Here is a 144,179-nt window from a genome sequence, read left to right as displayed (position 1 = left end):
AAAGGGAGCTCACTACATACAAATATATATAGTCACCACTAAAGGGAGCTCAGTACATACAGATTATACAGCCACCACTAGAGGGAGCTCACTACATACAGATCATACAGCAACCACAATCTGTATGTAGTGAGCTCCCCTGGTGGTGGCTATATAATCTGTATGTAGTGGTCTCCTGAGCTCCCTCTAGTGGTGGCTTTATATATCTGTATGTAGTAATCTCCTGAGCTCCCTCTAGTGGTGGCTGTATTTATCTGTATGTAGTAATCTCCTGAGCTCCCTCCAGTGGTGACTGTATATATCTGTATGCAGTAATCTCCTGAGCTCCCTCTAGTGGTGGCTGTATACATCTGTATGTAGTAATCTCCTCAGCTCCCTCTAGTGGTGGCTGTATATATCTGTATGTAGTAATCTCCTCAGCTCCCTCTAGTGGTGGCTGTATATATCTGTATGTAGTAATCTCCTGAGCTCCCTCCAGTGGTGGCTGTATATATCTGTATGTAGTAATCTCCTGAGCTCCCTCCAGTGGTGGCTGTATTTATCTGTATGTAGTAATCTCCTGAGCTCCCCCTAGTGGTGGCTGTATATATCTGTATGTAGTATTCTCCTGAGCTCCCTCTAGTGGTGGCTGTATATATCTGTATGTAGTAATCTCCTGAGCTCTCTCTAGTTATGGCTGTATATATCTGTATGTAGTAATCTCCTGAGCTCCTTCTAGTGGTGGCTGTATATATCTGTATGTAGTAATCTCCTGAGCTCCTTCTAGTGGTGGCTGTATATATCTGTATGTAGTAATCTCCTGAGCTCCCTCTAGTGGTGGCTTTATATATCTGTATGTAGTAATCTTCTGAGCTCCCTCTAGTGGTGGCTGTATATATCTGTATGTAGTGATCTCCTGAGCTCCCTCTAGTGGTGGCTGTATATATCTGTATGCAGTAATCTCCTGAGCTCCCTCTAGTGGTGGCTGTATATATCTGTATGTAGTAATCTCCTGAGCTCCCTCTAGTGGTGGCTGTATATATCTGTATGTAGTAATCTCCTGAGCTCCCTCTAGTGGTGGCTGTATATATCTGTATGTAGTAATCTTCTGAGCTCCCTCTAGTGGTGGCTGTATATATCTGTATGTAGTAATCTCCTGAGCTCCCTCTAGTGGTGGCTGTATATATCTGTATGTAGTAATCTCCTGAGCTCCCTCTAGTGGTGGCTGTATATATCTGTATGTAGTGATCTCCTGATCTCCCTCTAGAGGTGGCTGTATATATCTGTATGTAGTAATCTCCTGATCTCCCTCTAGAGGTGGCTGTATATATCTGTATGTAGTAATCTCCTGAGCTCCCTCTAGTGGTGACTGTATATATCTGTATGTAGTAATCTCCTGAGCCCCATCGCCTATCGAAGGCTTTATAATGTATATGTAGTGAGCCCCCTAGTAGAAATTTTACCATTTATCTATACATATTTAGTAATGATAATTCACCCCTTCTAGATATTGGGTAGTTTTTTACCATTGTACTGATTAGTGACAGCTTAGTATTACTTTACCGAATTCTGAGGGAATGTCATGATTTTAATGAATGTTTCCTCCCCCCGGGGGCTACAGGCAGCCATGTCTATAGAGGTTCAGCGTGCGCAGGTGTGAGGGGCTGTAGTGCAACCGCTTCACCTCCCCCGCACTCCAGCACTAATTAATATGATAATTTAAATCTAATATTGCAGCTCGGCCTGTTTCTTCCAGAGAATATCGTTACTCTGTTCTTATATCTAAAATCAATACCCTAATGAAGTGAACCCGGCGCGCTCCAGGCCAAGCGCTCAATCCCCGCTGCTGCGCCAACTCCCTGGGAATCCTTCTTCTGCAATCTAATGCATTAAACAGATCCATTACCAGAGAGCCAGGAAAAAGCGCTTACCTGTTCACTCTCCCACAATCCTGCAAGAAAAAGGCACCGGAGCCAATGTTCACTGCCCGTTTATACACCTGCGAGTGTGCGGCTATTCGTTTCCATTATTTTTAAGATTTTATTTTAGTGCATCTTTTTAAATTTTTCATTATGTTATTTATAACTTTTTTCTTTTTACTGGATTATGTTGTTTTTTTTACATTTTGTAGATTTGTCTTGTACTTTTTTTTACTATTATTTCATAAAGGTTTTTTTTATATTTACAAAAAAATTTGAGTTGCTATACTTTTACATTTTTGATCACTTTATTGGATTTTTTAGCATGTCATTTTTTTTATTTTAAATAATGGATTATTTCAGTATACTTTTTTAACATTTTTATTCCCTTTTTGTAGCATCACCCTCTTTTTTTCAACATAAGAACACACAGCAAAGCTTAAAAATATTTTCTAGTTTTGCTATTTTTTTCATTTTCCCATTATATTTAGGTAATTATGTAATTTATTATATTTATTGATTTGTAACATTTTTTTTTTTTTACTAGATTTTACCAGCTTTTTTGTTAACATATATTTTTGCAAAACTTTTATTTTAGTGTATTATTATCATTGCTGGATTATTTTACTATATTTTTTATATTTTCTTTATGTTGAGCACATTTTTATTTTACACATTAATTTATTGTATTGTCTCCTGCATTTGTGTAATTTATTATGTTTTTATTGTATAATTATAATTTTTTTGCTGGACTTTTTATTTAGAATATTATTTAACTTCTTTCTATAGTGTTTCCTTAGCATACTGCCTGCTCATTTAATTTTGTGATTTTTAAAAATTTCATTTACCAGATATTTAAATTTATATTCCGTTATTTTGATTTAAAAAATGTTTGTTTTTACTGGATTGTTTTTTTTTTTTTTTGCAGAATTTACTAATTAGTATATATTTATAATTTTTCTAATTTAACATACTTTTTAGTATTTTCCCTGCATCAATTCCATTTCCTGTATTATCTGCAGTGCATTATTTTATTTATAGCATTTTTATTTTTATTTTATAATGTTACACTAATATTTAGATCTGCGTCTTCTCACGACACTGTCAATGACAGATTCACCTTGCTTTAATTGCCCGGACCCTCGTGTCTCTGGATGCAGGTGGAGATACTGAGAAGTAAGGTTAACAGTTTGGAGCGTCTGCGCAGGAATTTATTGGTAAGCGGTACGCAGATTTGCGCTAATATCATGGCGGAGCAGGAAGAGAGAGCAGTAGGTGCAAATAGCAGGAATTCACATTTAAAGGGTAACTCCACCCAGTGTAGATAGATATTTACCCTGTTCACATCTCAGTTTGAGGGGTCAGATTGGCACCAGGAGCTGTGTAAGTCGGGGGTAAGGGGCCACATCACACACTGGGGTATCCCGACCCCCATAGCCTCAAACAACCAGATTTTTCAGATCCACAACCCACAATCATTAGCGGTCCCTCCGGTCCGTACTGGTGGCAGCGCCACTGGGGGCCACCCATTTGTATAATTGTCGGGCAATGGGTAAGTCACTTGTGTGATCAGCACTAGGTTATGATGGGATTTCAGCCTCTGGATGTCAACAACAGTTTTTCCAATCACTGACAGCAAGCAGAGATCTTGAAACGTTGGCAAAGTCTGTTAGAAATTGACATACAAGCGCTGAGGGGGGGGGGGGGGGGCCTGAAACAGGCATTGTCTAATGCAGGGATGCTCAACCTGCGGCCCTCCGGCTGTTGCAAACCTCTCAGCATGGCCGGACAGTCTACAGCAGGGCATAGTTGGAGTTGTAGTCTTACAACAGCTGGAGGGCCGCAGGTTGAGCATCCCTGGTCTAAGGGGTAGTCACGCCCCGCCCCCTGAAAGTCCGCATTAGGCCTAACACAGTGTATCAGTTCTGCCCCTTTAAATGCAGCGGAATTCTTTTGCATTATTTGTAGCGGTTTGTGCTGAGTTGCAGAGATGGAGGACACAATGTATCACTGTCCCGAGTCACAGATAACGGCGCTCATCCTGCCCGCCATTAGCATAGCGCATAATCATCCGCTGCCGCCGGAAGGGCCAAGGGTCAGCGGGGGCCACATGAAACAGTCCAAGGATGAGCGGCTGACCTGTACTGTGCCTTTAAGCCAGAGCTCTGCTTGTGAACATCAGAGTACAGGATGAATTTCCTGATAAGGACCAACCTTGCACAGATGCAGAGTTACATTACGTTTTATACTCCAGTCACATCCAAAGTCGCATTTAAAATTCAAATTCTGCTGGCTTTCTGTTAGGCTGCGGGGCCTGCTGGTCAGTGCCTAACTACAATATCCATAGTGCACCATCCCTGGACCACACCTTTAGGTGCAGATTCCCAGTGGAATGGTGAACGCAGCTCTGGATGTGACCGGAGTATAAAAACGCAATTTAATTCAAGAGGTAAAGATTAGCAAAATTATTTAACCTCTTATGAAGATTTATAGTCTGAAAAAAAAAATCGATGTTCAGAGCGGAGTCTGAGGCCTCGGGGGTTGCGGTGTGAACAGAGGAGTCTGATTTGAATTCCCATCGTGCTGCCATTATGTGAAACATCTTTGAGATGTTGTCCTCCCATACTGCGGCCTCAGACACCCCAAGGGGAGAGCGCAGATTTATGTAAGGAGGGCCCCCGGGGTCCGCTGTCCCTGCACACTGCTGAAGCTCCGACCCTACCAATTCTTCATAGTTTGGGGCTTATATAAATTCTGCGGCTTTGTAGAAAAGCTAAAGGGGGTTACCTTCATCTTATAAAGCAGCGCGGCCCCCACTCAGGGCTTCAGGGGCCACAACATCCTTCTGAAACTGAGAACAATATTAATAAAGCTCTGGAACACAACGAGCAGAGATCCCCCGACACAGGATGAGCAAAGATCTACTGGATCCCCCGGAAAATCCTCCTATACCAAGCCACTAATCCTCCTGTCACCTCCAGAGCTGCACACACAATTCTGCTTACTAATACTTGGCAAGAAATTTAAAAGCTTATCCATAAATGGAAAAGTCACTATAGTTCCACAATACACTGCCAAGAAAGAAGAATTCTGAATGCAGCTCTGGATGTAACTGAAGAATAAGCCTAGTCTATGATACTGTCTGCTGAGCCGTGTATCTAATCCTATCCTGTGTGATACTGTCTGCTGAGCCGTGTATCTAATCCTATCAGGTGTGATAGTCTGCGGTGTATCTCATCCTTTCATGTGTGATAGTCTGCGGTGTATTTGTCACGGTCCCTCAGGTGACTGATGTCAAGAAATCAAGGAGATTGGTTGAGTGTGGAGGAATCTAACAGCCTCCTTGATTTCTCTTGATTCAGTGTTGATAGGGTTAATGACCACTGCCCTTTTCTCCGCTGTTGCTCAGTGGTCATCACTTCTACCCTTCATAGTCTCACCCCTCCCTTCTGACTATGCGGTTTATAGCTTCAGTTGGGTTTGGCTGAGCTGGTGGGAGGTCGTCTCTGGTGTTCCTGTTCTTCCATCTCTACAGAAGTTAAGTGTCTCGTTTGTTTTTGTTTGTTATACTCCCTGTTGTTGTATCTGGGCCTGAGACAGAGACTTCCATTCGTCCATCTGGGGAGGAATGGGTTGTCTCTGGTTCTAACCTCATTCTAGGGCCTTATAGGGAAATCAGGGCCTAGGTATCCTGCTTATGAACATTCCTACCTTCAGGGTCTATTCATATTGATAGGTAGTCAGGACCCGGATTAGGGTTGTCCAGGAGGTGACCTGTTCCTTCCCTAGTTTCCAGGCCCAGATACTGTTCCCCTTCCCTCCTGTGTTCAGTGTGGAGTTTCCCCCCCACAATGATCGAGACAGTATCTCATCCTATTATGTGTGATACAGGCTGCTGTGTATCTCATCCTATTATGTGTGATACAGGCTGCTGTGTATCTCATCCTATTATGTGTGATACAGGCTGCTGTGTATCTCATCCTATTATGTGTGATACAGGCTGCTGTGTATCTCATCCTATTATGTGTGATACAGTCTGCTGTGTATCTCATCCTATTATGTGTGATACAGGCTGCTGTGTATCTCATCCTATTATGTGTGATACAGGCTGCTGTGTATCTCATCCTATTATGTGTGATACAGGCTGCTGTGTATCTCATCCTATTATGTGTGATACAGGCTGCTGTGTATCTCATCCTATTATGTGTGATACAGGCTGCTGTGTATCTCATCCTATTATGTGTGATACAGGCTGCTGTGTATCTCATCCTATTATGTGTGATACAGGCTGCTGTGTATCTCATCCTATTATGTGTGATACAGTCTGCTGTGTATCTCATCCTATTATGTGTGATACAGGCTGCTGTGTATCTCATCCTATTATGTGTGATACAGGCTGCTGTGTATCTCATCCTATTATGTGTGATACAGTCTGCTGTGTATCTCATCCTATTATGTGTGATACAGGCTGCTGTGTATCTCATCCTATTATGTGTGATACAGGCTGCTGTGTATCTCATCCTATTATGTGTGATACAGGCTGCTGTGTATCTCATCCTATTATGTGTGATACAGGCTGCTGTGTATCTCATCCTATTATGTGTGATACAGGCTGCTGTGTATCTCATCCTATTATGTGTGATACAGTCTGCTGTGTATCTCATCCTATTATGTGTGATACAGGCTGCTGTGTATCTCATCCTATTATGTATGATACAGGCTGCTGTGTATCTCATCCTATTATGTATGATACAGGCTGCTGTGTATCTCATCCTATTATGTGTGATACAGGCTGCTGTGTATCTCATCCTTTCATGTGTGATAAGTGCTGTGTATCTCATCCTTTCATGTGTGATACAGTCTGCTGTGTATCTAATCCTATCCTGTGTGATACTGTCTGCTGAGCTGTGTATCTAATCCTATCATGTGTGATACTGTCTGCTGTGTATCTCATCCTACCATGTGTGATACTGTCTGCTGTGTATCTAATCCTATCCTGTGTGATACTGTCTGCTGAGCTGTGTATCTAATCCTGTCCTGTGTGATACAGTCTGCTGTGTATCTCATCCTACCATGTCTGATACCTCCCCTACAGTGACACTTGCCATCCTGTCTCCTAGATGCGGGGTGCACAGGGCGTTTCCCTCCTGCTTCTCCTAGTTTCGGGGTACAGCTGGAGCCTGCAGGATGTCATGGAGGACCAGGTCCCTCTGGAGAGAATCCGCTTCTGGCAGCTCCTTCCTGACAGGGATGCAGATCTTTCGGGGCCCCTCCTACAGCTTGGGGGCCCCAGAGATAAGAAATCCATAGACCCGACGTCACTGTTCAGCGTGGCCAAGGAGCTTCAAGGCTTCGGGAAGGAGAGGGCCGGATTCCGCTTCAGATTCGGAAGGAGAGAGGAGGAGAACGAGATGGAAAAATCGGAGCCAGAACTGGAGGAGCGCAGCGCCGCCACCGCCCTGGGGTCACTGGCCGAGGAACTGAACGGGTACAACCGAAAGAAAGGCGGCTTCAGCTTCAGATTCGGGAGGCGATAGGTAAGCGCCCTGCGCCCCCACCTCCGATCCCTGCGGGAACCCTCCTAATCAGTTTTCGCTCTCCTCTTCATCCCCTCTGAGCCTCCAGTGTAAAAGTCACCGGCGCCGTCCTGCAACCTCAACATCTCAGCAAACACCGGCAGAATCCAAACTCAAACAATCGATAACGTCTTCTGTAACAAAGACAAAAGGGCGACAAATCCAAGACAAGCTGTCGTCTGACGAAAAGAAGAGCACATTTAAAGGGGAAGTCCACTTTTTATTTTTATTTTTTAAATTCCCTTTTCCCAAATTATAAAAATGGTTCCCGAAACGGAGGGCGATTACTAAAGAAATACTCCAGTCAAGGAGAAAACCTCACATCGACTAGTTCCTTTCTATGTGACAACTATTTTCCGGTTTCAGGCTCCACCCCCTTAGTGATGCCTCGCGGGATGATGGCTATGCCAGACCATTGGTGGTGGTGGCGTCATCAGCGGAAAATGATAAGACTGGAGTCTCCCTTTAATGTCACATCGCTCTGGTCACTGCGCGGTTGGGAATTTTGGAGAAGATGCAACAATGTATCATCGGATGTTACTTATTTTATAGAAATTTCTTTTGTATCTTGTATTTATAAATACATGGTAATGTCTCAGCAGCGTGGTGTCACGTGACTTTTATCCTGCGGCCAGGGTGGAGTAGTCATGAAAGTCTCTATGATCTTCCAATATTGGTGCCCCTCTCACCCCTCTCATCCTGGTACTGGGTAGCGTTGCAATGCTGTCCAATCCCCCCACCCTCGTCTCTCCACTCACACCTCATCGGGCAGTCTGTGGGTCTGGGATCTGCCTAGATCAGACTAGTGTCAGTGTAGACGGTGGCAGGGGAATCACAAATACCTCAGCGTCAGGGTCTGACAGAAGAAGGTAGCTTCCTCAGCTGGAAATACATGAGAGCTAGAGAAGAAAGTAGCATCCTGGACCCACATCTCACATCCAACATGTATTACAGGGAGGAACACCCCCAGGAGAAAAGTCTGAGTATTAGAGGGTAATAAATTAAATATCAGGGGGTCTGAAAGAGGAAGAACAAAATCTGCAGCATGGAACTTTTTTTTATTTTTTATCCCAAGATAACCCTAATCACAAACATATATAACATTATTTTTACATTTAACTAATAATTAAGCATGTTGCATACAAAACCAACATACAATGGAAACCCTGTATACATGCATTACTTATCCTGTACTGATCCTGAGTTACATCCTGTATTATACTCCAGAGCTGCACTCCCTATTCTGCTGGTGGAGTCACTGTGTACATACATTACTTATCCTGTACTGATCCTGAGTTACATCCTGTATTATACTCCAGAGCTGCACTCACTATTCTGCTGGTGCAGTCACTGTGTACATACATTACTTATCCTGTACTGATCCTGAGTTACATCCTGTATTATACTCCAGAGCTGCACTCACTATTCTGCTGGTGCAGTCACTGTGTACATGCATTACTTATCCTGTAATGATTCTGAGTTACATCCTGTATTATACTCCAGAGCTGCACTCACTATTCTGCTGGTGAGGTCACTGTGTATATACATGACTTATCCTGTACTAATCCTGAGTTACATCCTGTATTATACTCCAGAGCTGCACTCACTATTCTGCTGGTGCAGTCACTGTGTACATACATTACTTATCCTGTACTCATCCTGAGTTACATCCTGTATTATACTCCAGAGCTGCACTCACTATTCTGCTGGTGCAGACACTGTATACATACATTACTTCTCCTGTACTGATCCTGAGTTACATCCTGTATTATACTCCAGAGCTGCACTCACTATTCTGCTGGTGCAGTCACTGTGTACATACATTACTTATCCTGTACTGATCCTGAGATACATCCTGTATTATACTCCAGAGCTGCACTCACTATTCTGCTGGTGCAGTCACTGTGTACATTACATTACTTAGCCTGTACTGATCCTGAGTTACATCCTGTATTATACTCCAGAGCTGCACTCACTATTCTGCTGGTGCAGTCACTGTGTACATACATTACTTATCCTGTACTGATCCTGAGTTACATCCTGTATTATACTCCAGAGCTGCACTCACTATTCTGCTGGTGCAGTCACTGTGTACATACATTACTTATCCTGTACTAATCCTGAGTTACATCCTGTATTATACTCCAGAGCTGCACTCACTATTCTGCTGGTGCGGTCACTGTGTACATACATTACTTATCCTGTACTGATCCTGAGTTACATCCTGTATTATACTCCAGAGCTGCACTCACTATTCTGCTGGTGCGGTCACTGTGTACATACATTACTTATCCTGTACTGATCCTGAGTTACATCCTGTATTATACTCCAGAGCTGCACTCACTATTCTGCTGGTGCAGTCACTGTGTACATACATTACTTATCCTGTACTGATCCTGAGTTACATCCTGTATTATACTCCAGAGCTGCACTCACTATTCTGCTCACTGTACATAGGGTTAGTACAGGATGTCATGCATGTCTCGAGAGGCATGAGCTCAGACTCTGCCCAGTTGAACACACAGGTCCCGGATGGCCGCTGGTCACGTAGATCTTAAGATTTGCAGTTTCTCAGGAGGTTAATACGTCTCTAAGGTCTCCTATAAAATGTCACCATATGGCGGAGGAGAGGGAAGCTGTACCCGGTGATAAACTATCCTTACACAGGGAGGAGGAGGGAGGGGGGTCTCTTACACTAGAGATTATACAGCTCTATCTGATCTCAGGAAAGCTGGGTGTCAGCAATGTAGAAGCCATAAAAGTTGTCACCTAACTTTCTTAGGACCCTGAAAGGCAGATCTAATGAGTCACATTCTTTTCTCCTGTAGAACTGCATATGTAGCACGATGCGTCATCAGGACCCTGGGAAAGCTGGGTGAATACCTCTCTGGGGGGCCATAAAGGCTGCCATACTGCTGATCGCTCAGCTTTCCAGAAAGACACCCGTAAAAACCGGCTGTGACACAGCAATGCCTTATAGAGATGAGCTGCTTCTGTCATGAAAAGAATTCCAGAATGACAGTGAAGACTGACACAGTAACATTTCTGCAGATTTCTATGCTAGTTTGTAATGTATGGGGGCCATTAGTGTTGGTCACCAAGCGTCACTTACCTGCGTGGGAGGCCGAGTACTCAGAAATGTCTTCACGAGACGACTCAGGGGCGTAGCCTCCATCTGAAATAAGGGGTTATATGAACGGCTGGATCGTAATCCTATAATATAAGTGCATTAGTGGCGCCGACCGTCACCTTTGTGCTGCACTAATATAATTTATGGATAATATCACCTGAGCAGAGGAACCCCGCAGCCTGACGCCAGACCCTAGCATTATGTGATTCCATCAGATGGGGCCTGCCGCCGCAAAATAAAACCGCACTTTACCTACTGCAGGGTAATTAATAAAGTCATAACGGCCTCAGAGTGTGGAAATAATACAAAAAGGAAACAGCGCCAGTGTGAACAACGCTAACATTACAGCTACCCTGAACATAAGCTATTGCCCCCTGTTATCAGCCATTTCAGGGGGGAGGATGACTGTAGGACAGGAGAATACAGTCTATTGCCCCCTGTTATCAGCCATTTCAGGGGAGAGGATGACTGTAGGACAGGAGAATACAGTCTATTGCTCCCTGTTATCAGCCATTTCAGGGGAGAGGATGACTGTAGGACAGGAGAATACAGTCTATTGCTCCCTGTTATCAGCCATTTCAGGGGAGAGGATAACTGTAGGACAGGAGAATACAGTCTATTGCCCCCTGTTATCAGCCATTTCAGGGGAGAAGATGACTGTAGGACAGGAGAATACAGTCTATTGCCCCCTGTTATCAGCCATTTCAGGGGGGAAGATGACTGTAGGACAGGAGAATACAGTCTATTGCCCCCTGTTATCAGCCATTTCAGGGGGAGGATGACTGTAGGACAGGAGAATACAGTCTATTGCCCCCTGTTATCAGCCATTTCAGGGGAGAGGATGACTGTAGGACAGGAGAATACAGTCTATTGCCCCCTGTTATCAGCCATTTCAGAGGAGAGGGTGACTGTAGGACAGGAGAATACAATCTATTGCCTCCTGTTATCAGCCATTTCAGGGGAGAGGATGACTGTAGGACAGGAGAATACAGTCTATTGCCCCCTGTTATCAGCCATTTCAGGGGGAGGATGACTGTAGGACAGGAGAATACAGTCTATTGCTCCCTGTTATCAGCCATTTCAGGGGAGATGATGACTGTAGGACAGGAGAATACAGTCTATTGCTCCCTGTTATCAGCCATTTCAGGGGAGAGGATTACTGTAGGACAGGAGAATACAATCTATTGCCCCCTGTTATCAGACATTTCAGGGGAGAGGATGACTGTAGGACAGGAGAATACAGTCTATTGCTCCCTGTTATCAGCCATTTCAGGGGAGAGGATGACTGTAGGACAGGAGAATACAATCTATTGTCCCCTGTTATCAGCCATTTCAGAGGAGAGGATGACTGTAGGACAGGAGAATACAGTCTATTGCTCCCTGTTATCAGACATTTCAGGGGAGAGGATTACTGTAGGACAGGAGAATACAGTCTATTGCTCCCTGTTATCAGCCATTTCAGGGGATAGGATGACTGAAGGACAGGAGAATACAATCTATTGCCCCCTGTTATCAGACATTTCAGGGGAGAGGATGACTGTAGGACAGGAGAATACAGTCTATTGCTCCCTGTTATCAGCCATTTCAGGGGAGAGGATGACTGTAGGACAGGAGAATACAATCTATTGCCCCCTGTTATCAGCCATTTCAGGGGAGAGGATGACTGTAGGACAGGAGAATACAGTCTATTGCTCCCTGTTATCAGCCATTTCAGGGGAGAGGATGACTGTAGGACAGGAGAATACAGTCTATTGCCCCCTGTTATCAGCCATTTCAGGGGGGAGGATGACTGTAGGACAGGAGAATACAGTCTATTTCCCCCTGTTATCAGCCATTTCAGGGGAGAGGATGACTGTAGGACAGGAGAATACAGTCTATTTCCCCCTGTTATCAGCCATTTCAGGGGAGAGGATGACTGTAGGACAGGAGAATAGAGTCTATTGCCCCCTGTTATCAGCCATTTCAGAGGAGAGGATGACTGTAGGACAGGAGAATACAGTCTATTTCCCCCTGTTATCAGCCATTTCAGGGGAGAGGACGACTGTAGGACAGGAGAATACAGTCTATTGCTCCCTGTTATCAGCCATTTCAGGGGAGAGGATGACTGTAGGACAGGAGAATACAGTCTATTGCCCCCTGTTATCAGCCATTTCAGGGGAGAGGATGACTGTAGGACAGGAGAATACAGTCTATTGCTCCCTGTTATCAGCCATTTCAGGGGAGAGGATGACTGTAGGACAGGAGAATACAGTCTATTGCCTCCTGTTATCAGCCATTTCAGGGGAGAGGATGACTGTAGGACAGGAGAATACAATCTATTGCCCCCTGTTATCAGCCATTTCAGGAGAGAGGATGACTGTAGGACAGGAGAATACAGTCTATTGCCTCCTGTTATCAGCCATTTCAGGGGAGAGGATGACTGTAGGACAGGAGAATACAATCTATTGCCCCCTGTTATCAGCCATTTCAGAGGAGAGGATGACTGTAGGACAGGAGAATACAGTCTATTGCCCCCTGTTATCAGCCATTTCAGGGGAGAGGATGACTGTAGGACAGAAGAATACAGTCTATTGCCCCCTGTTATCAGCCATTTCAGGGGAGAGGAAGACTGTAGGACAGAAGAATACAGTCTATTGCTCCCTGTTATCAGCCATTTCAGAGGAGAGGATGACTGTAGGACAGGAGAATACAATCTATTGCCCCCTGTTATCAGCCATTTCAGGGGAGAGGATGACTGTAGGACAGGAGAATACAATCTATTGCCCCCTGTTATCAGCCATTTCAGGGGAGAGGATGACTGTAGGACAGGAGAATACAGTCTATTGCCTCCTGTTATCAGCCATTTCAGGGGAGAGGATGACTGTAGGACAGGAGAATACAGTCTATTGCCTCCTGTTATCAGCCATTTCAGAGGAGAGGATGACTGTAGGACAGGAGAATACAATCTATTGCCCCCTGTTATCAGCCATTTCAGGGGAGAGGATGACTGTAGGACAGGAGAATACAGTCTATTGCCCCCTGTTATCAGCCATTTCAGAGGAGAGGATGACTGTAGGACAGGAGAATACAATCTATTGCCCCCTGTTATCAGCCATTTCAGGGGAGAGGATGACTGTAGGACAGAAGAATACAGTCTATTGCTCCCTGTTATCAGCCATTTCAGAGGAGAGGATGACTGTAGGACAGGAGAATACAATCTATTGCCCCCTGTTATCAGCCATTTCAGGGGAGAGGATGACTGTAGGACAGGAGAATACAATCTATTGCCCCCTGTTATCAGCCATTTCAGGGGAGAGGATGACTGTAGGACAGAAGAATACAGTCTATTGCCCCCTGTTATCAGCCATTTCAGGGGAGAGGATGACTGTAGGACAGGATAATACAGTCTATTGCTCCCTGTTATCAGCCATTTCAGGGGAGAGGATGACTGTAGGACAGGAGAATACAGTCTATTGCCCCCTGTTATCAGACATTTCAGGGGAGAGGATGACTGTAGGACAGGAGAATACAGTCTATTGCTCCCTGTTATCAGCCATTTCAGGGGAGAGGGTGACTGTAGGACAGGAGAATACAGTCTATTACCCCTGTTATCAGCCATTTCAGGGGGAGAGGATGACTGTAGGACAGGAGAATACAGTCTATTGCCCCCTGTTATCAGCCATTTCAGGGGAGAGGATGACTGTAGGACAGGAGAATACAGTCTATTACCCCTGTTATCAGCCATTTCAGGGGGAGAGGATGACTGTAGGACAGGAGAATACAGTCTATTACCCCTGTTATCAGCCATTTCAGGGGAGAGGATGACTGTAGGACAGGAGAATACAGTCTATTGCTCCCCTGTTATCAGCCATTTCAGGGGAGAGGATGACTGTAGGACAGGAGAATACAATCTATTGCCCCCTGTTATCAGCCATTTCAGGGGAGAGGATGACTGTAGGACAGGGGAATACAGTCTATTGCCCCCTGTTATCAGCCATTTCAGGGGAGAGGATGACTGTAGGACAGGAGAATACAGTCTATTGCTCCCTGTTATCAGCCATTTCAGGGGAGAGGATGACTGTAGGACAGGAGAATACAGTCTATTGCCCCCTGTTATCAGCCATTTTAGGGGAGAGGATGACTGTAGGACAGGAGAATACAGTCTATTGCCCCCTGTTATCAGCCATTTTAGGGGAGAGGATGACTGTAGGACAGGAGAATACAGTCTATTGCCTCCTGTTATCAGCCATTTCAGGGGAGAGGATGACTGTAGGACAGGAGAATACAATCTATTACCCCCTGTTATCAGCCATTTCAGGGGAGAAGATGACTGTAGGACAGGAGAATACAGTCTATTGCTCCCTGTTATCAGCCATTTCAGAGGAGAGGATGACTGTAGGACAGGAGAATACAGTCTATTGCTCCCTGTTATCAGCCATTTCAGGGGAGAGGATGACTGTAGGACAGGAGAATACAGTCTATTGCTCCCTGTTATCAGCCATTTCAGGGGAGAGGATGACTGTAGGACAGGAGAATATAGTCTATTGCCCCCTGTTATCAGCCATTTCAGGGGAGAGGATGACTGTAGGACAGGAGAATACAGTCTATTGCCCCCTGTTATCAGCCATTTCAGGGGAGAGGATGACTGTAGGACAGGAGAATACAGTCTATTGCCCCCTGTTATCAGCCATTTCAGGGGGGAGAGGATGACTGTAGGACAGGAGAATACAGTCTATTGCTCCCTGTTATCAGCCATTTCAGAGGAGAGGATGACTGTAGGACAGGAGAATACAATCTATTGCCCCCTGTTATCAGCCATTTCAGGGGAGAGGATGACTGTAGGACAGAAGAATACAGTCTATTGCTCCCTGTTATCAGCCATTTCAGAGGAGAGGATGACTGTAGGACAGGAGAATACAATCTATTGCCCCCTGTTATCAGCCATTTCAGGGGAGAGGATGACTGTAGGACAGGAGAATACAATCTATTGCCCCCTGTTATCAGCCATTTCAGGGGAGAGGATGACTGTAGGACAGGAGAATACAGTCTATTGCCTCCTGTTATCAGCCATTTCAGGGGAGAGGATGACTGTAGGACAGGAGAATACAGTCTATTGCCTCCTGTTATCAGCCATTTCAGAGGAGAGGATGACTGTAGGACAGGAGAATACAATCTATTGCCCCCTGTTATCAGCCATTTCAGGGGAGAGGATGACTGTAGGACAGGAGAATACAGTCTATTGCCCCCTGTTATCAGCCATTTCAGAGGAGAGGATGACTGTAGGACAGGAGAATACAATCTATTGCCCCCTGTTATCAGCCATTTCAGGGGAGAGGATGACTGTAGGACAGAAGAATACAGTCTATTGCTCCCTGTTATCAGCCATTTCAGAGGAGAGGATGACTGTAGGACAGGAGAATACAATCTATTGCCCCCTGTTATCAGCCATTTCAGGGGAGAGGATGACTGTAGGACAGGAGAATACAATCTATTGCCCCCTGTTATCAGCCATTTCAGGGGAGAGGATGACTGTAGGACAGAAGAATACAGTCTATTGCCCCCTGTTATCAGCCATTTCAGGGGAGAGGATGACTGTAGGACAGGATAATACAGTCTATTGCTCCCTGTTATCAGCCATTTCAGGGGAGAGGATGACTGTAGGACAGGAGAATACAGTCTATTGCCCCCTGTTATCAGACATTTCAGGGGAGAGGATGACTGTAGGACAGGAGAATACAGTCTATTGCTCCCTGTTATCAGCCATTTCAGGGGAGAGGGTGACTGTAGGACAGGAGAATACAGTCTATTGCCCCTGTTATCAGCCATTTCAGGGGGAGAGGATGACTGTAGGACAGGAGAATACAGTCTATTGCCCCCTGTTATCAGCCATTTCAGGGGAGAGGATGACTGTAGGACAGGAGAATACAGTCTATTACCCCTGTTATCAGCCATTTCAGGGGGAGAGGATGACTGTAGGACAGGAGAATACAGTCTATTACCCCTGTTATCAGCCATTTCAGGGGAGAGGATGACTGTAGGACAGGAGAATACAGTCTATTGCTCCCCTGTTATCAGCCATTTCAGGGGAGAGGATGACTGTAGGACAGGAGAATACAATCTATTGCCCCCTGTTATCAGCCATTTCAGGGGAGAGGATGACTGTAGGACAGGAGAATACAGTCTATTGCTCCCTGTTATCAGCCATTTCAGGGGAGAGGATGACTGTAGGACAGGAGAATACAGTCTATTGCCCCCTGTTATCAGCCATTTTAGGGGAGAGGATGACTGTAGGACAGGAGAATACAGTCTATTGCCTCCTGTTATCAGCCATTTTAGGGGAGAGGATGACTGTAGGACAGGAGAATACAGTCTATTGCCCCCTGTTATCAGCCATTTCAGGGGAGAGGATGACTGTAGGACAGGAGAATACAGTCTATTGCTCCCTGTTATCAGCCATTTCAGAGGAGAGGATGACTGTAGGACAGGAGAATACAGTCTATTGCTCCCTGTTATCAGCCATTTCAGGGGAGAGGATGACTGTAGGACAGGAGAATACAGTCTATTGCTCCCTGTTATCAGCCATTTCAGGGGAGAGGATGACTGTAGGACAGGAGAATATAGTCTATTGCCCCCTGTTATCAGCCATTTCAGGGGAGAGGATGACTGTAGGACAGGAGAATACAGTCTATTGCCCCCTGTTATCAGCCATTTCAGGGGAGAGGATGACTGTAGGACAGGAGAATACAGTCTATTGCCCCCTGTTTTCAGCCATTTCAGGGGGGAGAGGATGACTGTAGGACAGGAGAATACAGTCTATTGCTCCCTGTTATCAGCCATTTCAGAGGAGAGGATGACTGTAGGACAGGAGAATACAGTCTATTGCCCCCTGTTATCAGCCATTTCAGGGGAGAGGATGACTGTAGGACAGGAGAATACAGTCTATTGCTCCCTGTTATCAGCCATTTCAGGGGAGAGGATGACTGTAGGACAGGAGAATACAGTCTATTGCCCCCTGTTATCAGCCATTTCAGGGGAGAGGATGACTGTAGGACAGGAGAATACAGTCTATTGCCCCCTGTTATCGGCCATTTTAGGGGAGAGGATGACTGTAGGACAGGAGAATACAGTCTATTGCCCCCTGTTATCGGCCATTTCAGGGGAGAGGATGACTGTAGGACAGGAGAATACAGTCTATTGCCCCCTGTTATCAGCCATTTCAGGGGAGAGAATGACTGTAGGACAGGAGAATACAGTCTATTGCCCCCTGTTATCAGCCATTTCAGGGGAGAGGATGACTGTAGGACAGGAGAATACAGTCTATTGCCCCCTGTTATCAGCCATTTCAGGGGAGAGGATGACTGTAGGACAGGAGAATACAGTCTATTGCCCCCTGTTATCAGACATTTCAGAGGAGAGGATGACTGTAGGACAGGAGAATACAGTCTATTGCTCCCTGTTATCAGCCATTTCAGGGGAGAGGATGACTGTAGGACAGGAGAATACAATCTATTGCTCCCTGTTATCAGCCATTTCAGGGGAGAGGATGACTGTAGGACAGGAGAATACAGTCTATTGCCCCCTGTTATCAGCCATTTCAGGGGAGAGGATGACTGTAGGACAGGAGAATACAGTCTATTGCCCCCTGTTATCAGCCATTTCAGGGGGGAGAGGATGACTGTAGGACAGGAGAATACAGTCTATTGCCCCCTGTTATCAGCCATTTCAGGGGAGAGGATGACTGTAGGACAGGAGAATACAGTCTATTGCCCCCTGTTATCAGCCATTTTAGGGGAGAGGGTGACTGTAGGACAGGAGAATACAGTCTATTGCCCCCTGTTATCAGCCATTTCAGAGGAGAGGATGACTGTAGGACAGGAGAATACAGTCTATTGCCCCCTGTTATCAGCCATTTCAGAGGAGAGCATGACTGTAGGACAGGAGAATACAGTCTATTGCCCCTGTTATCAGCCAATTCAGAGGAGAGGATGACTGTAGGACAGGAGAATACAGTCTATTACCCCTGTTATCAGCCATTTCAGGGGGAGAGGATGACTGTAGGACAGGAGAATACAGTCTATTGCCCCCTGTTATGAGCCATTTCAGGGGAGAGGATGACTGTAGGACAGGAGAATACAGTCTATTGCCCCCTGTTATCAGTCATTTCAGAGGAGAGGATGACTGTAGGACAGGAGAATACAGTCTATTGCCCCCTGTTATCAGCCATTTCAGAGGAGAGGATGACTGTAGGACAGGAGAATACAGTCTATTGCCCCTGTTATCAGCCAATTCAGAGGAGAGGATGACTGTAGGACAGGAGAATACAGTCTATTACCCCTGTTATCAGCCATTTCAGGGGGAGAGGATGACTGTAGGACAGGAGAATGCAGTCTATTGCCCCCTGTTATGAGCCATTTCAGGGGAGAGGATGACTGTAGGACAGGAGAATACAGTCTATTACCCCTGTTATCAGCCATTTCAGGGGGAGAGGATGACTGTAGGACAGGAGAATACAGTCTATTGCTCCCTGTTATCAGCCATTTCAGGGGAGAGGATGACTGTAGGACAGGAGAATACAGTCTATTGCCCCCTGTTATCAGCCATTTCAGGGGAGAGGGTGACTGTAGGACAGGAGAATACAGTCTATTACCCCTGTTATCAGCCATTTCAGGGGGAGAGGATGACTGTAGGACAGGAGAATACAGTCTATTACCCCTGTTATTAGCCATTTCAGGGGAGAGGATGACTGTAGGACAGGAGAATACAGTCTATTGCTCCGCTGTTATCAGCCATTTCAGGGGAGAGGATGACTGTAGGACAGGAGAATACAATCTATTGCCCCCTGTTATCAGCCATTTCAGGGGAGAGGATGACTGTAGGACAGGAGAATACAGTCTATTGCTCCCTGTTATCAGCCATTTCAGGGGAGAGGATGACTGTAGGACAGGAGAATACAGTCTATTGCCCCCTGTTATCAGCCATTTTAGGGGAGAGGATGACTGTAGGACAGGAGAATACAGTCTATTGCCTCCTGTTATCAGCCATTTCAGGGGAGAGGATGACTGTAGGACAGGAGAATACAGTCTATTGCCCCCTGTTATCAGCCATTTCAGGGGAGAGGATGACTGTAGGACAGGAGAATACAGTCTATTGCTCCCTGTTATCAGCCATTTCAGAGGAGAGGATGACTGTAGGACAGGAGAATACAGTCTATTGCTCCCTGTTATCAGCCATTTCAGGGGAGAGGATGACTGTAGGACAGGAGAATACAGTCTATTGCTCCCTGTTATCAGCCATTTCAGGGGAGAGGATGACTGTAGGACAGGAGAATATAGTCTATTGCCCCCTGTTATCAGCCATTTCAGGGGAGAGGATGACTGTAGGACAGGAGAATACAGTCTATTGCCCCCTGTTATCAGCCATTTCAGGGGAGAGGATGACTGTAGGACAGGAGAATACAGTCTATTGCCCCCTGTTTTCAGCCATTTCAGGGGGGAGAGGATGACTGTAGGACAGGAGAATACAGTCTATTGCTCCCTGTTATCAGCCATTTCAGAGGAGAGGATGACTGTAGGACAGGAGAATACAGTCTATTGCCCCCTGTTATCAGCCATTTCAGGGGAGAGGATGACTGTAGGACAGGAGAATACAGTCTATTGCCCCCTGTTTTCAGCCATTTCAGGGGGGAGAGGATGACTGTAGGACAGGAGAATACAGTCTATTGCCTCCTGTTATCAGCCATTTCAGGGGAGAGGATGACTGTAGGACAGGAGAATACAGTCTATTGCCCCCTGTTATCAGCCATTTCAGGGGAGAGGATGACTGTAGGACAGGAGAATACAGTCTATTGCCCCCTGTTATCAGACATTTCAGGGGAGAGGATGACTGTAGGACAGGAGAATACAGTCTATTGCTCCCTGTTATCAGCCATTTCAGGGGAGAGGGTGACTGTAGGACAGGAGAATACAGTCTATTACCCCTGTTATCAGCCATTTCAGGGGGAGAGGATGACTGTAGGACAGGAGAATACAGTCTATTGCCCCCTGTTATCAGCCATTTCAGGGGAGAGGATGACTGTAGGACAGGAGAATACAGTCTATTACCCCTGTTATCAGCCATTTCAGGGGGAGAGGATGACTGTAGGACAGGAGAATACAGTCTATTACCCCTGTTATCAGCCATTTCAGGGGAGAGGATGACTGTAGGACAGGAGAATACAGTCTATTGCTCCCCTGTTATCAGCCATTTCAGGGGAGAGGATGACTGTAGGACAGGAGAATACAATCTATTGCCCCCTGTTATCAGCCATTTCAGGGGAGAGGATGACTGTAGGACAGGGGAATACAGTCTATTGCCCCCTGTTATCAGCCATTTCAGGGGAGAGGATGACTGTAGGACAGGAGAATACAGTCTATTGCTCCCTGTTATCAGCCATTTCAGGGGAGAGGATGACTGTAGGACAGGAGAATACAGTCTATTGCCCCCTGTTATCAGCCATTTTAGGGGAGAGGATGACTGTAGGACAGGAGAATACAGTCTATTGCCCCCTGTTATCAGCCATTTTAGGGGAGAGGATGACTGTAGGACAGGAGAATACAGTCTATTGCCTCCTGTTATCAGCCATTTCAGGGGAGAGGATGACTGTAGGACAGGAGAATACAATCTATTACCCCCTGTTATCAGCCATTTCAGGGGAGAGGATGACTGTAGGACAGGAGAATACAGTCTATTGCTCCCTGTTATCAGCCATTTCAGAGGAGAGGATGACTGTAGGACAGGAGAATACAGTCTATTGCTCCCTGTTATCAGCCATTTCAGGGGAGAGGATGACTGTAGGACAGGAGAATACAGTCTATTGCTCCCTGTTATCAGCCATTTCAGGGGAGAGGATGACTGTAGGACAGGAGAATATAGTCTATTGCCCCCTGTTATCAGCCATTTCAGGGGAGAGGATGACTGTAGGACAGGAGAATACAGTCTATTGCCCCCTGTTATCAGCCATTTCAGGGGAGAGGATGACTGTAGGACAGGAGAATACAGTCTATTGCCCCCTGTTATCAGCCATTTCAGGGGGGAGAGGATGACTGTAGGACAGGAGAATACAGTCTATTGCTCCCTGTTATCAGCCATTTCAGAGGAGAGGATGACTGTAGGACAGGAGAATACAATCTATTGCCCCCTGTTATCAGCCATTTCAGGGGAGAGGATGACTGTAGGACAGAAGAATACAGTCTATTGCTCCCTGTTATCAGCCATTTCAGAGGAGAGGATGACTGTAGGACAGGAGAATACAATCTATTGCCCCCTGTTATCAGCCATTTCAGGGGAGAGGATGACTGTAGGACAGGAGAATACAATCTATTGCCCCCTGTTATCAGCCATTTCAGGGGAGAGGATGACTGTAGGACAGGAGAATACAGTCTATTGCCTCCTGTTATCAGCCATTTCAGGGGAGAGGATGACTGTAGGACAGGAGAATACAGTCTATTGCCTCCTGTTATCAGCCATTTCAGAGGAGAGGATGACTGTAGGACAGGAGAATACAATCTATTGCCCCCTGTTATCAGCCATTTCAGGGGAGAGGATGACTGTAGGACAGGAGAATACAGTCTATTGCTCCCTGTTATCAGCCATTTCAGAGGAGAGGATGACTGTAGGACAGGAGAATACAATCTATTGCCCCCTGTTATCAGCCATTTCAGGGGAGAGGATGACTGTAGGACAGAAGAATACAGTCTATTGCTCCCTGTTATCAGCCATTTCAGAGGAGAGGATGACTGTAGGACAGGAGAATACAATCTATTGCCCCCTGTTATCAGCCATTTCAGGGGAGAGGATGACTGTAGGACAGGAGAATACAATCTATTGCCCCCTGTTATCAGCCATTTCAGGGGAGAGGATGACTGTAGGACAGAAGAATACAGTCTATTGCCCCCTGTTATCAGCCATTTCAGGGGAGAGGATGACTGTAGGACAGGATAATACAGTCTATTGCTCCCTGTTATCAGCCATTTCAGGGGAGAGGATGACTGTAGGACAGGAGAATACAGTCTATTGCCCCCTGTTATCAGACATTTCAGGGGAGAGGATGACTGTAGGACAGGAGAATACAGTCTATTGCTCCCTGTTATCAGCCATTTCAGGGGAGAGGGTGACTGTAGGACAGGAGAATACAGTCTATTGCCCCTGTTATCAGCCATTTCAGGGGGAGAGGATGACTGTAGGACAGGAGAATACAGTCTATTGCCCCCTGTTATCAGCCATTTCAGGGGAGAGGATGACTGTAGGACAGGAGAATACAGTCTATTACCCCTGTTATCAGCCATTTCAGGGGGAGAGGATGACTGTAGGACAGGAGAATACAGTCTATTACCCCTGTTATCAGCCATTTCAGGGGAGAGGATGACTGTAGGACAGGAGAATACAGTCTATTGCTCCCCTGTTATCAGCCATTTCAGGGGAGAGGATGACTGTAGGACAGGAGAATACAATCTATTGCCCCCTGTTATCAGCCATTTCAGGGGAGAGGATGACTGTAGGACAGGAGAATACAGTCTATTGCTCCCTGTTATCAGCCATTTCAGGGGAGAGGATGACTGTAGGACAGGAGAATACAGTCTATTGCCCCCTGTTATCAGCCATTTTAGGGGAGAGGATGACTGTAGGACAGGAGAATACAGTCTATTGCCTCCTGTTATCAGCCATTTCAGGGGAGAGGATGACTGTAGGACAGGAGAATACAGTCTATTGCCCCCTGTTATCAGCCATTTCAGGGGAGAGGATGACTGTAGGACAGGAGAATACAGTCTATTGCTCCCTGTTATCAGCCATTTCAGAGGAGAGGATGACTGTAGGACAGGAGAATACAGTCTATTGCTCCCTGTTATCAGCCATTTCAGGGGAGAGGATGACTGTAGGACAGGAGAATACAGTCTATTGCTCCCTGTTATCAGCCATTTCAGGGGAGAGGGTGACTGTAGGACAGGAGAATATAGTCTATTGCCCCCTGTTATCAGCCATTTCAGGGGAGAGGATGACTGTAGGACAGGAGAATACAGTCTATTGCCCCCTGTTATCAGCCATTTCAGGGGAGAGGATGACTGTAGGACAGGAGAATACAGTCTATTGCCCCCTGTTTTCAGCCATTTCAGGGGGGAGAGGATGACTGTAGGACAGGAGAATACAGTCTATTGCTCCCTGTTATCAGCCATTTCAGAGGAGAGGATGACTGTAGGACAGGAGAATACAGTCTATTGCCCCCTGTTATCAGCCATTTCAGGGGAGAGGATGACTGTAGGACAGGAGAATACAGTCTATTGCTCCCTGTTATCAGCCATTTCAGGGGAGAGGATGACTGTAGGACAGGAGAATACAGTCTATTGCCCCCTGTTATCAGCCATTTCAGGGGAGAGGATGACTGTAGGACAGGAGAATACAGTCTATTGCCCCCTGTTATCGGCCATTTTAGGGGAGAGGATGACTGTAGGACAGGAGAATACAGTCTATTGCCCCCTGTTATCGGCCATTTCAGGGGAGAGGATGACTGTAGGACAGGAGAATACAGTCTATTGCCCCCTGTTATCAGCCATTTCAGGGGAGAGAATGACTGTAGGACAGGAGAATACAGTCTATTGCCCCCTGTTATCAGCCATTTCAGGGGAGAGGATGACTGTAGGACAGGAGAATACAGTCTATTGCCCCCTGTTATCAGCCATTTCAGGGGAGAGGATGACTGTAGGACAGGAGAATACAGTCTATTGCCCCCTGTTATCAGACATTTCAGAGGAGAGGATGACTGTAGGACAGGAGAATACAGTCTATTGCTCCCTGTTATCAGCCATTTCAGGGGAGAGGATGACTGTAGGACAGGAGAATACAATCTATTGCTCCCTGTTATCAGCCATTTCAGGGGAGAGGATGACTGTAGGACAGGAGAATACAGTCTATTGCCCCCTGTTATCAGCCATTTCAGGGGAGAGGATGACTGTAGGACAGGAGAATACAGTCTATTGCCCCCTGTTATCAGCCATTTCAGGGGGGAGAGGATGACTGTAGGACAGGAGAATACAGTCTATTGCCCCCTGTTATCAGCCATTTCAGGGGAGAGGATGACTGTAGGACAGGAGAATACAGTCTATTGCCCCCTGTTATCAGCCATTTTAGGGGAGAGGGTGACTGTAGGACAGGAGAATACAGTCTATTGCCCCCTGTTATCAGCCATTTCAGAGGAGAGGATGACTGTAGGACAGGAGAATACAGTCTATTGCCCCCTGTTATCAGCCATTTCAGAGGAGAGGATGACTGTAGGACAGGAGAATACAGTCTATTGCCCCTGTTATCAGCCAATTCAGAGGAGAGGATGACTGTAGGACAGGAGAATACAGTCTATTACCCCTGTTATCAGCCATTTCAGGGGGAGAGGATGACTGTAGGACAGGAGAATACAGTCTATTGCCCCCTGTTATGAGCCATTTCAGGGGAGAGGATGACTGTAGGACAGGAGAATACAGTCTATTGCCCCCTGTTATCAGCCATTTCAGAGGAGAGGATGACTGTAGGACAGGAGAATACAGTCTATTGCCCCCTGTTATCAGCCATTTCAGAGGAGAGGATGACTGTAGGACAGGAGAATACAGTCTATTGCCCCTGTTATCAGCCAATTCAGAGGAGAGGATGACTGTAGGACAGGAGAATACAGTCTATTACCCCTGTTATCAGCCATTTCAGGGGGAGAGGATGACTGTAGGACAGGAGAATGCAGTCTATTGCCCCCTGTTATGAGCCATTTCAGGGGAGAGGATGACTGTAGGACAGGAGAATACAGTCTATTACCCCTGTTATCAGCCATTTCAGGGGGAGAGGATGACTGTAGGACAGGAGAATACAGTCTATTGCTCCCTGTTATCAGCCATTTCAGGGGAGAGGATGACTGTAGGACAGGAGAATACAGTCTATTGCCCCCTGTTATCAGCCATTTCAGGGGAGAGGGTGACTGTAGGACAGGAGAATACAGTCTATTACCCCTGTTATCAGCCATTTCAGGGGGAGAGGATGACTGTAGGACAGGAGAATACAGTCTATTACCCCTGTTATTAGCCATTTCAGGGGAGAGGATGACTGTAGGACAGGAGAATACAGTCTATTGCTCCGCTGTTATCAGCCATTTCAGGGGAGAGGATGACTGTAGGACAGGAGAATACAATCTATTGCCCCCTGTTATCAGCCATTTCAGGGGAGAGGATGACTGTAGGACAGGAGAATACAGTCTATTGCTCCCTGTTATCAGCCATTTCAGGGGAGAGGATGACTGTAGGACAGGAGAATACAGTCTATTGCCCCCTGTTATCAGCCATTTTAGGGGAGAGGATGACTGTAGGACAGGAGAATACAGTCTATTGCCTCCTGTTATCAGCCATTTCAGGGGAGAGGATGACTGTAGGACAGGAGAATACAGTCTATTGCCCCCTGTTATCAGCCATTTCAGGGGAGAGGATGACTGTAGGACAGGAGAATACAGTCTATTGCTCCCTGTTATCAGCCATTTCAGAGGAGAGGATGACTGTAGGACAGGAGAATACAGTCTATTGCTCCCTGTTATCAGCCATTTCAGGGGAGAGGATGACTGTAGGACAGGAGAATACAGTCTATTGCTCCCTGTTATCAGCCATTTCAGGGGAGAGGATGACTGTAGGACAGGAGAATATAGTCTATTGCCCCCTGTTATCAGCCATTTCAGGGGAGAGGATGACTGTAGGACAGGAGAATACAGTCTATTGCCCCCTGTTATCAGCCATTTCAGGGGAGAGGATGACTGTAGGACAGGAGAATACAGTCTATTGCCCCCTGTTTTCAGCCATTTCAGGGGGGAGAGGATGACTGTAGGACAGGAGAATACAGTCTATTGCTCCCTGTTATCAGCCATTTCAGAGGAGAGGATGACTGTAGGACAGGAGAATACAGTCTATTGCCCCCTGTTATCAGCCATTTCAGGGGAGAGGATGACTGTAGGACAGGAGAATAGGCAATGGGCCCCTAAGCAAAGGGAGGGGGGAGTGTACTTATTTAAAATATAGCTTTTAATAAGTTATACGATAGTCAGAATAAAAAGGACTCACTAAACGAAAAACATACAAACATGGATAGGACCAATTAGTACCAGGCTGGTACAAATGAAAAATTCTGCTCCGTCTGTGAGGACGCGAGCAGTCTTACCAGACCCTTTGTAGTAGGTGGGTACGGTTCCTTAGTAACCGGAGGCAGGAAAACCTGGGAGTATGCCGGGCGGAGGACGGATGCTTCAGCTGTGCAGTCAGATAGATCAGACAATAGGAGGAGTCCTATATATCCCTATCAAGGTGAGAGGGGCTATTATGCTGCTACCTGTCTATACAGAGCACTCGCCTTGAAAAAGGCGACCCCGTCCGGTAGCCTGTCCCTATGGTGGACCTGTACCCTGGAACTACAGAAGGATTTTTTTCCAGTGATGAATGGATGGTGATACTTCCAGTGGTCACCCGACGTGGCACGTTTCTGTCCGTGACTTCTTCAGGGGGAACGACTGCAGGAGGTAACAGTGTAGCCGTAGGTATTTAGCCTTAGGCTAGTTTAGCACTGAGGAAAAAAGACAGGCTATAATGGCCTGTAGACTGCTGAAGCCTGGTTAGGTTGCAGTTGCTGCTTAATCCAGGGTGGAGAGCAGAGTGGCACAGGAGGGGTAGTCCTGTGCAAGACGGTCTGGGGAATCTAGTAATCCCTTTCAAACATGTGCAGCCCCTATGGTTGGGGGTGACAGTATAGACCAGGAGAATACAGTCTATTGCTCCCTGTTATCAGCCATTTCAGGGGAGAGGATGACTGTAGGACAGGAGAATACAGTCTATTGCCCCCTGTTATCAGCCATTTCAGGGGAGAGGATGACTGTAGGACAGGAGAATACAGTCTATTGCCCCCTGTTATCAGCCATTTCAGGGGAGAGGATGACTGTAGGACAGGAGAATACAGTCTATTGCCCCCTGTTATCAGCCATTTCAGGGGAGAGGATGACTGTAGGACAGGAGAATACAGTCTATTGCCCCCTGTTATCAGCCATTTCAGGGGAGAGGATGACTGTAGGACAGGAGAATACAGTCTATTGCCCCCTGTTATCAGCCATTTCAGGGGAGAGGGTGACTGTAGGACAGGAGAATACAGTCTATTGCCCCCTGTTATCAGCCATTTCAGAGGAGAGGATGACTGTAGGACAGGAGAATACAGTCTATTGCCCCCTGTTATCAGCCATTTCAGAGGAGAGGATGACTGTAGGACAGGAGAATACAGTCTATTGCCCCTGTTATCAGCCAATTCAGAGGAGAGGATGACTGTAGGACAGGAGAATACAGTCTATTACCCCTGTTATCAGCCATTTCAGGGGGAGAGGATGACTGTAGGACAGGAGAATACAGTCTATTGCCCCCTGTTATGAGCCATTTCAGGGGAGAGGATGACTGTAGGACAGGAGAATACAGTCTATTACCCCTGTTATCAGCCATTTCAGGGGGGAGAGGATGACTGTAGGACAGGAGAATACAGTCTATTGCTCCCTGTTATCAGCCATTTCAGAGGAGAGGATGACTGTAGGACAGGAGAATACAGTCTATTGCCCCCTGTTATCAGCCATTTCAGGGGAGAGGGTGACTGTAGGACAGGAGAATACAGTCTATTACCCCTGTTATCAGCCATTTCAGGGGGAGAGGATGACTGTAGGACAGGAGAATACAGTCTATTACCCCTGTTATCAGCCATTTCAGGGGGAGAGGATGACTGTAGGACAGGAGAATACAGTCTATTACCCCTGTTATCAGCCATTTCAGGGGGAGAGGATGACTGTAGGACAGGAGAATACAGTCTATTGCCCCCTGTTATGAGCCATTTCAGGGGAGAGGATGACTGTAGGACAGGAGAATACAGTGTATTACCCCCTGTTATCAGACATTTCAGGGGAGAGGATGACTGTAGGACAGGAGAATACAGTCTATTGCCCCCTGTTATCAGCCTTTTCAGGGGAGAGGATGACTGTAGGACAGGAGAATACAGTCTATTGCTCCCTGTTATCAGCCATTTCAGGGGAGAGGATGACTGTAGGACAGGAGAATACAGTCTATTGCCCCCTGTTATCAGCCTTTTCAGGGGAGAGGATGACTGTAGGACAGGAGAATACAGTCTATTGCCCCCTGTTATCAGCCATTTCAGAGGAGAGGATGACTGTAGGACAGGAGAATACAGTCTATTGCCCCCTGTTATCAGCCATTTCAGGGGAGAGGATGACTGTAGGACAGGAGAATACAGTCTATTGCCCCCTGTTATCAGCCATTTCAGGGGAGAGGATGACTGTAGGACAGGAGAATACAGTCTATTGCCCCGTTATCACTGTAGTGATGACTGTAGTTTTCTTCAATCGGATGAATGGTAATAGGCGCAGAAACCTTCCTGCCCCCTTGACAACTACTACATGTTATATCTCCAGGGCTGAGACCCTATTATAAGTGACTGCTATCAGTCGCTCCTTTTATAACGCTGCAGATACAAAATTTAGAGCCATTCGTCCGATATCAGGAACTTCTTATTACACTCCCGCACTATTATAAGCTGCAGATTTCAGGGTTACCGGCTCCTTTAGATTCTCAGCATCCTTTGAGATGGATGAACCATGACAGGTACTAACCACATCCACAGTGAAAGAGTTAATGTAATTATACCAGTTGTCAATCTTCCCCTCCCCCGCTCTCCGCAGACACGTTGGGCCTGGTTCTCTCATCATGGGAAAGTATAGATTTTGGAGGCTGATTAAGCTGTGAGAAATCGTGTGGAGCGAGCGCCTCATTTCTAATACCCTCACACCCTCCACCCAAAGTCAACAGGCGCCGGATCGATAGAGTACACGATACTCCGCTGACATTCACTCATCTGTCCCTTTATCTGCAGACAAGGTTGGAGGGGGGGCGGTATTATTTAATTATTGCGGCCTGTACCCCAGAATTACTGAGTGTAATCCTTCAGTACTTGTGCAGACAGTACTCCTCCCTGACTGCAGGGGGCAGCATGCTCAGAAGTAGAAGATCAGAAGGAAGAGGAAGGTCCGGATAGGCCACTCCCCTGAAACTTCCTGTCTCCTGGATCGGAAATACTGCAAACCTGACAATGTGGGCCCTGGGGTGCAGAAATATTACAAAGCTGGCTCCCATGGGGTGAGGTGCACTTATACTAGTAGAAAGGCTATAAAAAAAAAAATCCTCAACATTTTAGGGATCCACCATCTCATAATTAAAACCTTGTTTCTCCGTTTACTTATTTTCAGTTCGCTACGATGCAGCCTGCAGTATAAAGAATGGAGGATTTAAAGGGGTACTCCTAACGCCAAATATTTTTTTTTTACATATGCCATATACATCAGATATTGCCCCCGAGATGCAGTACCGAGAAGTAGTCAGGATTATGGAAGCAGCAGACTGGTGAATGGGATTATGGAAACAGCACAGCACCGGCCACTTAGCCGATTGCATAGTCCTGACCGCCTCATCCAGGCAGAAGGGGAAGGAAGTACTTCATTTTTAAAAGGTAACCATGTCAAGCACCATTCTTTACACTGCAGGCTGCATCCACAAACCACTGCAGAATGGAAGCAAGTTTTGAATCACAAAATGACTTCTCGTATAGCATCACTTTAAATGAGACACGGGAGGCGGGACTATGTAAATGTCTTGTTATTTTGACAAAATTGTAAAAATGCCACAGAAGTGACATCACAGAAAGGAGAGGAAAAAGTTCTGTACAGGAAGTGACATCATCGAGAGACGTGACAGGGGTAAGCGCAGGTGTACATTACACAGGTATATTTATATACGCCGTACCTTGTGGCCCTTTATTGCAGAAGGGACGGGGCACCCACTTCACATATTGGACTCACTGCTGCCCCCGCTCTGCCATCTGAGCGTTAGGACTCGCCAGGTCCGAGTTGTGTCGTCGTGTTTTACGGAGCGGTGAAACGTCTCGCTGGTCCCCGGTAGTGCCGTGCTCTAGTAAATGGCTGCCGCGATGGTACCGGAGAAGCCACCCTGGAACGACCCTCTGTGCAGTGACATAATTAATAACGTTCTCCGATTGAGCATTCGGCGGTTTAAATAAATATGAGCCGATACCGCTTTATTCCACCGTGTTATCTCCTCGACTAACAGAGCCATACGGTAGGTCACATATAGAAATCATCTACACCATTCCTGATCCTACGTCACATCCTGTATTACACTGTAGAGCTGCATTCTGAGGCTTCGGAGCTGAAATCTCCCAACATTCCCTGCTCGTTCTGCCGCTTCTTGGAAGGGTCATGAGACTCGCATGAGAAACAAACCGCCCCAATGACGGGGAAGGGTCTCTGACAACAAGCGTGCTGACTGTTTCCATTATTAGCTTCAGATCTAGGAGTGTGACAGTTAAAGGGCATCTGTCAGCAGTTCTGTCCCTATGGCACCGGCTGACCTGTTACATGTGCGCTCGGCGGCTGAAGGCATCTGTGTTGCGCCCATGTTTATATGTGCCCGCACTGCTGAGAATAATGTATAATATATGGAAATGAGCCTCTAGGAGCAACGGGGGCGTTACCGTTACACCTGGCGGCTCTGATCTCTCTGCAACTGCTGCCCCCTCTGCACTTTGATTGACAGGACCAGGAGTGATGACGCTTCTGTCAAAGTGCAGAAGGCGCAGCAATTGCAGAGAGAGCAGAGCCTTTAGGTGTAATGGTAACACCCCCGTTGCTCCTAGAGGCTTATTTGCATATATTAAAACATCACTTTTCTCAGCAGTGCGGGCACATAGGACCATGGGAGCAACACGGATGTCTTCAGCTGCCGGGAGCCCATGTAACAGGTCAGACGGCGTCAGAGGGAGAAATCTGCTGACAGGGGCCCTTTAAGTATTTTTGTATATTTCCGCTGCTGTGCAGTTTAATTCTACATGTGAACTGTAAATGGCGGCCGGGACGCTCACACGGTCACGTTATCGGTTGTCGCACTCTGAAGGTGGACCGTACAGTGTGACAGCTGGGTTTTACCGGTACGGGGATGCATATAGCGACTATCTAGGCACCGGCGGCGACTGAAAAAGGCACTGGTTACCACGGCTGGCACGCTGTGCCGGAGGGGGCATCACTTCTCACTGAGTGACCAGCACAAGGCAGACACGACCTCTGACGCCGAAAGGCAATTAAAAAAAATTGTAATAAATGGTGGCCGGCGTTGGACTGGTCACGGCGGCAGCACAGTATCCGCAGACCTAAGCTCAGCCGCCATTATTACAGGCACCTTAACCACTTCAGCGCCAGAGGGGAATCTTTCAACAAGGAAGGCATCTACGTGTGCGCGGAACATCTGTACATTTACACGTATAAAACTCGTACAAAGGAGGAAAAAACATGAAATGTCAATGTATACAGAGATATCGACTGTGGAGGGGAACACAGCAAGGCTGGCGAGAGGAGGCGAGGGGGGGGGGGGACACACGGGAGTGGGGAAGCGGGCAGGGGGGACACACAGGAGAGAGGAGGCAGGCAGGGGGGGGGGGCACACAGGAGAGAGGAGGCGGGCAGGGGGGGGACACACAGGAGAGAGGAGGCGGGCAGGGGGGACACACAGGAAAGGGGAGGCGGGCAGGGGGGGGACACACAGGAAAGGGGAGGAGAGAGGAGGCGGGCAGGGGGGACACACAAGAGAGGGGAGGCCGCCAGGAGAGAGGAGGCGGGCGAGACGGACGCACAGGAGAGAGGAGGAGAGCGAGAGGGATGCACAGGAGAGAGGAGGAGAGCGAGACGGACGCACAGGAGAGAGGAGAGCGAGACGGACACACAGGAGAGGGGAGGCGGGCAGGGGACACACACAGGAGAGAGGAGGCCGGCAGGGGGGGGGGGACACAGAAGAGAGGAGGCCGGCAGGAGAGAGGAGGCGGGCAGGGGGGGGACACACAGGAGAGAGGAGGCCGGCAGGGGGGGGGGGGGGCACACAGGAGAGAGGAGGCAGGCAGGGGGGGGGGGGGGACACACAGGAGAGAGGAGGCAGGCAGGGGGGGGGGACACACAGGAGAGGGGAGGAGAGAGGAGGCGGGCAGGGGGGACACACAGGAAAGGGGAGGCGGGCAGGGGGGGGGACACACAGGAGAGAGGAGGAGGGCAGGGGGGACACACAAGAGAGGGGAGGCCGCCAGGAGAGAGGAGGCGGGCGAGACGGACGCACAGGAGAGAGGAGGAGAGCGAGAGGGATGCACAGGAGAGAGGAGGAGAGCGAGACGGACGCACCGGAGAGAGGAGGCGGGCAGGGGACACACACAGGAGAGAGGAGGCCGGCAGGGGGGGGGACACAGAAGAGAGGAGGCCGGCAGGAGAGAGGAGGCGGGCAGGGGGGGGGGACACACAGGAGAGAGGAGGCGGGCAGGGGATACACAGAAAGGAGGAGGCCGGCAGGAGAGAGGAGGCGGGGGACACACAGGAGAGAGGAGGCGGGCAGGGGGGGGGGGCACACAGGAGAGGGGAGGCGGGCAGGGGGGACACACACAGGAGAGAGGAGGCAGGCAGGACGGACACACGGGAGTGGGAAAGCGGGCAGGGGACACAAACAGGAGAGGGAAAGCGGGCAGGGGACACAAACAGGAGAGGGAAAGCGGGCAGGGGACACAAACAGGAGAGGGAAAGCGGGCAGGAGGGACACACGGGAGAGAGGAGGAGAGTGAGACGGACGCACAGGAGAGAGGAGGAGAGCGAGACAGACGCACAGGAGAGTGAGACGGACGCACAGGAGAGCGAGACGGACGCACAGGAGAGACGAGCAAAGCAAGACGGACGCACAGGAGAGACGAGGAAAGCGAGACGGACGCACAGGAGAGACGAGGAAAGCGAGACGGACGCACAGGAGAGACGAGGAAAGCGAGACGGACGCACAGGAGAGACGAGGAAAGCGAGACGGACGCACAGGAGAGACGAGGAAAGCGAGACGGACGCACAGAAGAGACGAGGAAAGCGAGACGGACGCACAGGAGAGACGAGGAAAGCGAGACGAACGCACAGAACAGAGGAAGAGTGCAAGATGGATGCATGGGAGAGAGGAAGAGGGCTATACAAACACAGCTGGCATGAGAGACAGTACAATACATGGTTTACTCAATGGGCACCATAGTGTTAAGGTGGGAGGCACTGCTGGTTCAGTCACTTGTGGGGGAGGACACTTGTGAGGTGCTTGGATTGCACATACTCAGGGCCCCTGATCATTACGGCCCCTGGCGGATGTGCCTATGGCAATACTGGGGAGCGTGGTCACCGTCACCTTCACACAGTCCACCTGTTTTTGGTTTTAAAAGAATAATACATAGGGAAAAAGGAAATTGCACTTAAAATCATCAAGTTCTCAGCGCCCCCTACAGACAGTTTGTCCACTGCGTCTCTGCATAGACACCACGCTATTGTACGCCGGCGTGGGCGGACACCCTTGGAGCCGAGGGCAGTCTGGTCACTCGGGAAAGGTAGAGTTAACGGAATGCTACAGTGTAGCCGCTTATGTGCTGAGGGTCTGGTTGTCGGAATGTCTCAGGAGCCAAGCGCTCCTTGGCTCTTTAATATGTGCGGTGGGGGAAGAGAGACGCCACCGCCCCCCCCCCCCCCTCGATACCTGGTGCTGCGGCAGTGGCCGTTGGGATGTAGCAGTGTTAGACAAGGCAGAGGCTTATGGGGGATCCCAGCGCCGTAGAGGGCTCATTCTGCCAGTTACGGGTGGAGGAAACCTGTAGACCTTGAAGGTCCGTGTCATGTAGAAGGGGGAGGGGGTGAAGATGTGCAGCCACCTCTGGATACCAGGCGGCACGGCGCAGGCCACCAATGTAGGATGCATAGCTTTAGTGTCAAGACACCGTCCATTACGTAGAGCAGAAACGTGGGGTGCGAGGCCCACCTGACGTCTGAGATGCTACCTCTGAACCACGTCGCTTATTTCTTTGACAGACGAGAGCAGCTTGGTAAAGTCCTGAGACGTGGCCGGTCCTCCTGCCGTGGTGGCGGCGGCGGGGCATATCTGAAGGTCCCGGAGGCTGTTCTCCAACTTGCTCATGGCTTCTCTGAAAGCAAACTTGTTCCTCATCTGTTGAATGGAGTCCACATAGCAGGTGCAGAAGGCGTGGAGGTTTTTGGCGGCCTCCAGCACGGCGCTGTGGCTGGCCATCTGTTCAGAGTTTCGGCTGATGGCGGCCCGTAGGCATTCAGTGCTTTCCAGCAACGTCTCCTTGGTGACTGCTCCGCTTAGCAGCTTCTCGGGAGGATGGCGGGTTTTACGCAAGGAAACTCTAGTGGAGATGAGTGGAATGAAAGCGGTGGAGGAGGATGTGGGTGGCTGAGGTTGGTCGATCCCCGTCTGAACCGCGGCCCGCTTTTCCGTGGATAGGGGCTTGGTGGTGGACAGTGGCGTGGCTTTCTTGGCGGTGTCCGTCACAGCTGGGTTTGTTCTCAAGTGGTCTTCACTCTGGTTTGCGGCCTTGTGCTTTGGCTCGTTTGTGCTGGTGTCGTGGCTAAGGCTTTGGGAGGATATCTTTGAAGGCTTCGTGTTGGTGGAAGACGGAGAGGTCTGGCTGGACAGTGGTAGAGGTGGGCTCGGTTTGACCTTCGCTGCTTTAATTTTGTCCTTGGCGGCAGACTCTGTTGCTTTGAGTCTCCGGAGACGGAGGTCTGTCTCGGTTCTGCCAGCGCCTGGGGTCACCTTAGCAGAGGAGACGAACTCTGAAGCAGTTCTTATGTTCCCGCTCTCCTCTTTTTGTACGGGGGAGGAAGACGAGGGGCCGCCAGGTTTCCTACGTGGAAATTTTGGGGTCAGACTGGGAGGACTGGAGCCTGGACTTTGGTCGGCATCCTTAAACACTTCGTCTGTGGGCTCCTCGGTTTTCTTGGGAAGGCGGGGAGGTGGTGTCACTGTCCCTCTAGAACTAGACAGGTCTGGTTTGACCTCATTGCCCCTTTTACGAGGCAGAGCTGGTCTGTCTGCTTTTTGGACACCTCCAGACAGGTCCAGCATGTGCCTGGTGGAAGGCAATTCCCTGGGCAGAGTGACTGACTTCCACTCCATATCTTTGGACCCATGGGGCATGCATGAGGCAGAAGATGACCTCTGGAAGCGTTTGCTGGTGGTGCTGCTCCCATCCTCTTCTCCCGGCGGTGGTTGCCGCCCTACACTCGTGATGGACTTTTTCCAGTGTGGGGTTAAAAAGAGCGTACCCCCCTGCACAGAGCCATTGGTCATGGTGGCCCCGTTACTCGTGAATTTCATGGACTCTATATCGCCACCATTGCTGGCGTCTCTGCCATCTCCTTCCAGGCACCTCGGTTCCATCTCACGGAAGGAGCTGCTGCGCTTGGGTGGGGTGGGGGCAGTTTTCTTCTTCCGCTTGATCAGTGTGCTGAAGAGGTTGGCCTTTTTACTATTGGGTAACAGACGGTCATCCTCAGGCCCGACATCGCCAGTCCGTTCCTTGCGAGGGAGGAGAGGAGACACAGCGGCCGACTCCAGATCCAGAACATCTGGAAGAGACAGAGGACACAATCACCGAGGACGGACATGCATCTGAGCGTAAAGACGCCAAGGGGGGCTTGGCGCCAGCTGAGCTATGTCTGGCAGTCCGGTTGCTATGCATACACTTCTATACAACCAGTCTTGCTTAGGACTTCAAATTTAGGCAGAACTGGAGGTGCGGACATTTGGTTCTTACTGCTAAGGCCATAAATAAGATAGCAGAAGTACATGCTTCTGCTCTGGGGACCTTCTAGTGAGGGGGCCCATCCACGTTTGGAAAAATCCTGTGCAGGACCCCCCCTTTCCGACAATTGGCCCAAGGGCCATACATCAGGCCCTTGTGTCCACGGTGGAAATTCAACACCATCATGGGGTCCCATTTGATTTACTGCTACATTAACCCTTATGCAAGACCGGCTTCCTGCAAATGTAGATCCTACAAGCTTGTGTCCCTTTAGTGGAGTAGAAGTGCTGGGTGCTTACCCTGATCAGCGGCGCCCCTGCTGTGTGAGGTATCTGTGGTATCATCCTTGTTCTCGGTCACTCTTCGGGAGGTCCTGGTCTTCGTCGGCAGCTCGGGGGCCTGCAGAAGGCAGCTGACATTCACTCTTAAGCCTTTCTTCCCCAGCTCCTTCTCCACCTCTGAAATACACACAGACAACAAAGAAGTCACTGCACAGCTGAAGAGCTTGTTACAATGTATCAGCGAAAGACAATCTCTTAGTGAGAAGTACATGAGCAGCAGACGTCTCTTAGGGCCCCATGATCAGCACAACCATAATCTGTTACATCATGACATCGCCCAGAAAGCCTTCAATAAGTCTTTGCCCGTGATAGTTTTCACTGTAGTTCTGACATTCTAGTCATGAACCAGGAAGCTTAGGATGAGCAGAGCTATGGGTTCCAGCAGCTTGTGGAATTAGAGAGAAAGTAGCGGCAGGGCATCACGTCTAGAAGAAGGTCATTCACTGCCGGTTACATGGAGCTGGCGAAACTGGCAGTGGATGACCCCCTGTAAGGGCAGCCATTAGTCAGATACAATTGTGCAGGATCGGCGACGGCTGTGAATAGCCATGGTTTTATGCCCTTCCCTGCAGCTCTGAACAAACTCCGTCAATTATCCTTGGGGCAATCAGTCAACAATTACTGTATGAAAGGAGCGGCTGGCATGAAGGTGGGCGCTGCTCTCCGGGTCCCGCACCACAATGCTGAAAAGAGGTCTTTTATTAAAGCAATTATCAGCGCAAGCAAAGCAAATGCATTAGCAGAATCGGCACATAAAAAAGAGAGATACCGGGAGTCTGCGCCATGCATGAACCATTGTGTGAAAGCTTTTGTACTGCGCGCCATTGTCTGCCGAGCGCCTGAAGCCAAGCGTATGTCACGGCGCGCAGGTCTCACCGCTGCTGGAACGCTGCGCTCCTCCCTCCACCATTAATGCAAATCCGCAGCAGAATGTGGACCGCTGATTGCAGCTGTGGAGGCGCTATGGGGATTCTTAATGCCGCTGCCCGGGGGATTAAATCTCACCGCAGAGCATGCTGGCACTGTGATCAGCTTGAGGATGTTCAGGTCGGACTGGCCCTTTAAGACCTCTTCTGTGCAGAAGAGATGAGAGAACGCCTTGAATAGCAATTCCTAAAATCATCCTAATAAAGGAACCTATAGCAAGGCTGACGCAGGCCACCAGCCCCCCGGATATAGTTAGGACTGGATTATGGGGTTGCTAGTTGAGCATTTCCCCCGATATATTTTGCGTATTGTGCGCAGTAGCGCCAGAGAGGAGGGACATAAAGAGGAACTGACAACTCATGGAAGTGGAGAGATTCATGGCAGGACATCAAAGCGCCTGCGCTGCTGCTGTAGGAACGAACACCCCAGTAATGAACACTCCGCATCTTTGTAGCAACTTCAATAAACATTCAGATGGACCCACTTCTGAGATTTCTCATCTTGAAAGAGTCCGGAGAATATGGAGAGCTCATTATCTGCCGTCTCTCCATCTCCCCCCCTCGCACCTGCGGCATCCTTACCGTCCGATATACTCGACTCCTGGAACATGGTCTCAAAGGCCTGGTGGATCTCAGCGAAGGACGGCCGGTCGAGAGGGTTCCACTGCCAGCCTGGAGGGAGAACGGGAAACCACATGAGGACGGGGCGCCGATGCCAGACAATCAGACGCAGGAGTCCGACAGTCTGGAAGCAATACCTTCTGGGTTTTATATAATTCCAGTTGTGGATTATCCGACCTTAGGGATTCCCGGATGTCCGATTAACAGACCTTCTGAATTAAAGTAATGTCACCATATTAGGGGATGGCTGCTTTAAGGGATATCCTCTTGTTAGGCCTGTATTACACCAACAGATTATCTGACCAATATCTGTCCAATCAGACCAATATCTGGTGTGTAGAAGATCTGTTGGTGTAATACAGGCCTCAGCCTGATTTAACAGCGATTGTCGGGACGGAAGTGTTCCTTCTTGGCAATCACCTGCTCGCTAGCGGAGGAGACTGACATGCAGTGATCTCCTCCTCAGTCGTTATACAATCTCTCTTTCCTAAAATGAATCATTGTTTGCCGGCAGCAGATTGTAATTACACATAATCAGCCGCCTGCAAACGATTTGGATTGCCCGATGAATGAGCATCGGCAACTGGCGGCAGTATTAGACAGCCAGATGATTGCTAGCGAGCATTACTGCGAACGCTCGTTAGCGATCATATGCCCAAAAAAATAAATCGGCTGGTGAACTACACCCTTTAAACATTTATAGCATGGTCCTACCTCTGGGTCCCACACCCATCTCCACAACAGCGGAGGAGCATGTGCGGCTCTTTCCAATACATCAAGCAGGTTTCTGGAGTGAGACTGGTGCGGGGCCCTGAGGGGCGATCCTGTGCCCTTAAGATGGTGACATGTGGTCTGTCGAGTGGACACTTACATGCTCTCATGAGTTGGTACACTTTCTCTGGGCAGCCCTCGGGACGCTCCATGCGATAATCCTTTTCCAGCAGCTCGTACACCTGCGACAGGTCGATGCCGGGGTAGGGGGACATGCCGTAGGTGGCGATCTCCCAGAGTAATACGCCAAACGCTGTGGAATAAAAACCATTAGAATGCTGGGATTGGTGAAGGAGAGTGAGAGTAGTGATGGAATCTCTATCCCCTACTGCAAATCCACAGGACTGATCACAGAGGTGCCCACCATTCACCGGTACGAGGGTCCCGGGGCCCAGAATGAGGAGCAGCGTCTGAACATGAATGAGGTCTAGGTAAACTACAATTTGTAAAGAGGGTAAGTGACCATCTACTCACCCCAGACATCGGACTTGATGGAGAACTTGTTATACGCCAGGCTTTCCGGGGCCGTCCACTTGATGGGGAATTTGGCTCCAGCGTGGGCAGTGTATGTATCGCCCGTCATCAGGCGGCTGAGCCCGAAATCAGCAACTTTTACCAAGTGGTTTTCGCCAACGAGGCAGTTTCTGGCTGCAAGGTCCCTGAAGGCGAGAGAAAAAAAACATCAATGTCCACGCAAATGTCGGCTTTTACCCTGTGCATTATGTATGTGTAAATGCAAAAATATTCACGCCGTGGCTACATCCAGAGCAGAGCGGCGGCATGGCTTCTACAGCTCTCCCACTGAAGGGTTAACTGTCCTCTCCTAGCGGCGGCCTGGTTAATAACCCGGAGGGGAGTCACTGACCGGCTGCAATCCGGAGTGACCTGTAATTAATCCGTAATTAACCAATTAACTTTGTCTTCTCGATCAATTGGTTTAGTGCGGAAGCGAATACATAGAGAACAGTCGGCTGCGGGCACCGGTCATGTAGCAGTACACCGCACGCCCGCTGCTCCACTCACAAAACCACTCGCCCACTGCAATCGGTTGGAAGTCAGAATGTGCCGACACGCCTAAACCGCGCTACAAACAGCTCCTTATATCTCAGCTTCCCTTGTGATTGTGACACAGTCGAGGGGCGTATCGAGTGCAATCAGAACCCCCTGTAAATCTGTGAGGGTTGAATTGGAATGCTTTCACCTGGAGGAGAAAAATATTCAACAATTGCGCTGATTAGCACATGAATAATGAGTTAGCGCCGGGGCGCGCGTCTGATCCGGGGAAAGAGATCCCGTCCACAGCAGCCTCTCGGTGCACTACGCTCCCCTGCCAGGCAGAACCATGAGCCCTCCATGAATGAGTGACACTGGAGTGAACCGCCCGCACGCCCGGCGCACACATGACAACCTCCTCGGCTCTGCTACTCCTGGTAATCAGATCTTTCATGCTAAATACCCGCTGCTGGATATTTGTTTCTATGGCATTAGGAGTCAAGTGATTGCTTTAAATTTGCAGGTATTAGCAACACACGCGCACACGTGAGGTGGAAGGGCGGCCTTCTCGGGCTCCCACTGGGATAAGTGTGGTATTACCGGGCACAGGGCAGAGGAAGGGGGGGGAGGGGGGTCCTCTTCTCATTACATTGCCAGGAGCTGTAATCCGAATGCAAAGAATGTGCATGGGTGGCGGCTAATTGCCAGCCTGTTGAAGGTCACAAAGCAGAGCGCTTCACAGCGCACACGTGTACGGGGACCGGGCGAGTGGCCGGGACAATGGACAATTAAAAATCCGTTACCAGGCACTGGCAATAATGAGGATCGGTCTCGAGGAGCGGGGCACTCAGGGGCTGCATACACGGCCGCGCTGTTATCAGCCTCCTGATCCAAGAAGCAGCCATTGTGAGCTGCCATCCCTTTAGTCACCCTGCCCGCTGCCAGTAGCACCCGGTCTATGGCAATCATTGGAAAGCTGGGAGCGGATACGGTGCAACTGCGGAGTTGTGGGAACACCAGCATGCTGCCGATCGCTGGCGCAGATTCACCATGGATTTAGTCCGCAGCAGATGTGGATTTCGCCATGGATCCGATTAGAAGTTTTCCTTAAAGCAGAATCTCCATCTCCCCAGTAAATAGAAGCCTCACTGGTCAGTGGTTTCTTAGGTTTTATCCCTTCCCACCACTATCTGCCATTACAGGTGCAGTCACCCAGCTTTCCCACAGAGGCTGGCCCCTAAAATGGCGAACGCATCGGCAGTCACCCCGCTTTCCAAGAAATGCAAAGAGACAAGTGGCACCCCCAGAGACCAATATCTATTCATTGCTGTTCAGCCGTCCTTCATGATTAACCCCTCGTTGGCGGGTTAATTCCACCCAAGGCGATACAAATTCGCTCTGTTCTTGGTGTAAAAAAAAAAAAAGTACAATGGAGAATTTTCGCGGTGGTGCTGACATTTACTAGACTTCAATTTCTCGGAGAAGAGACATGAAATGCCAGCTGCATCACGTGCTCGCGCCCCCCCCCTCAGGAGACGTTGCCCGCTGTGTGTCAGCTTTCAGCTATGCCCGCTCTCCGCATTGTTCGCACAAATCAACACGCCAAAGTGTTTCAGCACTTAAGCTTATGAGCGGTAATAGCGAGGGGGGTTCATGTGCGGCGCGCTGACAATGTAATTACATCCCGAGAAGAAAAAAAAAGAAAAAACACAAAGCTGACATTAATCTCTATATCCCGACTGCACGACTCACCCTAATGGGGGCCGGTGGAAGGACGGCCAGCGATAAAAGTGTCTATGCCCCACTGTGATACCGAGGAGGCGGACGGCGGCCAACAATATGAGAGCTAATCTCGAAAACTTCAAGTCTGTCAGTGGTTACCTAGGGGGAAGCTGGGTGACAATGGACAGGACGGCTGGAACAACACTGTCCCCCAAAGACCGAAGATTAGAACAGCAACATATCGGGAAACTGCTGACAAGACCGGAACATGGGGGACAAATAAGGTTCAGTGCAGGAAATTGATGGACTTGTCTTTTTTCAACTGTATTAACTCTTAGCTATAGGTAGAACAGAAGGATCTTCTAATGAACGGACGACCGGTAACGTCAGGCGGACGCAGAATAAGGCTGCAGAGCGGGTACAGACCTGTGAATGAAGTTCTTCTTCTCCAGGTACTCCATGGCTGACGAGATCTGAGTTGCCATGTGAAGAAGTACCACGGCCGTCACCTCTTCCCGGTTGCACTCTCGCAGGTAGTCCAACAGGTTCCCGTACGTCATAAACTCAGTGATGATGTAGAACGGGGGCTCCCGCGTACAGACCCCTAAGTAAGAAACACAAAGCAAAGCGTTTTGTGGGGGATATGCTGATTTTGAGATAAAGATTGTTAACACTGTGATCCTGAGTTACATCCTGTATTATACCCCAGAGCTGCACTCACTATTCTGCTGGTGCAGTCACTGTGTACATACATTACTTATCCTGTACTGATCCTGAGTTACATCCTGTATTATACCCCAGAGCTGCACTCACTATTCTGCTGGTGCAGTCACTGTGTACATACATTACTTATCCTGTACTGATCCTCAGTTACATCCTGTATTATACTCCAGAGCTGCACTCACTATTCTGCTGGTGCAGTCACTGTGTACATACATTACTTATCCTGTACTGATCCTGAGTTACATCCTGTATTATCCTCCAGAGCTGCACTCACTATTCTGCTGGTGCAGTCACTGTGCACATACATTACTGATCCTGAGTTACATCCTGTATTATACTCCAGAGCTGCACTCACTATTCTGCTGGTGCAGTCACTGTGTACATACATTACTTATCCTGTACTGATCCTGAGTTACATCCTGTATTATCCTCCAGAGCTGCACTCACTATTCTGCTGGTGCAGTCACTGTGCACATACATTACTTATCCTGTACTGATCCTGAGTTACATCCTGTATTATGCTCCAGAGCTGCACTCACTATTCTGCTGGTGCAGTCACTGTGCACATACATTACTTATCCTGTACTGATCCTGAGTTACATCCTGTATTATACCCCAGAGCTGCACTCACTATTCTGCTGGTGCAGTCACTGTGTACATACATTACTTATCCTGTACTGATCCTGAGTTACATCCTGTATTATCCTCCAGAGCTGCACTCACTATTCTGCTGGTGCAGTCACTGTGCACATACATTACTTATCCTGTACTGATCCTGATTTACATCCTGTATTATACTCCAGAGCTGCACTCACTATTCTGCTGGTGCAGTCACTGTGTACATACATTACTTATCCTGTACTGATCCTGAGTTACATCCTATATTATACTCCAGAGCTGCACTCACTATTCTGCTGGAGAAGTCACTGTGTACATACATTACTTATCCTGTACTGATCCTGAGTTACATCCTGTATTATACTCCAGAGCTGCACTCACTATTCTGCTGGTGCAGTCACTGTGTACATACATTACTTATCCTGTACTGATCCTGAGTTACATCCTGTATTATACTCCAGAGCTGCACTCACTATTCTGCTGGTGCAGTCACTGTGTACATACATTACTTATCCTGTACTGATCCTGAGTTACATCCTGTATTATACTCCAGAGCTGCACTCACTATTCTGCTGGTGCAGTCACTGTGTACATACATTACTTATCCTGTACTGTTCCTGAGTTACATCCTGTATTATACTCCAGAGCTGCACTCACTATTCTGCTGGTCCAGTCACTGTGTACATACATTACTTATCCTGTACTGATCCTGAGTTACATCCTGTATTATACTCCAGAGCTGCACTCACTATTCTGCTGGTGCAGTCACTGTGTACATACATTACTTATCCTGTACTGATCCTCAGCAACATCCTGTATTATACTCCAGCGCTGTACTCACTATTCTGCTGGTGCAGTCACTGTGTACATACATTACTTATCCTGTACTGATCCTGAGTTACATCCTGTATTATACCCCAGAGCTGCACTCACTATGTACATACATTACTTATCCTGTACTGATCCTGAGTTACATCCTGTATTATGCTCCAGAGCTGCACTCACTATTCTGCTGGTGGAGTCGCTGTGTACATACATTACTTATCCTGTACTGATCCTGAGTGACATCCTGTATTATACCCCAGAGCTGAACTCACTATTCTGCTGGTGCAGTCGCTGTGTACATACATTACTTATCCTGTACTGATCCTGAGTTACATCCTGTATTATACTCCAGAGCTGCACTCACTATTCTGCTGGTGCAGTCACTGTGTACATACATTACTTATCCTGTACTGATCCTGAGTTACATCCTGTATTATACTCCAGAGCTGCACTCACTATTCTGCTGGTGCAGTCACTGTGTACATACATTACTTATCCTGTACTGATCCTGAGTTACATCCTGTATTATGCTCCAGAGCTGCACTCACTATTCTGCTGGTGGAGTCACTGTGTACATACATTACATTACTTATCCTGTACTAATCCTGAGTTACATCCTGTATTATACTCCAGAGCTGCACTCACTATTCTGCTGGTGCAGTCACTGTGCACATACATTACTTATCCTGTACTGATCCTGAGTTATATCCTGTATTATACTCCAGCGCTGTACTCACTATTCTGCTGGTGCAGTCACTGTGTACATACATTACTTATCCTGTACTGATCCTGAGTTACATCCTGTATTATACTCCAGAGCTGCACTCACTGTGTACATACATGACTTATCCTGTACTGATCCTGAGTTACATCCTGTATTATACTCCAGAGCTGCACTCACTATTCTGCTGGTTGTGATTGGAAACAGTCAGAAAGCTTGTGGACAGACACCTAGCTAACACGTCAGCTGAGCAGGTTGAACATAAGGGGCAGTTCGATTTTCCTATATCAGAATGTGAATCATCAGAGAGTTTATCCCTGAAGACTCCAGAATTATGATTGTAGCTCTGGAGTATAATACACAATAAATCCGGGCAGTGAACATCAGGCTGGTTATATTCCGGATCGGTCACGTACCCAGCAGCTGCACCAGGTTGGGATGCTTCACCTCCTTCATCACAGCAGCTTCTTTCAAGAACTCCTCCACCTCCATGGTGTCTTCCTAGAAGCGAATCGGAAGAAATGAGATCAGAAACCTGGGGTCCGGGCAGAAACCACTCATCATGGTGAGAGATGTGGCTCTTTGTGCATCAAATACATTTTTAACATCTCTGCTTGCTGTCAGTTAATTGAAACCTTTACTGACTTAGCCATGCTCACACAGGCGGATGGCCCCTGGGGGTCTGAGAGTCTGGTCTGGGGCCTGGGACGTCTGGTCTGGGGCCTGGGACAGACGTCAGTACAGGATAAGTAATGTATGTACACAGTGACTGCACCAGCAGAATAGTGAGTGCAGCTCTGGGGTATAATACAGGATGTAACTCAGGATCACAGTGTTAACAATCTTTATCTCACAATCAGCATATCCCCCACATAACGCTTTGCTTTGTGTTTCTTACTTAGGGGTCTGTACGCGGGAGCCCCCGTTCTACATTTGGTCTGGGGCCTGGGACGTCTGGTCTGGGGCCTGAAAGAGTCTAAATGAGTTTAGTGGTCTGGTCTGGAGTCAGGTCTGATTTGGGTCTGTGTGAATTTAGGGGTATGGTCTAAAGTTCTGAATTAATTTCAGGGGTGTGGTCTAAAGTTTAGAATTAATTTCAGGGGTGTGGTCTAAAGTTCTGAATTAATTTCAGGGGTGTGGTCTAAAGTTCTGAATTAATTTCAGGGGTGTGGTCTAAAGTTCTGAATTAATTTCAGGGGTGTGGTTTAAAGTTCTGAATTGACTTCAGGGGTGTGGTCTAAAGTTCTGAATTAATTTCAGGGGTGTGGTCTAAAGTTCTGAATTGACTTCAGGGGTGTGGTCTAGAGATCTGGATGAATTTTAGGAACCTGATCTAGACAGAGCAGAGGTAGGTGTGAATACCGCACCACATCGGCCCATTTACAGCCATAGTCCTGGTCACGTGACTCACCTTCAGCGTCTTCACTGCCACGGTCAGATTATACTTCTTCCAGACGCCCTCATAGACCTCTCCGTACTGACCGCCGCCCAGTTTGTGCTTCATGGTGATGTCCGTCCTCTCGATCTCCCATTTGTCATAGTTGGGGGACACCCCATAGATGGTGGGCTTGTTGCGCTTTGGCGCTGGGTAGTGTAGCGTGGTGATCAGTCCATCGGATACTGTTGAGTGGTGGTGCACTAGCTCGGCCAGTGTATTAAAGCGGCTGTCTGAGGACACATAGAGCTGGAGACAGAAAACGTAAGTCAATAAAAAAAAAAAATTAAAATATGAACTTCTCATACTCCAGTCACATCCAAAGCTGCAGTAAAAACTTCCACTGGTTCCCATCTAGAAGTTGCCAGCCCTGCGCTGACAGATGGCACTGCACACTGCCGCATGGCATTGAGGTGATGCAGTACAGTTCAGCAAATGCACCAAAGCCGGGCGTGCTGAACCAGCAGGGGGCAGCAGTGATACAGAGGTTCAGGCAGAGATAATAGGAAAAAAATGACTTTTGAATGCAGCTTTTGATGTGGCTGGAGTGGAAGACATTGTAACTCAAGAAAGTAACACTATGGAATGAAGTTCATTGCAGACACCCCCCCTCCTCAGGGACCAGCGTTTCCCGTTTCGCTGCCCCCTTCCTGCAGTCCCCCGGCTGTGACGTCGGACCCTCATTTGTTTATTTACTGCAGACTGCTTAGCATTATTGGCCGCGGTAATTAGATACGGGGGAGGGAGACTTGGCGCGGCCGCTGTGACCGCTGGTCGCCCCCCTCATTCAGAACGCAGCGGATGGCAGCCACTGGCTTTATAAATCCGTAAGGATTAACCCAATTCCATTGGTTTTCCTCTAGTCCCTGCCAAGCGCAGCAGCCCAGAGCCAAATGCCCACATACTGTAGATATTTCCCAGCGGCAGTGCCAGGGGCTGAGCTTTAGGGAAGCCCCCATGTGCCCTGCAGCTGGAGAATATGATCCCATCATTAGGTCACTGCCAGGTCCTGGGGAACGCACTGTCCCGGGGAGCTAGAACATGGCTCCCCAGAGCGGCAGACGTCTGTACACAACCCCGGGCGCGTGTGGCTGGAGATCTGACAATGACTAAGAAGTATGGATGGCGTCCCAGGCATGTGCTCCCCCTCCCCGGCCTGTTCCTCCAATTGTATAACGCCTGCCTGGTGCACAATGGCTTCTCCCAGTGACAAATGGAGCGGACGTCACGCTATTCCCGTAGGCTGGATATGTAAAGGGGGCTCCAGACGCCGGTGACCCACCTACCTTGCCGTCAGACGCTGTATTGATCCGGTAGTGGTACACCCTGCCCTCGTATCGTAGGGATATGGACCTCTGCCCCGGGCTGCTCTCGCTCTCTCGGACCAGGAAGCTGCCATTGATGCCGCTGCTCAGGAGGTATTCAGCCGCGTTGCGGGACACCGGCCCGTGGTACCACGAGTGCTTCTCAGGACTGTTGACCGGGGTGATGTAGTTACTGGGCACCCAGCCCTGGCCATTCTTGGTCCGAGCCTCGCACCACTCTCCGTTGTGATTGTAGCCGAGAACACGGAGCTTCTCACCTATTACACAGGAGTCAAGATGGAGGCCCAAGTTACAACAACGCCGTCTTTCCACTGTCACATGGGAGTGACCAAAGATCTCCGTGATCAGGTCACAGTCTACATCCACAAGAACCATCAGTAACCTAATACATGGCTTCATTACCTTGTTCTGTTATGCTCTAGTCACACCCAAAGCTACATGAAATCAGTCAGTAATAGCAGGAATAATACAAGGCACTCTGAAAGTGCAATTCTTTGTGCACCAGAAGATGTATAAGAAGCAGCAGAAAAAGAGGCAGCAGCAACAGAAGAAGAAGCAGAAGTGGCAGCAACAGAGGAAGAAGAAGCAGAAAAAGAGGCAGCAGCAGAAGAAGCAGAAGCAGAAAAAGAGGCAGCAGCAACAGAAGAAGCAGAAGTAGCAGCAACAGAGGAATAAGCAGCAGCAGAGGCAGCAGCAGAAGAAGCAGCAGCCGAGGCAGCAACTGAAGAAGAAGCAGCAGCCGAGGCAGCAACAGAGGAATAAGCAGCAGCAGAGGCAGCAACAAAAGAAGCAGAAGCAGAAAAAGAGGCAGCAGCAACAGAAGAAGCAGAAGTAGCAGCAACAGAGGAATAAGCAGCAGCAGAGGCAGCAGCAGAAGAAGCAGCAGCCGAGGCAGCAACTGAAGAAGCAGCAGCCGAGGCAGCAACTGAAGAAGCAGCAGCCGAGGCAGCAACTGAAGAAGCAGCAGCCGAGGCAGCAACTGAAGAAGCAGCAGCCGAGGCAGCAACTGAAGAAGGAGCAGCCGAGGCAGCAACTGAAGAAGCAGCAGCCGAGGCAGCAACTGAAGAAGCAGCAGCCGAGGCAGCAACTGAAGAAGCAGCAGCCGAGGCAGCAACTGAAGAAGCAGCAGCCGAGGCAGCAACTGAAGAAGCAGCAGCCGAGGCAGCAACTGAAGAAGGAGCAGCCGAGGCAGCAACTGAAGAAGCAGCAGCCGAGTCAGCAACTGAAGAAGCAGCAGCCGAGGCAGCAACTGAAGAAGCAGCAGCCGAGTCAGCAACTGAAGAAGCAGCAGCCGAGGCAGCAACTGAAGAAGCAGCAGCCGAGGCAGCAACTGAAGAAGCAGCAGCCGAGGCAGCAACTGAAGAAGCAGCAGCCGAGGCAGCAACTGAAGAAGCAGCAGCCGAGGCAGCAACTGAAGAAGCAGCAGCCGAGGCAGCAACTGAAGAAGCAGCAGCCGAGGCAGCAACTGAAGAAGGAGCAGCCGAGGCAGCAACTGAAGAAGCAGCAGCCGAGTCAGCAACTGAAGAAGCAGCAGCCGAGGCAGCAACTGAAGAAGCAGCAGCCGAGGCAGCAACTGAAGAAGCAGCAGCCGAGGCAGCAACTGAAGAAGGAGCAGCCGAGGCAGCAACTGAAGAAGCAGCAGCCGAGGCAGCAACTGAAGAAGGAGCAGCCGAGGCAGCAACTGAAGAAGCAGCAGCCGAGGCAGCAACTGAAGAAGCAGCAGCCGAGGCAGCAACTGAAGAAGGAGCAGCCGAGGCAGCAACTGAAGAAGCAGCAGCCGAGGCAGCAACTGAAGAAGGAGCAGCCGAGGCAGCAACTGAAGAAGCAGCAGCCGAGGCAGCAACTGAAGAAGCAGCAGCCGAGGCAGCAACTGAAGAAGCAGCAGCCGAGGCAGCAACTGAAGAAGCAGCAGCCGAGGCAGCAACTGAAGCAAAAGCCCAAGAAGCAGCAGATGTAAAAGCAGATGAAGCAGAGGCAGCAAAAGAAGTAGGAACATCAGAAGGAGAAGAACTAGAGGCGGCAGCAGCAGCAGGAGGTGCAGAAGCAGTAATTCCTCCCAGAGGACACTACAATGATATCACAGACATAGAACCAGCAGGAGACACACAGTCAGAATTAAGTACAAACTAGAAGAACCGTGAGCGCAGCTCTGGATGTGTCGCATAAGAGGCTAGTAAAATGATGATCAGAGGTGGCATTTGCCTTTAACCCCTTGAAGTTTCCTGACAGAACATAACAATTGAATGCATGCAGGATGAGGGGAGTAGTCCTCGACTTACCTTTAGTGATGCTCAGGGTATTATCTCCGCTGGCCACAAAATCATAGAGAGCAACAAACAGGTTGGGGTCATTCTCACTGGGTCCGGACAGGAGGTTCTCCTTGGAGTTCCAGCGAGCAGCTTCACTCAGACCTTGAGGTTCAAAATCCGAAACGATGGGTCGCTGTAAGGCTTCTGGAGGAAGAGAAAGACATTAAGAAGGGGCCACAAACCACATCCAGTGAGAAGAACACAGGTTGCGCACAGACGAGGATATAAAGCCACGGCAATGCGGGGTCTGATGGGGGTAACAACTACTTTACTACTGTCTCCTCATAGAGTGGAGGCCCCAGGCTCTGCAGCAGGTGAAGGACAAAACAGATCAATGAGGAGGTTGGGAAGTGTCACAGCAGCACAGAGTATATCAGGAGACTCCTCTTCTGATATACTCTGCTGGAAGGCACACCTTCTATTGTGCAACGCTCAGTCTGTCACATTTTACAACATCAGTACAGTATTCTGTTTAAATACTGTAAGAACCAAGTGCCCACAGTATGACCCTGACCCAGGAGCCAAGTGCCCACAGTATGACCCTGACCCAGGAGCCAAGTGTCCACAGTATGACCCTGACCCAGGAGCCAAGTGCCCACAGTATGACCCTGACCCAGGAGCCAAGTGCCCACAGTATGACCCTGACCCAGGAGCCAAGTGCCCACAGTATAACCCTGACCCAGGAGCCAAGTGCCCACAGTATAACCCTGACCCAGGAGCCAAGTGCCCACAGTATGACCCTGACCCAGGAGCCAAGTTCCCACAGTATGACCCTGACCCAGGAGCCAAGTGTCCACAGTATGACCCTGACCCAGGAGCCAAGTGTCCACAGTATGACCCTGACCCAGGAGCCAAGTGTCCACAGTATGACCCTGACCCAGGAGCCAAGTGTCCACAGTATGACCCTGACCCAGGAGCCAAGTGTCCACAGTATGACCCTGACCCAGGAGCCAAGTGCCCACAGTATGACCCTGACCCAGGAGCCAAGTTCCCACAGTATGACCCTGACCCAGGAGCCAAGTGCCCACAGTATGACCCTGACCCAGGAGCCAAGTGCCCACAGTATGACCCTGACCCAGGAGCCAAGTGCCCACAGTATGACCCTGACCCAGGAGCCAAGTGCCCACAGTATGACCCTGACCCAGGAGCCAAGTGCCCACAGTATAACCCTGACCCAGGAGCCAAGTGCCCACAGTATGACCCTGACCCAGGAGCCAAGTGCCCACAGTATGACCCTGACCCAGGAGCCAAGTGCCCACAGTATGACCCTCACCCAGGAGCCAAGTGCCCACAGTATGACCCTAACCCAGGAGCCAAGTGTCCACAGTATGACCCTGACCCAGGAGCCAAGTGTCCACAGTATGACCCTGACCCAGGAGCCAAGTGCCCACAGTATGACCCTGACCCAGGAGCCAAGTTCCCACAGTATGACCCTGACCCAGGAGCCAAGTGCCCACAGTATGACCCTGACCCAGGAGCCAAGTGCCCACAGTATGACCCTGACCCAGGAGCCAAGTGCCCACAGTATGACCCTGACCCAGGAGCCAAGTGCCCACAGTATGACCCTGACCCAGGAGCCAAGTGCCCACAGTATAACCCTGACCCAGGAGCCAAGTGCCCACAGTATGACCCTGACCCAGGAGCCAAGTGCCCACAGTATGACCCTGACCCAGGAGCCAAGTGCCCACAGTATGACCCTCACCCAGGAGCCAAGTGCCCACAGTATGACCCTAACCCAGGAGCCAAGTGCCCACAGTATGACCCTGACCCAGGAGCCAAGTGCCCACAGTATGACCCTGACCCAGGAGCCAAGTGCCCACAGTATGACCCTAACCCAGGAGCCAAGTGCCCACAGTATGACCCTGACCCAGGAGCCAAGTGCCCACAGTAGGACCCTGACCCAGGAGCCAAGTGCCCACAGTATGACCCTGACCCAGGAGCCAAGTGCCCACAGTATGACCCTGACCCAGGAGCCAAGTGCCCACAGTATGACCCTGACCCAGGAGCCAAGTGCCCACAGTATGACCCTAACCCAGGAGCCAAGTGCCCACAGTATGACCCTCACCCAGGAGCCAAGTGCCCACAGTATGACCCTGACCCGGGAGCCAAGTGCCCACAGTAGGAACCTGACCCAGGAGCCAAGTGCCCACAGTATGACCCTGACCCAGGAGCCAAGTGCCCACAGTATGACCCTGACCCAGGAGCCAAGTGCCCACAGTCTTCTCACCAGGAGCCAAGAACCCACAGTATAACCTGGCCCAGGAGCCCACAGTATGACCCTGAGCCAAGTGCCCACAGTCTTCTAAACAGGGATTCTGGTGTCCTGGCAGTGTGGTGGCGCCCTGTCAGACGCTTTGCAGCTCACACATCTGTGTACCACGCCATGCCAGCTTTATACTATACCAGAGAAGATGTGGAGGGGGAGGGGGCGGCTGGGATCACAGGGCAGGATGTGACTGGGGGGAGATCACATACTCAGGGCTGATTCAACAGGAAGAAAGGAAATCCACTTCTGCCGTCCACACATAAAAAAAAGAGCAGTCCCTCTGGTGCCCGGGGGAGGGGCAGGCAGGGAATGAATGGCACCTTGTGCAGATTGTGTGTAATAATGGAGGTGGCAGGTGATGAGCGGGTCACGTCCTGCACTGCGGTGGGCAGCTGCTCAAGGAGCCACAACCATGACAATTGGCGCTGTGCCAAAGCCTCTAACAGCTGTTCTACTGCTACCCGGAAAGCTGGCTGACAACCAACGTGGCCACCATCACAACATGCACTGGGTTGTCACCCAGCTCCTAAGGCGATGAAGGTTTGCTACAATTGGATCTGGTCTAAACAATCCTCACTCCAGACTGATACATTGTAACAAAAAATGTAGGATTCCGGTCACCGCAGCTGCTGTGAAACTACAACTCTCAACATGCCTGCAGTTTTTCTACAGCTGTACAGCCACATAGTGGCCCAGACTGATACACTGTAACGAGGCAATCCACTCTGAAAAGCAGTAAATCAGGAGAGGACTCTGTAAGAATGTGTTGTATTCACTGACAGCAAGCAGAGATCCTGAAAATGGGCGAGTAATTGGAAACACAAAGGATACTAGAAAGTCTCAGAACTTTACAAGCCCTTTCATACAGCACCGCATCCCCCTCCATCTGCAGCGTGCACCTGTGAACTACACGGACCAGGATGCACTGCGCCCGGAGGCCGCACTCACTGAAGGCGTCACGAGCGCTCCGGGCGGGAACTGCGCTCTGCAAATCGCGAAGTGATGTCACGTCGGCATTCTCCTGCGGAAACGGGAAAACGCAGGTGGAAACGAAACTGCGGAAAGTTCAACTGAAAAGCGATTCTTCTCTTAAAGGGAACCCAGCAGGGGTCGCCACCCAGCTTTCCTAGACCCCTGGAAGACAAATGCATTTACAGAGGCAGCTGCAGCATGCAGGGCTCTAGGAAAGCTGGGTGACTACTCCCTCAGCTGCTGGGAAAGCTGGATGGCACCCGATAAGGCCACCATCATTCCAGCAGGTCACCCAGCTTTCCCATGGCTCTATCTAGCTGCACCCTATTGCCAATCAGGACTGTGGGAAAGCTGGGTGACCGCCTCTGAACAGGTGAGTAGCAACATTACAGCCATTTCTGGGAAAGCTGGGTGACAACCAATACATCCCGCAGAGGTTGTCAGACAACTTTCTCAGTCCTGATCAGCCAGTCTGTCCCTAGGAACAGGCGGGGGGGACAAATCAGAACATGTCAGGATGCCAGAAAAGCTGGGTGACCACCGTTATTAGGTGCGAGGGCGGCCATATTGGGTGTCTCCCAGCTTTCCCAGAATCAGATAAGCATGTTAAGGACTGTTTAAGTGCTCTTAAAGGGGCAGACGCGTATCTGACAGTGACACAATAGCTGCGCTCGCCCTTGTTTATGAGATGCTGGCGATTTCCGTGCTGTTATCTCGTCATGTTACCTTACGTGTTTACATTGTGCCGCTATCACGTGAAATAGCTGCGCCCGGAGGAGTATCCGGCGCCTGATTCACCGAAGAGTTAAAACGCGATAGAAAGTTCTGGAGAGCCGAGCGCTTTTGGACCCGTGTTCTCGGGAGATGGCGTCAAACGAGACTTTACCATGTAAGGTGAGGTCAGCGGAGGACGCCGCGCTAGGAAGTCACAGGAGTGAGCGCGGAGGCAGAGGATTATCTGACAACCGATTTGTGACCCCCAAACTATTTAAAGGGACGGAAAGTTCTGCAACATGTGGCAACACTGCAACTCGGCTCTGGGCATGATGGGAGTTGTAGTGTCACCACTGCTCTGGAAGGTGACCGTAGTGATCAAATGGGGGAGGGGGGTCTATACGTTCTGTCACTTCGGATGGTATTCACCTTCACAGAAAACCCGGGCGAGGTTAGAGTTCCTTTAAATCCCTGCAAATAAGGCCATAAAAACCGCATTCTATCGTTTTCGGTTATCAGGGAAACCTTCCTGCCCCTATGACAACTACTACTTGCACTTCAGCCGTCCACATGTAACTGATCTCAGCCGCTACTCTTATTACGCGCCAGAGCTATTATAAGTTTTAAACTTTCAGAGTTACCGGCCCTTTAAAAATATAAGTAACTCCATCATGTCTCATTGTTTTGCCTGCGGATGAAAGGGGGGGGGGAGCAGCCGCCTTCTAATCTGCGCTGAGGCCTAGGAAAAGGGGACCACAACTAGGAGGCCTTTTGGCTGGGCCTCCCCCATCCCCCACTTATCTCACCTTCCAGATAGCAGCTGGAGGATGATGAGAGTCCCTTCTTGGATTTGCACCCCACCAGCTTCAGGCAGATCTCCAGCATTTTGAGGTGCTGGACGCAGGACTTGCTGGCTCTTTTTTTTCCTCCGGGGGCCTTCGATGAGGATTTTCCGTCCCTCCAACATGCGAAAATGTGCGGCGTGGGACAGGGACAGGTCGGACAGGAGTCTCCCTGGGGCAGGACGCCTTCGTTCCGCGCTCCGAACGTAGAACAACTCGAAAACTCAGAGAAATCTCTGAACTTCATGGATCCAACTTCCAGAGCCAGAAAAGGAGCGGCTCCGAATCCCTGGAAAAAAGGGGGGGAGGGGGAAACAGGGGGCGGAGGGCTCCAGCGGGGGGACTAAGGGTCCGTCGCCCCCATTCCCAGTGGGATCTGCTATACCGGGGGGTAGGAAGTTGTGCACTTTTGGGGAGAAGTTCCTGGGAGCGCTGGAGCGGCTTCAGTCCATTAGGCAGGCAGCGCTGCTTACGTTAGACTGCCAACAAAGGGCCCCCTTCATCCTGGGGCAGCCTCCAGTGACGGCGGAGGCCGGGAACGCCCCCCCTGCACTCAGCGCCGTTAACCCTCTGCACTGCAAGAGCAAAGCTGCACACTGTAACGACAGGGCCAGCAGTAGGGCTCGTGCACACGACCGTATGTATTTTGCGGTCCGTTTTTCACTGAGCCGTTGTTCCGTATCCGAGTTTTTTCTCTCTCTGATTTAAGTCCTCTTCCGTTCCTGCACAAAACTCATCCGTATGGTTTCTGTATTTGATCCGTTTTTTGCAGATCGGAAACGGAAACAGTAACTTATTAATCACCAAACACATGAGCAGCATGGGCTGGGCGTAGCATTTCTACAGTATGGATCCGCAAAACACGCATGACATACGGATGTGTTCCGTTTCTGCGTTGCGTACCGATTGACTTGAATGGGGCCTCGGGCCGTGATTTGCGGACAATAACAGGACACGCACTACTTTTTTGAAGATCAGAAATACGGACAAACGGAAACGGAATGCACACGGAGTAACGTCTGTATTTTCTATAGCCCCATTGAAGTGAATGGTTTCGCAAAAAAAAACGTAACGGAAGTGGAAAGAAAATACGTTCGTGTGCATGAGCCCTTAACATGGCATCGGTTCTGGAAGTCGTTCTGTGGGTCGCAGCGTTTATCGGATTCTTTGTACTTGTCGTCAGTCTTAAGGGGCCAGTGTTTTATGTAAATAGGGTGGGGGGGCGGGGGGTGGAGAATAAATTTTGGCGCATGTCAATTTAGCACAAAAACATGCAACTTTTTTTTTTTATTATTCTGTGCTGCGCTCAGCACTTTTTATTCGTCGCAGGAGGAGAAACACGTTTTACTATCATTTACATGCCATAAATTGTAGAGCAAATCAATGAAACGCCAATCTTAACGAATCCCCTCCCCCAACTTCTGTTCGCTTTGTCACAATCTCTGCTGGCTGTAGGTGAATGGGAAAATTCTAGTTTTTATACAGAGGCTGAAACCATAAGTGGTAGCAATGTATCAAAGCTGTGACCTCTAACCTCTGCCAGGGGATGTTGGGGGTTGTAGTTTCTGAACAGTCACGTAGGTCACCACACCACAGTAGTAGTACTTCGAGTTGTCTATATAGCTGCTCTGGGCCGAGATGGTCAGCACTAGAGAGGAGCGAAGTTCATATTTTGAAATTCGTTCACACTTCGTTTGGTGGTAAAAGCAGAATTGCGTTATGGATTCCGATACCACGGACCATGACGCAATTCTATGACGGAATGCATAAGGGAATGCCTCCCCTGCATAAGGGAAACGGGACGGATCTGTTTTGCAGCCCATAGACTTCTATTATGCAGGGGAGGCATTTCCTGATAGAATTGCGTCATGGTCCGTGGTAACGGAATCCATAACGCAATTCTGCTTTTATCACCAAACGAAGTGTGAACGAATTTCAAAATATGAACTTCGCTCATCTCTAGTCATCACTCACATAAGTGCCTAGCCCCAGGAGCTCACAATCTAATGTTCCCACTCACCCACCCTAGACTCCAGGCTGACCACATTTACCTACGTTAATCCATTGTAACAAACCCTCAACTGTGAGATCAAGAGCAATTCCGGATGGAAGAGCCATACAACGCCTAAACTGCCTCCCTGTCTATGATGTAGGTACAGATAGTACTGCCTCCCTGTCTATCCATGTAAATGATGTAGGTACAGATAGTACTGCCTCCCTGTCTCTCCCTGTAAATGATGTAGGTACAGATAGAACTGCCTCCCTGTAAATGATGTAGGTACAGATAGCACTGCCTCCCTGTCTCTCCCTGTAAATGAGGTAGGTACAGATAGTACTGCCTCCCTGTCTCTCCCTGTAAATGATGTAGGCACAGATAGCACTGCCTCCCTGTCTCTCCCTGTAAATGATGTAGGTACAGATAGAACTGCCTCCCTGTAAATGATGTAGGTACAGATAGCACTGCCTCCCTGTCTCTTCCTGTAAATGAGGTAGGTACAGATAGTACTGCCTCCCTGTCTCTTCCTGTAAATGAGGTAGGTACAGATAGTACTGCCTCCCTGTCTCTCCCTGTAAATGATGTAGGCACAGATAGTACTGCCTCCCTGTCTCTCCCTGTAAATGATGTAGGCACAGATAGTACTGCCTCCCTGTCTCTTCCTGTAAATGAGGTAGGTACAGATAGCACTGCCTCCCTGTCTCTTCCTGTAAATGAGGTAGGTACAGATAGTACTGCCTCCCTGTCTCTCCTGTAAATGATGTAGGCACAGATAGTACTGCCTCCCTGTCTCTCCCTGTAAATGATGTAGGTACAGATAGTACTGCCTCCCTGTCTCTCCCTGTAAATGATGTAGGTACAGATAGTACTGCCTCCCCGTTTCTCCCTGTAAATGATGTAGGTACAGATAGTACTGCCTCCCTGTCTCTCCCTGTAAATGATGTAGGCACAGATAGTACTGCCTCCCTGTCTCTCCCTGTAAATGATGTAGGCACAGATAGTACTGCCTCCCTGTCTCTTCCTGTAAATGAGGTAGGTACAGATAGCACTGCATCCCTGTCTCTTCCTGTAAATGAGGTAGGTACAGATAGTACTGCCTCCCTGTCTCTCCCTGTAAATGATGTAGGCACAGATAGCACTGCCTCCCTGTCTCTCCCTGTAAATGATGTAGGTACAGATAGAACTGCCTCCCTGTAAATGATGTAGGTACAGATAGCACTGCCTCCCTGTCTCTCCCTGTAAATGATGTAGGTACAGATAGAACTGCCTCCCTGTCTCTCCCTGTAAATGATGTAGGTACAGATAGAACTGCCTCCCTGTCTCTTCCTGTAAATGATGTAGGTACAGATAGTACTGCCTCTCTGTCTCTTCCTGTAAATGATGTAGGTACAGATAGTACTGCCTCTCTGTCTCTCCCTGTAAATGATGTAGGTACAGATAGAACTGCCTCTCTGTCTCTTCCTGTAAATGATGTAGGTACAGATAGTACTGCCTCCCTGTCTCTTCCTGTAGATGATGTAGGTACAGATAGTACTGCCTCCCTGTATCTCCCTGTAAATGATGTAGGTACAGATAGTACTTCCTCCCTGTCTCTCCCTGTAAATGATGTAGGTACAGATAGAACTGCCTCCCTCTCTCTCCCTGTAAATGATGTAGGTACAGATAGCACTGCCTCCCTGTCTCTCCCTGTAAATGATTGAGATACAGATAGTACTGCCTCCCCGTCTCCTCCTGTAAATGAGGTAGGTACAGATAGAACTGAATCCCTCTCTCTCCCTGTAAATGATGCAGGTACAGATAGTACTGCCTCCCTCTCTCTCCCTGTAAATGATGTAGGTACAGATAGCACTGCCTCCCTGTCTATCCATGTAAATGATGTAGGTACAGATAGTACTGCCTCCCTCTCTCTCCCTGTAAATGATGTAGGTACAGATAGCACTGCCTCCCTGTCTCTCCCTGTAAATGTGTAAATGATGTAGGCACAGATAGTACTGCCTCCCTGTCTATCCATGTAAATGATGTAGGTACAGACAGTACTGCCTCCCTGTAAATGATGTAGGTACAGATAGTACTGCCCCCAGATCTCCTCCTGTAAATGAGGTAGGTACAGATAGAACTGCCTCCCTCTCTCTCCCTGTAAATGATGTAAGTACAGATAGTACTGCCTCCCTCTCTCTCCCTGTAAATGATGTAGGTACAGATAGTACTGCCTCCCCATCTCTCCCTGTAAATGATGCAGGTACAGATAGTACTGCCTCCCTGTCTCTCCCTGTAAATGATGTAGGTACAGATAGTACTGCCTCCCTGTAAATGATGTAGGTACAGATAGTACTGCCTCCCTGTCACTCCCTGTAAATGATGTAGGTACAGATAGTACTGCCTCCCCGTTTCTTCCTGTAAATGATGTAGGTACAGATAGTACTGCCTCCTTGTCACTCCCTGTAAATGATGTAGGTACAGATAGTACTGCCTCCCTCTCTCTCCCTGTAAATGATGTAGGTACAGATAGTACTGCCTCCCCATCTCTCCCTGTAAATGATGCAGGTACAGATAGTACTGCCTCCCTGTCTCTCCCTGTAAATGATGTAGGTACAGATAGTACTGCCTCCCTGTCACTCCCTGTAAATGATGTAGGTACAGATAGTACTGCCTCCCCGTTTCTTCCTGTAAATGATGTAGGTACAGATAGTACTGCCTCCTTGTCACTCCCTGTAAATGATGTAGGTACAGATAGTACTGCCTCCTTGTCTATTTATATAAATGATGTAGGTAGATAGTACTGCCTCCTTGCCTATTTATATAAATGATGTAGGTACAGATAGTACTGCCTCCCTGTAAATGATGCAGGTTCAGATAGTACTGCCTCCCTGTCACTCCCTGTAAATGATGTGGGTACAGATAGTACTGCCTCCCTGTAAATGATGCAGGTACAGATAGTACTGCCTCCCTGTCTCTCCCTGTAAATGATGTAGGTACAGATAGTACTGCCTCCCTGTCACTCCCTGTAAATGATGTAGGTACAGATAGTACTGCCTCCCTGTCTCTCCCTGCAAATTATGTAGGTACAGATAGTACTGCCTCCCTTTCTCTCCCTGTAAATTATGTACGTACAAATAGCACTGCCTCCCTGTCTCTCTCTGTAAATAATGTAGGTACAGATAGTACTGCCTCCCTGTAAACTATGCAAGTACAGATAGTACTGCCTCCCTGTCAACAATGTAGGTACAGATAGTAGTGCCTCCCCGTCTCCTCCTGTAAATGATGTAGGTACAGATAACACTGCCTCCGCGTCTCCTCCTGTAAATGATGTAGGTACGGATAGTACTGCCTCCCTCTCTATCCATGTAAATGATGTAGATACAGATAGTACTGCCTCCCTGTCACTCCCTGTAAATGATGTAGGAACAGATAGTACTGCCTCCCTGTCACTCCCTGTAAATGATGTAGGAACAGATAGTACTGCCTCCCTGTCACTCCCTGTAAATGATGTAGGTACAGGTAGTACTGCCTCCCTGTCTATTTATATAAATGATGTAGGTACAGACAGTACTGCCTCCCTATCTCTCCCTGTAAATGATGTAGGTACAGGTAGTACTGCCTCCTCATCTCTCTCTGTACATTATGTAGGTACAGGTAGTACTGCCTCCCCCTGTACATTATGTAGGTACAGGTAGTACTGCCTCCCCGTCTCTCCCCGCAAATGATGTAGGTACAGGTAGTACTGCCTCCCTGTCTATTTATATAAATTATGTAGGTACAGATAGAACTGCCTCCCCGTCTCTCCCTGTAAATGATGTAGGTACAGATACTACTGCCTCCGTCTCTTCCTGTAAATTATGTAGGTACAGATAGTACTGCCTCCCTGTCTCTCCCTGTAAATTATGTAGGTACATATACTACTGCCTCCGTCTCTTCCTGTAAATTATGTAAGTACAGATAGTACTGCCTCCCTGTAAATGATGTAGGTACAGATAGTACTGCCTCCCTGTCTCTCTCTGTAAATGTTGTAGGTACAGGTAGTACTGCCTCCCTGTCTCTCTCTGTAAATGTTGTAGGTACAGGTAGTACTGCCTCCTCATCTCTCTCTGTACATTATGTAGGTACAGGTAGTACTGCCTCCTCATCTCTCTCTGTACATTATGTAGGTACAGGTAGTACTGCCTCACTGTAAATGATGTAGGTACAGGTAGTACTGCCTCCTCATCTCTCTCTGTACATTATGTAGGTACAGGTAGTACTGCCTCCTCATCTCTCTCTGTACATTATGTAGGTACAGGTAGTACTGCCTCCTCATCTCTCTCTGTACATTATGTAGGTACAGGTAGTACTGCCTCACTGTAAATGATGTAGGTACAGGTAGTACTGCCTCCTCATCTCTCTCTGTACATTATGTAGGTACAGGTAGTACTGCCTCCTCATCTCTCTCTGTACAATATGTAGGTACAGGTAGTACTGCCTCCTCATCTCTCTCTGTACATTATGTAGGTACAGGTAGTACTGCCTCACTGTAAATGATGTAGGTACAGGTAGTACTGCCTCCTCATCTCTCTCTGTACATTATGTAGGTACAGGTAGTACTGCCTCCTCATCTCTCTCTGTACATTATGTAGGTACAGGTAGTACTGCCCCCCCGTCTGTCACTGCCGAGAGCTGGTGGGACCAGGTGAACCCGATCACCACGTCTCTGTTTAACGCCCTTATTTTCCATAAACAACTAGAGAATCGACCCCCCCCCCCCATTAGCGGCAGCCGCTACGAGAGCTGATGTTTTTATGGTAACAGCAATTTACTCTAAACTTTTAACCTCATTTTCACTCGCGCCGGTCGATGGCAAAACTGCAGAATCCATGATTACGCTGTAAAAAAACGGGAGATAGGAGATGAAAATGAAAAAGCGTCCCCAGATAAACCAAAGTAACGGCCGGGAGATTACCGGAACCAACCACTAGCGCCATTTCCATCTGCATTCTGGGACATTCTTCGAAAATGGGTGTGATCAAAAAGAGCGCCATATTATTCACATGTGCCAATCCAATATTAAGGAGGCAGAAGGGAAATAAATTTGGGGCCGCGAGATGCGGTTATTGTGCCATGTGCGCTAGTCAGTGACGTTTGCCGCGTTCTGCGCAATTTCTGTGATACCATTGAATAACCTGTTTAGGCGGGCGTATTCACGTGTTTTTTTTTCTGTACTTTTTTATTTATTTCGTTTTTTAAGTGTCTACGACAGTAATGGCCAACCTGCGGCTCTCCAGCTACAACTCCCACCATGCCCTGATGTAGGCAGTGTGGGCATGCTGGGAGTTGTAGTTTTGCAACAGCTGGAGAGCCTCAGATTGGCCATCCCTGGACTCTACGATATAAAAGGAAAGCAACCTTGCAAATCTCTGTCCGCTTTGTGACCTTAACTCCTATGCAAAACTATGTGTCTCCACGGTTACTACCACACAGCTGCGCGATCTGACTACACACTGGTAGTCTGTTACTATGGAGACGCTCTGTTAAGGAGCTGTATACATGATTTCTAATTAAGACAATGTCCAGAGTTGCTTCATATTTTACTTTAAGTGCATTACTATACGAAAAATGGTTGCAAAAAAGTCTACATACCCTTTTTAAAGGGAACCCTCCTATAAAGCCCCAGTAAGTTCTAAAATGAGGCGGGCGACAGTAGTCCGATATCGGGCAGGTGACTGACAGACGCTTAGAAAAGGTTATCGCCGCCTCCGAGTAATTGAACGTGCTGCAAAAATTCTGATTAAGACGCGCCCGTCACCTAATCGTGGAGAGAGAGGCCATTATAGGCGTGAAATTTCTCAACTTGAAAGGTCACCAAGGCTCCAGCGTCCCATTCATTCTCCGTTACTGTGTGCCGGCGCGGTCCTGATCGATCCCCCCCCCTCCCCCACACACCTGATCTGTAGAATAACAGCAGCGGGAGACGTGTCCACCTGGTTCCAATACAGCGCACACAACGCGGCGGCCAAGACATGACATATGGCGGTTCGGTGCGAATTATGTGTGATAGATGAGGTTTCCGGAGACGACGGGGAGAGGGGTGGAAGGAGTCGGCTCAGGACATGGCGGGGGATTGGGGTATGGGTTCTGTTTATGGGACCAGGAGCCCCCAGAAATACAGCACTGTCTGGAAGGCTGAGCTTATTAAGGGCTCATTCAGACGGCCGTATGCTGCCCGCAAAAATGCCGATCCGTTTTTTTCTGTGGACAGTTCAGCATGTCCGCAAAAAAACTGAAAATTGCATTCCGTTTTTTTGCTGATCCATAGACTTCAATAGGGCCATGTCCTGATTTTCACTGACAAGTATAGGACGTGTTTCATTTTGCAATGGAAGAAAAAGGCCCCATAGAAATGAATGGGACAGCATCTAATCCAAAAAAAAAAACGGATTTGCATTTTTGCAGACAGCATACGGCCGTCTGAATGAGCCCCAACTCAGGAATTAAATTCCAAGGCTACAGTAAAGACTGAAACCTGTAAGGTGGCACGTATAAGTAAGAGAGCGTGAATGTATATGGACCGTGACAGCGCCCCCTGGCTGCCTCCCGCCTGCAGCTCTGCCCGAACCAACAAGACCCCAAATCCACAGAAGTAAGAGCCCCCTCTCTTTCCTACCAATGAGAGGGGCGGGGGTCCTGTACGTTACAGCGGCCTGAACGCACCGCTGCCAATTATTACGACTCCGCAAGAATTTTCATCTGAATTCCTAGGATAACGTCACTTGGAGCGGAGCCAGGAGCGAGACGTCACCATCAGGGGTTAACGCCGACGTGCAGAGATGAGGCCAGGGGAAAAGCATCATTTAAAAGTTCTGAAACCTTCCAATGAGTAAGATCTCCACTTGATGTCAGTGAACACCCGTCCTTGTCCAATACTGCTCACATCTGAGGGTTTGTTACAGTTGTATCCAGTCCTCTGCGAGGGAAAAAACATCTCTCTGCTGGATCATCCTACTTTGTTACAATGTGTCAGTCTGGAGTCCACTGAGGATTGTCTACACTGGACACAACTGTAACAAATCCTCAGCTGTGAGTACTGAAGGGGTACTGCCGCCACTTTATGACAGGTAAGGGTCTGACCTCTGGGACCCCCACCGATCCGGACAATGAAGGGGCCACAGCACCAGGTCACAGATTTTTTCAGCTTCCATTCACTGACAGCAAGCAGATTTTGCAAAGCATTAAGAATTGGGACACCAAGTCTCATGAAGAAGACCCCGTTCACGCTCTCTATTAGGAATATGGATGTCATGGGGAGGGGTCGCTGCCCCTCAGGACCCCCGCACCCCGAAGAAGTCAGAACAAGAGTCGGACCCAAGCCAATCATGTCAGGTCAGCAACCTCCAGAACTCCAACTGTTGTTAAACTACAACTCCCAGCATGCTGCATTCACTTTCAAGAACAGCCAAGCAGGTGTGCATGCTGGGAGTGGCGGAGGCTGCTACCCCTGATGGGGGGCACTGCCGGACTTGCTTAACCCATTCAATCCTTTGGTTCCGCATGGGATAAGCGTCACGTCGGGTTTTCGGCGTTCACCCAGAGATTCTGGAGGCATCCACACGTTCACGCATTTCGGGGAGAGCTGCCCTTTAAAAGTCACTGCAGAGATGAAACCCAATTAAGTTTATCAATTTTGCGTGGCGCCTCTGCCGCTCCCCTGTGGCTGCGAACGTGGCACCGAATTAAAAACCCGCGGGTGCAATTCAATCTCCGCTGCAGGCGGGCGCCCCGCTCGGGTGCCTGCGCAGTTCAGGCGAGGGGAACCTTGCGGCCCGGCTTGGGATGAGGCAGCGTTCTGGTATTTGGGATGCAGGACGATGAGGTCACCCCTCTCTGAATGTTTGGGGGGGAGGAGGGGGATGCGGATGGTCTTCTGGAATGTCTACCTCATTCCATGACCGGGCCCGGCAGATGTAGCCTGCAGTCTGACACCGTTAACCCCTCGCGCTCCGGCCCGTGTCACATATTGCCTCCCGTTCTCTTCACGCGGCGCCGCCGGTTTTAGCGGTACGGGTTTCCGTAAGTGGTGGCGTAATTTACCAGCCAGCCGGATCATGAGAAAGAAACGGTCCTCGAGACGCTCCCCTTCCTTGTGCGTTGTAATGCAATGATCGAGTCTCGCCGTGTGCACCCCATTATATATCCAGTAGTTAGAGGAGTACAGGCGATATACGAGGAGCGGATGGAATGGCGTCTGGCGGACACCCGCAGGCATCCAGAGCGCTCCAGCTGTGCCGAAGTACCGGTAAAATCAGTGAATAGCGCGGCCAGGAACAAGGTAATTCGCACTTTCCGTGCTCACGTGTAATGGCTGGCACTGGAAGGAGGACGGGGGGGGGGGGGGGGGGGGGGGGGGGTGGGGGTTCGCCGGCTGAATGGCGAGATTATCCGATGTGCACCTAATGACAATAGCAGGATCAGATCCCGACAAGCACACAAAGCGGCGAAGACAAAGGCGAAAGATTTCCTAAATGAGCGACAGTTCCAGTAGATAACGATCTGCGGACGCGTCTCTGGGCAAATCTCACTGCGGGTTTATAAAGATAATGGTGTCACTCCACCGAACCAGGCAAGTGTGCCCGTCAGGGGTCTGGGAAAGCTGGGCGACAATAAACATGGCTGCCATCAGAGCACCGTGATGCACCCCACTCCTATACCCCTGCAGAACCAGGCAAGTGTGCCCGTCAGGGGTCTGGGAAAGCTGGGTGACAATAAACATGGCTGCCATCAGAGCACCGTGATGCACCCCACTCCTATACCCCTGCAGAACCAGGCAAGTGTGCCCGTCAGGGGTCTGGGAAAGCTGGGTGACAATAAACATGGCTGCCATCAGAGCACCGTGATGCACCCCACTCCTATACCCCTGCAGAACCAGGCAAGTGTGCCCGTCAGGGGTCTGGGAAAGCTGGGTGACATCCCACACATAGACACTGTGATGCACCCCACTCCTATACCCCTGCAGAACTGGGCACATCTGCCATTCAGGAGCCTCAGAAAGCTGGGTGACAACATATACGGCTGCCATTCAGGTGTAAGGGAAAGCTGGATGCCAACTCGTGCTTCTTGCCACCCAGCTTTTCCTGGCACATGTAATGGTGGATGCAGTGTCGCTGGCTCCATCCGCAGCGGTAATGGAGGCGAACGCGAGCGCGGCGTCTCCGTGTACTCACTAAGGAATGGGCCGAGGAGCCTAGTAATTGAGGGAGAAGGGCGCAGAGCGGAGCTCGGCACAGCGAGCGGGTTTATCTGCGTCACGCGCCATTAATAACCAGGCTGTCGCACTACACTGGGTAATCGCCCATGCCGGCCGCAGCCTCCGCTGGATCGGGGTTTTATCGCTATTTGTTTCACGTCTCTGGATAAGAAATCTGCACTGAGTGCAAAGGCTCCTGGGAAGCGGATTACTGGAGAGAAGATGATTGACTCTTCAGAACGCGGCGGTGCGGGGGGTCAATGTATCTGCCCCGCGGCCGGCAATGCTCCACACATGCTGCACATAACCGACTATCTGAGGTCTTCTACTCCAGTCGCAGCCAGAGCTGCAGTTACAATGCTGCTGGCCTCCTGGAGCCTCACATTCATCTAGGTCTATCCTCTGCTGCGTTGCGGGAGATGCGGCGCACATCCCAGGCTCCATCGCGTCCTCACCGAGCTGCAGAAATTCAGGGAAGATTCATCCCTAAAAATCTGCAAGGAAAGTAGAGCAGGAGGCGCGCCAAATCCGCAGCATGTCCTATCCGTGTTTCACACGATGCTCATTAGTGCAGCTCTGGATGTGACTGGAGCAGCAGATCAGTGCAGCTTTGTGGGCAGGACTAATACAAGCAATGAATGTTGGCATTCACTGACAGCAAGCAGAGACTTTATCCAGGTGAAGTAGAATGCGGAGGTACCTCGGCCGGCCCACAACGCACCGCAGCTGCCTCCCACACATCCCAGGACTCCGTGGCGAGCGGCTGCATCAATCCTTCTTTATGACCCGGTCGGTGACTAATTGAGACGCGGCTACAGTAAAAGATGGCGACGTCTCCGCTAATTCCCGCCGCGCCGCCTGATCTTAATGTGCGCAGCGTCCTCTGTATATCAGCCAGCCGCCAAAAGACTCGTCCTACACCGCTTTATTAAAGAGGCAAGGATGATGGGAGTGATACAATGTGTGAGATAGAGAGATTAGACTGTGAGCTCCTGGGGACAAGGATGATGGGAGTGATACAATGTGTGAGATAGAGAGATTAGACTGTGAGCTCCTGGGGTCAGGGATGATGGGAGTGATACAATGTGTGAGATAGAGAGATTAGACTGTGAGCTCCTGGGGTCAGGGATGATGGGAGTGATACAATGTGTGAGATAAGGAGATGAGATTATGAGCTTCTGGCGACAAGGATGATGGGAGTGATACAATGTGTGAGATAGAGAGATTAGACTGTGAGCTTCTGGGGACAAGGATGATGGGAGTGATACAATGTGTGAGATAGAGAGATTAGACTGTGAGCTCCTGGGGACAAGGATGATGGGAGTGATACATTGTGTGTGAGGTAGAGAGATTAGACTGTGAGCTTCTGGGGACAAGGATGATGGGAGTGATACAATGTGTGAGATAGAGATTAGATTGTGAGCTTCTGGGGAAAAGGATGATGGGAGTGATACAATGTGTGAGATAGAGATTAGACTGTGAGCTCCTGGGGACAAGGATGATGGGAGTGATACATTGTGTGTGAGGTAGAGAGATTAGATTGTGAGCTTCTGGGGACAAGGATGATGGGAGTGATACAATGTGTGAGATAAGGAGATTAGACTGTGAGCTTCTGGCGACAAGGATGATGGGAGTGATACAATGTGTGAGATAGAGAGATTAGACTGTGAGCTTCTGGGGACAAGGATGATGGGAGTGATACAATGTGTGAGATAGAGAGATTAGACTGTGAGCTTCTGGGGACAAGGATGATGGGAGTGATACAATGTGTGAGATAAGGAGATTAGACTGTGAGCTTCTGGCGACAAGGATGATGGGAGTGATACAATGTGTGAGATAGAGAGATTAGACTGTGAGCTTCTGGGGACAAGGATGATGGGAGTGATACAATGTGTGAGATAGAGAGATTAGACTGTGAGCTTCTGGGGACAAGGATGATGGGAGTGATACAATGTGTGAGATAGAGAGATTAGACTGTGAGCTTCTGGGGACAAGGATGATGGGAGTGATACAATGTGTGAGATAGAGAGATTAGACTGTGAGCTTCTGGGGACAAGGATGATGGGAGTGATACAATGTGTGAGATAAGGAGATTAGACTGTGAGCTTCTGGGGACAAGGATGATGGGAGTGATACAATGTGTGAGATAAGGAGATTAGACTGTGAGCTTCTGGCGACAAGGATGATGGGAGTGATACATTGTGTGAGATTAAATAGAGAGATTAGACTGTGAGCTTCTGGGGACAAGGATGATGGGAGTGATACAATGTGTGAGATAGGGAGATTAGACTGTGAGCTTCTGGGGACAAGGATGATGGGAGTGATACAATGTGTGAGATAGAGATTAGATTGTGAGCTACTGGGGACAAGGATGATGGGAGTGAAACAATGTGTGAGATTAAATAGAGAGATTAGATTGTGAGCTCTTGAGGACAGGGATGATGGGAGTGATACACTGAGTGTGAGAGGAAGATTAGATTGTAATCTCTGGATATAGGGATGATGGAGATGCTATATTTGGTGTGATACGGAGATAAGGTTGTGAGCAGGGATGATGGGAGTGATACAATGTAACAGAGGATCAGATTGTGAGCTCCTTGGTGCAGGGATGATGGGAGTGATACAATGTAACAGAGGATCAGATTGTGAGCTCCTTGGTGCAGGGATGATGGGAGTGATACAATGTAACAGAGGATCAGATTGTGAGCTCCTTGGTGCAGGGATGATGGGAGTGATACAATGTAACAGATGATCAGCTTGTGAGCTCCTTGGTGCAGGGATGATGGGAGTGATACAATGTAACAGAGGATCAGATTGTGAGCTCCTTGGTGCAGGGATGATGGGAGTGATACAATGTAACAGAGGATCAGATTGTGAGCTCCTTGGTGCAGGGTGATGGGAGTGATCATCCCCCACGCAGCTAGTGACAGGAGGCACCAGATTCCAGGACCCCTGTCTGACGGAGCGCTGCTCCGGAGCCGCCTAGTGTACACAGCTCCTGTGCATATCAATGCGGACTACAACCTTCTGCACCGCCACCCATCTGTCCTCTGCTCTATGACATCATACATCGGTGGGTATCGCCATAAAACCCCCCTGCTCCGATACAGTCCGGTCCCGGGGTATTTAGTGGGCGACTACTTTGCTAATAAATTCAGTAATGTTCCTTTAATCTGGCATTAAAGAGGTGGGGGGGGGGGGGGATGAATGTCAGATGACGACATATTCTGGACTATCAGCCTGTGATATCACGCGTCAAAGAATTGGCCCTTCAGCAGGCCTTAAAGGGATTGTCCAGTTTGGATTAAAGGGACCCTCGTTACGCCCTTCACAGGTGCAGGAACCCTCCAGGTAAAATGGGTACAGTGTGCTGTTCCCCTACAAGGGGGGAGGAGGATGATGAGCAGATCCATGCGCCATGCGCCGCCCCTGCACCAGTCATAACACAGTGTGTCAGTTTTGCCGGAGTGTCCCTTTAAGGAGAGGATGAGGCCGCCCTCTTTATATTGCCTCTTCTCTAGTCACTTTAATTTAGTATTTCTCGCACAAGAAAACATAAATACGCGGCGTTTCCGTTAATGGACGCCTGAACGCTCACCGGGGGGCTCTAAAATTAGCCACATAAACTGTAAGTGGTGTCGGAGCCCGGCCGATCCCGGGAACATCGCGGATAATAAATGAAATGGTTGCTGCTCATTCTTATTTAATACCGGACACGATGCAGCCGGCGGAGCTCCTAATCCATTCTTCAGCTTCATTTAAGAGGAGAGCTCGCAGCGCCATTGATGCAAATCATAAACGTGCAGCCGGCGGTAATGAGGGAGACGCCATATTTACTGCGGCCTGGAAGCAGCGCGGCAACCGCGGGATGAGCGCATCATTGTATCAGCGAAATGAAGGCTCACAGAGGTCAAATCCCAGTAATAACCCCCCCGTCATCACACCGACCGCAGCCAGTAATGTATGTACACAGTGACTGCACCAGCAGAACAGTGAGTGCAGCTCTGGAGTATAATACAGTACAGGATAAGTAATGTATGTACACAGTGACTGCACCAGCAGAACAGTGAGTGCAGCTCTGGAGTATTATACAGGATGTAACTCAGGGTCAGTACAGGATAAGTAATGTATGTACACAGTGACTGCACCAGCAGAATAGTGAGTGCAGCTCTGGAGTATAATACAGGATGTAACTCAGGATCAGTACAGGATAAGTAATGTATGTACACAGTGACTGCACCAGCAGAACAGTGAGTGCAGCTCTGGAGTATAATACAGTACAGGATAAGTAATGTATGTACACAGTGACTGCACCAGCAGAACAGTGAGTGCAGCTCTGGAGTATTATACAGGATGTAACTCAGGATCAGTACAGGATAAGTAATGTATGTACACAGTGACTGCACCAGCAGAATAGTGAGTGCAGCTCTGGGGTATAATACAGGATGTAACTCAGGATCAGTACAGGATAAGTAATGTATGTACACAGTGACTGCACCAGCAGAATAGTGAGTGCAGCTCTGGAGTATAATACAGGATGTAACTCAGGATCAGTGCAGGATAAGTAATGTATGTACACAGTGACTGCACCAGCAGAATAGTGAGTGCAGCTCTGGAGTATAATACAGGATGTAACTCAGGATCAGTACAGGATAAGTAATGTATGTACACAGTGACTGCACCAGCAGAATAGTGAGTGCAGCTCTGGAGTATAATACAGGATGTAACTCAGGATCAGTGCAGGATAAGTAATGTATGTACACAGTGACTGCACCAGCAGAATAGTGAGTGCAGCTCTGGAGTATAATACAGGATGTAACTCAGGATCAGTACAGGATGAGTAATGTATGTACACAGTGACTGCACCAGCAGAATAGTGAGTGCAGCTCTGGAGTGTAATACAGGTTGTAACTGGGGATCAGTACAGGATAAGTAATGTATGTACACAGTGACTGCAGCAGCAGAATAGGGAGTGCAGCTCTGGAGTATAATACAGGATGTAATTCAGGATCAGTACAGGAAACATGATCACTAAACATGACTAAGGCGGCTCAGTGGTTAGTGGTGGGTTAGTGGTGGCTCAGCGGTTAGCACAGATGCCTTGCAGCACTGGGGTCCTAGGTTTGAATCCAACCAAGGACAACTTCTGCATGGAGTTTGTATGTTCTCCCCGTGTTTGTGTGGTTCTCCGGTTTCCTCCCACACTCCAAAGACAGACTGAGAGGGACCTTAGATTGTGAGCCCCATTGGGGACAGTGCGATGCCAATGTCGGTTAAGCGCGGCAGAATATAACAGCGCTATATAAGTGCATAAAATCTTTTGACGAATGGATGCGATTGATGTCAGCCGCCCCTCTTACGGCCACTTCTCTATTTAAAGACCCTGAAGGTCAAGTAGTAGGAGAACCTGCTGGAGACCACGCAGCGCTGCTGACAGCCGGGCCTCCATTAGCGCTCTCGCCGCACCGTCTGACTGCGCACTTCACACATTTAATAGTCCAAACCAATGACAATAAGTAGATTTTCTATTCGGAGAGCGCTATCTGCGGGGTCAGGAGCTGGTGCCGGGGGAGCGGGCGGTAAACAAATCAATTTCTATGTAGACAGAATGGGGAGCTAATGTGCGCGGCAGGGCTCCCCGAGGCGTTTAATTTACTCTGACAACAGCAATGAGATTCTTGGTGTAATAGCATTACACAGCTAATCTATTCAGACGCTGCACAAAGACGGCAAGATCGGCAGAGACAATCGAGTTACTGGAGGGGGAAGCGGCGAGAACCCAGAAGGACACGGAGGTGCCGCCGCCAGGTAAGGAGGGATCAAACCAATCCCAATCCAGCCCCCGGTCACGCCACCTGCTGCTGAAGGGTGAGCTGCGCAACTGGTGGCAAAAAGTCTGTTCTCTAATTCTCTGGCTGCAGCCTTCAGTGTAAAGAAAGGCGGTTTGTCTTCTCTGGATGACAGGAGCGGGTTAATTCTTGGGGCGAGTTCACACATGTCAGAAGTGCAGATTTGAGGCAGAAATTTGGGTGCAGTTGGATCAGCCCCCGACCACATTTTTCCGTGCCGCCAGATTGTTTTTGATTTTCTGGACGGAGTTACGAAAAAATCCAAACTGTATGCGCTGGAGGCAGAAGGAAGCGCCGAAGTGAAGGGCTCTTTAAAAAGTCCTATATCGTGCAGCCGCGTCCCCCCCCTTCCCCCACACAGAGTCCAGAAGGATGGAGAAGAACAACTTCAGGATCTCCGTTTCCCACTTAAAATTAATTGCAGCAGAGCGGGCCGGGTGCGGGAGGGCAGCGGCGGGGACGGCGGCGCTGCGCCAGAACAATGCCTTACAGATGTCTTTGTAAGTGAGGCAGCGATATGGAAGTGCTGCAGATCTGTACCTCGGGGAGTCATTGCGCCTGAACTATCCTCCACCGGATCTTCATTTTCTCCAGCAGTACTATTTATAACGCGCAGGAAGCGGCGCTGCGCAGCGTTTCATCCAGGTGACGGAAACGCACACGGCAATGGATAAAATGGAGAGCCGCAGCCGCCTTCTTGGTGGTGGTCCGAGCCCATCGACATGAGCCTAATCAATTCACAAGACTGGGCTGTGGTTCTAAACCTTATCAGATAAAAAGGGGTTAATTCTACTCAGTTCTCATCATTTGAGTAGAATCATTGGTCTTTAGATCCAGAGGCTGAAAACCCATTTTATACTTCTCACAGCTGGGAGTTTGATACACTGTATCAGTCTGGAGTCCAGAGGATTGTCTAGACTGAATACAACTGTAACGAAGCTTCAGCTGTAGGGACAGTAGAAAACCGCTGTGCGCTGGCTTTTTGGAAGGCCCTCACACAGTTTTCGGAACCATTGCAGTCTATGGGGATATCCATGAGCCAGTGAACAGCGGCTGCCAAAAAATAAGACACGTCCTACAGGAGAGCGTCCGTCTGACGCCCATCTAACGCCCGTCTGACGCCCATCTAACGCCTATCAAACATCCATCAAACGCCCATCTAACGCCCATCTTACGCCCATCTAACGTCCATCTAACGCCCATCTAACCGGTCACTGGCGCAACATGACCCATCTACCACTTACACACGCAGAGTCGCTCCGTTCTCGTTTCTGAAGAGAGGTGACATCCAGATCAAGAAAAGAGGGACATTATTACTGCCGGGGGCCACTATGGGGGATATTATTACTGCCGGGGGCCACTATGGGGGATATTATTACTGCCGGGGGCCACTATGGGGGATATTATTACTGCCGGGGGCCACTATGGGGGATATTATTACAGCCGGGGGCCACTATGGGGGATATTATTACTGCCGGGGGCCACTATAGGGGACATTATCACTGCCGGGGGCCACTATGGGGGACATTATTACTGCTGGGGGCCATTATGGGGGACATTATAACTGATTGCGACCAGTGGGTAACACCTTTTGTTTTGACTGGAAAAATTGAGCTTTTCTTCCTGGCAAAAATGAGAGACTATATACTGTATTAAAGGGGGGATCCGATGTCAGATGTGTGGGACTCCATCACCCTTGCCCATCATCTGTTTGAGGAGGCCTCCTCGCAGCTCGCCGAGCACAGCGCCATCCATTGTATAGTGGCTGTGCTAGGTACTGCAGCTCAGGCCCATTCACTGGAAGGAAGAGACCGCTGAGGTCACTGAAGCCACTAGGCCATGTGGGCGATGCACGTGACACCACTGGTCTAGGAAGAGACCGCCGAGCTCGCTGAAGCCACTAGGCCATGTGAGCGATGATAGTGACACCACTGGTCTAGGAAGAGACCGCCGAGCTCGCTGAAGCCACTAGGCCATGTGAGTGATGAACGTGACACCACTGGTCTAGGAAGAGACCGCCGAGCTCGCTGAAGCCACTAGGCCATGTGAGCGATGATAGTGACACCACTGGTCTAGGAAGAGACCGCCGAGCTCGCTGAAGCCACTAGGCCATGTGAGTGATGAACGTGACACCACTGGTCTAGGAAGAGACCGCCGAGCTCGCTGAAGCCACTAGGCCATGGGGGCGATGATAGTGACACCACTGGTCTACGAAGAGACCGCCGAGCTCGCTGAAGCCACTAGGCCATGTGAGAGATGAATGTGACACCACTGGTCTACGAAGAGACCGCCGAGCTCGCTGAAGCCACTAGGCCATGTGAGAGATGAATGTGACACCACTGGTCTAGGAAGAGACCGCCGAGCTCGTTGAAGCGACTAGGCCATGTGAGTGATGAACGTGACACCACTGGTCTAGGAAGAGACCGCCGAGCTCGCTGAAGCCACTAGGCCATGTGAGCGATGATAGTGACACCACTGGTCTAGGAAGAGACCGCCGAGCTCGCTGAAGCCACTAGGCCATGGGGGCGATGAATGTGACACCACTGGTCTAGGAAGAGACCGCCGAGCTCGCTGAAGCCACTAGGCCATGTGAGTGATGAACGTGACACCAATGTTCTAGGAAGAGACCGCCGAGCTCGCTGAAGCCACTAGGCCATGTGGGCGATGCACGTGACACCACTGGTCTAGGAAGAGACCGCCGAGCTCGCTGAAGCGCTGCAGTAATTGGACCCCGCCGCCGATCTGATATTGCTGACTTGTCCTGAGATCTGAGGACAGGACATCGATATCAAAATAGTGGACAACCCCAGGTCTGAAGAATGCTCCCATTCGCTGACAGCAAGCAGAGATAGTGACAATGGTGAGGAATTACCTTAGTCATGACATTTGTTGGAAACAGACGGAAGCGTTCACACTTGGCAGATACGGCGCAGATTTTCTCCAGAAATGCCCCTTTACTGGGCAGCCTTCATGTGCCCCCCTCAGCATCAGCTCGGACTAGGCTTGTAGGACCCCCGAGCTCTCACTACAGTTTTCACTTTTCACGCGCTGGACGGACGGGTTACAGTTTTGGAGACGATCAGCCGCCCGCTCCATGTTCCCCAGCACGCACCCCCCAGACATGACCTGCCGCATCCACAGCGCCGGACCCCCTCCCCCACCAGCCGAGCGGCGCCAATTATTGCAGATGATGTCGTATCAATACATACAAGTCACCTGAGAAGGATTATTTCACGGATACCGGCCCCCTCCGCGCTGTGTTCTGTCTTTGAATAGGCCTCGAAACGCGTTGGGTCAGAGTGAAGGCTTCGCATCGGACTCGTTACCATAACGAACAGAGGCCTACTTCGGCGGCTTATATCACCTTGGGGATCGGTTAGGCGAGCGGCTTACATTCGCGGCTCTATGTTTTGTTTTGTTTCTTGGCGCCTTCTAAATTATTTACCGTTTACCGATAAAGCGGCTTTAACCCTCCACCTCCTGGAGCGTGCTGGAATGCCCAGGTTCTAGGGGAGGCTCGCGGGCCGTGGCGGACGCTGGGGTTACAGTCCCATCGTTCCCAAGGCTCCGGAAATGTTGACGCGCCTGAAGTCCTCTGTACAGAACCCCTCAGCCAAAGCAGAACCAACGCGGCTCGCGGGAGCGGAGCATAAAAGCTGCACCAGAAATAACACCCCAGAGGAGCCCCGGGACGGAACAGGGGAGTTCTGCAGCATATTTACCTCTCTACGGTGAGAACACCATTTTTAAGATTTCTGCTTTCTGTCAGTGAATGAGACCCTCAGCGGAAAAGAGAATATAATTGTATGCAGTCTAGACAATGGTTTATGAGCTGAACAGCCCCGGCTCCAGACTGATGGCTATTATTCATTCTCATCCCTTACATATCACTGACATATTCCACAGCGCTGTACAGACATTCTCATCCCTTATATATCACTGACATATTCCACAGCGCTGTACAGACATTCTCATCACTTATATATCACGGACATATTTCACAGCGCTGTACAGACATTCTCATCACTTATATATCACTGACATATTCCACAGCGCTGTACAGACATTCTCATCACTTATATATCACTGACATATTCCACAGCGCTGTACAGACATTCTCATCACTTCTATATCACTGACATATTCCACAGCGCTGTACAGACATTCCCATCACTTATATATCACTGACATATTCCACAGCGCTGTACAGACATTCCCATCACTTATATATCACTGACATATTCCACAGCGCTGTACAGACATTCTCATCCCTTATATATCACTGACATATTCCACAGCGCTGTACAGACATTCTCATCCCTTATATATCACTGACATATTCCACAGCGCTGTACAGACATTCTCATCACTTATATATCACTGACATATTCCACAGCGCTGTACAGACATTCCCATCACTTATATATCACTGACATATTCCACAGCGCTGTACAGACATTCCCATCACTTATATATCACTGACATATTCCACAGCGCTGTACAGACATTCTCATCACTTATATATCACTGACATATTCCACAGCGCTGTACAGACATTCCCATCACTTATATATCACTGACATATTCCACAGCGCTGTACAGACATTCTCATCCCTTATATATCACTGACATATTCCACAGCGCTGTACAGACATTCTCATCCCTTATATATCACTGACATAGTCGACTCCACAGCGCTGTACAGACATTCTCATCCCTTATATATCACTGACATATTCCACAGCGCTGTACAGACATTCTCATCCCTTATATATCACTGACATATTCCACAGCGCTGTACAGACATTCTCATCCCTTATATATCACTGACATATTCCACAGCGCTGTACAGACATTCTCATCCCTTATATATCACTGACATATTCCACAGCGCTGTACAGACATTCTCATCCCTTATATATCACTGACATATTCCACAGCGCTGTACAGACATTCCCATCACTTATATATCACTGACATATTCCACAGCGCTGTACAGACATTCTCATCCCTTATATATCACTGACATATTCCACAGCGCTGTACAGACATTCTCATCACTTATATATCACTGACATAGTCCACAGCGCTGTACAGACATTCTCATCACTTATATATCACTGACATATTCCACAGCGCTGTACAGACATTCTCATCACTTATATATCACTGACATATTCCACAGCGCTGTACAGACATTCTCATCACTTATATATCACTGACATATTCCACAGCGCTGTACAGACATTCTCATCCCTTATATATCACTGACATAGTCCACAGCGCTGTACAGACATTCTCATCACATATATATCACTGACATATTCCACAGCGCTGTACAGACATTCTCATCACTTATATATCACTGACATATTCCACAGCGCTGTACAGACATTCTCATCCCTTATATATCACTGACATATTCCACAGCGCTGTACAGACATTCTCATCCCTTATATATCACTGACATATTCCACAGCGCTGTACAGACATTCTCATCACTTATATATCACTGACATATTCCACAGCGCTGTACAGACATTCTCATCCCTTATATAACACTGACATATTCCACAGCGCTGTACAGACATCACTTATATATCACTGACATATTCCACAGCGCTGTACAGACATCACTTATATATCACTGACATATTCCACAGCGCTGTACAGACATTCTCATCCCTTATATATCACTGACATATTCCACAGCGCTGTACAGACATTCTCATCACTTATATATCACTGACATATTCCACAGCGCTGTACAGACATTCTCATCACTTATATATCACAGACATATTCCACAGCGCTGTACAGACATTCTCATCCCTTATATATCACTGACATATTCCACAGCGCTGTACAGACATTCTCATCACTTATATATCACTGACATATTCCACAGCGCTGTACAGACATTACCATCACTTATATATCACTGACATATTCCACAGCGCTGTACAGACATTCTCATCCCTTACATATCACTGACATATTCCACAGCGCTGTACAGACATTCTCATCCCTTATATATCACTGACATATTCCACAGCGCTGTACAGACATTCTCATCCCTTATATAACACTGACATATTCCACAGCGCTGTACAGACATTCTCATCCCTTATATATCACTGACATATTCCACAGCGCTGTACAGACATTCCCATCACATATATATCACTGACATATTCCACAGCGCTGTACAGACATTCTCATCCCTTCTCATCACTCACTGTCCCACAGAAAGTTTCGGTCTCGCTGCCTCCGGCATTACAGGGATGTATTTCAGAGCTGTGCAGATCTACGCCACTGGATGCTGGAGATAAAGGATTGAGCGCCCACTACTGGCCACAACGTGCAAAAGCCAAACAGAAAATATACAGACATAGGCGGAGTACAGGGTAAGGGAAAACTGCACTAGCCGCCATGTTTTTCCTAGGAATTACATAAAACTCAATTTGGGATTTTTTTAACAACAGGTTTTCAGCCCAATGAGAAAAAAAAACAGCAGTCAAAACATGAGAAGAACCAATCACAGCGAGAAGAACGAGGAGGAGGGTGGAGTAAAAAAACATCTGCAGGATCAAACACAGGCGTTGTTTGTAGTCTGTAACCATGGAGACACATAGGAGCTGTATACACAAAACAGGAATGACCAGATAGGTGATCATCATTATCTATAGCCTGGAATCCCCTTTAACCCCTTCAGGACCCAGATTTTCCTTTTTTGCGTTTTAGTTTTTCACTCCCCATTCACATAGCCTTATGAGGGCTTATTTTTTGCGGGACAAGTTGTACTTTCTAATGGCACCATTCACGGTTGCACACTATGTAGTAGGAAGCGGGAAAAAAAAATTCCAAATGGAGTAGAATTGGGATAAAAACAATTCTGATAAAGGTTTTTCTTTTGTATTTTTTACATTGTAAAAAAAATTTTTATAACCACATTCTGACCCCTATGACTTTTTTGTAGTTATGTGTACGGGGCTGTGTGAGGCTCATTTTTTGCGGGACGATCTGTTCTTTTCACTGATACCAATTTGAAGTGTGTGCGACTTTTTGATCACTTTTTCTAAAAAAAAATTATTGGGTAGTGGAAGTGACCAAAAACGGCAAATTGCCTGTATTTATTTTTTCCCGTTACGCCATTTGCCGTATGCCATTACTATTGTTATATTTTCAATTGTATGGGCATTTTCGCACAAGGCGATGCCCATGAGTTTTTTTTTATTTTTATTGGTTAAGTATTTTTATTTTAAGGAAAGGGGGGTGATTTGAACTTTTTTTTTAAATATATTTTAAATAACTGGCAATCATTAGAATGCCCATTGTGTAGCCATCATTGAACACTTACGGTAATTTGCAATATAACAATACAATGCTGCCACCTAGTGGCCTGTATTAGTATATTCCTGAAATAGACTCCGAAGCCTGCTTGAGGCTTTGGGCTATTTCAGCAATGTAACAGGTTCCCCAATCTCAGTCGGGGAACGCTGTTACCGGAGCGGAAGCGTGCGACTTCCTCTTCCGGACTGCAAAAATGCCGTGGCCACATTTGACCACGGCATCTGAAGGGTAAAATATATGCGATCAGCCTTGTGGCTGATCGCATACATGTGCTGGGTTTCTGCTATTTAAAGCCTCATGCAGACGTCCGTGGATCACAGTCCGTGAGATACTGGACTGGCGTTACAGGAGCGAACGGCGTCATTGGTTGCTATGAAGATGTGCGCTTCGTGCCGCTGCCGCTGGACAGTAGTAAACTCGTATAGATCATACGAGTGTATTACTGTACTGCGGCGGTGGCGGCACAAACCGCACAGCGTCATAGCAACCAATGACGCCGTTCGCTCCTGCAGCGCCATTCCGGTATCTCAAGGACTGTGATCCACGGACGCCTGCATGAGGCTTTAAATAGCAGAAACCCGGCGGCTATGACGCCCACTGCACATGTGAGCAGGCGCAATGTTTAGGGACCGGACTTCCGCCGTACATACACTGCGGATGTCCTTAAGGGGTTAAAGCAATAAAACATCATTGCAAAAGTATACACACCCTCCAATTCAATTTTCAGAACCTAACATACACAACCTGCTCTTCTGCAGTAAAAGGGATTAAATCAGGAGAAGGCATCACACTCAATCTATTCCTACAACTCTGTGTCAGTCTTCACCTCTGTGCCAGCATTCTATTCACGAACCAGAAGGCCCAGGCTGAACGGTAATAGATATATGGGGGTGCAGCCTCATATGGAAAAATGGGGGAGAGTTACTAAACAAAATGCAGCATGCCCCCGGCTCAGATTGCCCCCGGGGTCCATGCTGTGCTCCAGGATTTCTTCGTGCGGCCTTCGTCTTCCTGACGCGGCGGTGGCGGCTCATCTCCTCCACATCATGACTTCTATAAATTTCTGTGTCTTAGCAAACGTTCCTGACGTGCAGTAAAAATCCGGAGCGGGGCATTCCGCAATAAATGTCGGTGCTGTCTGCAGGCTTGACAAGCTGCGGCTGAAAAATGAGGCACGCAGCGCCCGAAACCCAACTTAATAGAGGCGCCAAATTTATTTCAAGACTCTGACGCAGGAGTCCTCAGCAGCCCCCCTAAATCAACACATTCCTCTGTGTGTGGGCAAGTCCAGCCGAGAGCTCCGCACAGACCCCTCACACACATCGCTTGTGTCAGAGCAGACGCCTGCAGGTACACAGGACAAGACCCCCATGTGAAGGGGCGAAGACCCCTAATAGCCTCAGTTATAGCTCTGGTACTGCCCCGACCAAGTCCATATATGTCTGATCTACCGCCATAAAGCAGCATCAACAGAGCACATATACACAGTGTAGCACACATATAGGGCCCCATTCACACGAACGTGTCGGTTATGAGGATCCCATACTGCGAACACACAAAACACAGACACCGGTCGCGTGCATCCTACATCGTGCTGCAGACCCCCTGACTTCAATGGGTCCACGATACACAAGACATAGCAAAGAAAAAGACCCACCCTGGTATCAGGCATGTCAGGGGGGAGGATGACTGTAGGACAGGAGAATACAGTCTATTGCCCCCTGTTATCAGCCATTTCAGGGGAGAGGATGACTGTAGGGCAGGAGAATACAATCTATTGCCTCCTGTTATCAGCCATTTCAGGGGAGAGGATGACTGTAGGACAGGAGAATACAGTCTATTGCCCCCTGGTATCAGCCATTTCAGGGGAGAGGATGACTGTAGGACAGGAGAATACAGTCTATTGCCCCCTGTTATCAGCCATTTCAGGGGGAGGATGACTGTAGGACAGGAGAATACAGTCTATTGCCCCCTGTTATCAGCCATTTCAGGGGAGAGGATGACTGTAGGACAGGAGAATACAGTCTATTGCCCCCTGTTATCAGCCATTTCAGGGGAGAGGATGACTGTAGGACAGGAGAATACAGTCTATTGCTCCCTGTTATCAGCCATTTCAGAGGAGAGGATGACTGTAGGACAGGAGAATACAGTCTATTGCTCCCTGTTATCAGCCATTTCAGAGGAGAGGATGACTGTAGGACAGGAGAATACAGTCTATTGCCCCCTGTTATCAGCCATTTCAGAGGAGAGGATGACTGTAGGACAGGAGAATACAGTCTATTGCTCCCTGTTATCAGCCATTTCAGAGGAGAGGATGACTGTAGGACAGGAGAATACAGTCTATTGCCCCCTGTTATCAGCCATTTCAGGGGGGAGGATGACTGTAGGACAGGAGAATACAGTCTATTGCTCCCTGTTATCAGCCATTTCAGGGGAGAGGATGACTGTAGGACAGGAGAATACAGTCTATTACCCCTGTTATCGGCCATTTCAGGGGAGAGGATGACTGTAGGACAGGAGAATACAGTCTATTGCTCCTGTTATCAGCCATTTCAGGGGAGAGGATGACTGTAGGACAGGAGAATACAGTCTATTGCCCCCTGTTATCAGCCATTTCAGGGGAGAGGATGACTGTAGGACAGGAGAATACAATCTATTGCTCCCTGTTATCAGCCATTTCAGGGAGAGGATGACTGTAGGACAGGAGAATACAGTCTATTGCCTCCTGTTATCAGCCATTTCAGGGAGAGGATGACTGTAGGACAGGAGAATACAATCTATTGCTCCCTGTTATCAGCCATTTCAGGGAGAGGATGACTGTAGGACAGGAGAATACAGTCTATTGCCTCCTGTTATCAGCCATTTCAGAGGAGAGGATGACTGTAGGACAGGAGAATACAGTCTATTGCCCCCTGTTATCAGCCATTTCAGGGGAGAGGATGACTGTAGGACAGGAGAATACAGTCTATTGCCTCCTGTTATCAGCCATTTCAGAGGAGATGATGACTGTAGGACAGGAGAATACAGTCTATTGCTCCCTGTTATCAGCCATTTCAGAGGAGAGGATGACTGTAGGACAGGAGAATACAGTCTATTGCCCCCTGTTATCAGCCATTTCAGGGGAGAGGATGACTGTAGGACAGGAGAATACAATCTATTGCCCCCTGTTATCAGCCATTTCAGAGGAGAGGATGACTGTAGGACAGGAGAATACAGTCTATTGCCCCCTGTTATCAGCCATTTCAGGGGAGAGGATGACTGTAGGACAGGAGAATACAGTCTATTGCTCCCTGTTATCAGCCATGTCAGAGGAGAGGATGACTGTAGGACAGGAGAATACAGTCTATTGCCCCCTGTTAATCAGCCATTTCAGAGGAGAGGATGACTGTAGGACAGGAGAATACAGTCTATTGCCCCCTGTTATCAGCCATTTCAGAGGAGATGATGACTGTAGGACAGGAGAATACAGTCTATTGCCCCCTGTTATCAGCCATTTCAGAGGAGATGATGACTGTAGGACAGGAGAATACAGTCTATTGCTCCCTGTTATCAGCCATTTCAGAGGAGATGATGACTGTAGGACAGGAGAATACAGTCTATTGCCCCCTGTTATCAGCCATTTCAGGGGAGAGGATGACTGTAGGACAGGAGAATACAATCTATTGCCCCCTGTTATCAGCCATTTCAGGGGAGAGGATGACTGTAGGACAGGAGAATACAGTCTATTGCCCCCTGTTATCAGCCATTTCAGGGAGAGGATGACTGTAGGACAGGAGAATACAATCTATTGCCCCCTGTTATCAGCCATTTCAGGGGAGAGGATGACTGTAGGACAGGAGAACACAGTCTATTGCCCCCTGTTATCAGCCATTTCAGGGGAGAGGATGACTGTAGGACAGGAGAATACAGTCTATTGTCCCTGTTATCAGCCATTTCAGAGGAGAGGATGACTGTAGGACAGGAGAATACAGTCTATTGCCCCCTGTTATCAGCCATTTCAGGGGAGAGGATGACTGTAGGACAGGAGAATACAGTCTATTGCCCCCTGTTATCAGCCATTTCAGGGGAGAGGATGACTGTAGGACAGGAGAATACAGTCTATTGCCCCCTGTTATCAGCCATTTCAGGGGGGAGGATGACTGTAGGACAGGAGAATACAGTCTATTGCTCCCTGTTATCAGCCATTTCAGGGGAGAGGATGACTGTAGGACAGGAGAATACAGTCTATTGCCCCCTGTTATCAGCCATTTCAGGGGAGAGGATGACTGTAGGACAGGAGAATACAATCTATTGCCCCCTGTTATCAGCCATTTCAGGGGAGAGGATGACTGTAGGACAGGAGAATACAGTCTATTGCCCTCTGTTATCAGCCATTTCAGGGGAGAGGATGACTGTAGGACAGGAGAATACAGTCTATTGCTCCCTGTTATCAGCCATTTCAGGGGAGAGGATGACTGTAGGACAGGAGAATACAGTCTATTGCCCTCTGTTATCAGCCATTTCAGGGGAGAGGATGACTGTAGGACAGGAGAATACAGTCTATTGCCCCCTGTTATCAGCCATTTCAGGAGAGAGGATGACTGTAGGACAGGAGAATACAGTCTATTGCCCCCTGTTATCAGCCATTTCAGGAGAGAGGATGACTGTAGGACAGGAGAATACAGTCTATTGCCCCCTGTTATCAGCCATATCCGATGGGGGATATTTGAGATAAAGCAGTGATCTTCCCTAAGAAAATCTCCAGAGACATTACATCATATGTGACTGATATCAGCCGCTCCTCTTATAACGCTCCAGCACAAAAGTTTGGGACTTCATATTAAGACATGTTTGGATATGGAACGAATTGAGGCTGAACAATATAAGGGAAAACACATTAACACATCTTTCCGAAGGTGGGAAGCTTTTATTAACACAGTATTTACAGACATAGAAATGAGGTCATTGATGACACCCTTTATAAATTCCGAATGGTACTTTAAAAAGAAAAAGTGCCAATAACTTGGGGAGGCGTCGGGTGGACTAAAAGAAGATACAGATGGGTATCGAACAGAGATTACCTAAGGGAAGGGGGGGGGGGGGATTGTTAGAGGGATTATATGCTGAATGTTCAATCTCTGTATGGGATATGACATATGTAAAGATCTAACATGTGATGTAATGGATTAGAAAAAAATTGCACAAATTCCAATAAAGATTATATTTAAAAAAAAAAAAAAGTTTGGGTTCCTGGCCCTTTAAATTTAGGTAAACTCCTCATCTCTGCTGGAGATCCAGGAACTCCTGTCATCCTCACGAGGTCTTCCTGGAAAGAAGCACATCATCATCGCTGTTATTATTCACATCTAATTGCAGCTACAAATCACTGGAGGGTTATGTACAAGGAGCCGAGACTACATCTACGCCGCCGTCCCATCCATTATTCCCTATAGTAAAGGAGGCCTCCGCTTTCTAGGAAACGTGGTGCGCATTGAGCTTCAGGCTGCAGCCTATCAGTACTGTGGGCCCTTTATGTCCAGGATCCCGGCCGTCTTTCCCCCATTGATCTGGGGTATGAAGGGGGCGCAGCGCTGACAGTGCCCTTGCAGCATGGCCTCATGCAGATGACTGTGCTGCAGTACCCGCAGCGGGAGGCCGGTGGCGCCACTGTGCAGGGATACCGTGGTATATCAGCGCTGCAGCCCCTTCATTCTCAGGACCGTGGCGGGGGCTCAGGTCACAAAGGACGGCCTGCCACTTGGTCTGATACTTCAGTCCTGAGTCTGCCGTCGGTGTATTGTACACGGTATCAGTGGCTGATCCGGCACAGTCCCTTTTATAACTTTTGGCGGTAAATTCCCCGCTGTGTTCTGAGGCTGAAGTCTGTGAACTGCCGGCGGCGAGGACGGACCCCACACTTGGTGTGGTGTTTGCCGTTTTACGTGGCGCGGATGACGATGGGACGGCAGCCATGTTTATCTGCACCGCCATAGAAAAGCAAGAATGAAAATGGTAACGGCCTCTACCATCATGGCAAAACTACAACCCCCGCCATACCCTGACAGCTGGGGTAGTCGTTTTGCAATAGCTGGACTCCATGACCGCATCAGGGACCATACGTCGATGAATCGCCATCACAGGCTACATGGAAGGTTCCTGTCCGTGGCTCGCAGCATCAGCCCCCTTTGCACGCCGCTCGCTGCCCCCGCATGTCAGGTCAGCCCTTAGATCCTGCCTGTTTGATCCCGCACAGGACCTGTTCTGCCCGCAGGTAAGCCCGGGCTCCGCCGCCTCAAAGTGCAGCGGCTTCTGCACCGCTTATCCGTATCATCCGCCGGAGACCATCGCGAAGATTAGGGAATTCCCTTTTACTAAGAAGCTTCAGATGTGGGTTAAAAGGCGCCCATCAAGAACAATAAGACCGGCGCGGCAAGCGTCCCTGGGGGTCTCAGCAGGACGGAGGAAAGGGGATGTTACAAGAAGCAATGGGGGCAGGGGGGGTCATCTGTGGGTGCAGGGGACGTGTGTGCATTGTATGGGGGTCCTCCCCTCCCGCAGCAGGACGTGCACTGCCGTAGACATGTGTATGGCGCCATCCGCTGTTCACTGGAGAGAAGAGACGGCAGCGCTGTTGGCGGAGTTTGTAAACTGGTTATAAATCCCGTGTGTAATGCGCCGCTGTCACCCGGAGCCGCCATTTTGGAAACAATTCAATATTCATGGGTAAGTAGAGATGACAAGAAACTGAGAATGGGCAATTTACGGCTCTTTATGACTGAGCGGGGGCTTCGTATGCATACAGCAGGGACTACAACCCCCACCACTTCATGCCTCACTAATGCAAGCCGCTACTAAAGAGAGGAGTTAAAGGGGTACCCCCATCTTAGGATGCTGGGGCCCCTGACCAATGCCTGAGCACAGAACTTGTGGCTCGTCCCAGACCAGATTACAGCGGGATGAGGTTTCCGATGCCTCGGTTATAGCGGGTCTTATCTGCCAGGCACAGACCCTCGCACCGCGGTGTAACTGCTCCGCACCATGAGCGAGGCTCCTGGAAACAGATGGGGGATTAATGTGACAGGATGCAAGGGGTTAACGCCGCTTCTTCTCCTGTTATCTATAGGCGCATGAGGAGTAAAACCCCCACCATCCACAGGGATCCACACTGTGGATAATAAGGCTTACAGACAACCACTGATCTCTGATAGCTGTGGTGACCAGAGGCCGGCTCAGAGAAAGCCATGAGGCCAGCAAGCAGTGATACTGACCTGAGCCAGAAATCCCTGCCGCTACAACCGAGCATTAGTTGTCCCCCCAGATTCCTGCTGCTATACAGGGGGCCACACTGGGCAGATTTACTCCTTTAAGACTTGTCGGGTCGTTAATTGTGGGACTTTCGCGGGGCTGACGAATGATCGAATCCGTGGAGAGAATCCATAAATCCATCATTACTGCAACACTGACTTAATATGTAGCCACCGCCTCGCGTTCAAGCGGAAGATGGATAGGGCGCGCCAGTGGCTGTCGCTGTCCCCCCCCCCCCAAATGACGGATATTTTTTGTTTTTTCCCCAGGATTCACAGCCTCTGTGATCAATTCCTTAGCGGTGATGAGTAACATCCGAGAGGCTCATTAAGCAAACGCCGCCACTTCCCTTACCGTGAAAGTCACCGGTCGGCTCTGGAGCGCGCGGGCCCCCTCAGCAAATAAATAAACAAAAGCTCGCTTAGCGGGTCTTTCGCCGCAGTCACGCACCTTCAGTTCTGCCGGTGGATTTACATATATTTTTAATTGCTCTTAATTAAAATTTTAAACCTCGGCTTTAAATGTTTAACGTGGCGGCGCCCGGCGCGTTTCTTGGCTTTGAAATCTGCTCGGTTGTGTGAGCCGCATCAATTATTAAACTTCTTAAATGCGTCCCATGGCGCGCGTGTCGTCGGGACCACTTGGACTCCGAGGCTTCGCCCTGAGTGCACTTTGCTGCTTCCCGGGCTCGGAGGGAGGCGATCCGCTTTAATTACGGGAACGCTTGGATTGAACTTTTACATCTCAAAAGAAAAATTGTAATTATTAAAAAAAAAATATATATATATATATAACTGCTCCGAGGCCCATGACGAGGGAACGCGCTTCACCTGAGCAGATCCTTCTCTTTTGTGGCGCTTTGTGCGTGATCTTCAGAGGCCGGCGTCGCGCTTATCAAGCGCTCGTAATAACCATTAAGCCATAATAACGCGCTCGCTAAAATCGTTCGCTTATCTCCAAATGCTGAAGAGGAATTTGGATATTAGGAATACGAAAGCCTCCTCGGCGCCTGAACATCAAACGCTGGTGACATAAATGTGTTAATTTCAGCCTCATAAAAGCTCCTCGTTAGAATAACAGGCGCGACTTTGCCTTTTTTTCGGAGCGAGCTGTCGACTTGTAGAGCCGAGGCCGCCAAGACAATAAATCCCTTCTCAGCGACGCAGCACAATGTATATCTGGCCCAAACACCTGAGAGGGGGGGGAGCGGCCGCGCCGATGTCTCCGCTGTGCGATGGCAGGGCGAAAATAGCGAAAATAATGCGTCAGGCGACTTACTGAAAGAGGACGGGGAACGGGTCGGGAACCGCCACAAGCTGCAGAACCGATGATACCGGGATCAGAACGCTGCACAATAAAAATATTCATTACTAAAATCGTCTAGAAGTTTCTTTTCTTCAGATTTAGGAATTTTTTGGGGGATCCTTCACTGAACCAGAGGAAAGTGAGACACAAGGGCGGCGCGGCTCATCTTAGGCCTTCGCTCCAAGGTAGGTATTCCTACCTAGCTGCAAAAGGGTTAACATTCAGGGACAGACGCGGGGGGGCCTCAGTTGCACCCCTGAAGTCTTCCAGAAAGAAATAGGTTGCGATTCATTATCCCTACAGGAAATAAGGAAAAGAGCAGCGTCTTCAAGAATCGCGGGGGCCTGATGACCGCTCTGCGAGTCGCCCTTGTATACACTCCCATGGGCGCAGGTCCCAGTGGACGGACCTCCATACTGTAGACAGTGAGGGACCCCAGCGACGGGCGCAGTGTCCGGAATCTGGACAGCGAGGAGGGCGGGTGGATTGTCAGCTGTGTCAGACAGACAACCTGCGGCTGTAATGATCGCCGCGCTCGGCCTCCGTCCTGCCACCGGGTTATGGGGACCACAAATCATCACAAGCTCGTTAAATAAAAATAAAAAAATAAATGTGGCGAGCAACAGAAGATGTCTTACGTTACGTCTCAGTCTTCTGCTCGCTAATGATAGTCTTGGCTCCAAACATCACAGGGACCTCTCTCAAACGGGGGGGGGGGGGGGGGGGGGATGCAAAGTTCTGGTGAATTATGGTACAAAATTGGAGTCAAAAAGGATTTTTTAAAGATGGATAATCATAAAAAGTGCAGCCTGGGGCCGAGAGCGCCGTCCTCCGTGCTGTGACTGAGGGACAGGTCATACATTCATCCACAGTCTTACTAACCCAATAGCCTGCCAACTCTGCGACCCCACTAATTCAAACCCTACCACCCCCGCCAAAATATATCCCACCAACCCAAACCCTGCCTTCCTAAACCCCAGCAAAACCAAACCCAATCAGCCCCCAAACTAAACCCTAACTTGACCAACCCCATCCCCCTAACTCCACGCTAACCATAACTCTCACCATTCCCACCGCCAACAACGGGTGCAACCAGGAAAAGTGACACCCATGCGGATGCCGAAAAACCCCAAGAGTTGTCACTACAATGTGAGGAAAGTGTCAGACGGGGTGACGGAGGGCGAGCTAAGCGGAGCGATACAAGGCGTCTGCTCGTGGAGTCACGCAATCCAGACCGTCCTGGGAAAAGATTCTTCCAGACGATTTCACAGAGATTGTAATTTCCACTTAAAATAAGAAAATCTCCTTGTATCTGCGATGAGGGGGAAGCGGAGGAGCAAGATCCAGAAATAATGCATCATCTGATCAGCCGCGCTCCCGCAGCACGGCGCCGGCCTCGGCTCCACCCCCCAGCACGGCGCCGGCCTCAGCTCCACCCCACCAGCACAGGGCCGGCCTCGGCTCCACCCCCCAGGCCCCAGCACAGGGCCGGCCTCAGCTCCACCCCCCAGCACAGGGCCGGCCTCAGCTCCACCCCCCAGCACAGGGCCGGCCTCGGCTCCACCCCCCAGCACGGCGCCGGCCTCGGCTCCACCCCCCAGCACGGCGTCGGCCTCGGCTCCACCCCCCAGCACGGCGTCGGCCTCGGCTCCACCCCCCAGCACGGCACCGGCCTCAGCTCCAACCCCCCAGGCCCCAGCACAGGGCCGGCCTCAGCTCCCCCCCCCCCCAGCACAGGGCCGGCCTCAGCTCCACCCCCCAGCACAGCGTCGGCCTCAGCTCCACCCCCCAGCACAGGGCTGGCCTCAGCTCCAACCCCCAGCACAGCGTCGGCCTCAGCTCCACCCCCCAGCACAGGGCTGGCCTCAGCTCCAACCCCCAGCACAGGGCCGGCCTCAGCTCCCCCCCCAGCACAGGGCTGGCCTCAGCTCCAACCCCCCAGGCCCCAGCACAGGGCCGGCCTCAGCTCCCCCCCCCCAGCACAGGGCCGGCCTCAGCTCCAACCCCCCAGGCCCCAGCACAGGGCCGGCCTCAGCTCCAACCCCCCAGGCCCCAGCACAGGGCCGGCCTCAGCTCCACCCCACCAGCACAGGGCCGGCCTCAGCTCCACCCCACCAGCACAGGGCCGGCCTCAGCTCCACCCCACCAGCACAGGGCCGGCCTCAGCTCCACCCCACCAGCACAGGGCCGGCCTCAGCTCCACCCCACCAGCACAGGGCCGGCCTCAGCTCCACCCCACCAGCACAGGGCCGGCCTCAGCTCCACCCCACCAGCACAGGGCCGGCCTCAGCTCCACCCCACCAGCACAGGGCCGGCCTCAGCTCCACCCCACCAGCACAGGGCCGGCCTCAGCTCCACCCCACCAGCACAGGGCCGGCCTCGGCTCCACCCCCCAGCACAGGGCTGCCTCAGCCCATTGACTTCAATGAGAACTATGCTATGCCTCGTTTCTCCAGTTGGTGGCGCTGCTGGGGAACTGAACCTTTGAAATAGATTTTGGGGGTTCCTGCAGCAGAACACCTTGTGCCTCCAAAGCGGAGCATCCCTGTAATTAATGTAGTGTCCTATCCCATCATTTCTGGCCCATTTTGGTCTCTGAGGAGACATTACAGACTAATGGCCGCCCCTACAGCACCAACTGTGGTGGTCACCCGGCCTTACACAGCCTGGAGTAAGCACCATATACATTTTATTTTTTCCCAAGTACGCCCTTCCCAACCCTACTGCTCGGCTTGGGCCAGGTCTTTACTGTGGTTCTAAAATTCTACTCATGAAGCAGGCAGCTCAGGATGAACAGTAATATATTTCTATGACACCCGGCCACTAATGCTGTGACTGTAATCGGCAAGATAAACGATGCAGAAGACAGAAGCACCGAGGTCAAACCAAGGCGAAGCCTCTGCTGAAGAAGGACGCGGAGCAGACGTGGCATGAAATATTGATGGCGGCATGATGTGACCACAGATGGATCCTGCAGACAAGGAATAGCAATCTGGTCCACGAGACGAGATGTCACAGCGAGAGTCAAACAAGGGCAGGGGGACACAAGGACAGGTACGGGGGGGTGCAGGCTAAGGGAATGTCCCCAAAACCCATGGTTACTTCCAGCAAATCTAATAGAAGAGTGCCTCTAGTGGCCAGGGGTGGAGGCGCACGCACCACCTACATGTATTCTGCCATTTAGTGGTCTAGAATCCTAGCCGATCGAGACCTTGTCATCTAGGTACTGCATGCTCTCCTATTCATCTGAACAGAACGCCAGAGCTGCAGTGTGGACTGACACACAGGCACAGCAAGTTAGACGGCGTTAGGGAAGGTCACCCCTGGTCAGTGCCGGTTTAATGTTATTCAGAATCTAAGGCAGGGATCCGCGACCTGCGGTGCTCCAGATGTTCTGACACTACAACTCCCAGAATGCTCTATTCACTTCTAGGGGAGCTGTGAGAATAGCCGAGTATGTTTGCATTATGGGAGTTGTAGTTTCACAGCAGTTGGAGTGCTGATCCCTGGTCTAAGGGACGCTGGGTTTAACCCATTAATGACTGATATAACTGCAATGCAAGTCTCTAAAGAGAAGTTCTACAGCTCCAAAAAGGGGTTAAAAAAAACAAACAATCACCTATAGATACACAGGGGTCGGCCGCCATGACAGCGCCCCCTAGAGGCGGCAGAGAGGCTGGAGTACAGAGGAGCAGAGCCTGCAATCACCTATAGATATACAGGGGCCGGCCGCCATGACAGCGCCCCCTGGAGACGGCAGAGAGGCTGGAGTACAGAGGAGCAGAGCCTGCAATCACCTATAGATATACAGGGGCCGGCCGCCATGACAGCGCCCCCTAGAGGCAGCAGAGAGGCTGGAGTACAGAGAAGAGCCTGCAATCACCTATGGATATACAGGGGCTGGCCGCCATGACAGCTCCCCCTAGAGGCAGCAGAGAGGCTGGAGTACAGAGGAGAAGAGCCTGCAATCACCTATAGATATACAGGGGACGGCCGCCATGACAGCGCCCCCTAGAGGCGGCAGAGAGGCTGGAGTACAGAGAAGAGCCTGCAATCACCTATAGATCTACAGGGGCCGGCCGCCATGACAGCTCCCCCTAGAGGCAGCAGAGAGGCTGGAGTACAGAGGAGAAGAGCCTGCAATCACCTATGGATATACAGGGGCTGGCCGCCATGACAGCGCCCCCTAGAGGCGGCAGAGAGGCTGGAGTACAGAGAAGAGCCTGCAATCACCTATGGATATACAGGGGCTGGCCGCCATGACAGCTCCCCCTAGAGGCGGCAGAGAGGCTGGAGTACAGAGAAGAGCCTGCAATCACCTATAGATATACAGGGGCCGGCCGCCATGACAGCTCCCTAACTGATCAGGGAAACAGATGATCAGGTGACCAAGGACCTTTAACCCTTGCCCTGGATGCATCAGGGGAAGCTGGTCAAAACAGCTACAACTTTTGCATCTTCGACAATCGTGTTTTACCATTTTCGTAAAAAGATAAACTGCCAGAAAACTGCGCATTAGCGGTCACTAAGGAGTTAACTTATGTATTCTTCTCATTATTTCTTCCAGAAACAGCGCCTCTCTTGCCTATGGCCGTGTCTGGTATCGCAGATGGGTGGACAGGAATGTCGCTGTACCCGGAGGAAGGCGGCCATGGTGTCCTGATCTAGTACAACTCCCCCATCATCCTCGGTGTGGACTCGATGGTAATAATCAGACGATGAACGAATGAGGATTCATCACTGATGTGCGAATGGCGGCGACTATGAGGAACGAGATGAGGTCAGCGCTGCGCTATTAACTCCTTCACTCCCCTGCAGTCACAAGGGACGAGCGAGGAATCGTCCAATTTATCATGACACAAAGATTAAAAACAGTAAGACCTAAATGAAGGTGTGGTGGGGGTGACGACGGGCGGATGGCGGCACAACAGATGTAGCAGAGCCGGATTAGCGTGCTAGGCCTGCATCATCTCCACAGGCTCCAACGGTCTCTTGAAACCGAAAAAGTTCTGAAACTTCTCGATCTACATTTGGTTTGCAAGATCTCTGCTTGCTGTCAGGGAATGGGCACACTGATAGGGGCTTACGGCCCGCTCACGTGTATCCACTAAACGTCTGTCGAAACGCTTTACCTTGATAACACCACACAGTTTGGCAGCGGGTATTTTGACTCCGTGGCCCTTTGGGGACACAAAGGATCGGACAGACGATACGGTGACATCCGATAGTCCAGAAAGTCTGATAATCAGGGATCCCGTCAGCTCAGTATTCAGCGGCTGTGGTAGATGCCGCTCATCATCAGCGGGGGAGGGGGGTTATGCGCCATATTTTGGCGGCTGCCTTGCCATCAGGTGAAGGGACGTGCTATTACCATCTGTTCAGCTGGCAGGAGAACCTCTCACACCGGCGAGGGGGGCGGGGGAGTAATGGCGTTCACCCTGCTGGAGACGTCGCTGCCGGAATGGTAAATGCGCTTTCTTCCTGGCTCAGCATTGTACACGACGCCTGTAATCCGATTGTCCTGTCTTCCATGCTTTACACTGCAGCAGGGCTTGCTTATCTAAGCAGATATCAATGAGAATACATAACTTGCACAGAAAATGGAACGGGATAAATGATTGCAGACCCAGAAATACTGCACTGAGTGTGAGCCCGACCGAAATATACTGCAGGGATAGGAGCGCAGCGCACGCACTTCACACCGCGATGATATTTTTTTGTCTAAAAGAAGTCAGAGATTTCATATGAAAAAACAAAATATTGGGAAAGATCGTATCCGCACTCCAGTTATCTAATTTACATATAAATAGCGTCTATGTGATTAATGCCGCACTGCTGATGGATCCACCGCCGAGAACCGGAACAAAGCCGCCAAATCACTCACCTTGTCACACAGTTACATGGGCAGGAGCCGGAAATACAAAAGAACGGAGAAAATACAGCGTCCCCCCTAGAACCAACCGAAATATCTGCACAGTGCTGAAGAACTAGGGGGTTTACACCAGCAGAATAGTGAGTGCAGCTCTGGAGTATAATACAGGATGTAACTCAGGATCAGTACAGGATAAGTAATGTATGTACACAGTGACTGCACCAGCAGAATAGTGAGTGCAGCTCTGGAGTATAATACAGGATGTAACTCAGGATCAGTACAGGATAAGTAATGTATGTACACAGTGACTGCACCAGCAGAATAATGAGTGCAGCTCTGGAGTATAATACAGGATGTAACTCAGGATCAGTACAGGATAAGTAATGTATGTGCACAGTGACTCCACCAGCAGAATAGTGAGTGCAGCTCTGGAGCATAATACAGGATGTAACTCAGGATCAGTACAGGATAAGTAATGTATGTACACAGTGACTGCACCAGCAGAATAGTGAGTGCAGCTCTGGAGTATAATACAGGATGTAACTCAGGATCAGTACAGGATAAGTAATGTATGTACACAGTGACTGCACCAGCAGAATAATGAGTGCAGCTCTGGAGGATAATACAGGATGTAACTCAGGATCAGTACAGGATAAGTAATGTATGTACACAGTGACTGCACCGGCAGAATAGTGAGTGCAGCTCTGGAGTATAATACAGGATGTAACTCAGGATCAGTACAGGATAAGTAATGTATGTACACAGTGACTGCACCAGCAGAATAGTGAGTGCAGCTCTGGAGTATAATACAGGTTGTAACTCAGGATCAGTACAGGATAAGTAATGTATGTACACAGTGACTGCACCAGCAGAATAGTGAGTGCAGCTCTGGAGTATAATACAGGATGTAACTCAGGATCAGTACAGGATAAGTAATGTATGTACACAGTGACTGCACCAGCAGAATAGTGAGTGCAGCTCTGGAGTATAATACAGGATGTAACTCAGGATCAGTACAGAATAAGTAATGTATGTACACAGTGACTGCACCAGCAGAATAGTGAGCGCAGCTCTGGAGTATAATACAGGATGTAACTCGGGGTCAGTACAGGATAAGTAATGTATGTACACAGTGACTCCACCAGCAGAATAGTGAGTGCAGCTCTGGAGTATAATGCAGGATGTAACTCAGGAACAGTACAGGATAAGTAATGTATATACACAGTGACTCCACCAGCAGGATAGTGAGTGCAGCTCTGGGGTATAATACAGGATGTAACTCAGGATCAGTACAGGATAAGTAATGTATGTACACAGTGACTGCACCAGCAGAATAGTGAGTGCAGCTCTGGGGTATAATACAGGATGTAACTCAGGATCAGTAATGTATGTACACAGTGACTGCACCAGCAGAATAGTGAGTGCAGCTCTGGGGTATAATACAGGATGTAACTCAGGATCAGTACAGGATAAGTAATGTATGTACACAGTGACTGCACCAGCAGAATAGTGAGTGCAGCTCTGGGGTATAATACAGGATGTAACTCAGGATCAGTACAGGATAAGTAATGTATGTACACAGTGACTGCACCAGCAGAATAGTGAGTGCAGCTCTGGAGGGGGCTGACCCCTTTAATGTTAGGAACCCCCTCATTGTTACCCTAGCAAGAAATATGGGAACAGCGGGCAGGTTTATTTCCAGGCCCCCGGTCTCCTATAACGTGTCTGACGCGTTGCTCTCATCTTTCTGGTGTATATTCACACAGGCTCTTCGGTAAGGACTTCCTTGGGAAGCAGTCCTGGGCCTCCACCATACATAGGGCTGCCCGCTGTGGTCACTGACTGGACTGTCAGTGTAACGCAGCCGGATTTACTTAATCTCAGGGTATTTAACCATCTTTTACACTGCATTACAAGAAATTGCGCTACCGTTACGCTCGCTGCACGTAAAAGGTTTATTACACAGAAAGACGACATTCTGATGGGGGAACTCCGGAATAATAAGCAGTCGTCACCCTTTACCTGCACTCGGTGTAAGGTCACACACTGTACTGCCATGGAGAGGAAGATGGCAGCCAGGGCACGGGGACGGATCCCCTACGTTTCATATTTCAGATGGCTATAGCGCTGACCACATCTTAGGGCTCATATTATGGAAGCACCATCAGGACCTCGCATAGAGAAATGCAGAGGAGGGGTCAATGGATGCACTATGCTCATCCCAAATAGGCCTTAAAGGGGTATTCCCCATTTAGAGCATATGCTATGGTATGTGAGAGTTCCAGATATGGGACCTGCACCTATTCAGGGAGGAACAGTCCCCTTGTTCCCAGCTCCCCCCCCCTCCCCCCCCCGCAGCTGCAATCCCAGGCATCGGACCACTTTTCAAAGCTAACATGTAACGCTGGGCACATAAGATGCCACCATGAGTGCGCCCACCAACATCCCACATGGCAGTAACCCTTTCCTCTCTGATCTTGAGAAAGCCCTGCATAGAACAGCAGGTTGCCTCCAATATGGCTTCTCGTATTAGGAAGCAATTGTCATCCCTCCCCCACCCCGCGCCATTTGTTTTATTTGACCTGTGCCATTTAATAAAGATTATCGCGTCCGCCGCTATTCAAGGTTCAGAACTGTGAGCGCGAAGAGCTGCCAGCGAGACGGTCTCAGAGGGACGAGTCGACTATAGACATTCATAGTGTTGCCCGGATAAGGTAATTAGGCGCGCTCCCTGGCATTTTCACGTTTTATTGTGGGCAGCAGACCTATAACACGGTATTTAATCTGATTGCATAACCAAGCTGGTATAAAGTCCTACAGATGTGAAGGGGGGGGGGGGGCTAAAAGCCCACAGGGTGAACCACAATTCCTTCCAGCATATTGTAGCTGCAGGCGCGTTACAGTGTGACAGCATAGTTTTGCCTGAAATGGCTGATAACAGAGGACAATAGATTGTATTCTCCTGTCCTACAGTCATCCTCTCCCCTGAAATGGCTGATAACAGGGAGCAATAGATTGTATTCTCCTGTCCTACAGTCATCCTCTCCCCTGAAATGGCTGATAACAGGGGGCAATAGACTGTATTCTCCTGTCCTACAGTCATCCTCTCCCCTGAAATGGCTGATAACAGGGAGCAATAGATTGTATTCTCCTGTCCTACAGTCATCCTCTCCTCTGAAATGGCTGATAACAGGGAGCAATAGACTGTATTCTCCTGTCCTACAGTCATCCTCTCCCCTGAAATGGCTGATAACAGGGGGCAATAGATTGTATTCTCCTGTCCTACAGTCATCCTCTCCCCTGAAATGGCTGATAACAGGGGGCAATAGACTGTATTCTCCTGTCCTACAGTCATCCTCTCCCCTGAAATGGCTGATAACAGGGAGCAATAGACTGTATTCTCCTGTCCTACAGTCATCCTCTCCCTGAAATGGCTGATAACAGGGAGCAATAGACTGTATTCTCCTGTCCTACAGTCATCCTCTCCCCTGAAATGGCTGATAACAGGGGGCAATAGACTGTATTCTCCTGTCCTACAGTCATCCTCTCCCCTGAAATGGCTGATAACAGGGGGCAATAGACTGTATTCTCCTGTCCTACAGTCATCCTCTCCTCTGAAATGGCTGATAACAGGGAGCAATAGACTGTATTCTCCTGTCCTACAGTCATCCTCTCCCCTGAAATGGCTGATAACAGGGAGCAATAGATTGTATTCTCCTGTCCTACAGTCATCCTCTCCCCTGAAATGGCTGATAACAGGGGGCAATAGACTGTATTCTCCTGTCCTACAGTCATCCTCTCCCCTGAAATGGCTGATAACAGGAGGCAATAGATTGTATTCTCCTGTCCTACAGTCATCCTCCCCCTGAAATGGCTGATAACAGGGGGCAATAGACTGTATTCTCCTGTCCTACAGTCATCCTCTCCCCCGAAATGGCTGATAACAGGGGGCAATAGACTGTATTCTCCTGTCCTACAGTCATCCTCTCCTCTGAAATGGCCGATAACAGGGGGCAATAGACTGTATTCTCCTGTCCTACAGTCATCCTCTCCCCTGAAATGGCTGATAACAGGGAGCAATAGACTGTATTCTCCTGTCCTACAGTCATCCTCCCCCTGAAATGGCTGATAACAGGGGGCAATAGACTGTATTCTCCTGTCCTACAGTCATCCTCTCCCCTGAAATGGCTGATAACAGAGAGCAATAGACTGTATTCTCCTGTCCTACAGTCATCCTCTCCCCTGAAATGGCTGATAACAGGGGGCAATAGACTGTATTCTCCTGTCCTACAGTCATCCTCTCCCCTGAAATGGCTGATAACAGGGGGCAATAGACTGTATTCTCCTGTCCTACAGTCATCCTCTCCCCTGAAATGGCTGATAACAGGGGGCAATAGACTGTATTCTCCTGTCCTACAGTCATCCTCTCCCCTGAAATGTCTGATAACAGGGGGCAATAGACTGTATTCTCCTGTCCTACAGTCATCCTCTCCCCTGAAATGTCTGATAACAGGGGGCAATAGACTGTATTCTCCTGTCCTACAGTCATCCTCTCCCCTGAAATGGCTGATAACAGAGAGCAATAGACTGTATTCTCCTGTCCTACAGTCATCCTCTCCCCTGAAATGGCTGATAACAGGGGGCAATAGACTGTATTCTCCTGTCCTACAGTCATCCTCTCCCCTGAAATGGCTGATAACAGGGGGCAATAGACTGTATTCTCCTGTCCTACAGTCATCCTCTCCCCTGAAATGGCTGATAACAGAGAGCAATAGACTGTATTCTCCTGTCCTACAGTCATCCTCTCCTCTGAAATGGCTGATAACAGGGAGCAATAGACTGTATTCTCCTGTCCTACAGTCATCCTCTGCCCTGAAATGGCTGATAACAGGGGGCAATAGACTGTATTCTCCTCTCCTACAGTCATCCTCTCCCCTGAAATGGCTGATAACAGAGGGCAATAGACTGTATTCTCCTCTCCTACAGTCATCCTCTTCCGTGAAATGGCTGATAACAGAGGGCAATAGACTGTATTCTCCTGTCCTACAGTCATCCTCTACCCTGAAATGGCTGATAACAGGTAGCAATAGACTGTATTCTCCTGTCCTACAGTCATCCTCTCCCCTGATAACAGACTTTTTCGCTCAGTTTCGCATCCTATGATTATTACTAATGACACGTTTTGTTGTCGTCGCTTCTGTCTCCTTCATAAAAAAAAAAAAAAAATATCCGTAAACTACAGTTCCATCGTAATGGACAATTCCTGAATTTGACGCTCATCCGTTATTTCAAAATCTAAACTGCACCAGTGTTTGAAGGCCACTTTCAGGGTTGATTAGGGGGTCGATGCCACAATGACCGGGTGCAGCATGAGCCCCTCGTATTTAAGCTCACGCAGTCCATTCAGATGTCAGTTCGGGTGCGGCAGACGTGCAATTACGGCACCTAATTAACTCCTCCGGAGGAGCAGACTGAAAATCCATATCCGATCGACTCCCGCCGCTGTCATGCTGTCAATGGAGCGTTCCCGGAGCGCCGGCCGCCGCTGCCGCCTTGTTTACATCAACATCTCTTTCTTTGTAAAATCCAATACTCTTTTGTGCACGGGAGAAAAACAGGTCAAAGGCTTCCATATCTCAATCGATGGACATGTAACGGGTCGCGGGGACGCATTTCGTGACGAACGAACATCGCCGGCCTTTACACGTCGCCAGTAATGAGGGCGGACGATCGCGCCGCTCGATCGATGCAGGGATCTTTAAGTGTCAAATTGCTGCAAAAAAAATAAAGACATTTCAAATATTCTGGAAAAAAAAAGTGCCCAAACCAGAAACGCTGAAGAAAGCAGCTCGAGGATCACTTCTGCCGCCGCCTGCTTTAACCCTCCGAGGGCTGTGGGAGCCGTCTCAACATGGCAGCGCTTTTCAGGTCACATAAATCATGTTAACACCGATTTCCCTCAGTTTGAAAAGGAAAATAATTAAAACCGTCGAGAAGCAAAAGCCTTAAAATGCAATCGCGAGTCCCAGCGACGTTTACGAGAAAATGAAATCGTTTTAATGCGAAGAAATACTGCAAATTCAGCATTAAAGTGTGTGATTTACCGAGAGGGAGGATAACAACTCCAACTGAAGACTCCCCTGTAGAATAGAAGCGTTTATAGAGCGGCAGCGCCATTTAAAGGGGCTGTGAGCTACTGGAAAAACATGGCTACTCTCTTCCAAAAACAGCGCCACACCTGCCCAAAGGCTGTCCTTGGTACTGCAGCTCCCTCCGGACTGAGCGGCTATGCTGCACACAACCTTCTACTCTGGAAGAAAGCAGAAATCCTGGACAACGCCTTCAGGGGACGATCCGCAAACAAAGCCATTGCCCCTTAAAGGGGTTGTGCCAAGTCAGAAAGTCACCCCCTACCCACAGGACGAAGGATAACTAACTGACCGGTCCCTGAGAGCGAGGGTCATATGGTGGAGAAGCAGGGCACGCCCTTAGGGTACATTCACCCGACCATATGTATTTTGCAGTCCGTAAAAAAAATAAAGATCCGCCAAATACACGGTCGGCGTCCGTGTGACATCCATTGTAACAATACACATCCTTGTCTGCAAAACGGACAAGAATAGGACATGTTTTATCTTTTTTGGGGGGGAGTGCGGAAAGAAATTTACGGATGCGGACAGCACGTTTTTTGCGGCCTGGTTGAAGTGAATAGGTCCGCATATGATCTGCAAAAAAAATGCGGATCAGATGCAGACGAAAAAAACTGTTGTGTAAATGAGGCTTTAAAATCGCTGCTACCAGTAAGAAAAAAAAATAATTGTGCGCAATTTCGAAGATCTCTGCTTACTGTCATTGAATAGGAACTTTCTTGTTGACCAGGGAAAACCAGTCCTGACCAAAAACGTCTACTCACAGCGGAGGGTCTGTAACAGTTTCATCCAGTCTAGACCATCCTAGCTGGAATAAACACATCTGATAGTTTGTTACAATGTATCAGTCTGGAATTGGCAGAGGAGTTTCCACACGACCACGGTGACAAATGAAGCACTAGTGTGGAAACCATGAACAGCACGGGTCTTTAGGTTCTAGATAGCAATAAGCATGTTTTTATTCACTGACAGCAAGCAGAAATCTGGAGAATGGTTAGGAATTGTAACACATAATATATTACAAATCTACGTAGTGAATGATCTTTCTCTCCGCAGCGGCCGGGTTAATGATGCCGCTTCTGCCCGGATATTCCTGTCGCAGACGACTTCAGGTTCAAACGTCCAGCACGCGCGGCTACAAGTCCGATAATCCACAGAAGCGGTGGCGGCGATGACCGTATAACGCCAGCAGCTTCATGTCGGTGACATTTATTAGGGCAGCCGCAGGGAGTGTCGCCCTGGGAAGCCGGAGCCGCACCTCTCCCGCTAAGGTGGAGACCCTATCAGATCAGCGCTGCACATATGGGGCCATCAGCCGAGGATCCAGGACACTGGCCCCTCAGGGGCCACACTGCGATATATACGAGACCGGAGCGATCAGCGGCGACTAGTCCTCCGACACAACAAGTTACCTGGACGACCCACAAGACTGCACAAGCAGGACTCGCGTATGTGCAGGGCACGTGAGCTGACACTCTCCTAGACTTTCCCTTTGGCCCTCGGCTCAGCAACCTCCGGACGTTGCTGAACTACAATTCCAAGCATGCCTACTTTCTAGCCCTTCCTAGAACTGCCATAGAAGGAAATGGAGCATGTTGGAGCAATTCCTATGTATGGGGAGCAGCTGCAGAACACTTCTGGCGCCGCTGATCTATAGGAAGTAAAAAGACAATATAACCGCTGACCAATAAGGACGAGGCGCCGCCAGGTTTATAGGGCGACCGCACGCATCCCCTGTGGGGAGATTCACTGATGGCTCACAGTCCGGGGCCCCTGTAAGTAGGGCCCTGGAGCCTCTACCTGGTATGTATTACATAGGCTCCTCTACATGCAGCTTCTACCTCTGTAACATGTCATCCAATGGAACCTGTCACCCTTACATATCCTAACCTCCCAGCAAAATCTGGAGGCGACACAACCCATCGGTATGACACAGCCATGAGCGGGACCCATACATACTTCTGCAATATACTTGAATAGCTTGCCATTTTCAAGATCTCTGCTTGTTGTCACAGAATGAAAAAATTCTTGCTTACGATCAGAGGCTTAAAACCCATCTGTTGGATCTCACACCGATTCCATGCCGAAAGCTGCGGTTTCCGAAACCCCAACTCCCATGCAACGGGAAAACACCGGGCGAATGTTGGTGCCGCTACCGACAAAACCACCTCTGGAAGTAAGCAGCATTCTGCAGCCTCGTCAAAATCTGAGGGCCCTGCGTCATATAGGAGTATACCCGTAATGATCACAGCTGCAGTTCGTTACAATGTATCAGTGTAGGTTACAGCTGTTAGTCTGGGAGACAGGTGTGTGCTGCTGAAGGGTTTAGCTCACAGAGGATTGTCTCGACTGGTAACAAACCCTCAGCTGTGAAAAGTTATTTGTTCAGGACAAGTCATCAGCCTCAGGATAAAGAATGAACACACACAGCAAGCGGAGATCTCGACGCTGAACCACTGCAATGCAAAATGCATTAGGGGGACGTTCACACAGCAAGTTTAGCAGGCTGAATTTGGTTCCGATCCAAAAAGTCGCCGGGCGACCACACCGAGGCTGTGCTGCCCGACACGTCCTTTCTTGGCACGGTTGCAGCCGTAAACCACAGCCTCTCACTGAAACCCGGGAGGTGGTTTCTGCACAGCCGGCGGCTTTCGGTACGGAATCCGCTCCAAATTCAGCCTGCAAAAAAATACACTGTGTGAACACGCTGCAAAACCTGGCATTACACAATCTGATGCTTCACTGACAAGGAGCCCGTCAGGTTAAGGGTCCATTCACATGTCCGCATCCGTTCCGCAATTTTGCGGAACAGGTGCGGACCCATTCATTTTCATTGGGGCTGGAATGTGCTGTCTGCTTCCGCAATAGAACGTGTCTGCAATTGCGGACAATAAAAGGCATTTTCTATGAGAGAGTGTCGGCGATGTGCGGTCCGCAAAATGCGGAATGCACATTGTCTGTGTTTTGCCGATCCGCAAAACACATACGGACGTGTGAATGGACCCTAAGTGCACACGACATGGATTATGTGCAGTTTCTCAGTGTGGATATTCGTGCCGAAAAAACGCGGTGTAAGGCCTCATGCACACGACCGTGGTGTGTTTTGCGGTCCGCAAATTGCGGATCCGCAAAACATGGATGGCGTCCGTGTGTGTTCCGCAATTTGTGGAACAGCACGGACAGTCATTGATATAACTGCCTATTCTTCTCCGCAAAACGGACAAGAATGGGACATGCTATATTTTTTTGCGGGGCCACGGAACGGAGTAACGGATGCGGACAGCACACGGAGGGCTGTCCGCATCTTTTGCGGCCCCATTGAAGTGAATGGAGCCGCATCCAAGCCGCCAAAACTGCTGCTCAGATACGGACCAAAAGAACGGTCGTGTGCATGAGGCCTAATACAGTACCAGCAAAGTGCCTGGGATTTGCCGAATCTCATGTATACACTTCGGATCTTTGAGGTGCGGTGTGAGAACTCGCGGCAGGTCAATTATTTTTGCGAATCCCCACCTTCTGGAGAGCGGTTTCCCCACAGAATTCAATGGGGCAGTAAACTGAAAATCTGCAGTAAACAAGGCAGACTTAGGCTACATGCACACAACCGTGCGCCCCCCATGGCATACAGCGGGTCCGCAATACACGGGCACCGGCCGTGTGCATGTAGCCTAAGTCTGCCTTGTTTACTGCAGATTTTCAGTTTACTGCCCCATTGAATTCTGTGGGGAAACCGCTCTCCAGAAGGTGGGGATTCGCAAAAATAATTGACCTGCCGCGAGTTTTAAAATTCTCACACCGCACCTCAAAGATCCGAAATGTATACATGAGATTCGGCAAATCCCAGGCACTTTGCTGGTACTGTATTAGGCCTCATGCACACGACCGTTCTTTTGGGCCGTATGTGAGCAGCAGTTTTTGTGGCTTGGATGCGGCTCCATTCACTTGAATGGGTCTGCAATCACGGAGATGCGGAATGGCGACACGGATCGGAACCCCACGGAAGCACTACGTAGTGCCTCTGCACAGACAAAAAAGTAGCGCATGCACTACTTTTTTGCAGTGCGGACCGTCAGATGCAGATCGTGGACCCCATTCAAGTGAATGGGTCCACGATCCGCATGCGGCTGCCCCACAGTCTGTGCCCGTGCATTGCGGACCGCAATTTGCAGTCCGCAGCACGGAGCCCTAACGTTCGTGTGCATGTAGCCTTATGAGAATTTTTCTCAGGTCGATTTTCTGCATACAAATCTGCAGTGTGTGCATGAGACCTAAGGGCTGTATCACATGGAAAGATTATCTGACAGATATCTGACCAATCACTGGTCAGGTGGCCTATTACACACCAGCTATTAGTCTGATTGGACGGATATTGGTCAGATAAGCCTAAGGGCTGTATTACACCGACAGTTTGTTTCACATCGCCGACACAGCCTTGCAGCACACGATGCCGGGAATCATACGGACAAAAACCGCTCCGCGCAGTGATACTTGCCCGGCCGATTCTCTGCACATTCGCCGGATTGCGGCCGGATGACCGCTGGATCCCATTATAGTTCATTCCGGCAATGCGGATCCAGCGGGCAGTTCCCGGCTGAGTGCGACGAGCCAGGACAGAACTGATGTAGATTCTAGCGGTGGATTCCAGTACATAAAATCTGCAGCAGATCTCGGTACCGGGCGGATCTCACACAGCGCCGACGGATTTGCCCCAGATTTCACGCTCTGCACTGGAAAGGGTGAAATCCGCAACGTGGATTTCAGATCCCAGATATGTGCGAACGCTGCCCATGTAGCCGTACCCTTAAAGGGGGGGGGGGGGGGTCTCCAACTGGCACATCGATGGCACACTGCTAGGACAGACCGCCAATGTCAGATAGGGGCAGGTTCCACCTCTCCAGAACCGGATCGGACCCCCACTGATCTAAACTTTTGAAAGATTAATGAAAGTACACGGACCCTTTAATATGACGTGGATTTGAGGTGGAGAAATCCGCTCGCCGACCCAGCCTTACCTTCCAGGGCCGCAGAATAACTGAGGAACCAGGCGATGACTAGGACCCTGCAAACGTAGCGACATGACACACACAGCGCCGCGTATATAAAACGGTTAGAAAACGCCACTCCTGTCCATGGGTTGTGCCCGGTACTGAAATGAATGGGGGGGTGTGATAGAAAAAAAGCCAGGAGAGGGGATGGCGGGTTGTGGGACGTATAGGGGCGGGGCTTATCCTGACAGGAAGTGAATATTAAATGCCTGTCATGGTAAGCTCCGCCTACATCACCACTGATGAAAGGGATTTTACTGTAAATGATGTAAGTATATAGATCTGTCGCAGACGCCATCCCTTACCGTGCTCCACGAAGACGTTGCAGTGTGGGCCGCCATGTTTGGCGGCCTCCTTCTTCCCGGCCCCTTTAATGAAGGGTAGGACAGGCAGACTGGGCCTCCTCTGGTCCCCGAGCACTTTTCCGGGCTGCTGACCCATAGGATGAACCAACAATTTGCGGGGAAAAAATGTAAAAAATTTCCAGTCAGTGCGTTTGGCTCTTTGCTGGCGTCCCGTGGCGCTCCCCTGGTCCTCACCGCGTCCGAGCGCTCCCCTGGTCCTCACCGCCTCCGAGCGCTCATGTCAAGTCGCTGAGAAGAGGAACTTCGGCCGTCACAGATGGAGCAGGATGTGGTTTGAGGATTTCATCACAAAAAACCATAAATGTCAGGGGTCCGCAGAGACGCTCCTCGGGGGCAGGGCGCTGGGGATCATGGGGGGCTGCTCCCAGGGTCAGCCATGGCATGGCTTATGGCAGGGTCATGAAAGGGTTAAGTCAGTCAGGTCACCAAGGGGTTAAGTGCAATAGGGGGCGCCCCCGGCCTAGCAGCACCGGAAAGTACACACACGTCTCGTCCCCGCGGTCACTTCCTTGGTCATCCCCGTTCCTGGGGGTCCTCAGGCCCCTGGGGGGTCTCCCTTCTATAAAGGGAAGGGATCTACAGCTTCTGAGGAGGAGTGGCCCCTAATGTAGGGCTGGAGCCCCCTTCTGACAGCTCCTCCGGTCACACAAGAAATCAGGACAGGACGGAGGGACCCCCGGGCTGGGAGAGTCAGCGGCCGCCGGGACTTCCTGCCCTCTCCACCGCCGCCATGATGGGCCCTCGCCGCCGCTGCCACTGCTGCCCTGGGAGACGCCGTGACGTCACTTCCGGAAACAGGTTGGCTGTGAACAGAGGTGACCAGACGCATGCGCACTAGTACCGCGGCTGGAGAGAGAGAGGGAGCGGTGAGGGGAGACGGTGCTGAGTCCGGGTCGGCATGTACAGGGCACTGTTCACACTATAGGGCGGTATATTATATACACATTCACACTATAGGCCGGTATACAGCCGTATATTATATATACACGGGGCACTGTTCACACTATAGGTCGGTATACAGCGGTATATTATATACACAGGGCTCTGTTCACACAATAGGCCGGTATACAGCGGTATATTATATACACGGGGCACTATTCACACTATAGGGCGGTATATTATATACACGGGGCTCTATTCACACTATAGGGCGGTATATTATATACACGGGGCACTATTCACACTATAGGGCGGTATATTATATACACAGGGCACTGTTCACACTATAGGGCGGTATATTATATACACAGGGCACTGTTCACACTATAGGTCGGTATATTATATACACAGGGCACTGTTCACACTATAGGGCGGTATATTATATACACATTCACACTATAGGCCGGTATACAGCGGTATATTATATACACGGGGCACTGTTCACACTATAGGTCGGTATACAGCGGTATATTATATACACAGGGCTCTGTTCACACAATAGGCCGGTATACAGCGGTATATTATATACACAGGGCTCTGTTCACACAATAGGCCGGTATACAGCGGTATATTATATACACGGGGCACTATTCACACTATAGGGCGGTATATTATATACACGGGGCTCTATTCACACTATAGGGCGGTATATTATATACACGGGGCACTATTCACACTATAGGGCGGTATATTATATACACAGGGCACTGTTCACACTATAGGGCGGTATATTATATACACAGGGCACTGTTCACACTATAGGTCGGTATATTATATACACAGGGCACTGTTCACACTATAGGGCGGTATATTATATACACATTCACACTATAGGCCGGTATACAGCGGTATATTATATACACGGGGCACTGTTCACACTATAGGTCGGTATATTATATACACAGGGCTCTGTTCACACTATAGGTCGGTATATTATATACACAGGGCACTGTTCACACTATAGGGCGGTATATTATATACACATTCACACTATAGGCCGGTATACAGCCATATATTATATATACACGGGGCACTGTTCACACTATAGGCCGGTATACAGCGGTATATTATATACACGGGGCACTGTTCACACTATAGGTCGGTATATTATATACACAGGGCTCTGTTCACACTATAGGTCGGTATATTATATACACGGGGCTCTGTTCGCACTATAGGTCGGTATATTATATACACGGGGCACTGTTCACACTATAGGTCGGTATATTATATACACGGGGCACTATTCACACTATAGGCCGGTATATTATATACACAGGGCTCTGTTCACACTATAGGTCGGTATATTATATACACGGGGCACTGTTCACACTATAGGCCGGTATATTATATACACGGGGCACTATTCACACTATAGGTCGGTATATTATATACACAGGGCTCTGTTCACACTATAGGTCGGTATATTATATACACAGGGCACTGTTCACACTATAGGCCGGTATATTATATACACGGGGCACTATTCACACTATAGGTCGGTATATTATATACACAGGGCTCTGTTCACACTATAGGTCGGTATATTATATACACGGGGCACTATTCACACTATAGGGCGGTATATTATATACACGGGGCACTGTTCACACTATAGGTCGGTATATTATATACACGGGGCACTGTTCACACTATAGGTCGGTATATTATATACACGGGGCACTATTCACACTATAGGCCGGTATATTATATACACGGGGCACTGTTCACACTATAGGTCGGTATATTATATACACAGGGCACTGTTCACACTATAGGCCGGTATATTATATACACGGGGCACTATTCACACTATAGGCCGGTATATTATATACACAGGGCACTATTCGCACTATAGGCCGGTATATTATATACACAGGGTTCTGTTCACACTATAGGCCGGTATATTATATACACAGGGCACTATTCGCACTATAGGCCGGTATATTATATACACAGGGCTCTGTTCACACTATAGGTCGGTATATTATATACACGGGGCACTATTCACACTATAGGTCGGTATATTATATACACAGGGCTCTGTTCACACTATAGGTCGGTATATTATATACACGGGGCACTATTCACACTATAGGCCGGTATATTATATACACGGGGCTCTGTTCACACTATAGGCCGGTATATTATATACACGGGGCACTATTCACACTATAGGTCGGTATATTATATACACGGGGCTCTGTTCACACTATAGGCCGGTATATTATATACACAGGGCTCCGTTCACACTATAGGTCGGTATATTATATACACAGGGCTCTATTCACACTATAGGCCGGTATATTATATACACAGGGCACTGTTCACACTATAGGTCGGTATATTATATACACAGGGCACTATTCACACTATAGGGCGGTATATTATATACACGGGGCTCTATTCACACTATAGGTCGGTATATTATATACACAGGGCACTATTCACACTATAGGGCGGTATATTATATACACGGGGCACTATTCACACTATAGGTCGGTATATTATATACACGGGGCACTATTCACACTATAGGCCAGTATATTATATACACGGGGCACTATTCACACTATAGGTCGGTATACAGCGGTATATTATATACACGGGGCACTATTCACACTATAGGCCGGTATATTATATACACAGGGCACTGTTCACACTATAGGTCGGTATATTATATACACGGGGCACTATTCACACTATAGCGGTGGTAAATGAGATTCTCTTCTATAGATGTTCACGTATCTGCCGCAGATTCACTCACATTTGGAGGACACCTCAACAGACCCCATAAGAAGTCAGAGGGTCCTTCGGGCACTTCTTGTTACAGGAAGCATTAAGGCCTCTTTCACACGGCCGTTTTTTTTTTCCCGTTTACTGGCCGTTTTTTGCGGTCCGTATACGGAACCATTGATTTCAATGGGTCCGCAAAAAAAACGGAATGTGTTCCGTATGCATTCCGTTTCCGTTTTTCCGTTCCGTTTTAACATAGAACATGTCCTATATTTGGCCGCAAATCACGTTCCGTGGCTCCATTAAAGTCTATGGGTCCGCAAAAAAAACGGAATGCATACGGAAGTGCATCCGTATGTCTTCCGTATCCATTCCGTTTTTTGCAGATCCATCTATTGAAAATGTTATGCCCAGCCCAATTTTTGCTATGAAATTACTGTATACTGTATTTGCCATACGGAAAAACGGAACGGAAACAAAAAACGGAACAACGGATCCGTTTAAAACGGACCGCAAAACACTGAAAAAGCCATACGGTCGTGTGCAATAGGCCTAAGGCCTCACTCCGATGTCCACAAGGTGGAGCGTCTTCCAGTGTCCGTACCACGGCTGCTGGTCAGACGTACAGCATTACTGGCGATGCCGGGCCATTAACCCCTCAGGCTGGCGGGGAGTTTTTCAGGGTCAGGTTATTTCTCAGAACACCGGCACTGCCGCCCAGAACCGTGGGCGCTTGTTCATAAGGACTTCTGTCCTTTTGTGACGGGTCCCGCTCAGTAATGACCTAAACAACTACAGAACGGTGTCTCCAACCGCCATCATCACGCCCGGCTCCAGAATGCAAGGAGGAGAGGATCCTCAGATATTGCAGCCTGCGACCATCAGACCCACCATACTGGTCCACACTTCCTGAATAACCCACAAAAGCAGATGTGTAATTTAGGAGGTGGCGGACTTTCCCTGGAGGAGTCTGGGAAAACGGAACGGGCGGCCATATTGAGCAGCTTCAAAGTGACAGCGTCTTCTATTTTTAGCGTAATATACAACTTTCATTTTAATTTTTTTTTTGGAAAGCAGAAGTCGGGACGAGACGGCAAGTGCGGAGAAAGGGGAAATGATACTGCGATAAAGTGCGGGAACTGTCCGATACAGACTATTAAAGGGGTCCTCTCACTTCAGTAAGTTGCATTTATCATGTAAAGAATGTTAATACAAGGCACTTACTAACGTATTGTTATTCTCCATTTTGCTTTCTTTGCCGGCTGGATACATTTCTCCATCGCATTATACATTGCTCGTTTCCATGGTTACAGACCACCCTGCAATCCATCAGTGGTGGCCGTGCTTGCACACTATAGGAAAAAGAGTCAGCCTCTCTGGTGGCAGTGCACAAAGGGTGGTGCTTTTTTCCTATAATGTGCAAGCACGACCACCGCTGATGGATTGCAGGGTGGTTGTAACCATGGAAACGAACAGTGTATTAATGTGATAGAAAAATGAATCCAGCCAACAAAGGAAGCAATATGGATGATAATAATACATTAGTAAGTGTCTTGTATTAACTTTCTCTACATAATCAATGCTATTTGCTGAAGTGACACAGCCCCTTTAAAGGGCGGCGACGCACAAGGAGCTGCCCGGCTCTGTGACCTCCGCCATGTAAGGCTACGTGCACACGAACGTGGTTTGTTTCCATTCCTTTTTTTTTTTTTTTTTCGCGCGGATGGGATGCAGACCCATTAATTTCAATGGGTCCTCAAAAAAAAACTTTTTTTTTTTTTGCTGATTCGCAATTTGCGAACCGCAAAACACATACGGTTGTGTGCACGTAGCCTAAACCTGTTTCTTGGGTGTCACTTATTTTCACCCTCTACATAGAGATATATATGTGCATGTGTGTGTGTATATATATATATACACACACACACACACACACACACATAGCTGAAAAAACATTGCTGTTTAATTGCTGAAAAACCTCCTCCTGCAGTAATGTCTCGGGCAGATATGTCCATGATTACAGGTGTGGTCTGACTAGACACTGGCTCTTACCACAAGAGGGTGTAAAAGCTCCCAGAGGCTGCTTTTGGGTGGTATACCTCTTGATGGGAGATCATTGACTGCTAGACATGTCTTCAACGCACTTGAAGACATTTTGCCCAGGTGACTGACAGGGGGCACATCACTGCACGTATCGATGAGTTCTTCGCCATCTAGGCCGTTCCGACCTAGCTGTTAGGAGGGGTTGGGTGCAGTGGTTCAAGCGAGGTGAACCTGCTCCAGTAGAGGATCATATTGTCCATCATCCAGACACAGATAGACCCTTCTCCCCTGTCACAGCGCCCAGTAGGGGTCCTGCCATTGACAGCCAGCTGTGTTATGAACGAGAAACCTGGACCGATATCATCTTTAGAGATTAATCCAGGTTCTGTTTGGGATGGCTTCCAATCCTGCCTGTGGAGCGACACACTGACCCAACTGCTGGGGGGATGGAAGCCATGGCATACGACAGTCACCCCTAGTAGTGATGCGAGGGCACTACCACCTCAGTGATATGTGCAGGACCTCCTGCTGCCACGTGTTCCTCTCATGCCAGGGCGTCCATACGTAGCAGGATTATGCTCGCCTGCACACAGCAGGGGTTTCTGGAAATGACTCTTCCTCGGCGGCCGGTTTACCAGATTTATTACCAGTTGAGCATTCATGGGACCAGCGGGGGCGCCAGCTTCACCAACCTACAAGTATGCAGGATACCATACAGGACCTGTCTGCCTCCATGGCAAACCGTATCTCATCACTCAAGATGGACAGAGGGGCATCTGACCCCCTATCGTCTGTAATACGGACAAAGGATAGAGCAGGGATCTGACTGACAATTCTGACGCTCCGGCACCTTTACAATGTGGGGCCATGGGTGTCTCCCGGGTGAGGAGCTGCCCCTTATATCAGAGGGGTCATCAGTGGGTGATGCCAGATTAGCAGGCATTCTGGATTAAAGGATGGCACATGGACGAGCAGGACAAATGATCGTTCTGTATTTAATCCTGACACAAAGAACATCCCAGAAAACTCAAAAAAAAAATACGAGTGTGGCCGTATCCAGCGTGTGCCCCCAAAAGCTCCCCTCCCATTTCCATTGTATGGAGGCCCTTTAATCAGGACAGCAGAGATCAGCCTGGGTCATTCATTTATGACAATTGGGCAGCGCTGATTTTGGCAGGGTCCGAACTCCTGCCACCGGCATCGTAAACTGGTAAATACGGAGATAAAGGGGGTGCAGTGCTCCTTATAGCACCATCCACAAAGTTCTGCAGCTCTGTCACAATGTCTTACGTTGGTGGCAAGTTGCCCTTTTTGGAGCCACAACACAGATTGGGCAGCTACGGGCACTTTCACACTTGTGGCAGAGGATTCCGGCAGGCACTTCCGTCGCCAGAACTGCCCGCCGGATCCGTCAAAACGTATGCAAACTGATGACATTTGTCAGACAGATCAACATCCTGATCCCTATGACCAATGCATTGAAATGTCGGATCCGTCTCTCCAGAAAAACGGATCTGGCATTTATTTTTTTTCCAAATGTTTTGCAGTCTGAGCATGTGCAGACTGCAATACTGGCCTTTCGACAAGTGTTCCGGCATTTTGAATGGAGATAAAACCGTATGCTGCGGTATTACCTCTGTCCTGAAAAGTCTGAACTGAAGACGTCCTGAACGGATTACTCCCTATTCAGAATGCATGGGGTTAAAGCGGATCAGTTCTTTTCCGGTATTGAGCCCCTAGGACGGAACTCAGCGCCGGAAAAGAAAAACACAAGTGTAAAAGTACCCTTAGGGAAGCATAAGGGGGGGGGGGGGTACTTACATATAAAAAAGCAAGAGTCCAGTTAACTCCCCCCCAGACCACACTGTAGAAGGGGCTGATAGCTGGGACCCAAACCCCCAGATTTGGAAGTGAGAACACTATACGAGATCATAGAAAACAATATATCCTGCAGGCTTGGCCCCTCCCCCTTCTGGACCAGCTTTCCAGCTGCAAACAGTATATAATTCCTGCCGGATCTGAGACCATCTTCAGTGAATCTCTGTGGTTGGACGTCTCTGGCCAGGATGGACGACAGTGACCCCTGGTGGGCACGTTGTAACACTGCAGAATTAGATGATGTCCACTAGCCCTCCTGCTCCACAAGACGCTGCCTGGTCTCCAGCACTATGTCTTCCATCACCTCCAGCTTCAGGAGATCCTTAATCTGCAAGACAAGAGCCGCACTGCTAGAAACATAGGAAGGAAATGCAGAAAGGGCACCCGAGTGTCAGACGTCTCCTGCAGTCCGGTCACTGGGATACACCCCTTATATTATCAGCCGAGACTTCCCAATCACCCCGATAGACCGCAGAGGTAGGGGGGGAGGGTTGTCCCTGCTGCCTACGCCACAGCTCCGACTAGCAAAGCAAGGGCAGAGTCTGCTTCGGAGCAGCGCCTGCGCAGGCAGGAATCTGGACGGGTCAATCTTGCACAGGTGGTCGCTTCTTCACCTGTGGGGAAGCCCTGCTGATTGGCTCATCTCTAGTGTGAAGCAATTAAGACTGCAGGGATAAGCAGTGACACGTCTGGGGGCCGCTTATCCCTGGGCTGTGCTGGTGACCCCGTACCTGGTGCGGCAGGGAGGCCTCGTAGCAGTACAGGATGCTGGTGTCGTACAGTAACATCTTCTGCGAGCTCAGTGCCAGGATGCAGTTCCTCAGCCGAGAGATCACCTCCCGATCAGAGAGCGGCAACGGCTGCAGAAACAGAAGACATGGAAGGTAAGTCTTCACCCTGGTACAATACAAACTCCTGCTCCTCATCAAAGCGATAAAAAAACCATCCTGACCCAATACTGCTCACAGCTGAGGGTTTGTTACAAATTGTATCCAGTCTAGACCAGGGATATGCTCAACCTGCGGCCCTCCAGCTGTTGCAAAACTACAACTCCCAGCATGCCCTAATAGCTATAGGCTGTCCAGGCATGCTGGGAATTGTAGTTTTGCAACAGCTGGAGGGCCGCAGATTGGGCATCCCTCCTGCCCTGATAGCTTGCTACAGTGTATCAGCCAGGAGTCGACAAGGGATTGGCTGGACTAGATATCACTGTAACAAACCCTCAGCTCTCAGACGTACCTCCAGATTTGTGATGAACCCCCCGGCTTCCTCCTCTGTCTGCTCCGGGGTCGGGTAGAGCCAAATGAAGCCATTGTTCCCCAGGATGACGGAGGCTCCGCAGGGGAGATTATGGAAGTGAGTCTTGCGCCTCTTTATCAGCGATGGCGACACCTGCACCAGGACGCCCTGTCCGAGCTAAAAGAGCAGAAACAGTACAATAAGGGGGGGGGGGGGGGACGACACGGCAGGTGCCCAGATAACACTGACACAGGGGACAACTTACCTTCCCGTATTTCAGACTGCGAGTGTGTAAGGACAGCGCTCCGTCAGAGTACACCGCCTGCACCTCCGCCTGAGCGAGCGGGTTAAGGGACAGTCAATGCAGACCCATTAATATCCCTATAATGTGGACTGTCCACTTATAACACCGCCCCTCATCTCTCACAATAAGGGAAACAAGTTACAAGGGGTTATCCGAGAATGGGCGCCCCTCGGTGGTCCTCATACTTACCTGGTCCCTGCTGCTGGGTTCAGTCTCAGTCACTCCCAGGACGATTCTTCCTCTCCCTGCAGCGCGTACATCAACAGTCGACACGGGGCGGGGGGGGGGGGATGGGAACGTGACCTGTGGTGACGCAAGGGGAGCAGGTCATGCGGCCTGCGATTGGCTGCAGGGAGAGGAAGAGCTGAAAACCAAACCCAGCAGCGGAGACCAGGTAAGTGATCACCACCGAGGGTCGGCTGGATTAGTCTTCTAGAACACATTAAAAGGAACCTGTCACCGGGATTTGGGGTATAGAGCTGAGGATATGGGCTGCTAGCACATCCGCAATACCCAGTCCCCATAGCTCTGTGTGCTTTTATTGTGTAAGAAAACTGATTTGATACATATGCAAATCAACATAAAAGAGTCCTATCTCACTTGTGTGACCGGAGAAGAGTGATATTTTCAAGCTCTGACTCATCTCAGGGTAATTTGCAGATGTATCAAATCGTTTTTTTTACACAATAAAAGCACACAGAGCTATGGGTATTGGGGATGTGCTAGCGGCCATCTAGCAACCCATGTCCTCAGCGCTATACCCAAAATCCTGGTGACAGGTTCCCTTTAAGGCTAGGGCCAATCTTTTTTACGTTTTGTCACGTCCTGTCTTCGCGGAGCCATAACTTTATTCCCCATTCTCATGAGGGCTCATTTTTTACGACATAAAGACACCATTTTATTTTGCATACAATGTAGTGAGAAGCTGCAGGAAAAAATCTAGATGGAGCGGAACTGGGGGAAAAAAAACAAAAAACAATGCCACCAGTTTTATGGGTTTTGCGTTTCCTTATGAGATAAAACTGAGCTCTTCTCTTCCCTCTCCGGTCAGTACGATTACAGCGATACCACATTTATATAGTTTTTGTGTTTTAATACAAAAAAAACAAAAACCTTTGAGAATATTTTTTCTTTGCATTGCTATATATGACAGCCAAAACTCTTATCTTAATGGAGCTGTGTGAGGGCTCGTTTTTCTGTAGTTTTTGGGGTGCGCATGACTTTTTATTCACATTTTTGGGGAGGAGAAGTGATGAAAACACTACGAATTAGCCAGTTTGATTTCTTTCGATACGCCGCTCACTGTACGGGTGTTTAGAGATGCAACGCTGAAATCGTTCTCTTTATGGTTTCATTTTTAATATGGGGGAAAGGAGGGCGAATTTAAAAATTTTTAAAAAAAATTCACACATTTTTTGTCCCCCTAGGGGACTTTAACATGCAACTGGTCCGATCGCTTCTCCCATAGACTGCAATAATTTAACATTGCAGCCTACAGGAGATTCACCAGGCTGGTCTTGGATCCTTCAGAAGGCCCAAGGCTGCCATAGCAAACATAAGGGTCCCTCGATCTCAGCAGAGAGGAGCCATTCTGTCCCCAGGAGCAAAAAGACCGCTCAGATGCTATGGTTGCAAATGTGCATGATCGGCGTTTTGCCAATTACAAACACTGCTCCCAGGTGCTGGTGTGTAACAACAGAAGGCACCCAGTGGATACGGCGCCATCTTTAAAGTCCAGGCCGCTGACGTACATGTACAGCCGAAATCCAGCAGGGGGTTAATACATCTACCTTCAGAGATAAGTGGTGTCGGCCAGCGGCCAATGTACTCACCCCCCCCAGGCCGTACCCAGAAGACCTGAACATGTAACGGAGCCTGAAATCAGACTGATACAGTCCGCTACAATGTATCAATGTGTTCCAGTCACAGAGCATTGTCCAGACTGGATACAACTGCAACAAAACCTGAACCTTCACTAAATGAGATGCCATGACAGCAGTGTGAACACGGCCCAGGCCAGAGGATACACTGATGAGATCTCCTTCCTGCAGGTAGCTCCTCATGGCCAGTTCATCCTCAGCCGACCTCCTCCTCTGAAAGACAAGACACCAGAGATAAGCCGGGCAGCGAGCGATTACAGCACATTAGTCGTCCTGCCGTAACCACAAACCCTGAAAGAATACACCGCCGAGAAGATCGACACGGGCAAAAGAACACATCCAACCCACAGAAATCACTGCTACAGCCACAATTATCTCCATGTATGGGAAATACACGTATGTAACACGGACAAACAGGAAGAAGCAACGCACCAGCTCCCCGCCAGGAAGGTTAACAGAGGACAGCAGCAACACGGAGTCCAGGCGCGACTTAGTGTCCACTTTCCACCGCCTCTGCTGCACCTACAAGAAACCAAGGGGGCAGTATTATAGTAGTTATATTCTGGTACATAGGAGGCAGTATTATAGTAGTTATATTCTTGTACATAGGAGCAGTATTATAGTAGTTATATTCTGGTACATAGGAGGCAGTATTATAGTAGTTATATTCTTGTACATAGGAGCAGTATTATAGTAGTTATATTCTTGTACATAGGAGGCAGTATTATAGTAGTTATATTCTTGTACATAGGAGCAGTATTATAGTAGTTATATTCTTGTACATAGGAGCAGTATTATAGTAGTTATATTCTTGTACATAGGAGCAGTATTATAGTAGTTATATTCTTGTATATAGGAGCAGTATTATATTAGTGATAGTCCTGTACATAAGAGACAGTATTATAGTAGTTATATCCTTGTACATAGGAGCAGTATTATAGTAGTTATATTCTTGTACATAGGAGGCAGTATAGTAGTTATATTCTTGTACATAGGAGCAGTATTATAGCAGTTATATTCTTGTACATAGGAGCAGTATTATAGTAGTTATATTCTTGTACATAAGAGGCAGTATTATAGTAGTCATATTCTTGTACATAAGAGGCAGTATTATAGTAGTTATATTCTTGTACATAGGAGCAGTATTATAGTAGTTATATTCTTGTACATAGGAGCAGTATTATAGTAGTTATATTCTTGTACATAGGAGGCAGTATTATAGTAGTTATATTCTTGTACATAGGAGCAGTATTATAGCAGTTATATTCTTGTACATAGGAGCAGTATTATAGTAGTTATATTCTTGTACATAGGAGGCAGTATTATAGTAGTTATATTCTTGTACATAGGAGGCAGTATTATAGTAGTTATATTCTTGTACATAGGAGGCAGTATTATAGTAGTTATATTCTTGTACATAGGAGCAGTATTATAGTAGTTGTATTCCTGTACATAGGAGCAGTATTATAGTAGTTATATTCCTGTACATAGGAGCAGTATTATAGTAGTTATATTCTTGTACATAGGAGGCAGTATTATAGTAGTTATATTCTTGTACATAGGGGCAGTATTATAGTAGTTATATTCCTGTACATAGGAGGCAGTATTATAGTAGTTATATTCTTGTATATAGGAGCAGTATTATATTAGTGATAGTCCTGTACATAAGAGACAGTATTATAGTAGTTATATCCTTGTACATAGGAGCAGTATTATAGTAGTTATATTCTTGTACATAGGAGCAGTATTATAGTAGTTATATTCTTGTACATAGGAGCAGTATTATAGTAGTTATATTCTTGTACATAGGAGCAGTATTATAGTAGTTATATTCTTGTACATAGGAGCAGTATTATAGTAGTTATATTCCTGTACATAGGAGGCAGTATTATAGTAGTTATATTCTTGTACATAAGAGACAGTATTATAGTAGTTATATTCCTGTACATTGGAGGCAGTATTATAGTAGTTATATTCTTGTACATAGGAGCGGTATTATAGTAGTTATATTCTTGTACATAGGAGCAGTATTATAGTAGTTATATTCTTGTACATAGGAGCGGTATTATAGTAGTTATATTCTTGTACATAGGAGCGGTATTATAGTAGTTATATTCTTGTACATAGGAGGCAGTATTATAGTAGTTATATTCTTGTACATAGGAGCAGTATTATAGTAGTTATATTCTTGTACATAGGAGGCAGTATTATAGTAGATATATTCTTGTACATAGGTGCAGTATTATAGTAGTTATATTCCTGTACATAGGAGGCAGTATTATAGTAGTTATATTCTTGTACATAGGTTCAGTATTATAGTAGTTATATTCCTGTACATAGGAGCAGTATTATAGTAGTTATATTCTTGTACATAGGAGCAGTATTATAGTAGTTATATTCTTGTACATAGGAGCAGTATTATAGTAGTTATATTCCTGTACATAGGAGCAGTATTATAGTAGTTATATTCCTGTACATAGGAGCAGTATTATAGTAGTTATATTCTTGTACATAGGAGCAGTATTATTGTAGTTATATTCTTGTACATAGGAGCAGTATTATAGTAGTTATATTCTTGTATATAGGAGCAGTATTATAGTAGTTATATTCTCATGTCTTCTTACCTCTGTTATTCGGCCCACCACGATGTCACCAACTTCTCCGTTGTATCTAGGATGAAGCAGAGATCTCTGTAGTTAGACTCGTTGTCCTGTTACGTATACACATCACGCTGATAGCGCCATTTGTCCCTCCCCCCCCCCCCCCTCCTCTCCCGGTGTCACATTCTCCTGTATTACCGCACCTGGTCTTCAGGGCTCGGACACAGATCAGCTTGTTGACTCTCTCCACCACTCCAGCTACGGACGCTAACAGCTTATCTTCCTCCATGTACGTCCCATGGCCTCTGCAGAAGACACGGATACAGGTTACAGGTAGACGTCCTGCAAAGAATGCTCCACTTTTATTTTGACAAAGGCATTTAACCCTTGTGGTGCCAGTCACAACCGATCCACAAAAAGAGAGAAAACTGCACCTACAATGATCAGATAGCCGAGATATGGCCACTGTACCGCAAGCAAACCTACCGCATTACACAGGGGGGTAGAGTCATACAATGCAAAGCCTTCCCAAACCCTTCCTCACACTGCGGAAAGAGGGGGGGGGGGGCGGCACAGCCCACGGGAAAGAGGGGGGGGGGGCGGCACAGCCCACGGGAAAGAGGGGGGGGGGGGCGGCACAGCCCACGGGAAAGAGGGGGGGGGGGCGGCACAGCCCACGGGAAAGAGGGGGGGCGGCACAGCCCACGGGAAAGAGGGGGGGGGGGCGGCACAGCCCACGGGAAAGAGGGGGGGGGGGCGGCACAGCCCACGGGAAAGAGGGAGGGGGGCGGCACAGCCCACGGGAAAGAGGGGGGGGGGGCGGCACAGCCCACGGGAAAGAGGGGGGGGGGGGGCGGCACAGCCCACGGGAAAGAGGGGGGGGGGGGGGCGGCACAGCCCACGGGAAAGAGGGGGGGGGGGGGCGGCACAGCCCACGGGAAAGAGGGGGGGGGGGGGGCGGCACAGCCCACGGGAAAGAGGGGGGGGGGGGCGGCACAGCCCACGGGAAAGAGGGGGGGGGGGCGGCACAGCCCCCGGGAAAGAGGGGGGGGGGGCGGCCCAGCCCCCGGGAAAGGGGGGGGGGGGGGCGGCACAGCCCACGGGAAAGAGGGGGGGGGGCCGGCACAGCCCCCGGGAAAGAGGGGGGGGGGGGGGGCACAGCCCGGGGGAAAAGGGGGGGGGGCGGGCACAGCCCACGGGAAAGAGGGGGGGGGGGCGGCACAGCCCACGGGAAAGAGGGAGGGGGGCGGCACAGCCCACGGGAAAGAGGGAGGGGGGCGGCACAGCCCACGGGAAAGAGGGAGGGGGGCGGCACAGCCCACGGGAAAGAGGGAGGGGGCGGCACAGCCCACGGGAAAGAGGGAGGGGGGCGGCACAGCCCACGGGAAAGAGGGAGGGGGGCGGCACAGCCCACGGGAAAGAGGGAGGGGGGCGGCACAGCCCACGGGAAAGAGGGAGGGGGGCGGCACAGCCCACGGGAAAGAGGGAGGGGGGCGGCACAGCCCACGGGAAAGAGGGAGGGGGGCGGCACAGCCCACGGGAAAGAGGGAGGGGGGCGGCACAGCCCACGGGAAAGAGGGAGGGGGGCGGCACAGCCCACGGGAAAGAGGGAGGGGGGCGGCACAGCCCACGGGAAAGAGGGAGGGGGGCGGCACAGCCCACGGGAAAGAGGGAGGGGGGCGGCACAGCCCACGGGAAAGAGGGAGGGGGGCGGCACAGCCCACGGGAAAGAGGGAGGGGGGCGGCACAGCCCACGGGAAAGAGGGAGGGGGGCGGCACAGCCCACGGGAAAGAGGGAGGGGGGCGGCACAGCCCACGGGAAAGAGGGAGGGGGGCGGCACAGCCCACGGGAAAGAGGGAGGGGGGCGGCACAGCCCACGGGAAAGAGGGAGGGGGGCGGCACAGCCCACGGGAAAGAGGGAGGGGGGCGGCACAGCCCACGGGAAGGAGGGAGGGGGGCGGCACAGCCCACGGGAAAGAGGGAGGGGGGCGGCACAGCCCACGGGAAAGAGGGAGGGGGGCGGCACAGCCCACGGGAAAGAGGGAGGGGGGCGGCACAGCCCACGGGAAAGAGGGAGGGGGGCGGCACAGCCCACGGGAAAGAGGGAGGGGGGCGGCACAGCCCACGGGAAAGAGGGAGGGGGGCGGCACAGCCCACGGGAAAGGGGGAGGGGGGCGGCACAGCCCACGGGAAAGAGGGAGGGGGGCGGCACAGCCCACGGGAAAGAGGGAGGGGGGCGGCACAGCCCACGGGAAAGAGGGAGGGGGGCGGCACAGCCCACGGGAAAGAGGGAGGGGGGCGGCACAGCCCACGGGAAAGAGGGAGGGGGGCGGCACAGCCCACGGGAAAGAGGGAGGGGGGCGGCACAGCCCACGGGAAAGAGGGAGGGGGGCGGCACAGCCCACGGGAAAGAGGGAGGGGGGCGGCACAGCCCACGGGAAAGAGGGAGGGGGGCGGCACAGCCCACGGGAAAGAGGGAGGGGGGCGGCACAGCCCACGGGAAAGAGGGAGGGGGGCGGCACAGCCCACGGGAAAGAGGGAGGGGGGCGGCACAGCCCACGGGAAAGAGGGAGGGGGGCGGCACAGCCCACGGGAAAGAGGGAGGGGGGCGGCACAGCCCACGGGAAAGAGGGAGGGGGGCGGCACAGCCCACGGGAAAGAGGGAGGGGGGCGGCACAGCCCACGGGAAAGAGGGAGGGGGGCGGCACAGCCCACGGGAAAGAGGGAGGGGGGCGGCACAGCCCACGGGAAAGAGGGAGGGGGGCGGCACAGCCCACGGGAAAGAGGGAGGGGGGCGGCACAGCCCACGGGAAAGAGGGAGGGGGGCGGCACAGCCCACGGGAAAGAGGGAGGGGGGCGGCACAGCCCACGGGAAAGAGGGAGGGGGGCGGCACAGCCCACGGGAAAGAGGGAGGGGGGCGGCACAGCCCACGGGAAAGAGGGAGGGGGGCGGCACAGCCCACGGGAAAGAGGGAGGGGGGCGGCACAGCCCACGGGAAAGAGGGAGGGGGGCGGCACAGCCCACGGGAAAGAGGGAGGGGGGCGGCACAGCCCACGGGAAAGAGGGAGGGGGCGGCACAGCCCACGGGAAAGAGGGAGGGGGCGGCACAGCCCACGGGAAAGAGGGAGGGGGCGGCACAGCCCACGGGAAAGAGGGAGGGGCGGCACAGCCCACGGGAAAGAGAGAGGGGGAGGCACAGCCCACGGGAAAGAGGGAGGGGGGAGGCACAGCCCACGGGAAAGAGGGAGGGGGGAGGCACAGCCCACGGGAAAGAGGGAGGGGGCGGCACAGCCCACGGGAAAGAGGGAGGGGGCGGCACAGCCCACGGGAAAGAGGGAGGGGGCGGCACAGCCCACGGGAAAGAGGGAGGGGGCGGCACAGCCCACGGGAAAGAGGGAGGGGGCGGCACAGCCCACGGGAAAGAGGGAGGGGGCGGCACAGCCCACGGGAAAGAGGGAGGGGGCGGCACAGCCCACGGGAAAGAGGGAGGGGGCGGCACAGCCCACGGGAAAGAGAGAGGGGGGAGGCACAGCCCACGGGAAAGAGGGAGGGGGGCGGCACAGCCCACGGGAAAGAGGGGGGGGGCACAGCTCACAAGGAGTGTGCCCCCCTCGAACCCTTTACCTCTCAATATCTTTTCCAGTTGTGGGTGACACATCAGTAATAGTGCGCGGCCCCTTTGACACAAATTAACAGTTATAACCGGATGACAAGACTACAGCTCCCAGCATGCCCGCACCTCATGAATCCGGTGTCCGTGGTGATGGTGTCCCCGGGAGACACAAGGTGCCAGCTCTTCTCCGCAGCCTCCAGCCCCTCATTCACTCGTTTCCGAGCAGCCGGCAGCCTCATATCCACCGCCATCCTGCAGCCGCACGGCTCGTCACATGGGCGCCGCCATATTCCGGAAATGCACTGCTGACAGGATGTGCCCAGCGTCCATGTTATCTGTGGGCAGAGGTGGGAACAATAGTGCGGGCGGACATGATTGTTATTGGCATCTATTCATGATCTTGGCGCGCCATCTAGTGGACGTAACAAGAGTTTCATCACAGCCTGAAGGGAAAAGCGCGGATTGCAGGTGACGACCAGAGGCCTCAACCACAGGCGAACTGTATGCTGGGAAATGAAGTCATGGGGGGGGAAGTATCAGCCCCCAGGTATGTAGATTAGAGGACCCCAGCATGTATCTCAGGATCAGTACAGGATAAGTAATGTATGTACACAGCGACTGCACCAGCAGAATAGTGAGTGCAGCTCTGGAGTATAATACAGGATGTATCTCAGGATCAGTACAGGATAAGTAATGTATGTACACAGTGACTGCACCAGCAGAATAGTGAGTGCAGCTCTGGAGTATAATACAGGATGTAACTCAGGATCAGTACAGGATAAGTAATGTATCTACACAGTGACTGCACCAGCAGAATAGTGAGTGCAGCTCTGGAGTATAATACAGGATGTAACTCAGGATCAGTACAGGATAAGTAATGGATGTACCGAGCAGAACAGTGAGTGCAGCTCTGGAGTATAATACAGGATGTAACTCAGGATCAGTACAGGATAAGTAATGTATGTACACAGTGACTGCACCAGCAGAATAGTGAGTGCAGCTCTGGAGTATAATACAGGATGTAACTCAGGACCAGTACAGGATAAGTAATGTATGTACACAGTGACTGCACCAGCAGAATAGTGAAAGCAGCTCTGGAGTATAATACAGGATGTAACTCAGGATGAGTACAGGATAAGTAATGTATGTACACAGTGACTGCACCCGCAGAATAGTGAGTGCAGCTCTGGAGTATAATACAGGATGTAACTCAGGGTCAGTACAGGATAAGTAATGTATGTACACAGTGACTGCACCAGCAGAATAGTGAGTGCAGCTCTGGAGTATAATACAGGATGTAACTCAGGATCAGTACAGGATAAGTAATGTATCTACACAGTGACTGCACCAGCAGAATAGTGAGTGCAGCTCTGGAGTATAATACAGGATGTAACTCAGGATCAGTACAGGATAAGTAATGGATGTACCGAGCAGAACAGTGAGTGCAGCTCTGGAGTATAATACAGGATGTAACTCAGGATCAGTACAGGATAAGTAATGTATGTACACAGTGACTGCACCAGCAGAATAGTGAGTGCAGCTCTGGAGTATAATACAGGATGTAACTCAGGACCAGTACAGGATAAGTAATGTATGTACACAGTGACTGCACCAGCAGAATAGTGAAAGCAGCTCTGGAGTATAATACAGGATGTAACTCAGGATGAGTACAGGATAAGTAATGTATGTACACAGTGACTGCACCCGCAGAATAGTGAGTGCAGCTCTGGAGTATAATACAGGATGTAACTCAGGGTCAGTACAGGATAAGTAATGTATGTACACAGTGACTGCACCAGCAGAATAGTGAGTGCAGCTCTGGAGTATAATACAGGATGTAACTCAGGATCAGTACAGGATAAGTAATGTATCTACACAGTGACTGCACCAGCAGAATAGTGAAAGCAGCTCTGGAGTATAATACAGGATGTAACTCAGGATGAGTACAGGATAAGTAATGTATGTACACAGTGACTGCACCCGCAGAATAGTGAGTGCAGCTCTGGAGTATAATACAGGATGTAACTCAGGATAAGTAATGTAAGTACACAGTGACTGCACCAGCAGAATAGTGAGTGCAGCTCTGGAGTAAAATACAGGATGTAACTCAGGATCAGTACAGGATAAGTAATGGATGTACCGAGCAGAACAGTGAGTGCAGCTCTGGAGTATAATACAGGATGTAACTCAGGATCAGTACAGGATAAGTAATGTATGTACACAGTGACTGCACCAGCAGAATAGTGAGTGCAGCTCTGGAGTATAATACAGGATGTAACTCAGGATCAGTACAGGATAAGTAATGTATGTACACAGTGACTGCACCAGCAGAATAGTGAGTGCAGCTCTGGAGTATAATACAGGATGTAACTCAGGATCAGTACAGGATAAGTAATGTATGTACACAGTGACTGCACCAGCAGAATAGTGAGTGCAGCTCTGGGGTATAATACAGGATGTAACTCAGGATCATTACAGGATAAGTAATGTATGTACACAGTGACTGCACCAGCAGAATAGTGAGTGCAGCTCTGGAGTATAATACAGGATGTAACTCAGGATCAGTACAGGATAAGTAATGTATGTACACAGTGACTGCACCAGCAGAATAGTGAGTGCAGCTCTGGAGTATAATACAGGATGTAACTCAGGATCAGTACAGGATAAGTAATGTATGTACACAGTGACTGCACCAGCAGAATAGTGAGTGCAGCTCTGGAGTATAATACAGGATGTAACTCAGGATCAGTACAGGATAAGTAATGTATGTACACAGTGACTGCACCCGCAGAATAGTGAGTGCAGCTCTGGAGTATAATACAGGATGTAACTCAGGATCAGTACAGGATAAGTAATGTATGTACACAGTGACTGCACCAGCAGAATAGTGAGTGCAGCTCTGGAGTATAATACAGGATGTAACTCAGGGTCAGTACAGGATAAGTAATGTATGTACACAGTGACTGCACCAGCAGAATAGTGAGTGCAGCTCTGGAGTATAATACAGGATGTAACTCAGGATCAGTACAGGATAAGTAATGTATGTACACAGTGACGGCACCAACAGAATAGGGAGTGCAGCTCTGGAGTATAATACAGGATGTATCTCAGGATCAGTACAGGATAAGTAATGTATGTACACAGTGACTGCACCAGCAGAATAGTGAAAGCAGCTCTGGAGTATAATACAGGATGTAACTCAGGATGAGTACAGGATAAGTAATGTATGTACACAGCGACTGCACCAGCAGAATAGTGAGTGCAGCTCTGGAGTATAATACAGGATGTAACTCAGGATCAGTACAGGATAAGTAATGGATGTACCGAGCAGAACAGTGAGTGCAGCTCTGGAGTATAATACAGGATGTAACTCAGGATCAGTACAGGATAAGTAATGTATGTACACAGTGACTGCACCAGCAGAATAGTGAGTGCAGCTCTGGAGGATAATACAGGATGTAACTCAGGATCAGTACAGGATAAGTAATGTATGTACACAGTGACTGCACCAGCAGAATAGTGAGTGCAGCTCTGGAGTATAATACAGGATGTAACTCAGGATCAGTACAGGATAAGTAATGTATGTACACAGTGACTGCACCAGCAGAACAGTGAGCGCAGCTCTGGAGTATAATACAGGATGTAACTCAGGATCAGTACAGGATAAGTAATGTATGTACACAGTGACTGCACCAGCAGAACAGTGAGCGCAGCTCTGGAGTATAATACAGGATGTAACTCAGGATCAGTACAGATTAAGTAATGTATCTACACAGTGACTGCAGCTCTGGAGTATTAGAACCACTATTACCTCCACGGGGATCCTAGGGATAAACAACACTGAAAGCCCAACCATCTATTAGATCGCACCAGGGATCCTCTCACTTTAGGTTTAAAATTAACCTTTATTTAAATATATGCAAAAGCAAAAAAGTGCAAAAACGGTTAACCCTATAAGCTGACCCATACGTTTATCCTGATCCTAAACTAATGATCGCACATGGTTTCCGGATAGTCGGTAAGTGAAGCATTGACAGAGTGAGAGGTGATAATAAGAAACTGGAGGAATAGAATTGCCGCACTTGTTACTGGCGCTGTACGTGATCAGTGATGAAAGCCGTCCCTATCTGCGGGTATAAATATGCTGGCTTCCCTGCCTTCTAATATTGACCCTACGTCAGTAGCGATCAGACTCGCCCTATTCTGCCTCTCTATCAACTCTAATACGGCTCCATAAATCCCATCGCCTCTAGTGACTGTGATCCTGGATGTAAAGGGTTAAGTCTAAAACATGAACTCACACACCCATCCCGACATGTTTCACCGCAGAGTGCGGCTTCGTCAGGGGATGATGGGTGGGTGTGCGAGGTCATGTTTTAGACTTAGCTGACCCTTTGCAGCCTATAGTGCCCCTGTAGTTATAAAGCCCCCTATAGTGCCCCTGTAGTTATAAAGCCCCCTATAGTGCCCCTGTAGTTATAAAGCCCCCTATAGTGCCCCTGTAGTTATAATGGCCCCTGTAGTTATAAAGCCCCCTGTAGTGCCCCTGTAGTTATAAAGCCCCCTATAGTGCCCCTGTAGTTATAATGGCCCCTGTAGTTATAAAGCCCCCTATAGTGCCCCTGTAGTTATAAAGCCCCCTGTAGTGCCCCTGTAGTTATAAAGCCCCCTGTAGTGCCCCTGTAGTTATAAAGCCCCCTATAGTGCCCCTGTAGTTATAAAGCCCCCTATAGTGCCCCTGTAGTTATAATGGCCCCTGTAGTGCCCCTGTAGTTATAAAGCCCCCTATAGTGCCCCCAGTAGTTATAATGGCCCCTGTAGTGCCCCTGTAGTTATAAAGCCCCCTATAGTGCCCCCAGTAGTTATAATGGCCCCTGTAGTGCCCCTGTAGTTATAAAGCCCCCTATAGTGCCCCCAGTAGTTATAATGGCCCCTATAAAGCCCCCTATAGTGCCCCCCAGTAGTTATAATGGCCCCTATAGTACTTCCAATAGTTAGAATGACCCCATAGTGCACCCAGTATTTATAATGCACCTAGTAGTTATAATGGCCCATGCAGTACTCCTAATAGTTTTGGCCCCTATAGTGCACTCAGTAGTTATAATGTCCCCTACAGTGCCCCGTACTTAGAATGTGCTCTATAATGCCCCCAGTACTTATAATGTCTCCTGTAGTGCTCCCAATAATTATCATGCCCCCTATAGCGCAGCCAGTAGTTATAATGCCCCCTGTAGTACTTCCAATTATTATAATGCCCTTATATTGCCCCTTGTAGTGCACCCAGTAGTTATAATGGCCCCTGCAGTACTCCCAAAAGTTATAATGCCCCCTATAGTGCCCGACGTACTTTTAATGCCCCCCGTAGTGCTCCCAATAGTTATAATGCCCCCTTATAGGGACCTCAGTAGTTATAATGCCCCCTTATAGGGACCTCAGTAGTTATAATGCCCCCTGTACTGCTCCCAATAGTTATAATGCCCCCTATAGTGCCCTACGTACTTATAGTGCCCCCTGTAGTGCTCCCAATAGTTATAATGCCCCCTTATAGGGACCTCAGTAGTTATAATGCCCCCTTATAGGGACCTCAGTAGTTATAATGCCCCCTGTAGTGCTCCCAATAGTTATAATGCCCCCTTATAGGGACCTCAGTAGTTATAATGCCCCCTTATAGGGACCTCAGTAGTTATAATGCCCCCTTATAGGGACCTCAGTACTTATAATGCCCCCTGTAGTGCTCCCAATAGTTATAATGCCCCCTTATAGGGACCTCAGTACTTATAATGCCCCCTGTAGTGCTCCCAATAGTTATAATGCCCCCTTATAGGGACCTCAGTAGTTATAATGCCCCCTTCCCTCGTATCTTACCACAGTATTCAACTGTGTTGCCGATCTGTGGACATCCTGAGGACAGCAGTAAAGTTGTATGGTCGGCAGCCACTACATTCGGGGCCCTGGACAAAAAAATTCCAGGGCCCAAGCCCCAAATGTTTTGCTCTAGAGACGTCCCTGCCACTACTCCTATCATCCTCTGACTGTCTATGACTCTTTATAATTTATACCTGAATTAGATTTAACTCCATGTAATTCGCACCTCTGACCACCTGAGGGCGCCGAGGTACACATGAAATGGCAGCAGCTGCAACATGACATTGAATTGATGCGAGTAGTCACGGGTCATGGAGTGTGTAAGTCGCGGAGTCCGCGTGCGCTGTGATCGGTGCGACCATACTGCGGATCCATGTCCTGAGACCATGAACTGCAATCAGCGTCCTCAACTAAAACATTTGTTATTTTTATATTCTGGTCCTGTTTTATATATTTTTTAACCCTTTCCTCCTCATGTTATTGTATTTTTGTTATATATTTTTATATAGTTGTCATTTTTATAATATATATATATAAATATAATTGGCCACCCTGGCTCCTCCTACTTCCTCTGCCAGCCCCTCCCTCTCCTTTTTGATTGACAGGGCCAGATGAGATGACCATGCAGGAACCTGGAAGGAGAGCGAGGGGCTGGCAGGGGAAGCAGTAAGGGTGCACCAAGTGGCTTAGCCCCGCCCTTGGTGCATTTGACCGCTCATTTGCATATGTATTAAAAGTATTTTTTGCTTTGTCATTACATTCAGATGAACTAGCCGTACAAGACGTTGTGGCGGGTTTAATAGGGAACGTCCTGGTGACATCCTGCAGATGGACCCTCTTTATGGTAGGCCTTCCATAATTACACTAAGAGATATTCTTCTGTTCTGGTCGCTTCACATAATTAGCAACCACCAGGGGGCGATATTCCAGGGACGCCCAAGTCAAACTCTGGAGTGAGATGGAGGGCTGCTTTGTATGTAAGCCTATGTTCTGCCTATAGAGGGCACCACCGAGCAGGTCTGTATCGCACGTGCACATATGGACTCTGGATATCTATAGGTATTTCCTATAGAGCCACAGTCTCTACCAGTAGAAGGTCTGCTTGTTAAATGTAAGCATTGGCTCTACCTATAGGAGGCGCCACATCAGGAACTTTTGGGTCTATTCATTACTCGTACATTAGGCATATGCCATTCCAGTAGGGGGCGCTGAGGGGAAAGCTAATATTACATATGACCTAGTATTCTACCTATAGGGGGCGCTCTGTTACACCCATTTATATAGTAAGAAAATGATCAGATTTGCATCTCAGAAAACAGAGTCTCCTTAAGTTTTATAAAACATTTCTGTAAAATTAGCGACAAAACCAAAAAATGTATTTAAGGCCTCGGCGTGCCGCGTGGCGTTCCCAAAACTAATTATATTGCAGCAAGAAAAAAAAAAATACTAAAGAATAAAACTACAGGTTGTTTCCTATGTATAAACCTGAGGTTTGGATGCAGGATGAGGCCCCCGCGTCTGCAGACCACTGGAGAGGTGAGAGAAGAACCTAAACCCAGGAGAAATCCCCCCCAAATATCCCATCAACACTCAGAGGAACAATATAATTATATCTGGAAGATCCGGAGAACGTGCTACAAAGCATCATGGGAACGTAGGTAAATCTATAAGGGATGTGCGCTGCTAACTGACTACTGACCCAAAAGAGGGAAACCCAAGGAGGAGCATTATGTCCTATCACCATATCACTTCATCTGATGGGCTTTGTTATACACGTATTGACCCCGGTCTCTAAATGTGAATCAGAGATCAAATGTGAGAAACTGTGTTATCTAAAACGAGTTTATATAAAGGTAAATTACCATCAAATTCTGGGGGAGATCTAACTACTATAATACTGCTCCTATGTACAGGAATATAACTACTATAATACTGCCTCCTATGTACAGGAATATAACTACTATAATACTGCTCCTATGTACAGGAATATAACTACTATAATACTGCCTCCTATGTACAAGAATATAACTACTATAATACTGCTCCTATGTACAAGAATATAACTACTATAATACTGCTCCTATGTACAGGAATATAACTACTATAATACTGCTCCTATGTACAAGAATATAACTACTATAATACTGCTCCTATGTACAAGAATATAACTACTATAATACTGCTCCTATGTACAAGAATATAACTACTATAATACTGCCTCCTATGTACAAGAATATAACTACTATAATACTGCTCCTATGTACAAGAATATAAATACTATAATACTGCCTCCTATGTACAAGAATATAACTACTATAATACTGCTCCTATGTACAAGAATATAACTACTATAATACTGCCTCCTATGTACAAGAATATAACTACTATAATACTGCTTCCTTTGTACAAGAATATAACTACTATAATACTGCTCCTATGTACAAGAATATAACTACTATAATACTGCTCCTATGTACAAGAATATAACTACTATAATACTGCTCCTATGTACAAGAATATAACTACTATAATACTGCCTCCTATGTACAAGAATATAACTACTATAATACTGCTCCTATGTACAAGAATATTACTACTATAATACTGCTCCTATGTACAGGAATATAACTACTATAATACTGCCTCCTATGTACTAGAATATAACTACTATAATCCTGCCTCCTATGTACAAGAATATAACTACTATAATACTGCTCCTATGTACAAGAATATAACTACTATAATACTGCTCCTATGTACAAGAATATAACTACTATAATACTGCCTCCTATGTACAAGAATATAACTACTATAATACTGCTCCTATGTACAAGAATATAACTACTATAATACTGCTCCTATGTACAGGAATATAACTACTATAATACTGCCTCCTATGTACAAGAATATAACTACTATAATACTGCCCCCTATGTACAAGAATATAACTACTATAATACTGCTCCTATGTACAAGAATATAACTACTATAATACTGCCTCCTATGTACAAGAATATAACTACTATAATACTGCTCCTATGTACAAGAATATAACTACTATAATACTGCTCCTATGTACAGGAATATAACTACTATAATACTGCCTCCTATGTACAAGAATATAACTACTATAATACTGCTCCTATGTACAAGAATATAACTACTATAATACTTCTCCTATGTACAAGAATAGAACTACTATAATACTGCCTCCTATGTACAAGAATATAACTGCTATAATACTGCTCCTATGTACAAGAATATAACTACTATAATACTGCTCCTGTGTACAAGAATATAACTGCTATAATACTGCTCCTATGTACAAGAATATAACTACTATAATACTGCCTCCTATGTACAAGAATATAACTACTATAATACTGCCTCCTATGTACAAGAATATAACTACTATAATACTGCCTCCTATGTACAAGAATATAACTACTATAATACTGCCTCCTATGTACAAGAATATAACTACTATAATACTGCTCCTATCTACAAGAATATAACTCCTATAATACTGCTCCTATGTACAAGAATATAACTACTATAATACTGCTCCTATGTACAAGAATATAACTACTATAATACTGCTCCTATGTACAAGAATATAACTACTATAATACTGCCTCCTATGTACAAGAATATAACTACTATAATACTGCTCCTATGTACAAGAATATAACTACTATAATACTGCTCCTATGTACAAGAATATAACTACTATAATACTGCTTCCTATGTACAAGAATATAACTACTATAATACTGCCTCCTATGTACAAGAATATAACTACTATAATACTGCCTCCTATGTACAAGAATATAACTACTATAATACTGCCTCCTATATACAAGAAAATAACTACTATAATACCGCTCCTATGTACAAGAATATAACTACTATAATACCGCTCCTATGTACAAGAATATAACTACTATAATACTGTTCCTATGTACAAGATTATATCTACTATAATACTGCTCCTATGTACAAGAATATAACTACTATAATACTGCTCCTATGTACAAGAATATAACTACTATAATACTGCTCCTATGTACAAGAATATAACTACTATAATACTGCCTCCTATGTACAAGAATATAACTACTATAATACTGCCTCCTATGTACAAGAATATAACTACTATAATACTGCTCCTATGTACAGGAATATAACTACTATAATACTGCCTCCTATGTACAAGAATATAACTACTATAATACTGCTCCTATGTATAAGAATATAACTACTATAATACTGCTCCTATGTACAAGAATATAACTACTATAATACTGCTCCTATGTATAAGAATATAACTACTATAATACTGTTCCTGTGTACAAGAATATAACTACTATAATACTGCTCCTATGTACAAGAATATAAGTACTATAATACTGCCTCCTATGTACAAGAATATAACTACTATAATACTGCTCCTATGTACAAGAATATAACTACTATAAGACTACTCCTATGTACAAGAATATAACTACTATAATACTGCCTCCTATGTACAAGGATATAACTACTATAATACTGCTCCTATGTATAAGAATATAACTACTATAATACTGCTCCTATGTACAAGAATATAACTACTATAATACTGCTCCTATGTACAAGAATATAACTGCTATAATACTGCCCCTATGTACAAGAATATAACTGCTATAATACTGCTCCTATGTACAAGAATATAACTACTATAATACTGCTCCTATGTACAGGAATTTAACTACTATAATACTGCCTCCTATGTACAAGAATATAACTACTATAATACTGCCTCCTATATACAAGAAAATAACTACTATAATACTGCCTCCTATGTACAAGAATATAACTACTATAATACTGCCTCCTATGTACAATAATATAACTACTATAATACTCCTATGTACAAGAATATAACTACTATAATACTGCCTCCTATATACAAGAAAATAACTACTATAATACTGCCTCCTATGTACAAGAATATAACTACTATAATACTGCCTGCTATGTACAGGAATATAACTACTATAATACTGCCTCCTATGTACAAGAATATAACTACTATAATACTGCCTGCTATGTACAGGAATATAACTACTATAATACTGCCCCTATGTATAAGAATATAACTACTATAATACTGCCTGCTATGTACAGGAATATAACTACTATAATACTGCCTCCTATGTACAAGAATATAACTACTATAATACTTCCTCCTATGTACAAGAATATAACTACTATAATACTGCTCCTATGTACAAGAATATAACTACTATAATACGGCTCCTATGTACAAGAATATAACTACTATAATACTGTCTCCTCTGTACAAGAATATAACTACTGTAATACTGTCTCCTCTGTACAAGAATATAACTACTGTAATACTGCCTCCTATGTACAAGAATATAACTACTATAATACTGCTCCTATGTACAGGAATATAACTACTATAATACTGCCTCCTACATATAAGAATATAACTACTATAATACCGCTCCTATGTACAAGAATATAACTACTATAATACTGCTCCTATGTACAAGAATATAACTACTATAATACTGCTTCCTATGTACAAGAATATAACTACTATAATACTGCCTCCTATGTACAAGAATATAACTACTATAATACTGCCTCCTATGTACAAGAATATAACTACTATAATACTGCCTCCTATATACAAGAAAATAACTACTATAATACTGCTCCTATGTACAAGAATATAACTACTATAATACCGCTCCTATGTACAAGAATATAACTACTATAATACTGTTCCTATGTACAAGATTATATCTACTATAATACTGCTCCTATGTACAAGAATATAACTACTATAATACTGCTCCTATGTACAAGAATATAACTACTATAATACTGCTCCTATGTACAAGAATATAACTACTATAATACTGCCTCCTATGTACAAGAATATAACTACTATAATACTGCCTCCTATGTACAAGAATATAACTACTATAATACTGCCTCCTATGTACAGGAATATAACTACTATAATACTGCCTCCTATGTACAAGAATATAACTACTATAATACTGCTCCTATGTACAAGAATATAACTACTATAATACTGCTCCTATGTATAAGAATATAACTACTATAATACTGCTCCTATGTACAAGAATATAACTACTATAATACTGCTCCTATGTATAAGAATATAACTACTATAATACTGTTCCTGTGTACAAGAATATAACTACTATAATACTGCTCCTATGTACAAGAATATAAGTACTATAATACTGCCTCCTATGTACAAGAATATAACTACTATAATACTGCTCCTATGTACAAGAATATAACTACTATAAGACTGCTCCTATGTACAAGAATATAACTACTATAATACTGCCTCCTATGTACAAGAATATAACTACTATAATACTGCCTCCTATGTACAAGGATATAACTACTATAATACTGCTCCTATGTATAAGAATATAACTACTATAATACTGCTCCTATGTACAAGAATATAACTACTATAATACTGCTCCTATGTACAAGAATATAACTGCTATAATACTGCCCCTATGTACAAGAATATAACTGCTATAATACTGCTCCTATGTACAAGAATATAACTACTATAATACTGCTCCTATGTACAAGACTATAACTACTATAATACTGCCCCTTATACAACAATATAACTACATTCTTTCCATCCACACAAGGGGAGATAGAAGTCCACTATGTTCTCGGTTTTGTTCTTTTTCCCCAGGACTTCCGGTAAGTTGTCCATCACAGGTAAGTGTTCCAGCGATGAGGTAGCCGTATTATTTCCCCCATGCATGTCTATCTTTCTGTCACACCTGTGACCCCAGAGGTTAAGATTACTAGTAGGCAGCACCGCTGGCGTCCTATCTCCCTGGTATCAGTTTGGGCCACTTGGTTGAGGAGCATCTGCCAATGGCGGCTCGTCCGGCGTGACGACATCATGTGAGACACGTGACGCCAGACCTTCCATAAGAGTAAAGTGCAGCCCATTTAACCCTCTGGCCACAGTTGCCTGTGTATGTGTATGAGGTCTTCCGCTGATTTCTTGCTTGACCTTTGACCCTGCCTTTGCCTGGTGACTTGGACCCTGAGGTGACTTCTTGGTATTGACCCATATTTGCTCTCGTCTTGATTGTCTCTTCTGGTTTTGACTCGGTTCGTATTCCTTTTACATCCATCACTAGTTGTGGGCCGTTATTTAGGATGGATTGTGCAAGCAGGTAGGGACAGTGATACGGGCGGAGTTCAGGGCTTCACTGTTCCTTGAAATTACACCATCTCATATTTATCCATCTTTCTATTGTGGGGATTCGCTCTGGTAGTTGGGATAAGCGGGTGCAGTACAGAGGCAAAGTACAAGTTCGTAATTCATATGTCCGTGTTTATTCACACATAAGGTCAAACAAAAAACAGTCTTTGCAGGGTTGGTGTTTGTTCACCCCAAGTAGAAAGTTCGTGCATAACCAAAAACGTCACCTTGTCGGCGGTTCTGCCTCCAGCATTCCAAATGCAGGCTTCAGGTGGCTGCTCTCCCAACACACAGGTCTCCTCTTTTCAGCCCAGCACTGGGCTCGGATCACAACACACAGGGCGTTCTCTGCTGCTGAACCCAGCTGCCTTTTTAAGGATAGCCAGGTGCTGTCAACACCCGGCCTGGAACGTGGGGAGTAGTCACCCACCCAGCACTTTGACTACTCCCAATAAGTGCCGCCCCGGATCAGCTATTTACAGCCATACTAAATAGCAAAAAGTGTCAATCAGCATTAGCTTCTGCTGACACATGAAAATACCGGCTCTTACTTCACTGAGGCCAGGAACTTCGGTGACACATACCTACCGTCAATGACGGACCCTTGTGCCTTCCTACATACCTCCCCCTTTGTTCAACCCTGAGGGGGGTAACATATACCAGACAGTGTACCCGGGACAGGGCATCTGCGTTTCCCAGTAACCGGCCTGCCTTGTGTTCCACTGAAAACTTAAAGTTCTGTAAAGCAAGAAACCACCTGGTGACCCGGACATTCCTGTCCTTGGCCTGTCTCATCCACTTGAGAGGGGAGTGGTCGGTCACCAGGTGGAATGTTCTCCCCAACAGATAATAGCTCGAGTGCCCACTTGATGACCAGGCTCTCTCTCCACTATACTGTACCGGCCCTCGGCTGGGGTCAGCTTACGGCTGAGGAAGACAACGGGATGCTCCTCCCCGATGACTTCCTGAGACAGTACAGCACCGAGGACTACTTCCGAGGCATCGGTCTGTACCACGAACTCCCTCTTGAAGTCGGGCGTCACCAAAACCGGGGACCCGCAGAGGGCCGACTTCAAAGAGGAGAAAGCCTCTTCAGTCCGCTCATCCCAGCGAACCATCACTGACTTGTGTCCCTTTAATAACCCTGTCAATGGTGCAGCTACAGTAGCAAAGTGGGGAACAAACCCCATGTAATAGCCCACCATTCCCAGGAAGGACTTTATTTGCCTGGTGGTGACAGGTCGGGGCCAATTCCGTATCGCCTCTATTTTGTTCACTTGGGGATTGGTGACTCCGCGCCCAATGACATACCCCAGGTACTTAGTCTCCTCTAACCCTATCGCACATTATTTCGGGTTAGCGGTTAGGCCAGCTTTCCGAAGGGAGTCCACTACAACCTGCACTTTGGGTAGGTGACTTTCCCAGTCGGTACTGTGATAATATCGTCCAGGTAAGCCGAGGCGTACCGACGATGTGGACGCAGCACAATGTCCATTTGCCTTTGTAAAGTCTCGGGGGCGCCATGCAGACCAAAGGGTAAGACCTTGTACTGATACAGCCCCTCCGGCGTGATGAAGGCCGTTTTCTCTTTGGCAGCCTCCATTTAGGGGCTCCTGTCAGTATCCTTTGGTGAGGTCCAAAACAGAAAAGTTCCGTGCTTGTCCTAACCTCTCGATGAGCTCATCCACCCGGCCATGGGATACGCATCGAATTTGGAAATCTCATTTCGTTTTCGCAAGTCGTTACAAAATCGCAACGTCCCGTCCGGCTTGGGTATCAGTACTATCGGACTGGGTTACTCACTTTTTGACTCCTCAGTGACGTCTAGTTGCAGTATTAGCTGCACCTCCTCCGATATGGCTTGTCGCCGAGCCTCGGGTACCCGGTATGGTTTTAATTGGACTTTTGCCTGAGGCTCAGTGACAATGTCATGCTGGATTACGGAAGTGCGTCCAGGGAGGTCCGAGAACACATCCGTGTTCCGACTAACGAACCCCCTGGCCTCCTGAGCCTGTTTAGAGGAGAGGCTGTCAGCAATTCTTACTGTGGCAGCCGCCTCTCTTCCATCAGACAGAGGGGTCGGAACCTCTTCCCCTAGAAAACCCGGCCGCGTCTTCTGTACAGGTTTCCCTATCTTTCCACGGTTTGAGTAAATTCACATGGTAAACCTGCTCCGGCTTTCGCCGTCCTGGCTGGTGTACCTTGTAGTTTACATCTCCCATTTATTCAAGTACCTCGCAGGGCCCCTGCCATCTAGCCAGGAACTTACTGTCCACGGTCGGCACCAGAACCAAAACCCGATCACCCGGGTTAAATATCCAGACCCGAGCCTGACGATTATAGACCCGACTCTGGGCTCGCTGAGCGGCCTCCATATGCTCCCTGACAAGAGGCAACACTGTCTCTATCCGATCCTGCATCTGGGTGACGTACTCAATGACACATTTATGTGGAGTGGGTTGTTGTTCACACGCTTTTTTGGCCACGTTCAAGAGACTGCGAGTGTGTCTGCCATATAGCAGTAGAGGCCTGGGGTACCTCTCGCACTGCGAACATGAGGTAGGGCAGAAGGAGGTCCCAGTCCTTCCCATCTTTAGACACTACCTTTTTCTACATATTTTTTTATGTTTGGTTAAACCGTTCTACCAGACCGTCCGTTTACCATCCGCAAACGGACGGTCTGGTAGAACGGTTTAACCAAACATTAGCTGTAGCTGTTTTATGTGCAGTTATTTACAGAGTTCCATTATTGACCTTTGACACAAAAGGGGTCCCTTGGTCGGTCAGAACCTCTTTAGGTAGTCCTACTCTGGAAAACACCTCCATTAACTCCTTATCTATGAGTTTGGCCGAGGTATGTTGCAGTGGCACCGTCTCTGGGTAACGAATGGCGTAGTGTAGGACGACCAAGATGTGTTGGTGCCCTCTAGCGGACTTCGGTACTGGTCCTATTTGCTCGAACGGAACCTCGATAATCAGGAGAGGCACTAGGGGACTACGGAAATGTGGCTGGGGGCTCGTTATCTGGCAGGTCGGGCAAGACTTACAAAACTCTTCCACCTCTCTGAACACACTGGGCCAGTAAAACCGCTGTAGTATCCGGTCCTGCGTTTTTTGCCATCCCAGGTGTCCCCCAAGAACATGTTGGTGGGCTAGCTGTTCAACATGCTCCCCCCATAGTTGGTTTACCCGATACAGCATCTTCTGATGAACCACAAAACTGGGAAACACTGACTTTGCCCCCGGTTGTTGTGGTTCACCATCAACTATTACAACATTCTCCCAGGCCCGAGATAGCGTTGGGTCCCGGTGTGCTGTACCGAAATTTTTCCCAGAGACGTTAAGGTCTTCCAACTCAGGACCCGGCAGCAAATCCTCCACGTCTTCCACCATTACACTTAGCGGTGTTGTCTCCCCCTCTTCCACCATAGTGGCGGCCACCCCTACCGCTGGCCCTCTGGTCTCAGGTTCCCAGGGTTCGGGCCTCCCCCCTGAGCCAGGCCACTCTCATGGTTATCGGTAACTTTCGTATCAGGCCACAGTGCCGGGAAACCCGGGAAGTCTCTCCCAATTATAAGTTCATAATGTAAATTGGTGGCGACGGCCACCTCGTGGGTCCACCTGACGGCCACCGTGTACAGAGACACCAGGGCGGTGAGATAGTCCTTTAAGTCCCCATGGATGCACACAACACCGACTTTTTGGCCAGTATACTCGGCGGGCTGCACCAGGGAAGCTCTTACCAGGGACACCAGACTCCCTGAGTCCAGCAGAGCTACCGCCAGAGTGTTTCCTACTTCCACCTGGCACAGGTGACTGTTGTCTCTAGTCTCTGGGGTACCTGTTGCACACAGCTTCCTGGCATACAAGGAGTGGCGGTAGCCATAGTTAGTATCCATGGGTTCGCCCCGATGGGGACAGTCGGCCCTTATGTGTCCAGGCTCCTGGCACTGCCAGCAGACTATCGGAGCCGGGTCCGTAGGGGGTACATCCCGGGCGGGTTTTGCTGGCACCAGTCGCTGGGTCTGGGGTGGAGATTTCCGTGGTTTGACTGCCCCCCTCCCAAATGAACCCCCCTGTAGATTCCTGGTAGCCTCATAGCGCTCCACCAGGTCGACCATCTCAGATTTTCTGGTCGGGCTGGGTTTGAGTAAGTTGATTTTGGGGCTTTGCCTTGCCTGGGATACCTTGGTATAGCAAGGCTTTATGGTGATGGGAGCCTTCACTACTACCATGTAGATGGCACCAGAATGATAGCGCCCTCTTCTGGATTGTAAAGTGTAGAGGGAATCTGCCCAGCTCCCCTCGACAGGCACTGTTAGAGGTGCTCCGATGGACCTGGAGGAGATGCTTACAGAATTCCAGGTGGAATATTTCTATTGGGCTTGAATCCCATCTTGACCAGTCTGGGTATGTGTGAGGGCCCCAGACTTCATTGCCATACAGGAGGATTGGTGCAATGATGGAGTCAAAGATTTTAAGCCAGACCCTCACTGGTGCTTTGAGGTGGTACAGTCGTCTTCTGATGTTGTAGAACAGGCATCCTCAAACTGCGGCCCTCCAGCTGTTGTAGTTTTACAACTCCCACAATGCCCTGCTGTAGGCTGATACCTGTAGGCTGTTCGGGCATGCTGGGAGTTGTAGTTTTGCAACAGCTGGAGGGCTGCAGTTTGAGGATGCCTGCTGTAGAAGGTCTTGCATGCTTTGTCTTTCAGCTCCTCAATGGCTGATTTGAAGCTCCCAGTTTGGTCAATTATCAGGCCCAGGTAGGTGTACCTGTTGGTGGCTGTAAGAGGGCGGTTGTGTAGCGTGAAGGTAGGGGACCTGGCTGACTTTGTTTTCCTTCTCTGGAACACCATAGTGTTGGTCTTTTTTAAATTGATGGGAAGGGCCCATGTGGTGCTGAATTTCTCCAGAAGGACTAGCTGGTCTTGGAGACCTTTCTTAGTTGGTGATAGTAGGAGAAGGTCATCCTCATGCAGGAGAAATTTCACCTCGGTGTCATGGAGGATGAGACCTGGTGTTGAGGAGGACTCCAGAGCCGCTGCCATCTCATTGATGTAGATGTTAAAGAGAGTTGGACTGAGGCTGCAGCCCTGTCTGACTCCTCGGCTCTGCTGGAAGTGAGCCGTTCTCCTCCCGTTTACCTTCACGCTGCATCGGTTCTCGGTGTAGGAGCTTTTGATGACATCGTATGTCTTTCCTCCTATTCTGCTCTCCAATAGCTTAAGGAGCAATCCTGGGTGCCGCACCGAGTCACAGGCCTTTTTTAAAGTCCACGAAACAAGCGTATATCTTTCCCTGCTTTGTGTTGTGGACATGGCTCTGGATGAGCGGTGCAGGGTGTAGACGTGGTCTGTGGTGCGGTGGTTTGGCATGAACCCTGCTTGGCTTTTACTGGGTACATTGTGCTGAGTGAGAAAGCCGAGGATTCTCTGGTTCAGGATACTGTTAAAGCGTTTCCCCAGATTGCTGCTGACACGTATCCCTCGGTAGTTGGCCGGGTCATACCTGTCCCCGCTCTTGTATGACACCTTATGACACCTTGGTTCCAGGCTTGGGGGAAGTAGCCAGCGCTCAGCACAATGTTGTACAGTTTTGCTATGGCTGCCTGTATTGCTGGTGGGCTGTACTTAATAATTTCGGGTGGGATGCCATCTGTGCCGCTGGCTCTCTTACCTCTTATGGCTGATATTCTCTCTGATATCTCCTGCAGTGTTATGGGTGAGTCTAGCGGGTTTTGGAAATCTTTAAGTATCTCTTCCATGCTCTTCAGTTTTGACCTCATTTGTTCTTGGTCTGGGTTACGTTCTTCTTTTGGGATGTCTCTGTAGAGATCTCTGAATTACTGGAGCAAGATGTTGCCGTTCTGAATATGGAGGTTGTTTTTTTTCTCATCTGTGCCCAGGTGGTTCCATAGTTCCCAGAAGGAGTCATCTTGGAGGGCATCTTGAAGATGTGTAAGTTTGGTTGAGGTATATTCTTGCTTTTTCCTTCTGAGGAGGGTTTTGTGTTGCCTCTGCGTTGTGTCGTAGACTTCCCGCAGGTTGGTGTTGGGATCTCTATGCTTTTTAATTGAGGCCGATCTTATGGTCTTCTGTACATCTCTGCGCTCCTCATCAAACCAAGCGTTGGGGTTATCTTCTTCTTCTTATCTTCTCAGGTGGCTATACTTTTTCAGGTCAGCCATTTCTGCCATGGTGTAAAATATATGATTAAGATCTCTTACAGCTTGGTTGACTCCTGGGTTTATCTCAAACACCTTGTTGTTGAAGTAGTAGAGCATCTCTTGGATTTCTGGTTTATTGTGCACCTCTTTATATTCCTGAGCCGAGGTCTTGGACCACCTATAAGATGGAGGTGAAGAGCCCGGCTGCTGAGGTGTTTGTCCTGGTGGTTTGTTTGTGGACTTAATCTATAGAGATGTTTGGTTGTGATCAGACAAGTGCGATTGGGGCTGACTATGAAGGCCCCAATGTTTGCGGGTCCATGTCTGTGATGGGAGCTTAATGTAGTCCTTCCTAGAGAGTCTCCCTTGTATCTCTCTGTCTGTCTCATACATATTTATCTTCTATATAAGATATTTCTAGATGATTATTATCTCTCAGTTATCATTATTACATTTCTGTGACTTTTCCTCATTGTTTTTCTATCTGATGCGGATGTTTCCGCCTCGTCTCTAGACCTTTCTGCTGTCATCTCATTCAGGACATAAAAGCTCCATTTTCCATCTTTACGATATAACTTGCGGCTTCGCCGCGTCACCTGGGAAAGCGTTATAATTTCATTATATTATTTCCAGAATGTGTCGGGCGGCGGCGTTGCGGTGAGCGAGGCTTTCAGCGCTGGATTTCATGTTGTCTCCGCTGCCTTTTCATCGCCTTGTTGTACCTGTATTTTGAGACGTTTCAGCGCGGCGCCCCGCTGTGCGAGACGCGAGGATACGAGGCGCTGTCAGCCAACAAGTCCATTCTAATGCCTGACACTGGCGTCTATTCATTGCCGGTAATAGGTGCTTACAGCCCGTCCTCCGCTACAGGATGAGCCCGCGCCTCGCTCACAACGTGTCACCTCATGACGCTCAGAGGTCAACGTCACACAGAGAATATGTGACAGTCCCCTCCCCCACTTATTGCCTGACACTTCATCAACGCGCCTGTCCCTTTAATAACAGCGTCAGGTTCTGAAAGGTTCCAGCTTCTCTGGATGAGACGGCGCTTCTTTTGTTTGCATTTGTCATTTTTCCGATAAAGTATAATTCATCACTGATGATAATAGCCGAGCGCGAAGTATAACGGCGCGGATAGAAGAAGTCACATCGAGCGGTAATGACGGGGTAGAGTCAATAGATTAAGAGGGAGATGGTGTACGGATGTAATTAATAGATAGATACATAGATAGATAGATGATAGATAGATAGATAGATAGATAGATAGATAGATAGATAGATAGAAGATAGATAGATAGATAGATACATAGATGATAGATATAGATGATAGATAGATAGATGATAGATACATAGATAGATAGATAGATAGATAGAAGATAGATAGATACATAGATGATAGATATAGATGATAGATACATAGATGATAGATAATAGATAGATAGATATAGATGATAGACAGATAATAGACAGATAATAGATAGATAGATAGATAGATAGATAGATAGATAGATAGATAGATAGATATGAGATAGATAGATAGATAGATAGATAGATATAGATGATAGATAGATAATAGACAGATAATAGATAGATAGATAGATAGATAGACAGATAATAGATAGATAGATAGATAGATAGATATGAGATAGATAGATAATAGATAGATAATAGATAGATAGACAGATAATAGATAGATATGAGATAGATAGATAGATAATAGATAGATAATAGATAGATAGATAGATAGATAGATAGATAGATATAGATAGATAGATAGATAGATATTAGATAGATAGATAGATAGACAGATAATAGATAGATAATAGATAGATAGATAGATAGATAGATAGATAGATAGATAGATAGATATAGATAGATAGATAGATAGATAATAGATAGATAGATAGATAGATAGATAGATATAGGAGATGGATAGATAATAGATAGATAATAGATAGATAGATAGATAGATATAGGAGATGGATAGATAATAGATAGATAATAGATAGATATGAGATAGATAGATAGATAATAGATAGATAATAGATAGATATGAGATAGATAGATAGATAGATAGATAGACAGATAATAGATAGATAGATAGATAGATAGATAGATAGATAATAGATAGATAGATAGATAGATAGATAGATATAGGAGATGGATAGATAATAGATAGATAATAGATAGATAGATAGATAGATATAGGAGATGGATAGATAATAGATAGATAATAGATAGATAATAGATATAGATAGATGATAGATACTCTCTGATCTACTCCCAGACTTCAGCTCCGTGGAGGAGGAAGAGAACACTGTGGACATAGCAGCACAATATATCCGTGCCTGCCACAGACTGAGAGGAGCCTGATACCCCACGGACTCCTATACCCTGACCCCGGGTTTGTCCCCATTTCTCAACCCCCTATTTCCCACATGCTTTGGCAATACTAATGTATAATGTTAGACCTGCCAATAAAGCTTGATTTATTGATAGATGATTGATAGATATGAGATAGATATAAATAAAAGTTTACATAGATAGATAGAAAGCCTTGCTACACCAATAAGCCCCAGAAAAACTAAGCACCCTGGAACAAGTCAACCAAACCCAGCGTTACCATGCCACCAACCAGTACAGCCTGACCAAGCCACTAATCAGTACAGTCTGACCATACCACCAACCAGTACAGCCTGACCATTCCACCAACCAGTACAGCCTGACCATGC

General features: G+C 48.5%; 3 protein-coding genes and 3 long non-coding RNA genes across 7 annotated transcripts; 4 read left to right on the top strand and 2 right to left on the bottom strand.

Moving 5' to 3' along the window:
• The first annotated feature begins 7,018 nt into the window (after nt 1-7,018).
• On the top strand, nt 7,019-7,623 carry LOC120977621 (pyroglutamylated RFamide peptide). The gene has a single exon (XM_040405632.1). The coding sequence runs from the start codon at nt 7,019-7,021 to the stop codon at nt 7,433-7,435; it is 417 nt and encodes a 138-aa protein (XP_040261566.1). The 3' UTR covers nt 7,436-7,623.
• Nucleotides 7,624-27,269: 19,646 nt separating this feature from the next.
• LOC120977622 lies at nt 27,270-31,137 on the top strand. The gene is made up of 3 exons (XR_005773935.1): nt 27,270-27,280; nt 29,415-29,419; nt 30,554-31,137. It is a non-coding gene; the product is annotated as an uncharacterized LOC120977622 (long non-coding RNA).
• A 1,736-nt stretch (nt 31,138-32,873) lies between these two features.
• LOC121009126 lies at nt 32,874-33,659 on the top strand. Its single transcript, XR_005780708.1, has 2 exons — nt 32,874-33,328; nt 33,419-33,659. It is a non-coding gene; the product is annotated as an uncharacterized LOC121009126 (long non-coding RNA).
• On the bottom strand, nt 33,381-105,655 carry ABL1 (ABL proto-oncogene 1, non-receptor tyrosine kinase). 2 transcript variants are annotated; one of them, XM_040442001.1, is made up of 11 exons: nt 104,826-105,655; nt 49,633-49,806; nt 47,315-47,610; nt 46,005-46,277; nt 45,010-45,094; nt 42,133-42,310; nt 39,466-39,650; nt 39,092-39,244; nt 38,182-38,271; nt 36,632-36,790; nt 33,381-36,156 (listed from the first exon to the last, which is right to left on the bottom strand). In XM_040442001.1, exons 1-11 carry the CDS (start codon nt 104,959-104,961, stop codon nt 34,559-34,561), a joined length of 3,327 nt encoding a protein of 1,108 aa, XP_040297935.1. In that variant the 5' UTR covers nt 104,962-105,655; the 3' UTR covers nt 33,381-34,558. The 2 variants fall into 2 exon arrangements, with proteins under 2 accessions (XP_040297935.1, XP_040297934.1); XM_040442000.1 differs by lacking the exon at nt 104,826-105,655 and adding an exon at nt 54,421-54,953.
• Nucleotides 57,221-60,521, top strand: LOC121009125. Its single transcript, XR_005780707.1, has 3 exons — nt 57,221-57,308; nt 60,080-60,116; nt 60,295-60,521. It is a non-coding gene; the product is annotated as an uncharacterized LOC121009125 (long non-coding RNA).
• A 5,920-nt stretch (nt 105,656-111,575) lies between the features above and the next one.
• Nucleotides 111,576-122,408, bottom strand: EXOSC2 (exosome component 2). Its single transcript, XM_040405505.1, has 9 exons — nt 122,246-122,408; nt 118,708-118,809; nt 118,529-118,574; nt 116,337-116,426; nt 116,052-116,117; nt 113,986-114,054; nt 113,721-113,897; nt 113,213-113,341; nt 111,576-112,809 (listed from the first exon to the last, which is right to left on the bottom strand). Exons 1-9 carry the CDS (start codon nt 122,368-122,370, stop codon nt 112,729-112,731), a joined length of 885 nt encoding a protein of 294 aa, XP_040261439.1. The 5' UTR covers nt 122,371-122,408; the 3' UTR covers nt 111,576-112,728.
• Between the last annotated feature and the right edge of the window lie 21,771 nt (nt 122,409-144,179).

The sequence above is a fragment of the Bufo bufo genome, chromosome 8 (genome assembly GCF_905171765.1).
Source record: "Bufo bufo chromosome 8, aBufBuf1.1, whole genome shotgun sequence".
In the NCBI taxonomy this organism is placed as follows: domain Eukaryota; kingdom Metazoa; phylum Chordata; class Amphibia; order Anura; family Bufonidae; genus Bufo; species Bufo bufo.
The sequence above is the reverse complement of the archived record's forward strand: the minus strand, read 5'-3'. Positions and strand labels throughout refer to the sequence as shown.

Bases quoted from the DNA above. Each gene is read 5' to 3' on its own strand.
- EXOSC2 (XM_040405505.1), bottom strand. From the start codon at position 122,370: ATGGCGGTGGATATGAGGCTGCCGGCTGCTCGGAAACGAGTGAATGAG. The intron at 118,575-118,707 runs GTGCGGTAATAC...GCTTCATCCTAG, and splicing joins GTCCGAGCCCTGAAGACCAG to ATACAACGGAGAAGTTGGTG. The intron at 114,055-116,051 runs GTATCCTCTGGC...CCGCTCGCTCAG, and splicing joins AGGAAGGAGATCTCATCAGT to GCGGAGGTGCAGGCGGTGTA.
- LOC120977621 (XM_040405632.1), top strand. From the start codon at position 7,019: ATGCGGGGTGCACAGGGCGTTTCCCTCCTGCTTCTCCTAGTTTCGGGG.
- ABL1 (XM_040442000.1), bottom strand. From the start codon at position 54,703: ATGAAGTTCAGAGATTTCTCTGAGTTTTCGAGTTGTTCTACGTTCGGA. The intron at 45,095-46,004 runs GTGAGTCACGTG...ATTCGCTTCTAG, and splicing joins TGGCAGTGAAGACGCTGAAG to GAAGACACCATGGAGGTGGA. The intron at 36,157-36,631 runs GTAAGCACCCAG...TGTCTCTTCCAG, and splicing joins CAGGGGCGCCGCTGATCAGG to ATGTTCTGGATCTGGAGTCG.